The 144179-nt window shown below is 40.7% G+C and overlaps 2 protein-coding genes and 1 long non-coding RNA gene across 9 annotated transcripts in view; 1 reads left to right on the top strand and 2 right to left on the bottom strand.

Annotated features, from left to right (window-relative positions):
• Map2k6 (mitogen-activated protein kinase kinase 6) overlaps nt 1–2933 on the bottom strand; it is a 126421-nt gene extending 123488 nt beyond the window's left edge. For 4 of the 5 annotated variants that reach the window (NM_001356345.1, NM_001356352.1, NM_011943.3 and 1 more), the window contains exon 1: nt 2610–2933. In NM_001356345.1, coding sequence (NP_001343274.1) covers nt 2610–2625 — 16 coding nt within the window. In that variant the 5' untranslated portion in view covers nt 2626–2933. Of the gene's footprint in view, nt 1–2241; nt 2362–2609 lie in introns of all 5 variants that reach the window. The other variant, XM_011249034.3, reaches the window with a different exon arrangement.
• Nucleotides 2934–62029: 59096 nt separating this feature from the next.
• Gm39445 lies at nt 62030–64197 on the bottom strand. Its single transcript, XR_880289.1, has 3 exons — nt 63751–64197; nt 63176–63247; nt 62030–62130 (listed from the first exon to the last, which is right to left on the bottom strand). It is a non-coding gene; the product is annotated as a predicted gene, 39445 (long non-coding RNA).
• Nucleotides 64198–64311: 114 nt separating this feature from the next.
• On the top strand, nt 64312–132666 carry Abca5 (ATP-binding cassette, sub-family A (ABC1), member 5). Of its 3 annotated transcripts, none has more exons than XM_006533065.4 (39): nt 64314–64441; nt 72779–72898; nt 74099–74303; nt 75314–75475; nt 82153–82241; nt 84104–84333; nt 87370–87511; nt 88518–88706; nt 90577–90724; nt 91730–91898; nt 92587–92645; nt 95680–95790; nt 97010–97185; nt 97823–97942; nt 98904–99042; nt 100214–100304; nt 100483–100622; nt 102025–102144; nt 103798–103999; nt 105398–105567; nt 108121–108248; nt 108658–108795; nt 109836–109949; nt 112074–112244; nt 113859–113972; nt 114319–114453; nt 115197–115271; nt 116250–116341; nt 122283–122409; nt 122626–122743; nt 122835–122926; nt 123689–123864; nt 124398–124473; nt 124553–124647; nt 125462–125581; nt 126622–126771; nt 127636–127715; nt 128654–128709; nt 129469–132666. In XM_006533065.4, the coding sequence occupies exons 2-39, from the start codon at nt 72797–72799 to the stop codon at nt 129574–129576; spliced, it is 4929 nt and encodes a 1642-aa protein (XP_006533128.1). In that variant the 5' UTR covers nt 64314–64441; nt 72779–72796; the 3' UTR covers nt 129577–132666. The 3 variants fall into 3 exon arrangements, 2 of the variants coding, with proteins under 2 accessions (XP_006533128.1, NP_671752.2); NM_147219.2 differs by having other exon boundaries at nt 64319–64550; XR_001779961.1 differs by lacking the exons at nt 124398–124473; nt 124553–124647; nt 125462–125581; ... (2 more) ...; nt 128654–128709; nt 129469–132666 and having other exon boundaries at nt 64312–64550; nt 105398–105583.
• Nucleotides 132667–144179: the final 11513 nt, after the last annotated feature.

The following is a 144179-nucleotide window of genomic DNA, read 5'->3' as shown; positions in this document are numbered from 1 at the left end:
TCTGGCTAGAGTATTAGAAAGAAGTCTGGAACTAAGTAGAAAAAAGGGGGGGGGGGTGCTTTTGGCTATTTGAAGTCAGCCTTGCTGAGCCAGGCAAAGTCCACATAAAAAAATCCAGGCCAAGACCCCTGGCCATTTCTAGAATAATTGCCCACATTTTTCCACCAATAACTTTCCATTTGGACAAACAAACCCTCATGTTCATACCAGATATAGTTTGCAAGCAAGGTCTGGTAGAAGAAGTTCATCTACATAAATGGAAACTAACATGAAGGACCACCCATCCTTGATTCATGATCAAGAGTGTATACATACCTCCCTGTTAGCTTCCAAAGGAAAAAGAAAAAGCAAACAAACAAACAAACAAAAAAAACAAACAAAAAAAAACATGACCTTCGGGGAAAGTGATTTATCTTACAAGTAAGACCAGAAACTATGGAGAGAGGAAGTTACTTTAGAGCCCAAGGTCCAAACTGGGTGATGGTAAGGTCAGTTGGATCTCAGTACCTATAGCCTTCCTCCTGCAGCTTCCTTACAACTCACCAAATAAAAGAATCATTATTGCCTCGAAACTGTGGTAGGCCCGTTTCTCTTCAATAGCTGGGTTTTTTTTTTAAATGTTTTTATTATAATTCTGTTTACTTATTCTGTATGTAGGGGGGTGTGCGTGGTGAACTGTGGAGGTCAAAGGACAACTTGTAGGAGTTTCTTTCCGCCATTTGGCTTTGGAGGATGGAATTAAGATAGTCGGCTTGGCAGCAGGCACCTTTACCCATGGGGCCATCTCACTGGCCCAATCTGTGTCACAGAAATGTCCTCACATTCTTACTTTCTCAAACCAGACGCTAATTCTTGGAGAAAAAGACTTCATTTTAAATATTCTCATGTACCCCCAAACTCTATGCACATAACACATACATGCAAATATGCATGTGCATGCACAAATAATTATGCATACATGTATCCAGACATAAGCATGTATTGCATACATACATATATTAAGCTGAATTGAATGCATGAGTGCATGTTTACCAAATACAAAGGAACTAGAAGTTATCTCTTTAGTGTTGCTATAGCATGGACTGACTTTTGTACTCTCTGAATTCTCTGCTCAAGAGTTTGGGTTTTCCCAAGCTAAGGAATATCCACACCTTAAAAAAAAAAAAAAAAAAAGCCAACTTCTAGGTTCATCTGCACATTTCTGAAACAGGTAAAATATTTCCTCCTCCCCTAACATTAAACACAAAACAAATAAAGAACAACCATAAACAATCTTACTTGAAATTCTGAAGAGCAATCCTTTTCTTCCCCGGATCAGATACATCGTGTTCATCCGGTAGAATTAAATGGTATCACACCTCCAAACACAGTGTGGCCAAAGCTTATTGGATACTTTAATGTCCCCAGATCTTGCTCTAGAGGTGGCCCCAGTTAACCTAGCACACCTCTTCATTTTGGGGCTTTTCTCAGATGCCATCAGATTTCTCTATGTTAAGGAAGATTGCTCTCGAAACAAGCCATTAAAGGTCTTCCAGCAGGCACCTAAGCAGCTCTGCAGTTTCTCCATGCAGGACTTTTTTTTTTTTTTTTTTTTTTTTTTAGTTCCCTCTACAGAACATCAGTAAGTTTGCAAAATACAACCTTACAAAACATTTTTTTAATTAAATTTGAAAAAGAAAAAGAAGGCAACCATAGTCCTGAACTTCTGACCAAGTCTATGCAGTTACACACTTAGAAGATTTCACTGTAGTTGCCAATGAGACAGTAAAGTCTCAGGTTTGCTCTAATGCTCACAAACACGCTCACCCCCTGAAATCCTCCCCCACACACAAAAGCATCTTCCAAATGGCCAACACATTGAGGTCTTCCCCTCTGCAAGCAACTGATACAAAGTATAAAACCTCGGAAGAGCAAGACTTTTTTTTTTAAATAATAATAATAATACACTGCTCTCCAGACTTCACCTTTACTTCCCTTAAAAAATCAAAAGTTGCCTAATGTCCACAGCGAAATCAATAAAAATGTAAGCTGAATGCTGCCACCGCAGTGGTTCCTTCCCCCCAAAGAATAGAAGATCACAGAAATTTCCTGCTAGTTTAAAGCGAGGTTTGCCTTTCATCTTCACCTCTGAGACTTTTTGAAAGTTTGGATTCCTGTTGCACACAAAATTACTGTGAATATGCGTGCATACTAAAGAAATGTACTATTATATAAAGCATTGCACATTTGGACGCTACCAACCTGCTATATCTCTCCTGACCGTGCAAAAGGCAGAAAGGCTCGGTAATCCTAGCAGAAGAATGCAAATAATGTCAATGCACAGCTCAACTGCAAGCCCTGCCTTACAGGAACTCTCTGTGTCTGCAAAAAAAGAAAAAAGAAAAGAAAAGAAAGAAAAGAAAAGGAGAAGAAAAGGAAAAGAAAAGGAAAGAAAAGGAAAAGAAAGGAAGAAAGAAAGAAAAAGACACACACTAAACAGGAAATGCAACTGAGCTGTGGCAAACCTCAAACTTAAAAATGCAATCGCCGGGCGAAAATTGCATCCATGCATTCACGAATGCATGCATAAGCCTTTGCATTTTTTGCAACTAATGCAAACAGTCTCTTACCTTTCGACTGAGACATTTTCCCCTTTCCTTTGATGGGGGAGGGGAGCACAAAAGACTTTGCCTTGCTTCTCTTCTGTAGCTAGTTTTGCAACAAAGATGCAAGCTGCAGGCGTGCAATCTTCATGCAAGTGGAGTTTCTCTTGACCGATGCAGCAGATGGACTTTCAGGGAGTCAAGGTGGAATTGCACACCTTGCAAAACAGTCTAGAAAGTGATTTTTCCCCCAGTTGCAACGTTAGGGAAGGCTGTGCTGCAGCTACATGATGGGCCAGGGCTGGCAGCTAAAAGCTCCAAACTTGGAACTGAGTATCTTAGTGCGCAGACGTCCTTCCTGCGAAAGGCGCGAGGCCTGCTGGGTAGTGTAGTTCTCCTGTAGAGTCCACGCGTCTCTGATTTAAGGAAACGTGCTCCTGTAGGTGGCTGAGCTAGATGACTGACTAAGCGCGACAGAGATCTCAGATAAACATCGCACGTACACTCTTTAGTAAGGGAAGGGTGACAAACAGCGCGGTCCATGATAGGAGGCTTTTTCTGTTCTAGAAAAACCCCTGAATCAACAGCTTAGAGAGCACAGGGGTAGCGAAGACGCTTTTGGCACCCCTAGACTAAGGTCTAATTGGGGGTTCAATGTGGCTTTTTTTTTTTTAAACCGGCTCAGTATCTGTGAACTGCTCTGTCTGTAGACCGTTCACCCTGACATCTCATTTCACAACAAACATTTTTCTTGAATGGAGATTTTTGGGGTGATTTGACTCTTCAGACAAGATACAAAGTTTTTTTTTTTTTTTTTTTTTTTTTAATAAGAAGCGATCCAGGTCAGTTCTTTTCAAGAAAGCAGAATTTCAATGCTGGATAGGGATTAAGGAAGAGAGATTTACGAAGTTTCTCATTTCTTACACAGTTAGACAGGAAAATTTGTTTCATATATATCAAAGGCCAATTTTAATCAAAATTAAGGTATTTGATTTTTTTTTTTTCTTGCCTGAGGCAGGCGGGGATGAAGGAAAAAGTCCCTGGCCTTGAGAAGAAAGGGCGGCTGGTGGAGAACAGTAACCTTACGTGAATAAAGTCTACTATCTTGAATGTTTTTCAATACCATCAAGAGATGTTTGTTGGAAGTCCAGAGTTTGCTAGGCATCTTCCCAGGCTTTGGATTTTTCCTTTTTCCTGCAGTGCTTGAGCCTAGAGCTGGACTGTGTCTTGGTGGGGGAAAGCCTCCCGCTTCACTGGGCAGTTGGAGATGCAAACCTTCCCTGAAAGGGGTACAAATCGCAACACCCCCACCCTCACCTCCACCCCTTTCCCACCCACTTCATTTCGAGGCAGAGAGCTCGGGCTTGGCTTCCATTGCGCCTAGTAGAACACCTTCAGGAATGTTCTTTCAGAGCGAATAGGGAGGGAACGGTGGTTTCAGGCATCTGATCTATAGGCAAATCAGTGGGGGAGTAAGGGCCACCTGTCCATTCCTGGGACACTGAGAGTACCAGGTTGCCTTGTATACAAGCGTGGTGGTGGTCAGAATATACTGGGTGTGCGGGATTATTACAGGGCTTTAACAGCTTGGCCTTAACTCAGAAGCTCGAGGGTGGAGATAAATGGTTTTGAAACCGGGGAACTTAATCAAAGCATTGCTTTAAGAATGTAAATTTTCCCTTAGTGATCTAGGTGGGTTGGAACTGGGAGAGGCTAGAGATAGGTCAGGTCAATTGTGGAAAGCCACAAGAGCCACTTTGAGAGAAGATTCATGTGTGAGGGCTGCTAATGAAAATGTCTGGAATTGTATTAAGAATTCTAGGAAGCCAGGACCATCTGAGTAATGCCGGAATCAGAGAGAAAGCTACCATGTGTCCTCTCCTCCCCCCCCCCTCCGCCCCACCCTTGCCCCCTCCCCACCCCTGTCCCTGCAATGCTGGAGATTGAATCTAGGGCCTTAGGCATTCCAGGCTTGCAAGCTACCAATAAGCCACAGCCCTGGTTTGGTTTTTATTTTTTTATTTTTTCCTTTTGAGGCAGGATCTAGCTGAGTTACTCAGGTTGGCCTTTGAACCCAGTCTGTAACACAGACAGAGTCTGAATCTGTAATCCTCCTGCCTCTGCCCAATCCCACCACAAGTTAGCAAATCAGCTCTTAAAATAAAAATGCATTCAATTGGGGGAGGAAGGCATAAGTTACACCCTCTGACCTTTACTGACATTCTTTTGTTGTTGTTGTTGTCGTCGTCGTCGTCGTCGTCGTTGTTGTTGTTGTTGTTGTTTTTAATTCTTGAGATCATGCCTTGGCTGGCTGGCTTACAACTCAGTGTAGAATTTACAGTGATTCTCCTGCCTCTGTGCCCCTGAAGTGCTGGGGGTTATAGGCATTTCCCACAATTCCTGGCTTCCTTTACTGATGTTCAGGAAAATTAATCAAGGCGACTTCACATACAGAGGGGGCAGCATCTGCCTGTGAGAGAAGAGCTTTCTGTTCCATGTGTCCACTTGTAAGGACTTTCTTTTGCCTTCTCTGTCAGGTCTACTCCCTGCTATACCTTCCCACCTTCCTTCTGCATATAAGCAGGCTTAGAGCCTCCTCCTTCGTGGGCCTTTAAAGTCTCACTGAACCACCACATACATGTGTAGTGATCCATTTCAACACACCCCCATCTTCCTTCTGGAACAATGACAGGAACACCAGTTTTCCTACAGGTCCTGAGACAGCTTCATGCAGACTGGCTTAGCCTGAGCAACCACCTAGAGCTGCCTGTCCATTTGTATTGTCAGCAACTGCCGTAGCTAGCTCTTTAATGAGCCTGCTCCTATTTGTAAAGAGAGTTCCATTCTTTTGTTACAGTTATTTAGTGTGCATACAATTATTCAGTGCGCAGACGTGTGCCTGCACACACTCACACACATTTGTATACATGCCTAACATGGAGCATATGTGAAGGTCACGGGAGAGACAACTTAGCAGGAAATCGTTCTCTCCTTCCACCGTTGTGGGTCCTGGGAATCAAACTCCGGTCAGCAGACTTGATGCTAATTGCCTTTACCAGCTGAACCATCTCAGCCACCCTAGAAGACTTCTAATCTCAGCTGGTGTGGCGCATCCCTGCTGCTGCTGCGATTTGGCATGTTCTTTGTCTGAATGAGCGCACAGTCGCTACAGCCCGTAAATGGAGCGCATTCTGCAAATCAATCTGCCACTCACTCTCCACGGAGACAACGTGAGGGGCAACAGGCGCTGAGCATCTGCAGACGCACGCACGTACACAAAGCACCCTTTTACCCTAAGCCAGCCGAACCATAGACTGCGAAATGACAGAGTGGGCCGTTTGTCTTAGAGATCCTGAGTTCTGAGCGGGCTGCTGGAAGGACAGGGAATTCAAGCTCCCTGAAAAGGTTTAGAAAAGAGGTTCTTCCCTTGGTGGGAAAGAAGTCTTTCTCCTCCCTTCCCTCCATGCACGGTCAAGAAATTGTTCCCTTGCTCTGCTGGATTGAGGTAGTGTGCGAAAGCAAGAGAAAAATTCCGGTGATTTCTTCACAGGTTCACCGAAGGTTTATCTTGTTATTTTCCCGACTTCAGATCCTTCTAAAACGCAAATCTGACAAGTTCTACTTATATTCAGAGCCAGTACCCCAACTTCTTGATATAGCGCGCCATTGGCTGTTCCATGCCTGAGCCCTACAGAACTTCCTGGGTCATTTCTCACCCCAGGCTGATACCGTACCCGGGAGAAGGCAGGATTTCTGGCTCTTTTGTATGTACTTGACCCTCTACCCGAAAGACTCTTTCATTAGCTGATGGTTCTGATTTGTCCTTGACTATTCTCACTATGCTCTGCGTATCGAGGCTGTCCCTCCCAGCACCCTCTCTATGAACTGGGTGCACTTTCTAATTCTGTAATACCTCACCTGTGGGTCTTACCCAAGACTCATCTCAGGGCTGACAAGTGTTCCTTTATCTGTGTGTCTCCGCAGGTGGCTCTGATCCTAGAGATCAGAGATTTGTCCAATGCCCCTAATTCTCAGTGCCCAGCACAGCACTTAGCACATCTTGCGCTCCAAGACCTTCTGCAGTCCGACATGAAGTAGAGGGGGTAAGGACCTGTAACCTTGGCGAGCCTGGAATAACTAGATTCCAACAATAGAGCTAACACCTCAGGGGAACCCAGAACACCTGGGAAAACACCCATTCTGTCAGACTGAGAGTGTGACATTCTTGGAAGGAGGCCCTTGGGTTAGGTCATACTGGTTTCTGAAGCTGTTATTATGAAGTTACAGGTTGGTGAGGGAGGAGGTAGCATAAGTGTCAGGAATAATCCGGAGGTCAAGGAAGGTACCTGCTATCACTTAGTGTCAAGAGCTGTTTGTCAGTTTTGCCTCCTGGGGAGGTTTGGCAATGCCTGCCTTATTGTAATATGGAAGATTGGGAGAGGCTGGCATATACTAGACAGGACAAAGGAATGCAATCAGCATGCCACAATACACAGGAAGTCCCACCCTCAGCAAAGAGCTATCTGGTTCAAATGCCTGTGTCGAGTATGGGGAATGTGGTTGCATAGCATGTGATTTCAGTTCTCCCTGTAAGTTAACTAAAACCAATGAGTTTTGGTAAGATGCAGTTATTTGGATGTGAGAGATTTAGATTCTAATCCTGGCCGTAGACATGAGTTGTGTCTGCTGAAGCAGATCCTTTCACCTTTATGTGATTCTTTGGTTCCCACTGTAAATCATGGAGGGTCAGCCTCTGTCACTTTCAGCTTTTCATGGCTCCCAACCCAGCTCACCTGTCTGCTGAAGCCACTAAAGATTTCAGAACAACATTTTTTTTTAATTAGCTAAACGTCTTTCTATTTGGCAACTAGAAGGGTTCCTGATCTCTTGTTTGGCAAGACAGGGAATAGCCATCCTAACGACACATCTTAAGAGACGAGACAAGAAACGCTCCTATGACATTTTGCAAACTGACCTCCCAGGGAGCAGTCCGGATCTGAGCAGTTCCACTTTAGCAGAAGTGTCTGGTAGATATCAGGAGCAAGGGAGAGGACAGTGGTGACATTAAAGCTGTGAGTAGAGAGGGATCAAAGGTGAAGTGTGATAGGGAGAAGCCCGAGGGGAACTCATTTAGATGGTCGCTTGACTGTGGACAGAATTTTTTAAGGCTTTTTACAAATTTTTGTGCATCTGTGTTTGTCTATGTGTGGGTAAGTATCCACCAATATGGGTACCTGTGAAGGCCCGAAGATGGTGTCTGGTCCCCAGAAACTGGAGTTACAAGTGATTGTGAGCCAACTAACGTGGATACCAAGAGCAGAACTTGGGTCTTTTGGAAGAGCAGCCTTCTTAACCATTGAGCTATCTCTCCTTCCCCTTGTAATTTTTATATATATATATATATATATATATATATTTTTTTTTTTTTTTTACTTAAAACATCCTACTGAATGATTAAACTTGGCTCACCTTTGCTGGTAGTGTCCTCCCCATTTTGGCACAGGTGTACCTGCTTAGCCTTATCTCATTCTCGGCAGTCTGATTAATATAATATTTTTTTGTTTTGTTTTGTTTTTTTGTTTTTCAAGACAGGGTTTCTCTGTATAGCCCTGGCTGTCCTGGAACTCACTTTGTGAACTCACTTTGTAGACCAGGCTGGCCTCGAACTCAGAAATCCGCCTGCCTCTGCCTCCCAAGTGCTGGGATTAAAGGCATGCACCACCACTGCCCAGCAAAAATTAATTAATTTATTTATTATATGTAAGAACACTGTAGCTGTCTTCAGACACACAAGAAGAGGGCGCCAAATCTCATTACGGATGGTTGTGAGCCACTATGTGGTTGTGAGATTTGAACTCAGGACCTTCAGAAGAGCAGGTGGTGCTCTTAACTGTCGAGCCATCTCTCCAGCTATAATATTCTTATTAGGACATGAATTTACATATCACTAGCTCTTCAGAGTTCAGTCTATGGCTCTGGCTTATCCTGGTCTCCATTTTGGTGTTCATTTTCCGTGTTCTGCCCTCCATCTGAAGTCATCTCTCCTATAAGGATGTCCTTGATATTTTAAAAGAATCCCCACCATTCAGTTTTAACTCCATTTTAGCTCTTGCAAGGCGTCTATCTGGTGAAAGGAAGGTACCCTTACTAATATCTCACAGTAATCGTACTTGCATACAAATCTTACCTTTTTAAAGATTTACTCTTTGTTTACATATGTCTATGTAGGTGTGTGCGTGCGTGAGCTTATGTGCACCATATGTGCGCAGAGAATCAGGGAAGCCAGGAGAGGGCATTGGAGCCTCTGGAGCTGAAGGTACAAACTATTGTGAGCCACCCATTGTAGGGGCTGGGGAGTAAAGCAATGTCCTCTGCAAGACTACTGAAGTGCTCTTAAACACCGAACCATCTCTGCCAACTCACACTGCTAACCCAGTCCTTTGGGAAGACATCCTCGCTTGACTCTCTTTAACCTTTGACTCTAAGCTCAGCTGCAAATGGTCACATGTCCATTGGGTCCTTCCAGGTTGCCATGGAGACAATATAGACTCAGCTTGTACTTGTTCATCCGATGTGCACATGAGTTTACTAGCTAGATAATAGATCACTATCTATTAGCTTAAATTGGCCATCCTGTTAAAAGCTAAAGTAATGCTTGCATAGGGATTTGTTAGAAGAAAATTAATTATGATATTTAATTTAAATATTTTAAGACTCCAATAATGACTCTAGTTTCAAATTTCTGTGAGTGAGCTTTCCTTCATAACTGGCTGTGCTTGAAAGATGCTGACTCAGTCCTCATCTGACTGCATTCTCAATTGAAGTGTGTGTGCGCGTGTGTGCATGTGTGTGTGTGTGTGTGTGTGTGTGTATGTGTGTGTGTGATATGAATATTGGATGTTCCCTAGCAACTCAGAAGTCATGTAAAGCTCCAATATAATATGATTTTAACCTTTACTCCCAAATCAGAGTCCTGGATAGGAATGTTATCCTGAGCTAGTGAACGAGTAGTTATCGTTTCTAGGAAGGTACAAGTGGAAACTATTCTACTCTGCCATGAAACCTACAAACATTTCAGGGCACCATTTGTGTGGAATGTTAACGTGTCGGGAAATAGAAAATACTCCAAATTAATTAAAAACTAACACAGGCCCCACAGAGATTTCTAATTCTGTTCAAGAGAAGAAATGGGGATAAAAACTTCTGCAGTATGTTTGTTCCATTTCCTCTACTTAACGCCTGCTATATCTCTCTTTTCATATGGAAATACATGCACACACGTGTTGCCTGTGCCCTGGATATCTCTCCATCTCACCCTACCTGCTCTTGGGGGTTGGAGGTGAGTTGGCACAGAGTCAGTGACACAGACTCCGGGAGCAGGTGAGAAACACAGTAGCAAGCTCCCCTGAGCACGGCTGAAAGCTCCTTTAATACCGCCCACCCATGCCCCCATTGGTCCCAAGAAAGCATCTCTTCTAAACCGCAGTTCCTGATTGGCTGGCATTGTTTGTACCAGCAGTCCTTGCTCTCTCAGGCAATCCTTGATTAGGTCCTTCTGCAGGAGATGCTTTTGTAGCTGCATGACCCCCTGGCGTTTACATAGAAACAGGTGTTCCTATGTGTTCCTGCTACACACATGTACATATATATTAGACACATGTATGTCTTAGTTAGGGTTTCCATTGCTGTGAACAGACACCATGACTGAAGCAACTCTTATATAGGACCCATTTAATTGGGGCTGGCTTATAGTTTCAAAAGTTCAATCCATTATTATCATGGTGGGAAGCATGACATGCAGGCAGACGTGGTCCTGGAGGAGCAGAGAGAGAGTTGTACATCTTGATCTGAAGGGAGTCAGAAGACTCTCTTCCATTCTGGGCAGAGCTTAAGCATAGAACCTAAAAGCCCACCCCCACAGTGACACACTTCCTCCAACAAGGTCATACACTGTATATATTAATGTATATATCTGCATAATTTTCTCTCTGATACAGTACTGGTAGATAGCAGGCTCCTTCAAGATAAAACATTCCATCTTGGAAGGAAGCTTGTTAAGATGTAAGATATTCTACAAGTTGAGTGGGGGGAGGGGAGTGAAGGGGAGGATGTGAACCATTCAGTCTTTTAGAGAAGCTTATTAACACTTTAGAATACTAAAGAGAAGTGAAACATCCCAACCTTCAGGGAAGCTCCTTAAGTTTAGGAAGCAAACAACTCAAAAGTTCCAGGAAGTCCCTGAAACTGATCAAACTCACCAGTACCCTCCTTCCCCAGGCAAATATTAGTGTTAAAGAAAGCTGGGAGATTCTCAGAGTGGCCAAGCTGCCTGGGAGACATACTGTCCAACCTGTCAAGCTTCCAAAAGTGTGAAATAAGCTCCAGGTTTCTATTTTCCATGTTGAGGTGGACTTTCAGTGGTTCCACTGTCTTTGAGTCATTTCTACTCTTAAAAACAACACCTCAGCCGGGCGGTGGTGACACACGCCTTTAATCCCAGCACTCGGGAGGCAGAGGCAGGCGGATTTCTGAGTTCGAGGTCAGCCTGGTCTACAAAGTGAGTTCCAGGACAGCCAGGGCTATACAGAGAAACCCTGTCTCAAAAAAAACAAAAAACAAAACAAACAAAAAAAAAACAAAAAACAAAAACAAAAAAACCCTCAGACATACTCCTGTGAATAACTCAAATAAAACTCATTTGGTTTACCAACTTGGACTTTGGTGATATTCTTATTGTAGTTCTGTCCGTGGCTCCCTATGTAAGTGAGCCCAATGTTTGTTTACTTTTCCATAGGAAATAGTATCACACAATAAACAGTTATTAATTTCCTACCAGAATCTAAGCCCTGCTCTAACTTCAGAAAAATGTGAATAACCCCCAGCTTTGTTTTTTAATAAAAAGTAATATCTAAATCTGGGGTTCCCATGACATATACATTTGGTGCTCCTTTGCAACATCTAAATTGATCCGACACTTAACCAGTCACTGATTTGTACTCTATGGGACAATTGAAAAGGAGTGACGTGCTGTTCACCCAAACCCTCTAAACCTCCCACCCTGTACGTCTTTCAGTGGGGAGGCTCCCACAGCCTCTCACTGGTACTTCATCTTCTTTTAACTATAAAAGAAGGAAGATTCATGGTGGCTCCCTTTTCAGATGTCAAATGTATTTTGTCAGCAGAGCACACATTAAAAGGCCAAGAATGACAGTGCATGCTTATAGTCACAGTGCTGGAGAAGGAGAGACAAGACAACCCCTGAGATTTGCTAACTAGCCAATGTATCAGAATGAGTATGAACACACACACACACCACGACAAAGCTGACATCTTTTTATCTAAAGGACCAAAAGAAATATATATTGATGTGTTATAATCAATGTATTATATCCTGCCTTTTAAACTATTAATACTAAGACTTTGACTAAGGTCTATACTTTCGAGAGACAGAGTAAGGAAGGAAATGAAGCATGGCCCTTGGCGAGGATGTCTTAAGTCTTCCAGGTACTGTGCATAGCTTCTCTGTACGAAGGACACTAAAATGGATTGGCCCCAAACCCTAGTTTACCATCCCTTCATGAGGTTGCTTTTACTCTTTCCCAAAATAGATGCTTATGAACCACCATGTGGATCCGGGAAACTGAACCTGAGTCCTTTACAAGATCATCCAGGACTCTTAACCATTGAGCCATTACTCCAGCCCCGTTGGGTAGCTTTTGATATGAGCTCTAAAATGTACCTTCTTTAACAGGAGGGGGAAAATGGTAGCCTGTTGAGCCATTTTATTATAGTTTACTGGTACAACTTCATGTCGTGACCAAGTAAGCCCATACAAGGTCTGTGTCTTTCCTTTACACTCTGTGCCTTGGACAAGACACTATGACAACTCAGTAAATACTGTAGTTTTTCAGGATGAGTCAGGAATTCTGATATAGGACATAGTGTCACGCCCTTCAAGCCTCCTTGGTCTGTTTACGTTGATATTAATAGATGGTTCTGGGCTCCATTCATAGACACGAACTATTCCGGTCATGCTGACCTGATGGACTTTGTTAAAAAAAAAAAAACAACTATTAAGTATTCTGGGAAATTTCTTCGGTAGATGACATATTAAAGATATAGAAAAAGGTATAAATGTCCACAGAAAGTTAAGCTATTTGTAGTACACTTGTACAGAAATAGCATGACAAATTTTTCGTAAAATCACTTCCTTTGGGTTAATATCCAAAGGGTATATCTTATAATTGACAGTGTATAATTATGCCAGGAAAGCTAAAAATGTTACTGATTTTTAAAAAAATTTTTACTATTCTTTTTTAAAGATTTATTTTATATTTCTGAGTGTTTTCACTAAGGGTATGTATGTGCACCACATGTGTGCCTGATGCCTACAGAAGTAGGTATGTGCACCTTAGTGAAGATTCCCTCAGACGTCAGAAGCATCATTTACCCCCTGGGGCTGAGGTTGCAGGCAGTTATGAGTTGCCTGATCTGGGTGCTGGAAACCAAACCATGGTCCTCTGGAAAAGCAGCCAATTCTCTTAACCTTTGAGCCATCTCTCCAGCCCCTCTGCATTTCTTTAAGATACATCCATTAATGGTTTTATTTCTTGACCAAAATTAAAAAAAAAACTACTAATGAATGCAATTTATCTTAAGTAATATATTTCAGGAGCTGAAGAGATAGCTCAGTGGTTAAGAGCACTGACTGCTCGTCCAGAGGTCCTGAGTTCAATTCCCAGCAACCACATCGTGGCTCACAGCCATCTGTAATGGGATCTGATGCCCTCTCCTGGTGTGTCTGAAGACAGCTACAATGTACTCATAAATAAAATAAGTAAAAAGAAAGAAAGAAAAGAAAGGAAAAATATATTTCATAACTGAGTAGTTTATAGATATCATATAAATATAAAGTATTTCTAAGGTACTATTTGAAAATGTAAAAACGTCCTATTAAAGTGGTCTTCATATCATCTATAAAAGTTAATGTCAGGCTGGAGAGATGGCTCAGTGGTTAAGAGCACTGGCTGCTCTTCCAGAGGTCCTCAGTTCAATTCCCAGCAACTGCATGGTGGCTCACAACCATCTGTAATGGGATCCCATGCCCTCTTCTGGTGTGTCTGAAGACAGCTACAGTGACTCATATACATTAAATAAACAAACAAACAAACAAATGACTGAATGAATAAAAACAGGTCAACTAAGGTCAATAGCGTGACCTAGATATAAGCAGTATATGGAGCAAGACTGCAGGCTGTATTCCATTCAGCGTTCTTCAGGAGTCCATCCTGAAGCCCCTTTCCAGTCCTCTTACTAGAACTTTTGGAGCAATACGAACCACAAAGGTCAAGTAGACTGTTCTGCTCATCTCTGTATCTCTAGCTGCCTGCTGTTTTGGTCAGTACTGTGGGAGTCAAACCGAGTCTGATTTTAGCTTGGTAGAGTGGAGGAGCTATTCAAGTTTGCTTTGCTTTCATTTTAGTTTCTTGAGACACGGTTTGTCTCTCTGTGTGTATCCCTGGCTATCCTGGAATTCACAGAGATCCACGGCCCCACGGCCCCACGGCCCCACGCCCCACACCAGCGCTGAGATTAAAGGTAGGTGTGCACCGCCAGCTACCAACTTCGTGTCACAAGTTTTTTTTAAATGTGTGTGATTGAGTCCACTCTAGCTGTCTTCAGACACACCAGAAGAGGGCATCAGATCCCATTTAAAGATGATTGTGAGCCACCATGTGGTTGCTGGGAATTGAACTCAGGACCTCTCCCCAACCCTCATGCCACGACTTTAAGTGACTTTTATACGAGGATGACCTTGAGCCAATAATAAGGGAAAATGGCAAATCATGACTGACTAGTCTCTTTTCTATGTAAGTGTTTTCAGAAAAACAAAGGCTTTGAAAACAGGACGAAAATAATATCAAGCAACCCTGTGGAACAACATTATGAACTAACCAGTACCCCGGAGCTCTTGACTCTAGCTGCATAGGTATCAAAAGATGGCCTAGATGGAAAGAGAGGCCCATTGGACACGCAAACTTTATATGCCCCAGTACAGGGGAACGCCAGGGCCAAAAAGTGGGAGCGGGTGGGTAGGGGAGTGGGGGGGAGGATATGGGGGACTTTTGGGATAGCATTGGAAATGTAAATGAGGAAAATACCTAATAAAAAAAAGAAAATAATATCAAACTGGATGATACCAAAATATTAATATACTTTCCAGTTCAGATGCAAACCTCGCTCAGGTTCAAGCATTTACACAATCAATAGACATAGACTTTGTATTTGTAGATTTATTTTGTTGTTAATGTTGTTTGTGCCTCTCTTTCTCCTCTCTCTCTCTCTCTCTCTCTCTCTCTCTCTCTCCTCTCTCTCCCCCCCCCTCTTTCTCTCCTTGCTCTCTCTCCTCTCTCCTCTCTCTCTCTCCTCTCTCTCTCCTCTCTCTCTCCTCTCTCTCTCTCTCCTCTCTCTCTCTCCCCTCTCTCTCTCCTCTCTCCTCTCTCTCCTCTCTTCTCTCTCTCCTCTCTTCTCTCTCTCTCTCCTCTCTTTCTCTCTTTCTCCCCTCTCTTTCTCCTCTCTCTCTCCTCTCTCTTTCTCTCTCTTTCTCTTTCTCTCTCTTTCTCTCTCTCTCTCTCTCTCTCTCTCTCTCTCTCTCTCTCTCTCTCTCTCTCTCTCTCTCTGCACGTATGTGGTGTGCACAAATGAATTCTGTTGTCCAAGAAGGCCAGAGAGGGCGCATTAGATTCCTCTGGACCTAGAGCTCTAGGCTATTGTGAACCATGCAATCTGGGTGCTGGAAAGTTAACTCTGGTCTTTTGCACGAGCAGTGCACAGCCTTAATTCCTGAGTTATCTCTCCGGCCCCAGTGTGGATTTGTTTTCAAATGGCACCCGTGACTTTAAAAGATGAAATTTGTTGGCTGATCATGACGCTTAAGTGGCGGTGTGTATATATAATATGTTTGGGGGGAGGGGTATATTCAAGCCCATTTTTAGTTAGTTTTAACGGTGTGTGCATGTCATGGTAGTGAAACAGTAGACAAGTGCACATGAGTGCAAGTGCCCTTGGAGGCCGAAGGCGTCAGATCCTCCCAGATCTGAGACTGCAGACAGGTGTGAGCTGCCTGTCATGGTTGCTGAGACCCAAACCCTGGACCTCTTCAGGAGCAGTGCTGTGAACCACAGAACCTTCTCTCCGCCCACAAGTCCATTTTAGAAATAAAGAGTTGCTGGGCCTGGTGGCACACGCCTTTGATCCCAGCACTTGGGAGGCAGAGGCAGGTGGATTTCTGAGTTTGAGGCCAGCCTGGTCTACAGAGTGAGTTCCAGGACAGCCAGGACTACACAGAGAAACCCTGTCTCGAAAAACCAAAATAATAATAATAATTAATAAAAATAAAAAAAGAGTTAACATTTGTTGCATGAAAAATTATTCTGATGTCTTCTGGGTGCTTTTTTTCTTCCCTCAGATATCCAATTTTAAATGAGAAGGTGTCTCAGTTAGGGTATAACTGCTGTGAAAAGACACCATGACCAAGGCAAGTCTTATAAAAACAACATTTAGTTGGGGCTGGCTTACAGGTTCAGAGACTCAGTCCAGTATCATCAAGGCAGGAACATGGCAGCATCCAAGCAGGCCTGGTGCAGGAAGAGCTGAGAGTTCTACATCTTCATCTGAAGGCTGCTGGTGGAAGACTGGCTTCCAGGCTGCTAGGATGAGGGTCTTAAAGCCCATACCCACAGTGACACACCTACTCCAATAGGACCTTCTAATAGTGCCACTCCGTGGGCCAAGCAATATACAAACCATCACAGAAGGGAACATAACAAATAGGCATATTTGCTGTGCTGGGTTTTCATGTCTTAACTTATGGTTGCTATGGCTTCAGGCTCAGCAAATCGCCTTTCTACACTTTGATTTGCATCACCTTTGAAAAGACATCAGTGATAGGACCTACCTCACAAGGTAAGAAGAGTACTTCGATCTGTATATTCAAAGCACTGAGAAAGGGCCCTGGTACTTTTGTGCTCCAAAAAATCCTATTGAAAGGTGTTTTTCACCCCTTTGTTTTGTTTGTTTTATTTGTATATGTTCTTTGCCTGTATGTATGTCTGTGCACCTCCTGCATCCCTTCCAAGGCCGGAGGAGGGCTCGTTGGAACTGGAATTACAGGCAGTCATAAACTACCATGTAGGTGCTGGGAATCAAAACATAGGCCTTCTGCAACAGAGCCAGGCTCTCCAGTGCTGCTAGTGAGGGTTTTAGCTCTGGCTGTTGTGGTGTGGTTTCTTGTGGTCTCCTTTCTGGAGAATGAAGACATTGCATTTGATATAGAATGTACATGTCTGTAGCCCATCAAGTAAGAAGGAAGAGGAAAAACCTCTATTTTAAAGCCACAAAAGACAACTCTGAAATTGGAATGTAATTACCAACATGGGGAGATATGAATAGATGCTGTCAGACAAATGGGAAGACAAAGAAGAAGAAAATATATATATATATATTCTCCTTCTTTGTTATATTTGCTGCATATATATATGCAAAACACTGTTGGATGCTTGCTTAGAGGAAATGGAGGCCATCTGGAGAAAATTTCATTCCACGGAGTAGAATGGATCTTAAAAATCAGGACTAGCTGGGGTTAATGAATCACATAGGCCTTGGGCCATAGTGTGTCAGAGCTGAACAAGGCAAACAGCAGGGCCTTAGTGGTGGTTAATGAGGGGCAGAAAAAGTTGCCCAGATCCCCTAAATCCTAAATCAGCAGGATTTAGTATATGGTTTTTCACTGAAGGAAAAACAGAATATTTATTTTGGTTCCTTGCGACCACGTGAGAATCTTAGGACCTTAACGCTATGAGCTTCCGGCTGATTAATCCCATTTTTCTTTCTTTCTTTCTTTCTTTCTTTCTTTCTTTCTTTCTTTCTTTCTTTCTTTCTTTCTTTCTTTCCTTCCTTCCTTCCTTCCTTCCTTCCTTCCTTCTTTCTTTCTTTCTTTCTTTCTTTCTTTCTTTCTTTCTTTCTTTCTTTCTTTCTCTTTCTCTCTTTCTCTCTCTCTCTCTCTCTCCCTCCCTCCCTCCCTCCCTCCCTCCCTTCCTTCCTTCCTTTCTTCTTATCAAATTAATTCTCTGACGTTTTTATTCACGTATAAGCATGCATTCTAGCCTGTGTTCCCTCCTATTCCATCAATCCCCTGCCCCAAACCCCTTGCCCATATTCATGTTTCATTTTGTGACCTATTGAGCTGATCCATGGTCGTCTGTTCTGAGCAGGACTTCAGAACTATACCCTGGGGCTTGGTGGATGCACAGCAAGTGCACAGCTGAAAATGGTGGTTCTTCCTTCCCCAAATCTCTCAGGAGCCAACATTTCAGCAGGGCCGGGCCTGTCTACATACTTCTATGGCCATCGAGTTTGCTTCTGTCCTTCCTTGTAGCCATTACTAGTGACTGGTTTCTTTTTGATATTTAACTTGTCAATCAACTAGAGCAGCACAAAACCTTACATGAAGCGGTTTTTTGGTTTTGGTTTTGTTTTGTTTTGTTTTGTTTTTTACAGGTAAAATTAATTTTATTTATAGAGTACATTTAATCTAATATATCCAAAACACCATCAATGTCCTCGATATGAAATCTATTGTGGCGGTGTACTTTTTTTTTTTTAATTAGGTATTTTCCTCATTTATTTGTTTTCTTTTTAATTCACAACAGAGGAATCTCAAATAGCTGGAAAGCACCTAAAGAAATGTTTAAAGTTCTTAGTGATCAGAGAAATGCAAATCAAAATGACCCTGAGATTCTACCTCACACCAATCAGAATGGCTCAGCTCAAAACCTCAGGTGACCTCAGCAGATGCTGGCGGGGTTGTGGAGAAAGAGGAACACTCCTCCATTGCTGGTGGAATTGCAAACTGGTTCAACCACTCTGCAAATCAATCTGAAGGTTCCTCAGACAATTGGAAATAGATCTACCTGAAGGCCCAACTATACCACTCTTGGGCATATAACCAGAAGATGTCCCACCAGGCCACAGGGGCACTTGTTCCACTCTGTTCATAGCAGCCTTGTTTGTGATTTCCAGAAGCTGGAAATAACCTAGATGTCCCACAACAGAAGAATGGATACAGAAAATGTGGTTCATTTACACAATAGAGTACTACTCAGGCAAATGGATGGAACTAGAAAATATCATCCTGAGTGAGGTAACTCAGACCCAAAAGGACATGCATGCTATGTACTCACTGATAAGTGGATACTAGCCAAAAGAGTACAGAATACCCAAGATACAGTCCACAAAACTCAAAAAGGTCAACAAGCTGAAGTGCCCAAGTGAGGACACCTCAGTCCCACTTAGGAGGGAGAAGAAAGCAATCAAGGCTGGAGGGAGGGACCTGGGAGGGAAAGGGGAAGAGGCAGGAGGGGAACATGATCTGGTATTGGGTGGGGGAAAAGGACTGAACCCCTGAGGGCCAGCAGAAAGAATGGAAACAGGTAACCTGAGGAGGTAGGAGGTTTGGGGAGGGGGGAATGACGACACTCGAGAATGAACTAGAAATCTAGGAGGTGAAAGACTCTCAGAACTCAAAGGGAGGAACCTTAGATGAAATGCCCTACAGTGGGGAGAGGGAATTTGTAGAGCCCACCTCCAGCAGGAAGATAGGGCATCAAGTGAGGGATGGGGTTGTCATCCCACAGTCAAAACTCTGACTCATAATTGTTCCTGTCTGAAAGAACTGCAGGGGTGGAGAGGGAGAGGAGCCTGAGGAAAAGAAGGTCCAGCTATAGGCTCAGCATGGATCCAGCTCAAGGGGAGGTCCCAAGACCTGACACTATTACTGAGGCTATGGAGTGCTCACAAAAAGGGATCTATCATGCCTTCCGAAAGGCCCAACAAGCAGCTGAAAGAGTCGGATGCAGATATTTACACCCAATCAATGGACAGAAGCTGCTGACCCCTGTGGTTGAATTAGGGAAAAGCTGGAAGAAGCTGAGGAGGAGGGCAACCCTGTAGGAGGACCAGCAGTCTCAATTAAGCTGGACCCCCAAGATCTTTCAGACACTGGATCACCAACCAGGCAGCATACAGCAGTTGACATGAGGCCCCCAACACATATAAAGCAGAGGACTTCTGGGTCTGGGTTCAGTCAGAGAAGATGCACCTAACCCTCAAGAGACCGGAGGCCCCAGGGAGTTTAGAGGTCTGGTGGGGTGGGGGTGGGGGAGACATCCTCTGGCGACAGGGGCAGGGGGGTGGGATGTGGAAAAGTTGGAGGGTGAACTGGGAGGGGGATAAAATCGGGAGTGTAAAAAAAAAGAGATTAAATAAAAGAAAGAAGGAATATTTAAAAAAAACAATATAAACAAAAAATTAAGCGTTTTTTAAGATCTTCAAGATGGGTTTTCCCCAGTTTCTTACTTAGCTAAAGGATAAATAGTAGAGGAATGTTTCATTATTAATCTAAAGGTGAAACCTTTCATTAGCAATCAATGGAGTCTGTATTTAAGGTGATATGTTTAATGTCTGTCCAAAATGATCCACATAGCATGTTTCAAATTAAACAGGGGCAGGAGAAGGATAAGAAAGCAGAGGGGGGAGACTCAGATAATTTTCCTTTTTAGCTAAATACTTTGCTTTCCATCGCAAAGAGTTTTAGGAACGTTTGTGGAAATTGGGTGTGATAGCACTTGACTGTAATCTCATCACTAGGCTGAGACGACAGAGTTTTACATACAGGCTAGCCTGGGCTATACATATCAAAAGCCTGCCTATCTCTATAAGGAAATTGAACAGCCTTCCCTCAAGTCATAAACAAGTCCCTTGGGCCCTTCCGTAAAAATCTGCAAAGCCAAAAGCTTAGAAAGTATTAGACTGAAAATTTTTACAAGTTCAAAAAACAAAAACAAAAAACTTCAAAAGTCTAACCTGTGCTAAGTAGAACATATTTGCTGCCACCTTTTTTTTTTTCCTGAAATGTCATTACCATTTCCTTTGGTTACTATGACTTCTAAAGCCAAGTTTCCTACCTCAGGGGGAAATATACATATATTTAACCACTTATTTATTCCAATCAACTTAACTTTAGGAATTAATGGTTTTGAAAAGATAACGAGTGAAAAAAATTAAGATTTCCATTTTTCAGGATGCCTGAAATTTCATCAAAGACAAAAGTTTCTGCAGGGTTAAACATCAACCAACAACCCATTAAAAAGTGAACTGAGCCTTGTCTCCGGAAAACAGTACCTAAAAGAAACAAAGACACAGGAGTGTTGGTGAGATGGTTCAATGGTTAGAGCCGCTCTTGCTGAGAACCTAAGTTTGTTTCCCACATCCAATATCTGGGACCTCAGTACGGCCTGGCCTGTGATGTCAGCTCCGGGGTATCAGGCACCTTCTTTTGACTTCCACAGGTACCTGCACATACACCTACTTAAATAAAGTTAAAGTCAAAAGAAATAATCATTCATAGAGGAGGAAATGAAGACCTGGAGAGCCAGACCCCTCAGTGGTGGGCGGTATTCCAGTCTCCTTTTCTATCCATTTTACATACTGCCTTGGATGCAGGATGACACCTTATATGAAATCATCTTTCTAGTCGCTGTGTGCACACACTCTGGGTTCTATTTCTGTATTCATTGGAATAGACAATTTAGGTGATGCACTTGAAATACTCCCAGAACAAAGACCAATTTCCGTGAAGGTTATGAGCACTCCTGAGTTTTACAAATACAGAGGGGGGAAAAAACTGTGTCCCTGTTGTTGTAACATTTAGATAACGAAATGTGCCAGGTTTACAGAGTCCCTCGATGAGCCTCAGGAAGCGAGCCCACTCTGCGTATTGATTTTATTTGGGGATTCACAGACTGGCTGTAAACAGTTCCCAAGCAGCACGACATCAGTAAATAACAGTGAGCGGTGCAGAGCGTGGAGGGCTGAGAGGATGTGGGCCCTAGCCCAGAACGTGCGTTCCTCTTCTTCTTCTTCTGAAAGCGAGTGTGCCATTGGTCTGTTTGTCGTCCTTAGTCTAGGTTTTGGGATCAGAGCACGAATCTGTGTGCGACTGCAACCAACCACCTGTTTTCTTCAAATGGAAGTGAGAAGGTCGCCTAAGGACAATACATTAATCCCTTTGGCACCGCGTAGCCATTTGCTTGTTTTGTTTTACTTAGAAGAGATGCTTGGAGCTTTGAGTAGAACGGCCTCCCAGTTGGACCCGTCACGTGACTCCACCCAGACTCTCCGCGTGCTGTCCAAACACACAGTAGTAATGTAGGAGATTCCAAAGTTCAGAGTAACCCTGAGCCTTGGCTCCCTCTGCCTTTCTCCGGGGATGTTTACACACTGACGCCGGCTTTAATTGCACCAATGGTGTCTTGCAGGAGATCTGAGTCCCTTGACACAGGCAGGAGCAGTGCTCATGTTTAAAACGTTCCTAAGCGCCTGGATAACTGCAAATCCACGTATCGCAAGAAGCGCAGCTCCTGCACACTGCCTTGCTTCCTTTTCGTGAGCCCAGAGATTGCCGGCTTTGTCTGCCGCCCAAACTTCCCCTGAAGTTCCTCCACGGTTGGGGGCACAGTCCTGCCTAAACTTGCTTCTGTCACATTCCACACCCAGGGCAGAGTTCTGCATGTGGGAACACCATGCCCTTGCCCGGGACCTTGTTATGTAACAACCATAAATGCTCTGGTGTGCCTGTGTACAAGCTAGGAGGAAGAGGCGAAGGCAGAACTCAGTTTTGAAGCCAGGTGTGGTGACACATAGCCGCAGTGCCATGAGCCAGATGGCTGAGGCAGAAGGAGTTTGAGGGTAGCCTAGGCTACACAGAAAGACTCTTGTCTCCAAGTAAACTAGCAGCAGCTACAAAAAAAAAAAAAAAAAAAAAAAATCAAACTAAGCCTCGATTTCATTTCTATGCAAAAGAAAGCATTGGGGCACTCTCTCAGAGTGTGGCCTAAAGGCAGCTTCCCCTGTTGTAGTGAATGCACTAGAAGATCACAGAGGGTGACTGAAACAGGAAAAAAAGGGTAGGAGTTCATAAGCCTTGTTTTAGCCCTCAGTGCAGAAAATTACAGCTGGTTTAAAGTTTTCAATAATCTGCTTTATTAACTGATAGTTGGATTCTAGCTGCTGAGAGACCAACATGTTCATTTAGGTATATCCAGACACAGGAGTCATAGGATGTCATTTGTTCACTCATTCACTGATTCACTACTCACTCATTCATCCACTCACTCATTCGCTCACTGATTCACTATGCATTCACTCATTCATTCATTCATTCATTCACTCACTCGCTGATTCATTCACTCATTCACTCACTGATTCACTATTCACTCACTCATTCATTCATTCATTCATTCACACATTCATCCCTTTGGTCTGTTTTGCAAGGAAGATCAGAATAGTGAGTGATGAAAGTGGGCCTTCCGGGCTGGTGAGATGGCTCAGTGGGTAAGAGCACCCGACTGCTCTTCTGAAGGTCCAGAGTTCAAATCCCAGCAACCACATGGTGGCTCACAACCATCTGTAACAAGATCTGACGCCCTCTCCTGGAGTGTCTGAAGACAGCTACAGTGTACTTACATATAATAAATAAATAAATCTAAAAAAAAAAAAAAAGAAAGTGGGCCTTCCTATCTCCTTTGGTGACCTCTTTCTTCTGAATGGTGTGTGCTTTTTTTGTGTTGTAGATAGAAAGACCTTTGATTGTAAAATCAACTTTAGATAGCTATCAATAGTTGGCAGTCACAGCAATTGTTTTTTTTCTTGAAGATGGATGTCAGGGCTTTGGAGTATAGCTCAGTAAATCCTCATCACTGAAGGGGGAAGAGAAGAAAAAAAAAAGAGAGAGAAGCTGTGGGAAGCCACATGTGCCATTGCAGGGTGGCGCTGGCTACCGCTGGCCACCACGCATAAGTTTGGGTAGACACCCAATGTGTACATATGCAGTAAAGTTTTTTGCCAAGATGAGGTTTTGAGAATTATCCAATCAGATGAGAGACATGCAAATGAGTTATGTTAACCAATCAGATGAGAGACATGCAAATGAGGTATGTTAACCAATCAGATGTGAGACATGCAAATAAAATAGTAAGCATAACCAATCCAGGTGTGAGACACGCCTCTCCTAGGCCTATATAAGCAGCACCAGTTCTGGGCTTGAGGTCTTTTGCCTCTGCAATCAAGCTCTTCCAATAAACGTGTGCAGAAAGATCCTGTTGTGGCGTCTGCTTTGCTGGTGAGTCGGGCGCGCGCAAGAAGAAGCAAAGAAGGGAGGAAAGGAAGGAGGGAGGCAGACATCCTGCTTTGGCAATCTAAGAATCCATTACCACCAATGCTACAGCCTTTGGTCAAAGGAAAAAAATTTGATTAAAAAATATATATGGGCTGGAGAGATGGCTCAGAGGTTAAGAGCACTGACTGCTCTTCCAGCAGTCCTGAGTTCAATTCCCAGCAACCACGTGGTGGCTCATAACCATAATTAATGTGATCCAATGCCCTCTTCTGGCCTGCAGGCATACATACATAATGCACATACATACATACATACATACATACAAAAATTTTTAAAAAGCTAATAAAATAATAAAGGCACAATGAAACACACCCTCATACTCTTTCAGGTAGCCATTAGCAAACATAAGCAAAGCCAAAATAAAGAGAACAGAGCTGAGCATGGTACTCCTATGGCCTCGGTACTCTGGAGGAAGAGGCAGGAGGGTCATAAGTTCAAGGCCAGACTGGCTGACAAAATAATACGTTTTCAAAACAAACAAACAAAAGCCCCCCCCCAAGTGGGAAAAAAACCCAAAAATATAGTTCTAAGTTGATAGAGCTAAGTTATAGATCCTGTTCTACGTTGATATTTAACTGAAAGCAAGACCTTGAAGAATATTTGCATTATCTGTATTGTATCATATTCATAATGACTAAATATTAATCTGTAAGAGAGGGGGTAGAGAAAAGAGGGTGTCTGTGTGCAATAGAATATTATTTAGCCTTTTAAAAGAATAAAATTCTGATGTAAGCTACCAACCACGTGTATGAATCTTGGGAGCGTTTTGCCTTGTGGAATAAGCTGGTTACAAAAATACTTCGGTATTTACTTTCTGTGCTGTTGCTACCATGGTGAAATAGAAATAGAAAATAAAATGGTTTCCATGAACTAGTGCTAATAAAAGGGGTGGGGGGGGGGACTTACTGTTCAACTGGTATAGTGTTTCAGTCTTACAAGAAGAAAAATTAATAGATATCAGTGACAATTTACAACAATATGCATGTTGTGGAGGTCTGAATGAGAGTGACCTTCCTACATTTCTTTTAAAATTTCTTTTAAATATATATTATTTATTTGTGTGTGTGTGTGTGTGTGTGTGTGTGTGTGTGTGCCTGTGTGTTTCTGTATGTGTCTAAGGAGGTCAGAGGGGTATTGGTATCTTCCTGAACCTGAAGATACAGGCAGTTGCGAGCTGCCTGATGCTGGTTTGGGAATCAGACTCAGGACCTCTGCAAGAACAATGTGTGCTCTAACCACTGAACCATTTCCTCAGCCCCAGGCTCATCTATCTCTATACTTGGTCCCAGTTATTGGAACTGCTTGGGGGGCTTTAGGAGGTGTGGCCTGGCTGGAGCATGTATGCCATTGGATGTTGGCTTTGAGGTTTCAAACATCCCATTCCCAGTTAGCTCTCTCGCTTCAGGCTGAATCCAGTGTAAGCTCCCAGCTTCGGCCACAGCACCACGCCTGGCTGCTTTCTCCCATGATGATTGGTAGACTCTAACCATCTGGAGTTTTGTAATCCCCCAAACTAAATGTTTCCTTCTTACAGGTTGTTTGGTTGCAGCCCACAGGACTCAGTATTTAACCCATACCAGTCACCTTGACATCCCCCCAAATCCATGTGCATTGATCTATGAAGGTTCTCCTATCAATTTCTTCTGTTTAGAACCTCTCCCTTACCCAGAGAGCCATACATTTTACTTCTTCGTTATTCAAACCTGTGTTCTGTCACAGTGAGACTTTGACTATTCAATTTAAAGGCACACCCACACCCTCCCTGGTTTGTGTGTGTGTGTGTCTCTGTGTGTGTGTGTTTTAAAGAAGTTTAAGCAGTTATCTGTACATGCATACGTCTTTGTATGCCACAGGCTTGCATAACACTGGAGGTAAGACGTGGGTATGAGAGTCCCTGGAGCTGGAAACTTGGATCCTCCATGTGAGCAGCTCATGCTCTTAACACAGAACCATCTCCAGCTCTTGTGTATTCACCTTGTTCCAGACAAGCTGGACAGAACAGAAGTACCTGGTCTAATCAATGCTGTGGTCTAATAAAGACACACACACACACACACACACACACACACACACACACACACACACAATAAATAAATAAATAAATAAATAAATAAATAAATAAATGCATACATACATACATACATACATACATACATACATACATAGAGTAGAAAAAGACAGGGCACACAGAGAAAAAAAATGTAAAAATGTGAAGTTCTCTGGAGGGCACTGTGCTAAGGGAGGAGAGGCAGGGAGGGACCCTATTGAAGGGCCTTTCCTGACTGTACATTTCCAATCTGTTTGTTCCCCCAAAGAGCTTCTGCTGTACAAATGTAGACTAAGCAGTGACATCAAGCCTTGTCCCAGTGGCTCTACATCCAGCACACCCCCATCTGCAGGGTGGAAGCACGTTTTTTCACATGATAAAAGTAGGTGACTAGCCACCACCGGGCATGGTGGCACATGCCTTTAATCCCAGCAACTCGGGAGGCAGAGGCAGGCGGATTTCTGAGTTCGAGGCCAGCCTGGTCTACAAGTGAGTTCCAGGACAGCCAGGGCTATATAGAGAAACTCTGTCTTGAACTCCCCCACCCCCACTCCCAAAAAAAAAGTAGGTGACTCAAGTCCTAGCTTTCTGCCTAGTCTTGCCGATTGCCATTCTCCCGAGTCCTTCTCTCTGGATAGATCAGTGTAACATGGGGCAGATGTGTCCATTCAACCACTTTTAAGTATTTTAGATTTGTTAACATGTGTGCGGATATTTTGATATTTTTGCCTGCATGTATGCATATCCACCACGTGCATTCCTTGTAATCCGGGAGGTCAGAAGAGAATTCTGAGTGTCCTGGAACTGGAGCTTCAGACGGTTGTGAACTTAGCATGTAAGTGCTATGAACTAAACATGGATTCTTTAAGTGCTTTTAACCCACTAGTGAGACATCTCTCCATTCCCATTCAAGTGCTTTGAAAGGTAGATACCCCAATCAGGTAGGCAAGAATGATTATTATAGCCAAGATTCAAATGACCAGAATATAGGATATAGAATTGTATCTCTATATGACAATTTCTATTTATCCTGCAAACCAATGCTCCAGTATTAGCTTGGTTATTCAAATTGATATTTAATTGAATAATTCTGTAACTGGAAGCCTAAGAGTTAAGCACTGTGCTCGTCTTATGGCCTATTCACAAATCCTATAGAATACATCCTGTTTTCTCCACTAAAGAAGAATGAGCCTGGCAGGCAATGCACACACTTAATCCCAGTACCAGAGGTCAGCAGATCTCTGTGAGTTCCAAGCCGACGTAGATAGTGAGTTCTAGGATAGCCAGGGCTATGTAGAAAGACCCTGTCTCAAAAAAAAAAAAAAAAAAAAGTAAAAGAAGAAAAGAAAGAAAAGAAAAATCTGGGTAGATTGCTGTACCTGGAAGAATCCAGGTCAAAAGCTAGTTCTTTCCAAAACCAACCAACGGTTTTCTTTTAAGCGTGTGAATGTTCGCCTGCATGTATGTCTGTGCAGCATGTGTGTGCAATGCCCTCAGAGATACGAACAGGGCATTGGAGCCCCTGAAATGTAAGTTAACAGTTTCTGAGCTACTGTATGGGTGCTGGGCATCAAACCTGAGCCCTCTGCCAGGGCAGCCAGTGCTCTTGATCACTGAGCCACCTCTCCAGCTACTCATTCTTAATAGGACTGTGTGCATTTCTGCCTGCGTGCTACTTAGCTGCAAGGTCTCATCACGAAGATTTGTGAATCCGAACTGAAGAAATCCCTTTCCACCAAACATATCGATAATTTGGATGTCAACTTGTATACGAGGAGTTACGGTTATTCAGAGACATTTGTCTGGGCAATTCGTAATTGCATTCTAAACTCACTGAAATTAATAAGTCAGCTGGTGGCAGTCTGAGTGCAGCATGTTGACGTGGGCAGGTGCACAGCAGGCATGGTATCTAACTGCAGAGTGAGCTTTTGCAAGAACAGAAGAGCTGAAAGTGTGCTATCAGCAATTGCCGAATTCCAAGAAGCAGCTGAAAATCCTTTGAAAACCCCCAGGGTATGAAGGATTCTACTTTATATGAAGATGCAAAGCAATTGGATTTCTCAGAGCCGAATCTTTTAACAGTATACGACTTTTATCACTTATTTCTTGATGCTAATCTTCGTTTCTTGCTACTCTGCAAAAAAAAAAAAAAAAAAAATCAAAATGGAAAAACGACTGGACGACAATAAAAACTCATCTAAATCAAATGAGTTGTTTTCCAGTTTTGAAAATGCCTGGTTTTCCATTTTTATTGTCTAAAAATATTTTAATTAATTTTTTGATAATGTAATTCGAGGTTTTGGTCATATTCATGCACCCTTCCCTACCTCCTCCTAGATTCCCCGCTCTACCCTCTGCCCAAACTCCCTTATCTTCCAAACATGCTCTCCTTCTACCCAGGAAGTTCAATTTGTGCTGCCTAGATACTCTTGGGTGTGAGGCCTGGACCTAACAGGGGTCAGCCCATTAAAGAAAATTGACTCCCCCTCTCTCAGAAGCTATCTGTTGCATTAGGTCCTCAGATAGAGGTGGGCAACTTTATGCCCACCTTCCCTTTGTCACAGGATTTCTTATGTCCACTATGTTTTCCTTCAATTATGTACATTTGTTTGAAGTAATTAAGCCAAGGAAGATATATAAGAAACATGACCATTTAAATGCTTAGGATTTCAACACTGAACACCACTTCAGGTACCACTCACGCATAACAAAAATGTTGGCATTTTTTGGAGTATGTTCAGATAAAGGACGGGTGCTGGACTGACAATAAGAAAGATAAGGTGCTACAAATAATTATAAATGCTACTATAATTAAAGCAGTAAGCTTTCTTGAGTTCTGTATAGAACAACAACAACAACAAAAAAAGGAAATGAAATAGAAGAAATGGGTGAACTTCACACGTTTGTTTCTTCACCACAAAAGAACTCGTTTCCTGAAATATGTCTATAAGGTTAACAACAACAACAATAACAACAAGAAGCCAGGTATAAAAACAGGATCCTTTCGCTATTTTGTTTGGTTTGTTGATTTTCACTTAGCTTGCGTGTGGTGCTGCAGGTAGATCTATAACTTTATGCTGGTTAGGTAATTCTGTCTTAAAATACATTGTACTTCAATCTTGGTACCCATGGAATACCTTCTTTGAAAGATTGAAACGCTCTTCTTCCTATTTTCATGGTGAGCTAGAGGGGTTTTAAGGTTATCCTGTCTCTGTGTCACCTTCACGTCCCCTCACTCATGATAGTCATCACAGCTGTGTGGCTCTCTGTTCCGATAGATTTAAAGTCAATACCCGGCTTTCACTTCTTCTTTCTTTGTTCCTAAATTCTTCTCTTTTTTTGAGACATCTGAGTTTTCTTGTTCAGCGCTCAGAAGGGCTTGTGATTGCTACTCTCTAAATCGTTCCACGTTTGAGCATGTGACCTTACAAACAGAACGGCACAGCAAATACAATGTAATATTTTATTCTTTGAGAAGGCTTCCCATTCCTGAGTGTGGACGCTTAGACTTCGGTATGCACACGGATTACCTAAGACTCCACAGGCTGGCTGCCTCTTTATATAATAATATAAGTATTAATCATATAATTAAACATACAAGTTTGGTTTTGGTTGCTCACCTCCCCTCCCATCCCGGTCCATCTCCCTGCCTGCCCCGCCCCCCACTCCACATAAGCTGGTGTCCCCACTGTCATATCACATGTCACTTCTGTTGTACTCTCTCGTCACCTTCCCCCTTCAAGCCTTCCCCTCCCCCCCCCACCCCCCCCACCCCCGTCTTGGGACACTTTCTGGTTTTTGACTGCCATGTAATTATTCATATAACAAAATGCAGGCATTTAGAAGACTAGAAGGAAGATCTCCTTAACTGGAGCCCTACGAAAGACTCAAAAGCTTGGGGGATGACAGCTGGCCTTCCTGAAGAAAGAAAAGCAGGTTTCATCTGGATTCTCCTTGTTAGACTTTAATTGCAGGCGTTCACCTGCCTCAGGGTTTTCTACCTGGATCCCCACCCCACCATGGCCTCAGGGACGACTCCTTGACCTCCTTAAAGTCACAGTTCTGTCTCGAAAAACCAAAAAAAAAAAAAAAAAAAAGTCGCAATTCAAAGGTCACTTTTTCTGATGCCTGCTGACTTCCGCCCTTTGCTTGTTTCAGTCTCTTTAATTTCCCATCAGCCTCACTCCTCAGTAAATCTCGCGAGAGTCGAGCTTTGTTTGTTTGTTTGTTTGTTTGTTTTTGTTTTTCTGTCCATCATACAACCTCTAGCATGTGGTACTTAATCGATGTGAGTTGAATTTGTTTGCTTTTTCTTGCTCAGCGTGATGGGGAGGATAGGAACTTTTGGTGGGCTTTTCTACCGCCACCTCTATTCTTCTCAGTCTCTAGAACCCTCGCCAGAGATTCTGATGAAAGCAGTCATGTATGGAGAGACCTGCCCGAGAGTATGATGAGATTGTAATCCGGAGCCTTCCTAGTCACCCAAGCTACATCTCTAACCTTAGCCAGCTTAGAGTGCTTTGTTCAGTGGAGAAGTATAGAAGCAGCATGCGCGCCCGCGCGTGCGCACACGCACACACACACATACATTTATATTCATATATATATATATATATATATATATATATATATATATATATAAATATGTATGTGAGAATCACATCCATTTATATAGAGAAACACATACATTAACATATAAGAATATGTAATATATTCTCAATTTTCTGTACTGTTTTGATGATGAATATACCCACAAAGAGAAACACATACATTAATACACTAAGGACATATAATATATATATATATTTTTGTTTTGTTTTGTTTTTTTTTGTTTTTCGAGACAGGGTTTCTCTGTATAGCCCTGGCTGTCCTGGAACTCACTCTGTAGACCAGGCTGGCCTCGAACTCAGAAATCCGCCTGCCTCTGCCTCCCCAATGCTGGGATTAAAGGCGTGCACCACCATATATATTCTTAATTTCTCTGCATTGTTTTGATGGTGAATTCGGCTAGGATGGGAAAAAATTAGGGCACTTGGGAATTAATAAGGTGGGGGATGTAGCTTGGTGGTAGAGTGCTTTCTTCTCTACCACAGAGGCCTGGGGTCTACCTCTGGCACTGCAGTAACCAGGTGTGGGGTCACCCACCTGCAATCCCTGTGCTCTGGAGGCAGAAGCAGGAGGAAGAGTAATTCAACATCATCCTCAGCTGCAGAGGGAAAAGGGAAGTTCCATTATTTTAAAGCTGATTTTTATTTTATTTTATTTTAATTAAAGGTATTTTCTGTGCTGGAAATGAAAGCCAGGGCCTTGTGCGTGCTGAGCACTGAAATGAAAGCCAGGGCCTTGTGCATGCTGAGCACTGAGCTCCATGGTCAGTCCCTGCCTCCCTCTGTTTTTCTCTCTCTTTCAGTTGCCTTTTCTCCCGATAACTTCTGCCACAAAACAAAAACCATTAGTATGAATTAATCTTCAGTAAGCAGGTGATTTCTGCAAGTGGCAAAAGAATCTTACAATCGTCAGGGCCTGTTTTATAGACTGTTTCCTGGGACCTCTGAATACTAGGCACTTTTTGTGGGAGCCATAATGATTGTACCTCTGTCCTGGTTTTCAGGACTACTTAGTCAAACATCAAAACACACCTTACCATTGACAGTTATCATAACGGTGCCTTTGACACTGTCCCAAGTGCTTAATATACACCTTCTTATCCTCAAAGAAGCTCTGTGATTTAGGCAAATTAAATACCTTTATTTTCACTGCTGGGGCTGGAACTGAAGGCTAAGCAAGGGCTCTACCACTAAGCTCCAGCTCCAGGGATAGGTTTTAAGGAAATGATGACTCCTTTATAATAAGCCCATGTCCAAGTTCTTACGAATGCATGAGTTAATTAGGAAACACATAAGTTGTTGTAATTGGTTCAGAGGAAAAATTTATAAACCACTTCTGTACAGCTGGGAGTGAATTTACGAATTCATGAGCAGAAAGGTAATATTAGCAGCAAGGGGCTAATATACAGCTTCAAAGTACCCTTTGTTTTGATTTCACTAATAACCTTTTGGGGAAACAAAATAAGCTGATGATGATCAGAAATAGCCCCACCTGTCAGATTTCTCACAAAGCCTGATATGACCAGAGGAGTCCCATTTGGCCACTTTAACCTGTTGAACGCAGACTTGAGCTAAGTATCTCCAGGTGTCTGACTAACTAGTTTCTTTCCTTCTTGACCCCTTGAGAAAGGGTTGCTAAGCAGGAAACTCGCTCAGGGCCAATCACAAGTTCTCTCATTCCACTCTCCCCCTTCGTAATTTGCATACCGTGTAACAAACACACTGTCCTCTCCTCGGAAAGGAAAGGAAGTCAGCTGCCCCCAAATGCTCTCTTTAAAATCATTGCTAACTACAAACCCCCTGAGAGCTGGCAATTCCCTAAATCCCCAAGAAGAGGAGAACTGTAAACCTTCCACTGAGGAAGCCTGGGCAGATACAAGCGACCGAAGGGAAAACCGACCTCACCGCACTAGGACCCCCAAGGTCACCAGCTAAAGGACAACTATTTAGAGCTTTATGATCATCACAAAGGCGGAACTGGTCACGTTAATCCCACTAGATACTCCCTCCTCCTCGCCACCTGTGAGCCTGGAAAAGCAGCCCTCGTGCGGTCCTTACTGTGAGGTCCCTGCACTGCTTTATGCCGTGTATGGTTTAAAAACAAAAACCAAAACCAAACAAACACACCAACAATCTCTTCCCAATAAATCATTGGCTTGCTGGCCTTCTGGGTCTATAAATTCTCTCTCTCTCTCTCTCTTTTTTTTTTGGCATCATAAATTTATTTGAGAGTAACACATGTATGACATGACACATGTATGACAGGACATGTAGATGGAAGTCAGAGGACATATTGTCAGAGTTCATTCTTTTCTTTGATCCACATGGATCCTAGGAGTGAACTCGGGTTGTTGGGCTCAGTGGCAAACGCCTTTATTCACTGACCGTCCTTGCCAGCTCCTGCTTATATATCTGTCTATGCTAAAGATTGAATAGAGGGTTTTGTGCACACTAGGCAAGTGCTTCCCCAAAGCATATAAACATAGAGTATTGTAATGTGACAGACATTACAGAACAAAGCTCACATTTTATAGATAAATAAGAGTCTAAGGTGAAGCAGATTGTCCCAAATCAGAAAACCAGCTATTAGCACACCTGAGAGATTAGCAAAGTAAATTAGGGATTTCTCCTTAAGTATTAGTAAGAAGCAAACACCAGTTACATAGCTTCCCCAAGCAAGATTAGAGACTGTGTTGGTGCCAGGAAGCCTGTTTTCTTCCACTACCCAAAATATCATGAGTTCTCATTACTTAATTATGCAGTTACAATCATTTTAAATTATGAATGTGTTTTCCAACTGTAAGCTTTGTACTGAGCTAATAATTTGATTTAATATATATGCAAGGAGACATTTTCTGGGAAGATACACTCATCAACTGACATTCTCTTTTTAAATTAAGTCAAAATATTCCTCTGCCTTAAAGATACATTATCAAGGAAATTCAATTATAGATGTGAAAGCTGGTTTTGTATAACTAAGGGTGTGCTTGCCATTTAATCCAACAGAGTGCTACAAAACTTCAATTAAAAGTTCAATCATGGGCGAGGCTCAGGGGCACGAGCCTTTAATCCCAGCACTCATGCAATAGAGGCAAGCAGGTCTCCCTGAGATCAAAGCCAGCCTGGCTAACATAGTGAATTCCAAGCCCCATAGGTCTACATAGTGAAACCCTGTCTCAAAAAACAAAACAAAACAAAACAAAACAAAAAAAGTGCCATCATGTTCCCATCTGACTCCTATGTAACAAATTTGTGTTAAGAGGAAAGTTATTTTTTTCTCACTTAAGCTGCTGCTACAGGGCACCCGGCAACATGTAAATATTTTACGATGTTGGGCAGTCCTAGAGACTTACTGCGGTGCTTATTCAGTTTTATATTCTGAATATGACAAAGAAAATAGGCAAAGGACCCTGGGCCAAACAGCTGAAGTAGCTCCATTCAAACTTATACCACTGATGCCCCTTGTTCGATTTGAGAAATGCCCAATGTGATTTGGGGAAGGCAGTTCTTCTTTGATTATGGTCAGTCAACTAGAGTATTGGAGAAAGGTCGCTTAACTCTTCACTTGATCTCAGTCCAAAGGCCCGGGAGCGATGGCTCTCCAAAATGACCCAAAGGCTAGGGCACACCTGATCAACAGGGAAAACGATGTCGCAATCGTCGTTTGGAACAGAGCGTGCCTAGCTTTGGGATAATGTTTGCTTGGCTTGAAATAATCCTTTGTGCTAACAAGGGCACAGACTTTTCCAACATTCGGTGATTGTCTTTCCAGGTAGATCTTGCACTGGGGAGAAAGAAAATGTGGGAGGATCGTATCTTCTGCGCATGCCCATTCTTGAAAAGCTGCTTTTAAACCGTCCTTGAGTTCTTGAGGGCTTTTCTTGACAGACAACACACGCACCTGGTTATCTGAAGAAGTGACAGCTAGCTAGGGCCAAACCATAGCCTGTCATCTGTCATTTAAACGGCACCCAGTAAACCAAGGCAAAGTGGGCATTGGGTTATATTACAGAGTCTTAATCTTTAATATCAAAATTCCATAAGCTGGTTGGCTTACATTCCAAGCATCTACCTCGCTTTTTAAAGGCAGGAACGTGGTTTGGGCTCTGAGATTTTATTTTATTTTGTGAGTGTATGTGTGTGGGTGTCAGCGAAGCCATAAGAAGGCTTCAAGATCTCCTGGAACTAGAGTTACAGATAGTTGTGAATTATACAGTGCAGGTGCTGGAAACCAAGTCCAGATTCACTGCAAGAGCAGAAAATACTTTTATCTATCGAGCCATCTCTCCAGCCCCTATTTAAAGTCTGATTTTTAAAATTATAATGATGGTGATGATGGTGGTGATGATGATGACGTGTGGGTGTGTGCATACATGAATGCAGTACCCAGAGAGGCCAAAAGGGGGCGTGTGATCCTTTGGACTTGGAGCTACATAAAGATGCTTATAAAATTCCAGATGTGGATCTTAGGGGTCAAGCTCTGCTACTCTGCAAGAACAGTATGCCCTACTTGTCTGCTGGGCTATTTTTCCAGCTCCTACATTTTTAATGTTTTTTTCCCCCCTCTGTATCATTAGAATTGTGTCTGCCTTTCTGCTACCTCTTTAGCATCTAGTACAGTGTGGCTAAGTATGCAGTAGGTAGTAAGCAAATATTTTGTTGAATAAATGAATGAATCAAATTAAACTGAAGGAATTCAAGATGCCTCTGGCAAACCTTACATACTCTATCTTAGTTATAACAGTGCGGAAACGGTACAGCCCAGTTTGAAGCCACGATACGCTGGGATATATTGGCTCAGCTACAGAATAGTCACATTTACTAGGTTCTAGATTTAATAACTAAGAAGTATGGAATGTTCTGTGGGGCTACGTTGGCCCCACTCTGAGAGCTGCTATGAAGGTTATATCTTTTAAAGATGCTCACTAGCGGCGGGCCCCTGAGCATTGCCACGTCTCGCACTAAGGGCCCCAGCGGAGCCCATTGTAAGCAAATGTGGCTAAATGATGGGCTTCGTTAAACCACCCAGACCAGGCAGTCATTTCAAGACAAGCTATCTTTGGGTGGGGGGCGGTGAGAGGGTGGGAGAAGAGCAAAATCTTATTTAGTGGGGACAATATCCCTCCCATTCCGTGTGTTCAACACACCCGGAGACTTTTACCCATTCTCCAACTCAGTAGCCGCCCTCGGCCATGTGACTTGTCATAGGACAGCTTAGCTGGCAGAGGGTCCATACCTATGGTCCGTAGGACTTTCTCGACTTGAACTTGGGCATGCAGCACTGACAGGTCCCATCATTCAGATCGGAATGAAGCTGGCTGTTGTAGGTGTCCTAGTTTCTGAGACTGACCACGGATGATCGATAGCATAGTTTATATCATTTGTTTCCCTTACGGGGTGGGGGTGGGAGTGGGGATCCTCCATAGGTCTGGGTTGCTTCTAGATTCAGTCCATGGGATGGATGATGGTAAGGCTTTTATCAGAAAGAAGGGGGCCAGGCTTCTCACTTGGGGGGGTCTTCCTTCTGCTGAAGAAATACTGGGCAGTGTCCTCCTTGCCGACTCCTCCTGGAAGAGCGGAGATGACTCTGTGCACACTCATTGTCATGTGTAGCAGGGGTGTGCCACACGTGGCAGGGCAGGTGTCTTGATGCAGGGCATCTTGACATAATCTCTTATTCTGACTGGAAGGTGGCAAAGCGCTGCTCTAAGGATGTCCCAGGATAGCCCTGGTGTGGCGGCTGAGACCTCTTCCTTTTCTTTTCTTTTCTTTTCTTTTCTTTTCTTTTCTTTTCTTTTCTTTTCTTTTCTTTTCTTTCCTTTCCTTTCCTTTCCTTTCCTTTCCTTTTCTTTTCTTTTCTTTTCTTTTCTTTCCTTTCCTTTCCTTTCCTTTCCTTCTCTTCTCTTCTCTTCTCTTCTCTTCTCTTCTCTTTTTCTTTTTCTTTTTCTTTTTTTCTTTTTTTCTTTTTTTCTTTTTTTGGTTTTTAGAGACAGGGTTTCTCTGTATAGCCCTGGCTGTCCTGGAACTCACTCTGTAGAGCAGGCTGGCCTCAAACTCAGAAATCCGCCTGCCTCTGTCTCTCAAGTGGTGGGATTAAAGGCGTGCGCCACCACTGCCCGGCAAAATATCATTTTTATAAAAATTATTTCAAAATATATGGCTGGAGATATGGCTTAGCAGTTGAAAGCAGTTATATTGTGCTAATGGGTTTGGCTTTTAAAGCTGGGTTTGGTTTTCAATATCCACAAGGAGGTTCACAACTACCTTGAACCCCAGTTTCAGAGGCTCTGGCACCCTCTTCTGGCCTCCATGGGCATTACACACATATATATGTGCTGCACATAAACAGGCAGGTAAAACATAAAGATAAGTAAATAGTTTTTATTGTTGAAACAAATATCTGATGTTGTAAACTGTTTTCCCTTTTCTCTTATTTTGTTTCTTTTTTATAATCTGTTTTCTTATATAGACATGATATGAAATTATAGTCTAGCACACAAAAAGTGACAGAATTGAGTTAGCAGGGAATGTTATATATTTATAGAGGAAATGTGGGCATGTATTTACACAAAACAAATGTTTTCAGATATAGCTATGTGGCTGTCTTGTTATTTGTGGGAATGAAAAAGAAGTCAATCGGTAGATTTCTCTAAAGGTTTTGTATTTGTCATAGGGAATTAATGTATGCACGTATTAGGATAAGCTAGCATTCATTTAATGGAGTATCATATATGTACATATATTTCTATGTCATATGTATAATGCATTAAGCTAAAATGCTGTACTGTAATCTAAAGTGTGTAATATATGTGTGTGTTTTAAAAAGTAGGTTGAGTTAGCCCTTCTGTTATGTTTTAATTTAATTTTCCCTTTAATTTTATATTATGTGTATGAGTGTTTTGCCTGCCTGTATAAGATCTGTGCCTGGTGCCCTCAGAGGCCAAAAGAGAGCATTGGATCTCCTGGGCCAGGAGTTACAGACAGTTGTGAGCCACCAAGTGAGTTCTGGGAATCTTGGTTAAGAGTAACCAGTACTCTTAACTGTGGAGCCATCTTTCTAGCCTGTATTATGTTGGTTTTGTTTGTTTGGCTTGGTTTTTAAGATGTGTTTTTTTTTTTTTTCCGAGACAGGGTTTCTCTGTGTAGCCTGGCTGACCTAGAACTCACTCTGTAGATCAGGCTGGCCTCGAACTCAGAAATCGACCTGCCTCTGCCTCCCAAGTGCTGGGATTGAAGGCGTGCGCCACCACGTCCGGCAAGATGTGTTTTTAATTGTAATTATGTATATACATGGGTGGTGGTGGTAGGGTGAGTGCACACATCAGAAGAGGGCATAAGACCCTCTGAAGTTGGAGTGGTGATCCATCCAACTTAAGCTCGGGAAAGAAAACTCAGGTCTTCTGGCAAACAGTCTGTGCTCTTAACCACTGAGAAATCTCTTCAGCCCTCCCTCTGTCTTAGTCAGGGCTTCTAGTGTTGTGACAAAACACTATGACCAAAAATCAAGTTGGGGAGAAAAATGATTTATTTGGCTTATGCTTCGATATTGCTCTGCATCATTGAAGGAATTAAAACAGGGCAAGAACCTAGAGGCAGGAGCTGATGCAGAGGCCATGGAGAGATCCTGCTTCCTGGCTTGCTCATCACTGCAGCCTACTTTTTTATAGAGCCAAGAACTACCAGCCCAGGGAACCGCACCACAATGGGCTGGGCCCTTCCCCTATCAATCACTAATTAAGAAAAATCCTTCCAGCTGCATCTTATGGCAGTCTTTTTCTCAACTGAGGTTCCCTTCTTTAGATGACTCTAGCTTGTATGGCAAGTTGGCATAAGCCTAGCCAGCACAGCCTCTATTATGGCTTCAGATTATTGGTAATATAATCACTAGTTTGCAGAGTAATACTCTGAAAAGACATCCTGTCATCGGAGGGTAGGCAGTTTCCGGGAAGGCGATAATTTATGTATGGGACATAATGACTTTGAAACCTTAAAACAATTAGGCAGCTTCTGGAGGTTCCCGGGGAAAGATTGTTTGCCTGGCATATGAAAGACTCTAGAGCTAATCTCCAGCTCCACAAAATAAACAAACCAACAAACAAAACACCAGAAAGGAAGTAGGAAGCAAACACGGGGACGTATTGCCTTTGGAAGATGTTTGAGGGTATTAACAGTTACAGATTTGTCAACCCTCTTTATTGAGGGCATGGCTGAGACCATGCAAATAAGCGAAATAATGAAGTTAGCATGAACAGAAATAAATACATTACAAAACTGTATTGCCATCCTAACTACACACAGACATTACTAATTCGTTCCTGAGATCACAGTGCTGATCAATGTTTTTTTAAAATATTTTTTATTACATATTTTCCTCAATTACATTTCCAATGCTATCCCAAAAGTCACCCATACCCTTCCCCCCACTTCCCTACCCACCCATTCCCATTTTTTTGGCCCTGGCGTTCCCCTGTACTGGGGCATATACAGTTTGCGTGTCCAATGGGCCTCTCTTTCCAGTGATGGCCGACTAGGCCATCTTTTGATACATATGCAGCTAGAGTCAAGAGCTCTGGGGTACTGGTTAGTTCATAATGTTGTTCCACCTATAGGGTTGCAGATCCCTTTAGCTCCTTGGGTACTTTCTCTAGCTCCTCCATTGGGAGCCCTGTGATCCATCCAATAGCTGACTGTGAGCATCCACATCTGTGTTTGCTAGGCCCCGGCATAGACTCACAAGAGACAGCTACATCTGGGTCCTTTCGATAAAATCTTGCTAGTGTATGCAATGGTGTCAGCGTTTGGAAGCTGATTATGGGGTGCCCTGGATATGGCAGTCTCTAGATGGTCCATCCTTTCGTCACAGCTCCAAACTTTGTCTCTGTAACTCCTTCCATGGGTGTTTTGTTCCCAATTCTAAGGAGGGGCATAGTGTCCACACTTCAGTCTTCATTTTTCTTGAGTTTCATGTGTTTAGCAAATTGTATCTTATATCTTGGGTATCCTAGGTTTTGGGCTAATATCCACTTATCAGTGAGTACATATTGTGTGAGTTCCTTTGTGAATGTGTTACCTCACTCAGGATGATGCCCTCCAAACTACCAAAGAGGCCATCTCCACAGCATGTTCTCATGAAAGTTCACTACTACAGCACATGAAGTGTTTTGGTAAGGACTGAGAAACCAAATCAGCAGGTGGGTAAAAAAAAAAAAATGCTTGCCTTGTAAACGGAAGGACCTGAGTTCAATCCCCAGCACCTACATAAAAATGCCATGCATGGTGATGTGAACTTGTTAATGCAGCAATGGGGAGGGAGGGGCTACAGGAGGATCCCAGGGGCTTGACAGCCAGTTAATGAGCTTCAGGCCAATGAGAGCCCTTGTCTGAAAGAAAGCTGATGATGTCTCTGAGAATGATACCAGAGGTTCTCCTCCTTGGGCATATACATGCACGCACACACACACACACACACACACACACACACACACAAGCACGCGCGCGCATGTATAAAAATAATTTTAAAACATCAGCTGGTGGATCCATAAGGCCAGACTCAAAGAATTATGCCAGTCTCATTTTTCTTCAATCTGTTTTAAACTTTCATATGCATTAGATTGTAACTTGCTTGAATTTCCTTTAGCGTATTGATCTGCTATTTTGCCTGACCTAGAGGAATAATGTTACCTGGTTTACCTTGTGGATGCTCTGTAAATCTCCTGGGCAAGACTCTTATTTTGTTGCTAGTTTATAGTTTTTTTCAGGAGGTGATATGTCTAAATAGTTTGCCTACATCTGCAGAATACCACATACCGTGACTGAATCTAGTACCACGTGCATCTATGTCACCAGTAAGTCTTTCACAAAGCTACAGGGAGTTCACACATTTTATAACACATAACATTTGATTATATTTCTATAGTTTTGGTATTTAAATACAGTATATAGGATAGAGCCTGAACACATAGTAGCTGTTCAGTGAATACATGTAACATAAATGAGCAGAGGTCTTATACAATGATGATAACTGCCCAAGTTATTCCATTGAGGTTATCTCCATCCCTCTAAGTATAAAACTTGACCTAGTCAGCAGGCTGAGCATAGGTGTATAAAAGACAAAGTCATAGCATGTGAACTCTAACAAAAGCTCTTGAAAATTCAAATACCCATTTCTGTTGCTGTGTGTAGTGCAAGAGACGTGCGGAACCCCAGGACTTCAAGTCAGTACTTTACTATAGCCCCAGTGGAAAAAATATTATTGTAAACCTAAATTTTATTTCTCAGAGCTCATCTTTTCCAAAAGACAATCGCAGTTGGAGATTCAGAATACAAAGTTGAATAAATAACCAACAGCAAGGAGAGACTAGATGAAGACGCAAAGCACTTTGCCTTCCACCCTCATCTTCGTTTAGCTTCCCAAACTGTAAGATGGTAAGCCTGGATCTAAGTGGGTCCTTGATGTCCTTTGCCCTGTCCTCTGTAATTTGTTTCTGAGAAGGTGGTGGATGTTACAGTTCTGAGGTCCTAAAGCAGAAAGGACTCATGTGCCACCTCCCAGGTGAAGCCCAAGGATGAGGTACAGCAGCTACAGGAACCTTCCCAACCCAGAACAGTGTGATAGCATCCAAGAATAATGCAGTCATAATCTGAGTACCTTTAACTATCAAGTTGACAAGACCTAGAGTTATCTAGGAAGAGTCTCAGTTAAGGAATTGTCTAGGTCAAATTGGCCTGTGGGCATATTTATGGATCATTGTCTCGATGGTGAATCGTGAGTGTGGGTGGCACCATCCCCTAAGCAGGTGATTTTTAGAAATCTGAAAAGCTACGTGGCGAGTGGCATCTTTAAGGTTCTGGGTGTACTTCTTTTACTATGACATGGGTTCCTTGATCGGAGGCAATGCTCTGTAGAATGCTGAACAGGTCAGTCTTTAAGTTTCCTCACTGATGGACAGTCACGGGGAGTTGTAAGCCAAATGAGCCCTTCCTCCCTACAGGTAAGGTGAAACCAGAACAACTCTCGCCTTAGATGATCCATTGCATGCTGAAAGGGAAGACTGCTCCTAGACTTATTTTTAATTGTAGCCATCCAGTGGCCATGGAGAACCGGGTACACCCGGAAGGAGAGCTGGGGATGGAATTAGGATGGGTGGACGAGAGAAATAGCGAGCCAGGACAAAGGTTCTCTGATCAAGGCTCAAATTTTAATTTTCAGGTCTGCGTTTATGTAGGCAAAACCCAAAAGCCCATCCCTTTGTTTCAGCTTGATTGAGTTGCTTAATAGGCCGTCAGGTCCTCAAGGCTCAGGCAGAAAGATGCAAATGTAGCAAGGCCAGGTTTGTTGACTTGTATAACCAACTCAAGGCTGGGGGAAGGGCACATATAATTAAAATGAACTTCATGAATTCGAAGTGTCAAAATGATAGACACGTGGGGCTGGAGAGGTGCTCAGTGGTTAAGAGCGCGTATTTCTCTTGCAGGTGACCTGGGGTAGGTTCCTAGAACCATACAGTGGCTTACAGCCAGTCTAACGCTGGTTCCAAGGGATTCTGTGCCTATATCTGATCTCCGTAGGCAAGAGCCACCTACGTGGCATGCATATATAAGTGCAGACAAAGAACTTTCAGGCGTAAGATAAATCTTTTAGACACTCAATGACTCTCAGTCTCAGCAGAAGCATATTGCAAACTCAATGAATGACAAATCTCTCAACAGATGTTATTGGAAAGCATAGGATTAAAACAGGTCTGGGATCTTCCTAACAACAATTCTGTGAGCACCCCCCACCCTATCCCATTCCCCTTTGGTGACTGTGACAAATACCTGAAACCTTTCAAAGGAAGATTTCCTTCAGCGTGTGATCTCAGAAGTGCATGGTTGTCTTGGGACTGGTAAGACTGAGATCCATGGCGAGAGAGGGCACAGTGGAGCTGATCTGCTGATCTCACGGTGTCTGGGGAGCAGAACTAGATAGGAGAGAAAGGACCGGGATAAGACGGAGTCTTGCAAACCCAACTCTCATGACCTACTTCTTGCAGCTAGACTCTACCTTAGACAAAGCCATCAATAAGGACTAAGGCGAATACATCTACGCTTCCATTTAGGGCTTCAATCCAGTAGCTTCCTTTAGTCTCCATCATAGCCTGTTCCACATACAAGGGGAAAAGTGGTAGAAGTGAAATCCTGAGGTCAGAGTGTATGGACATTGCTCTATGGCCATTGCTGTGCTGTGAACTCTGCTGCCTTTAAATCCATATACTGGAGACCGAAGCCCAAATATGATCAAATCTGCTAATAGAGTTACTGAGAGATAATGGTTCCTAACTAAAGAGGACTTTGTTTTTATTAGAAACTGAATATATTTCTTGTTCTCCATCTCATTTCCACCCATGCAGCAACCTACAAGAAGAAAGAGTCCTCACAAAATATCAAATCACCCAGGAGGTTGATCTTGGACTTCAAAGGCACTTAATCTATACTATTTTGTTATAGTAGCAATAGCAACAGACTAATACACACATTTTAAACACTACGTGTGACCTAGATCAATAAGTCAGTTTTAGGAAGTTATTAGCAGTATAAACTAGTCTAGGGGCTGGAGAGATGGCTCGGCAGTTAAGAGTGCATACAGATCTCTCGGAAAACATGAGTTTTGTTTTGCTTTTCCTTAAGACCCATGTTAGTGAGGCTCACAGTTGCCTCTAATTCTAGCTGAAAGGGATCCAATGTCCTTTCAGACCTCCTCAGACACCCCACACACACTAACACAAATGTATGCACACACACACACACACACACAAATAAATAAAAACAAAGTCTATCTTTAAAATAAACAAACATCATTCTATCAACACACATCCCCTTACACCTTCAACCCAACATTCATAGGATAAAGGATATAAATTATTAAATTCTTTCTTTGCACTATCCCACATAGGTCTTTACTAACATTGTACTGGGCTCTCAAAAAAAAAAAAAAGGTGACCATTCATAGCATAGACTCTTTGTGATTGAACAGTGACAGAGTGTGTCAATAGAACCATGTCTGTTGACAGTCATCACGAGGACAGATGACAATGGCGTGAGTCAGTGCGTGAGTCATTTTTCCATTCTGACTCTGTTCCCGTCTCACCTTCTCCATGCAGTGTTACTTTCCTGCGAACCGTGCTTTGTTTTCCTAACTTTGCCCTGAGTTGGCACCAAGTCTCCCGAGATGAAAATATCTCTCACGTCAGTCCTCCTGCCTCATAACATTCTCAAGCTGTTTTCCCCATTTTAGCATTTCGAGGGCCATGCTTTCCCACCGCAGCCTCTGAAAGCTGCCTGGGTTTCTGGGAAAGCGATGCCTACCGAGTTGATAATTGAACAAAGAAAATTAGATCCACCTGTACTGGCCAACTCAGGCAAACGGTGCATCAGTATCAACCAAAGGGTATTTCAAACACCAATTAAAAAAGAAAGATGTACTTCCTTTTATATTATGTGCGTTAGTGCTTCGCCTTCCTGTATCTGTGCATTATCCCTGTGCAGTGCTCTCTGGGCCCAGAAGAGGGCATTAGATTCCTCTGGAACTGGAATTGCAGAGCAGTTATGTAGGTTTTGAGTGGAAGGAAGATCTTTACAAGAGCAGCCAGTGCTCTTAGCTGCTGAACCATTTCTCTAATCCCTCAAAACTCAATCTTAACGGTGTTCTTTTCTCATGGAAAACTCAAGCAGGAATGTTCTCAGCCCAGAAACTCTTTTCCTATGGACTCTGAATTTGCATCTTAATGTTATTTTTATACCCTTATGCTGATTTTTGTCTATTACATAAATAGAAAAAAAAATCAAAATCAACTAGAAACTAAGAGTTGAGGAATTGAAATAGAAATTTGGCCAGTGAGAACTGAAGAGAATGCAAAACAAAACAAAACAAAACAAAACAAAACTGTTTCCCTTGGATAGTTAAGATGGCAGTCATAGCTGGGTGTGGGGGTGCATGCTTTTCATCCCAAAACTTAGGGGGCAGAAACAGAAGGATTTCTGAGTTCTAGGCCAGCCTTGCTTACAGAGTGAGTTCCAAGACAGCTATGGCTACACAGAGAAACTTTGACGACAGAGAGAAAGAGAGAGGGAGCGAGGGAGAGGAGGAGAGAGGGGGAAGAGGGGGAGAGGAGGAGAGAGGGAGAGAGGGAGAGGAGGAGAGAGGGGGAGAGAGGGAGGGGGAGAGGGGGAGAGAAGGGGAGAGAGGGAGGGGGGAGAGGGGGAGAGAGGGAGACAGAGACAGAGACAGAAACAGAGAGGCAGAGAGAAGCAACATGGCTTCTTCTGTTTGTTCAATTTAGAACTACAGATATGCAAATCCTAATTTACTCAGTGCTTAATGTGCTTTAGACAGAACAGGGACCATGCGATGGTGGGTGCCATATACTTGGAATTAAATTAGTTTCAAATTTAGTATTTTGATGTGGTCATTGCAGTGTGGAAAAAGATGTCTTTCTATAGGAAACTATTTGACTCTATACTAAAATGTAATACAATTGAATGCAGCATAGAGAATATTTTTGTTGGTATTTTCAATGTAGACTTTTTGTTTCTGTTTTTCTTTTTTCTTTTTTTCATATTTATTTATAATAATAAATATATAAGTGCACTGAGGCTGTCTTCAGACACTCCTGAAGAAGGAGTCAGATCTTGTTACAGATGGTTGTGAGCCACGATGTGGTTGCTGGGATTTGAACTCAGGACCTCTGGAAGAACACTCAGTGCTCTTAACCACTGAGCGATCTCTCCAGTCCATGTTTCTGTTTTTCAATACAGGGTTTCACTGTGTAACCGTGGCTGTCCAGGAACTCATTCAGTAGGCCAGACTGGCCTCAAATTCAAAGTGGTCCACCGGCCTCTGCCCACAAAGTGTTCGGATTAAAAGAGTGGGCTACCACTGCCTGGCTTCACTGTAGACGTTTGTTTTGTTTTTCAAGACAGGGTTTCTGTGAATAGCCCTGGCTGTCCTGGAACCCTCTCTGTAGACCAGGCTGGCCTCGAACTCAGAAATCCGCCTGCCTCTGTCTCCCTAGTGCTGGGATTAAAGGAGTGTGCCACCACCGCCCGGCTAAAACTCACACATTTTAAAATTAGAAAAACATGTTGACTCCTATAGAAGAAGATCAAGCAGATGGTTCTCCCTCTATTTTTGGTGAGTTATCTGTGTTCCCTTTGATAGATGGCAAACTATGGCAATCCTGTGTCACAATACTTTATCCAGGATAAATGGAATTTAATGCATTGGTATTTCCTCATCAAAACAAAACTTCCTTTAAAATATAAAACTGTGACCTAAGAATAGTAACCCGGCTTTATCCAGACTGTCTAAATGATATGTATATTGAAAGCTTTTTGACTAATTAGAGGTTAACAAGCCCTGATCTATAAGTAAAATAACAATATTATAGGATTAATTTGTGACAGTGTGGGTGTCAGCTCCAATCCCAATTATCTCAGGCAGTTTTGGTCTTGGCTGATAAGACTATTTTTGGTCTTAGAAACTAGCCTTCCCCACCACCAGTATTTAAGGGGCAAAGGGGAATAAAATACACAATCCACCTTCAAGTAGCCCAAAATATAAAAACTACATATAAAGATATAGTGAGAGGTAGATTCTCTTAGATCTTCAAGAAACAAAACATGGCTGTTATGGAAGGTTTTCAATCTCCTGTCTCTAATTAGGATCTTCTCTCTCGCTCGCTCTCGCTCGCTCTCCCTCCTGAAGTGTGCACACAGCCCACTTCCCTAAGGCCTAGGTGGGGACACATAGGTATCACTCATAAAACATATAGACAGTGAAATTCTGTGCCTTCGTCCCTCTTAGCATCAGATGGTCTCACAGAGTCGTTTGACTTCCCAGAGCTTTATCGATGTGTAGTGGTCAGTTTTTAACATCAATTTGATTGGAGAAAGAAACTTGAGCTGTGCTTCAATGAGACACATCTTTGGCTGTGTGTGATGGCATTTCTAGAGAGGGCTGAGCCACCCCTAATGTGGATTGCGTGTGGTCCAACGAGACAGGATCTCTAAAAAAATAAAAGGAGACAAAGGAGAACGAAAAGAGTTCTGGCATTCCCTGTTGGGGATTGGTTCGAGTGCTCTGATTTAATCGGGAATCTGCATGTCCAAACGCTGAAGGTCCTTGTCCCCAATTGGTTTACGATCGATCAATGAAGATACTAGCAGCCAATGATGGTTGGGCAAAGGGAGATGGGGTGTGTCTTAGTCAGGGTTTCTATTCCTGCACAAACATGACCAAGAAGCAAGCTGGGGAGGAAAGGGTTTATTCCGCTTACACTTCCATACTGCTGTTCATCACCAAGGAAGTCAGGACTGGAACTCAAGCAGGTCAGACTCAAGCAGGTCAGGAAGCAGGAGCTGATGCAGAGGCCATGGAGGGATGTTCTTTACTGGCTTGCTTCCCCTGGCTTGCTCAGCCTGCTCTCTTATAGAACCCAAGACTACCAGCCCAGAGACGGTCCCACCCACAAGGGGCCTTTCCCCCTTGATCACTAATTGAGAAAATGCCTTACAGTTGGGTCTCATGGAGGCATTTCCTCAACTGAAGCTCCTTTCTCTGTGATAGCTCCAGTTTGTGTCAAGTTGACACAAAGCTAGCCAGTACAGGGTGGGGCCCTTGGATTTGCGAGGATGCAGGAGAGAGGAGGAGAGGAACCGGTCACATTTCAGAGGGAGACGGATCAGATTTAGAGCTGCAGAAGGAAAATCATCCAAAATGTAGGCGAGAAAGAATGCAGCCCCCAAAAGGGCTGCCCAGAAGCGTCTTGAGCAGCGAAGACTAGGGGGCCGCCCTGAAGGAACAGGGCGGCAAAGATAGATCTTAGATTTAGAGGGTGTTGAGTCAGGAGTACAGGAGGGAAATCTACGATAGCCTGGGTGGAGGATCAGAACTGCCCAGCCTTTGAGCTAGCCAAGGCATTTCAAAAATAAGCTAAATAAGTCTCTTTCTGTGGCCCGCAGGGAGCACAAAGCAGTGTAGCTAAACTCACCCATACAACGCCCCGTTTTCTGTTTCCGGATCCACCCACATGTGAGCCAGCAGCTTTGCGCTCCTGCTGCTCCGACTGTCAGCAGCTCCTCTTATCCTGTCCTCCCCACCATGGTGGACTGTTACCCCGGACAGTGAGTTCAAACAATTTGTCAAGGCAAGGAGAAAAGTCATTAATTATACTATTTTCATTTCCTTTTTCTTTTTTCTTTTCTTTTCTTTTCTTTTCTTTTTTTTTTTTTTTTGAAACAGAGTCTCTATGTAGTCCTGTCTGCCATGGCATTCAATATAGACCAGGCTGGCCTTGAACTCATAGAATTGGTCCTGCCTCTGCCTCCTGAGTACACACCCAGCAACCTTCTATTTTTAAAGCTGGGCTAGAGAAATGGACCAGCTATAGGTTTAGGCTCACCACCAAAACTTTACTTTCTCAAAATGTGATTATAGCACACCCCTTGAGAATTGAGCACATGAAAAAGACAACATAAAGTATTAATAACAGTATTTTTCATGACTAAATTTAGTCAAGAATCAGAATCACATGAAAGGATTTTTAAACTTCCAATTTAAATTGGTGTTTTATAACTCTTCTCCCATCTATAAAAATGATTAGGCGCAAAAGCACCAAGTTAATATATATTGAAGTATATATTCCGTACTTTAATATATACTTAACTTTAAAAATTAATAATTCACTTATTCACTATACATCCCAATATCAGCCCCCCTCTTCCTCCCAGTACTCCCTGACACAGATCCTCCCCCAATTCTCTGAGAAGGGAGAGCCTCCCTCAGGTGTCACCACCCCTTCATCAAGTCACTCTCCCACTGAGGCAGACAAGACAGGCCTGCTAGAGGAACGGGATCCACAGGCAGGCAACAGATTCAGGGACAGCCCCTGCTCCTGCCGCTGGGAGGGAGACCCGCATGAAGACCTAGCTAGCTCCACTTCCGCTACATACGTGGTGGTGGTGGTGGTGATGGGTCTGGGTCCAGCCTAGGCTTGCTCTTTTGTTGGTGGCTCAGTCTCTGGGAGTCCCCTATATTTAACTTTTAAAAACTATTTATTTAGTATGTATGTTCCTGAGTGTGTGTCTTTACCACGTAGTATAGGTGCCCGCAGAGGCCAGAAGAGAGCCTCAGATCTCCTGGAATGGAGTAACGCGTGGTTGAGAGGCACCAGATATGGGTGCCTGAAATCAAATCCAGGACCTCCATAGTAGCGTCAAGTGCTCTAAACCACTGGGCCGTCTCTCTTGCTCCTAGAGCTGGCCTTTGAATGGTGAGAATTGGTAACTTTTTTTTTTAAGTGGAGGAAACTCATATCTGTGCTCCAAAGCGTTCTTTCTCCCTGTTCCTGGCGTCTCTGGCAGACTTGGCTAATAGAAATGCTCTCTTCACAAAGATAGGATTTGACTTTATAATTCCTCTTCATCCAGGTTCTCACACAGTTAGTACTGGATTATGTGGTGAGGCGTGTCAATGAGAAAGCGATTGTCCATCCCTGAAACAAAGGGAAAAGTCGTCAAGCTTCATCGGTCTTAAAAAAGAAATCGTTTCTTAATTTCTTTCAGTTCTCTCTTGCTGCCATTTCAACCCTCCACTTCCCCTCCCCGCTTTCTTATTCACAAGCTCTGCATCTCTGTCTTTAAATTCAAGGTGAGCAGGAAATCATCTTGGCGCAGGCAACTGACTAAGAGAGAGAGACCAAAGCGAGACTCAGAGACAAAAGTGAGATGCAGAAACCACTCTTTACAGAAGCAATCAAAGCACAGAGCAGAAAGCCAGGGAAAGACAGGTTAGGCTACGAACGCATTTAGGAAATGAGACGTTGGTACGGAAGAATCAAAATCACCGGAATTCCCTATCCCGAGGCATTCATATACGTCTCCGCTCTCATCCTTGCGCATTTCTTTCCCCATGCCAGCCTTGTGGTTATAACAACCCAAGTCCAAGCCGGGCGGTGGTGGTGCACGCCTTTAATCCCAGCACTTGGGAGGCAGAGAAAAGCGGATTTCTGAGTTTGAGGCCAGCCTGGTCTACAGAGTGAGTTCCAGGACAGCCAGGGCTACACAGAGAAACCCTGTCTCGAAAAACAAAAACAAACAAAAAAAGACCCGAGTCTAGGCTGAGCTAAGAGCGCTCAGTAAGTACAAAACACCTAGAGCCAATTCTTGATCGCTGTATGAGAAACAAGCCTGGAATGCCTGGTAACACTGAGACCGTGCTAGCCAGCCACACATATTATCCAATTGCTTTGAATAAATATGGCGTATGGAGCCAAAAGAGTCCTTGTGGATATTTAGTGATTACCTGGTTCTTCCATTTCTTCCTGTCTACATAGCTAGCACTCATGAGGTCTTCTAATATCGCGCGCGCGCGTGTGTGTGTGTGTGTGTGTGTGTGTGTGTGTGTGTGTACATATAACTGATTTCTCCCCTGATAGTAGAGCATACTTCAGGGCCTTGTGCATTACTCCACATGGGAGCCACATTCTCAGCTCAGAGTCCCATATTCCACTTTTGTTTTGTTTTGATGCAGGGTCTCATTGTGAATCCATGGCTAGAACTCACTATGTAGACCATTAGGTCTGAAACTCACAGAAATCCACTTGTGTCTGTCCCCTAGGAGATAAGACTAATGCCTGTGTCCCATGCCCAGCCTCAGAATTGGAATTTTCTTAAATGACACAGCAATATACAAGTACTCATTCTTGACATTTTTTTCCTCCCTGAGATATGGTTTCTCTCTGTATCAGACCTGGCTGTCTTGGAACTTGCCTTGTAGACCTGGCTGACAAGTGCTACCACCACTGGCTGCTTGTGAATATGAACATGCATATTGAATCTTTTTTTAAAAAAAGATTTATTTATTTTATGTCTATGAGTACCCTGTAGCTGTACAGATGGTTGTGAGCCATCATGTGGTTGCTGAGAATTGATTGAGGACCTCTGCTTGCTCTGGCCCAAAGATTTATTTACTATTATATCTAAGTACATTGTAGCTGTCTTGATACACCAGAAGAGGGCATCAGATCTCATGATGGATGGTTGTGAGCCACCATGTGGTTGCAGAGATTTGAACTCAGGACCTGTGGAAGAGCAGTCAGTGCTCTTAACTGCTGAGCCATCTGTCCAGCCCCACATATTGAATCTTATAACATATCTAAAATTTATAATTATAGACATTCATCAAGAGACAAAATGTAGAAACATAACATTTATTTGCTTGTTTGTTTGACTTTTTTGAGACAGGGTTTTTCCATGTAGCCCCGGCTGTCTGGAATTTTTTATGTAGACCGGGTTGCTTTGACTTCAGAGCTTTGCCTGCCTCTGAAAGACATGTGCCACCACCTGGCTAGAAACAGAATTTTTAAACTGACTTTCTCCATGTTACAGTGTCTTAATTTCTTTTTTTTTTTTCCTCTCTTTTTTGTTTTTGGTTATAATATGGAATTTGCATATTAATATTTGTGTGTTTTCCCAAATAGTTTAAATTTCTTTGCTTGATGTTTCTTCTTGTATATGAATGCCTCCACTAGACATTTGTTGACTCTTCTTATGAAATTGTTAAGAAAATTCCCGAGTCTAACCCTTTGTCCTTTTATTTAAGGTTTGTTTTACTTTTTGTATGTTTTTAATCATTTTATGGATTTTTTTCTTTGGTCATCACTTTCAAGGCAGTTTGTTTGTTTAGTAAAACACAGACTTAAAGAGCTCTGATACTTCTGTTTGTTTTGCCTATTTAGTCTACCTTGTGGCAAATGTTTCCCTTACATAGCATTTGTAGTGGTTTGACTGGGTATGGCCCCCATAGACTCTTGTGAATGAATACTTGGCCCATAGGAAGTGGCACTAATTAGGAGGTGTAGCCTTGTTAGAGTAGGCGTGGCCTTGTTGGAGAAAGTGTGTCACTGTGGGGGCAGGCTTTGAAATCTCCTATGTTTAAGCTCCACCCAGTGTCACCTCTCCTGCTGCTGCTTGCACATCAAGATATAGTAGAGCCCTCAGCTCCTCCAGCATCATGTCTGCCATGATACCTGCCATGATGATGATAGACTGGACCTCTGAAACTGTAAGCTATCCCCAGTTAAATGTTTTCCTTTAAAAGAGTTACCATGGTGTCTCTTCACAGCAATGAAACCCTAACTATGACACATAGAATTCAAATTTTAATTATTTATTCTTGTATATTGTGAGGGATTCATTTCTGCTGTGAGTTAGTTATAGAGCTGTCTTTATTAAGCAAGGACGTTCGTATTTGCTTCTGAAGGTGCCCCAGTAATTTCTGTCTGAGCTTGGGGTTCTATTTTTCTTCTTGTTTGGGGGGGGTGTTCTATTTTTCAAACAACAATAATGTAAACTTAAAGTTCTATAAGTTGATACTTTGAATTTGAATTTTCATGGGAACCGTCACCCTGAGCCCCATCCTACTGAGATCATTGGGTGGAAATATGGGCTTCTCAGGAAGTTCCTTGGGCTGATCAGAAATTTAAAGTTTTCCCTGCCTCCCACCTTCTTCACACAACGCTAATTTCAGCTTCTCCTGTCTTCAGGGGCACTTCTTTTTCTCCATGACGGCACTGGAAGCTTGACTCCTGACCTTTATTACAGTGGCTTTGAACTTCTTTGTTATGGATGTTTAACTGTGAGTTTTCCACTTCAAGTTCAAGTTTATGCTTTAAAACACCATACTGCTTTAAACACATATACTGAATAAGGCCTGAAGCAAGAGCCTGTCACTGCTAGGTAGAAAGACAACTCGGTTTTGCTATCTTATCAACACATGTTATTCAGATTACCCAAAATGTCTTTGATTCTCTCTGTCTCTGTGTCTCTGTCTCTCTGTGTCTCTGTCTCTCTGTCTCTCTGTCTCTGTCTCTGTCTCTGTCTCTCTCTCATTCTTTGAATTTTGGCTAGTATAAGTAGGGTTTGAAGAGATAGGTCAGTGGCTAAGTCATACTGTTCTTTCAGAGGACCTGAGTTTAGCTACCAGCACTCTTGTGACTGAGAACAGGTCGCTCAACAACCACCCACAAGAGGATCTGATGCCCTTTTCTGAACTCTTCAAGCAAGTACGCAAATGTGCAGGTGCGTGCGTGCGTGTGTGTGTGTGTGTGTGTGTGTGTGTGGGCACACACACACACACATACTTAAAAATAAAGTAAAAATTTTAAAAAGAAGCTTGGATGGTTGTGTTGTGAATATTATTATTAAAATCAGTTCCATAAATAATGCTATTATATTTAATATTTAAAGACATATTGATGTCTAAGATATTATATACACATAAGAGGCAAGCATTATGCAGAAACTGAGAGACTCATAAAAACCCACAACACAGGAAGTCCTTAAGTGCTGTAGAGATGCACATGGCTCTTCGGAATAATGCATGTTCCATCTATTATTAAACAAATTACTAACCTCTATAAAGAAACCTCCAGTAGAAAGACTGGGCATCAAGTGGAGGGATGGGGTTGCCATCCCACAGTCAAAAACTCTGACCCAGAATTGTTCCTGCCTAAACGAACTGCAGAGACATAAATGGAGAAGAGATTGAAGGAAAGAAGGACTACTGACCAACTCAAATTGGGACCCATCTCAAGGAAAGGCTCCAAGGCCTGACACTAGTACTGATGCTATGATGTGCTTACAGACAGGAGCCTAGCATGGCTGTCCTCCGAGAGGCCCAACAAGCAGCTGACTGAGACAGAAGCAGATACTTACACCCAACCAATGGTCTGAAGTTGGGGACCCCTGTGGTTAAATTAGGGAAAGGCCAGAAGAAGCTGAGGAGAAGGGTGACCCCATAGAAAGACCAGCAGTCTTGAGACCTCAGGGAATGCAGAGGCCTGGAGGTGTGTGTGTGTGAGGCAGTGGGGTGGGGTGGGGTGGGGTGTCTCTTGGAGACAGGGTTGGGGGGAGAAATGGGATGAGGAACTGTCAGAGGGTGGACCAGGAGGGGGATAATGATGAATAGAACAGAATCAGAAGAAAGCATTTTTAGTTATTGCCACATAGCAGGGGACCCTTCCTGGTTAGCTAGCTAAATGGAATGTACCTTGCATCTAAGAAATGTACCTTGGAGTATCTAAGAGATGAGGGGGAAATTTGCAGAGAGGGAGTGCCTCTTTCAAGTAGAAGTGAAAATATTAGGTTAGACAAGGAACTGGGATTTTGTTGATGGGCTTAGCTAGGGAAGGGCAGTCTTGTTTTTCCAGGTTCGGATGGTAGGAGGAGATTAATATTAGAATATAAAATGAGGGGAAAAGGAAATGAGAGTAACTCCCGGGTGGGGGCAGGGTGGGTTACCTCAGACAGGGATTTAGTTTTCGATTTCTTAAAAGTTATATTGATCTGAAGAGAAAAGATATCGTTGGGTTACTATTTAGGGATGAATTTATGACTCACAATCACTTAGAGTTTGTGTCGTGGTAGTTTCTTCTCAGCGTTTGGATCCTCTCATTGGTTACTTTCCTTAAGTGTTCTAGAAGGTAAACCAGACCAGTATTTCGTCTCTCAGGCATACAAGTACCATCTAGTGGTAAAAAAGGAAGCCGCAAGGACAACCTTACAAAAGAAATGGGAAAAAAAAAAAGAACAAAAAAAGACATTAGCTCTTTTTTCTTGATATTTATAGTATTATTAACTAATAACAGAAGGCTATGTTCTAATTAGGAAAAATAAAGCAGTTTAAAGTCACCACTTTGCTTGATTTTTGGACTAAGAGAACACGAGATAACAGGTTATGAATCAAGACTATAGATTCTAAATTAAAAGAAAAAAATTGAAAATTTCACCCGTGCAACTTCGCGTGTTATTTTAGATATAAACCTTGAGGCAAGATCTCTTTGAGTTTGGGGAGAGAGCTGAGAAAGAAGAGGGTCTAAAACACAGAACAAAATTGAAATAATGAGGACAAAATGTCCTTCCAGAATATTCTTTTTCCATTTTGTAATTGTGCGGCTTGTAGTTGCCCTTCAGGTTTTGAGATGGGTGTTCCTCTAGACATGTCCTCTCAGGTTTGGATTCAATCAATCGCTAATGTCCTTCTATAGACCAAATGGTCACTTAACTAGTGACCATTTCTCACTGCCACTTCCTGTCTCAGAATCCTCCTCAGACTCCACCGCTAAACAGTTGGTACCAAGTCTGTTTTCTTTCCAAATATTTAGGATGGTACCCAACATGAAATATGCCCTTCATCAATATTTACTGAATGCGTAGGCAGCTTAATGAAGAGAGCAACCATGACAGAAACGTGCAAGGGACAGATATGGGAAGCCATCATCAGTCAGAGGAAAAAGAAAAACATTTCCAGGAAATAATTAGCAAAAAATGGCTTTGTTTGCTGAGTACTGATTTCCTGTCTGATGTCCGCTTGCTTGTAATCTTGAGAGTGCTCTTTATTTTTCAGTTACTTAGTTCCTCTCTTCTTCATTGATGGGGGTGGGGGAGAATACATGGTTCATTTTGTTATCAGAGATGAAGTCAAATATTACATAGAAGACATCCAGAACAGCATGGAGCACGGACGATGAGCCGAACAAATGTGTTTCATTATTCCACACAGCTTGTTTCTTGAGCTCTCTGAAGCAGATGGTCAGATATGGTAGCTAGTTTACAAATGATGATGATGGGGAGGAGGAGGAGGAGGAGGAGGGGGAGGAGGGAGGGGAGGAAGGAGAGGAGGAGGAAGAAGGGGTGGAGGAGGAGGAGGAAGAAAGGGAGGAGGAGGAGAGGGGAGGAGGAAGAAGGGGAGGAGGAGGAAGGGGAGGAGGGGAGAGGAGGAGGAAGGGGAGGAATAGAGAGGAGGAAGAAGGGGAGGAGGGGGAGGAGGAGGAGGAAGAGGAAGAAAGAGAACAAGGGGAAGGTTAGTGTGAGTGGTCGGTTATAACGAGAGAACATTTATTACAGCGTTTCTGAATCCAGGCTATTTGAGTAGTAGTAGGTTCACTGTCTTTTCTATGGCATCGTGCTTATTAGCTAATGGAAGAAAAGCAAAGAAGTGGCCTTTGATTCTAAAGGATCCCAATGCTGCAGTGCAGACAATGAAAAGCTATCATGACAATCACAGGGACTGAATGAGAGAGGTGGCCGAGTGGTCAGGAAGCTTGATCTTCTTACAGAGGCTCTGACTTTGGTTCCCAGCGCCCATTGGTCAGCTGACAACTCAGTGTGACTCGAGGTCCAGGGATCTAACACACTCTTTTGGCCTCTGTTGGTACACACACACACACACACACACACACACACTCTTAAAAAGTGAATAACTAGGGGTCCATTAGTTTTCTATTGCTATGGTAACAAATTACTATAACCTTGGTGATTGAAAACAGTACCATGCTATTGTTTTACAGCCTTAAATTTTGAAGTCTAACCCATCAGGGGCTCTGGAATAAAATCAGAGGTTAGTTACAGATTCTGTTCTCATCTGGAAGCCCTGCAGGAGAGTCTGACTCCTTGCCGGTTCCAGCTTCTAGGGCCACATGCATCCCATCCTACATCTTCAAAGGCCACAGTGGTGGATTAAGTTCCCATTCTAAACCTCTCTATCCTCCCCTCTCTTTCGATCAGGAGATATGTGTGTGTGTGTGTGTGTGTGTGTGTGTGTGTGTGTGTGTATTAACTTATTTATTTGTATTTATGTACATTAGTGTTTTGCCTGCAGGTATGTCTGTGTGAGGGTGTTGGATCCACTGGAAATGGAGTTAAACAGTTGTGAGCTCCCATATGGTTGCAGGGAATTAAACCTGGATCCTCTGGAAGACCAACCAATGCTCTTCATCATTGAGCCGTCTCTCCAGGCCCCACACTCTCAATCAGGTTAAGTTAGGCAGTTCTCTCTCTCTCTCTCTCTCTCTCTCTCTCTCTCTCTCTATATATATATATATATATGTGTGTGTGTGTGTGTGTGTGTGTGTGTGTGTGTGTGTGTGTGTATTATATATGGGGGTTTGTCTGTACATAAGTATGCTCATCAGAAGAAGACATTAGATCTCACAATTTTACAGTGTGAGCCACCATGTGGGTGCTAGGAATTGAACCCAGGACTTCTGGAAGAACGGCCAGTGCACTTAGCCTCTGAGCCATCTCTCCTGTCTCCCAGTATCCTTTTCTTAAAGTCTTGGTCCTCTGTTTCATTAACTTCCGCACATCCCTCAGCTTCCTCTTCCTTTTAGGGACCCTTTTAATGATACCGAGCCCAGAGTAAAATTCTGTATCTTAAGGACAGATGATTGCTAACCTTAATTCCACCCACAATACCAACTGCACACAAAATGACACCTTGCTTTGTTCCCAGGATTAGGCTATCAATGTTTTTGGTGATTCATTATTCTGCTTCTTATATGTAGGGGTGGGGGTAGTGAATTCTCAGGGAATAGTGGTCCAGGAGGAGATGAAGTAGGACAGAGGAAGATGCGACTTCACGTGGAAGCAGCATAGGCGTAGCTGCAAATACCACCGGATAGTATTGGTTCCCGTTAATTTTGTCAGAGAGCTGTGCCTGGTGGCTTGTGCCCTTTATATTGTTCTGACTTCCCTTCTCTAGTGCTACAACAGTAAACGTTTCACAGATGGACATAAACGAATTGTTAGGAGTCTGAAGAGAGGTTAAGTTACAGTATCGAGTCCTAGTGTCCAGCCGATGCTGCAGCAGGAAACCCTGCTTCACACACCACCACCTCCGCGGCCGCCGCCGCCGGCGGCAAAATGTGAGCATGCGTACATACAGTAAGACACCTGTCTGCTTTGTACATGGTAAACAAAAATCCATACTATCTTGCACCTGTGCAGTTTTATTGTTCAACTTGGACGGAGGCGTTCTCATATGGTTCAGTTATGTTTTGTCTTCTAGCTCAGAGTTCAGCATTCAAAACAATATCATTTACTATTTCTGTCTTTAATCATATTTTCGATGCTACGTAGTTTTTGTTCCATCCTTGGATTTGATCAGAAAGAATTCTGTGTTTTCTGTCTATGACATTTATTTATATATATATATATAAAACTGGGGCTGGTGAGATGGCTCAGAGGGTAAGAGCACCCGACTGCTCTTCCGAAGGTCCAGAGTTCAAATCCCAGCAACCACATGGTGGCTCACAACCATCTGTAACGAGATCTGACGCCCTCTTCTGATGTGTCTGAAGACAGCTACGGTGTACTTACATGTAATAAATAAATCTTTAAAAAAAAAACTATACGAGGAAACTAAGGCACAATTATTCAACTAACTTTGAACCTGTTTAATGATGTTAAACACTTAATTTGGGGTCTTTCTTATAAAAATATCATGACAGATAATAATTAATTTATTAATTTATGTTAACTTACATCCTGTTTATAAGGTTTCATACTAGCTCAAGGTTCTGTAAGCAAGCGTGGCTTATTTTAGTTTGTCTTGTTTCTACTGACCACTAAAGTGTTTAATGATCGATTCTGACGTTATACTGCTCTGATCACAAGTTTTCAGGGTCTACCCTTTTCTGTGATCTGCCGTCTTTCCTGTTTTATAGTCTCTCGGAACTTCCCAGCCCCGGGTCTCTGGTTACCTGTAAACAGCTCTGGGATGGAATTTGTACCTGGAAACATGAACTTATGTGAAACAGATAGGTTTCCTCTTACTGCCTCCCCACCTGTCTCCAGTTTCAGTCATCCTTCCTTGTTTCAACTGTACCAATGTAAAGCCCATCTCCTCTTCCAAAGTGGGAAAGGAAGTTCAAATGAGCCAAGCCTATCCTGACCCTAGACCTTGTTCTTTTAAGTCAGCAGCCACCTCTGTTTATAAATGCCTAGGGAGGCTTCCCTCTTCTCTACTTTATGGTATATTCTCATGAAACCGGTCCTTCCATCTTTTCCTGTTGAAATTACCAGGTAGCTCCAGCTCTTGACAATTTGTTCGACATGATTTGGCAACGAAACGAATATAATCTCCCAGTGGCCGCTGGGTTTCTCGTTGTTTGTTTCTGAGATGGGTTTCCATTAGCTGACATTGTGGATTTCCACCACACAGGGTGAAGAGAACTCCCTCCTCAGCTTTCTGAGGTCTCGGACTATGTAAGTTCCTTTTGTTTCACCAGGAAAAATTAGATTTATTTATTATGTACGATCTCTCTCTACATAAACTCAGTTGGCCTTGAGCTTCAGATCCTTCTGCTTCCGATTCTAGGCTGCTGGGCTTAAGTGTGCCTGCTTTTCAAATACCAGGCATTACCCTGCTTGGTAGCACAAGCCTTTAGTACCAGCTAGCATTTGGGTGCTAGAAGCAGAGTGGTCAGGAGCTAGAAGCAGAGTGGTCAGGAACTGAAGTCCAGATTTGGTTGTGTAGGGTGTCTGAGGCCAGCCTGAGGTGTAGGAGAGTTTGGTGCTAGGAAAAAAAAAATTAAAATCAGGACAAATCAACAAACAACGAAACTCAAGACACATGATATATACTTGTTGGGAGACCCAAGTTTTTAAACATGGATGTGACTTTATAGTTTCACACAGCAATTTCTTTGTCAGCTTTAAAAAATTTCCCTAATTAGAGAAATTAAAAAAAAAGATGAAACATTCATTTTTTCCCCCTTGTGGAACAGGAGCAAGTATGACAACAATCACGTTATTAATAACAAGAATGATATCAAACTGGAACTAACCGTCAGCACTCATCCCTTCAGCTGCCTCCCTAGCAACCAGCCAGGACCGTTAATCTCTTCTCGAGTCATTTAACAATCATTTCAGTCAGTGTTGCTGTGATAGTCAAGGATTCTAGTGTTACAGGTGCTTGGCTCTTTTTCTTTTCTTTTTATTTTTTTTTCCATTTTTTATTAGGTATTTAGCTCATTTACATTTCCAATGCTATACCAAAAGTCCCCCATATCCACCCACCCCCACTCCCCTGCCCACCCACTCCCCCTTTTTGGCCCTGGTGTTCCCCTGTACTGGGGCATATAAAGTTTGCAAGTCCAATGGGCCTCTCTTTCCAGTGATGGCCGACTAGGCCATCTTTTGATATATATGCAGCTAGAGTCAAGAGCTCCGGGGTACTGGTTAGTTCATAATGTTGTTCCACCTATAGGGTTGCAGATCCCTTTAGCTCCTTGGCTACTTTCTCTAGCTCCTCCATTGGGAGCCCTATGATCCCTCCATTAGCTGACTGTGAGCATCCACTTCTGTGTTTGCTAGGCTCCGGCATAGTCTCACAAGAGACAGCTACATCTGGGTCCTTTCAATAAAATCTTGCTAGTGTATGCAATGGTGTCAGCGTTTAGATGCTGATTATGGGGTGGATCCCTGGATATGGCAGTCTCTACATGGTCCATCCTTTCATCTCAGCTCCAAACTTTGTCTCTGTAACTCCTTCCATGGGTGTTTTGTTCCCAAATCTAAGGAGGGGCATAGTGTCCACACTTCAGTCTTCATTCTTCTTGAGTTTCATGTGTTTAGCAAATTATATCTTATATCTTGGGTATCCTAAGTTTGGGGCTAATATCCACTTATCAGTGAGTACATATTGTGTGAGTTTCTTTGTGAATGTGTTACCTCACTCAGGATGATGCCCTCCAGGTCCATCCATTTGGCTAGGAATTTCATAAATTCATTCTTTTTAATAGCTGAGTAGTACTCCATTGTGTAGATGTACCACATTTTCTGTATCCATTCCTCTGTTGAGGGGCATCTAGGTTCTTTCCAGCTTCTGGCTATTATAAATAAGGCTGCTATGAACATAGTGGAGCATGTGTCCTTCTTACCAGTTGGGGCATCTTCTGGATATATGCCCAGGAGAGGTATTGCTGGATCCTCCGGTAGTACTATGTCCAATTTTCTGAGGAACCGCCAGACTGATTTCCAGAGTGGTTGTACAAGCCTGCACTCCCACCAACAATGGAGGAGTGTTCCTCTTTCTCCACATCCACGCCAGCATCTGCTGTCACCTGAATTTTTGATCTTAGCCATTCTGACTGGTGTGAGGTGGAATCTCAGGGTTGTTTTGATTTGCATTTCCCTGATGATTAAGGATGTTGAACATTTTTTCAGGTGTTTCTCTGCCATTCGGTATTCCTCAGGTGAGAATTCTTTGTTCAGTTCTGAGCCCCATTTTTTAATGGGGTTATTTGATTTTCTGAAGTCCACCTTCTTGAGTTCTTTATATATGTTGGATATTAGTCCCCTATCTGATTTAGGATAGGTAAAGATCCTTTCCCAATCTGTTGGTGGTCTTTTTGTCTTATTGACGGTGTCTTTTGCCTTGCAGAAACTTTGGAGTTTCATTAGGTCCCATTTGTCAATTCTCGATCTTACAGCACAAGCCATTGCTGTTCTGTTCAGGAATTTTTCCCCTGTGCCCATATCTTCAAGGCGTTTCCCCACTTTCTCCTCTATAAGTTTCAGTGTCTCTGGTTTTATGTGAAGTTCCTTGATCCACTTAGATTTGACCTTAGTACAAGGAGATAAGTATGGATCGATTCGCATTCTTCTACACGATAACAACCAGTTGTGCCAGCACCAATTGTTGAAAATGCTGTCTTTCTTCCACTGGATGGTTTTAGCTCCCTTGTCGAAGATCAAGTGACCATAGGTGTGTGGGTTCATTTCTGGGTCTTCAATTCTATTCCATTGGTCTACTTGTCTGTCTCTATACCAGTACCATGCAGTTTTTATCACAATTGCTCTGTAGTAAAGCTTTAGGTCTGGCATGGTGATTCCGCCAGAAGTTCTTTTATCCTTGAGAAGACTTTTTGCTATCCTAGGTTTTTTGTTATTCCAGACAAATTTGCAAATTGCTCCTTCCAATTCGTTGAAGAATTGAGTTGGAATTTTGATGGGGATTGCATTGAATCTGTAGATTGCTTTTGGCAAGATAGCCATTTTTACAATGTTGATCCTGCCAATCCACGAGCATGGGAGATCTTTCCATCTTCTGAGATCTTCCTTAATTTTTGGCTCTTTTTCTACATTGATAGCCTAGTCTGATTTTTTTTTTTAGTCATGCATTATGCTAAATCAAGATTATCTATTTGAAAAAAAAATCAAATTACAGCTATTCTAGAAGCCACTTTGACTTTCAGAAATGGCAAATAACAATAATGTTTAGTAAGATTTTAAAATGGTACATATTGTTCCAAACATACTGTTAATAATGTGAAATACTAGCCGGGCAGTGGTGGCACATGCTTTTAATCCCAGCACTTGGGAGGCAGAGGCAGGTGGATTTCTGAGTTCGAGGACAGCCTGGTCTACAGAGTGAGTTCCAGGACAGCCAGGGCTACACAGAGAAACCCTGTCTCGAAAAACCAAAAAAATAAAATAAAATAATAATGTGAACTACTATACTATACTACTATACTACACTACACTACACTATACTATACTATACTATACTATACGTATCAGACACAAAGCTGTTACAGTAATGACTTAGTTATTGTTCTCTTGCTGTGAGGAGACACCTTGGAAAAGGTAACTTGGAAAAGGAAGCATGTAATTGGCGTCTTGCTTGCAGTTTTGGAAGGTTAGCCCTTGAGCATCCTGGTGGATCTATGGCAGCAGGCAGCCAGGCATGGCACTGGAGCAGTCGCTGAGAGCTCTCATCTGATCTTCCAGTTACAGGCAGGGAGAGAGAGAGAGAGAGAGAGAGAGAGAGAGAGAGAGAGAGAGAGAGAGAGAGAGAGAACACTGAGCCTATTGTGGGCTTTTGAAACCTCAAAGCCTGTCCCACTGACAAATGTCCTTCAAGAAGGCCCACCTCCCAATCCTTCCCCAAACGGTTCCTCCAGTTGTGAACCAAACATTCAAATATACAATCCCACGGAGGCCATTTTTCATTTGCTGCCCCACCCCAAATGATTTAGTCATCTTAATTTTAGCAAAATGGTCTAGAAAAATCCATTTAAACAAGTCTTTGATGTCTGGCAAGCAAAAGCACGGCCACACGTAGCCATTGTTCATCAGGTTGTAAGTTAATACTCTATGTGGCAAGATTTGGCCTCTTACTCCATGTTAAATATTGGTGAGAACTGTGGCCCACTGTTAATTTCCCATAGCCACCGAGCTTCTTAAGTCTCAAGCTGCAACTCCTATGATCTAGGAACTCCCACATGGTTCATTTGTCTATAAGGTCTATTAATGAGGTGTGGGGATTTCAGTTGCCACCATGACAACCAAGATGTGCTTATTGCTTGTTTCTATTTCCTAGATACAGAAGGGTGGAAGGAAGCATCATTCTCTCTGGCCGCTGTTTTACTATTAAAACCTGGTAGTTGTGGACATTTAGGCAGACATCGTGTGACCAGCCTGATTACAAGATATAAATAGTCTGATAAATAGTTTGCGTAGAGGCAGTAAAATATGTCACAACCTACACATTAATTTGTAGTAATTTTTTTATTTAAAATATTTTTCTCTGTGTTCTATGTTATTCTTACAAGCCTATAATCTTGTTGTCCATTTTATAAGTCGTATGTGTGTGTGTGTGTTGCTGGGGTTTAAAGCCAGGACCTTGTACAATCTAGGCAAGCAGACTATCACTGAACTACAAGTCCACTCCTATAATAGAATTTTAATATTTTCTGTTTCTATGGGTGCAATTTTGTTAAGTGAGTAGGTATTTTTTGTGAAGATAAAAATATTTACATACCTTTCTTGTAGGTGTTTTCTCTCATCAGTAGTATTATTAGCAGTATTTACCATAGTTTATGATTCGCAAGACCTGAAAATTTAAATTGGTATAAGAAAAAGTTCTTAACTTCAGGCTACATATGATGTAGCTGAAGAGATTAGCATGTAAGACAGTGAAAGGGATACTATGGTGCCAAGTGGGGTGTTTGAGAGGAAAGATATCATTGTGTCAGGCTCTATGATAGTGTACACACACATGCAGGCAAAACGTCCACATCTATAATAAAGCAGAACACATTCTATAGACTTAGTTTTCAATTTGAGAACTACACACACATACACAAAATATGTATGAATGTTCACATTCACAGAGCTGAAGATGTTTTCGAAAGTAACTGTAACACATAGCACTGGGGACTGCACACACCAGACACATTCAGTATCAAGCCAGCAAAAATTCCAGCATGAATAGTGTGTGTGTGTGTGTGTGTGTGTGTGTGTTATGAATTGGCAGTTTGTGGCTTCTGGATAAGAAAGGATCAGTCTTCCTCAGGGATGTGTAATTTTGGTATTGTGAACTTTACTTTGCAATACCTTTGGCCCTTGTTTCGATCACTTTGGGTAACGACATTCCAAACATCAGTTTGCATTTTAAGTAAAAATTAAGCGTGGTATATAGTCTTTGCCAGAAGTCAACACTTGCAGATTTTCGGAGGATGTTTGAAGGAACCGGTAGGATGTTCAAGGTGGTAGTCTGAGGTTGGAGAGGAGAAGGCAGTCTTTACAGAAACGAGGAGGGAGGACGCTGCAGCAAGAGGGAGGAGTGTCAGACTTTTATCAACTCTTTAAATACAAGGGAACAGAGGCAGATGGGAGGGTGGAGAACCAAGGCCGTCCTTCTTGAGGCGACAGAAGTCTCCTCAAACCCATCGAGCCTCGGTGGAGGGTGCGGCGAGCTCCCCAGGAGGTTCTGAGCACCTGAGCTAGAGTCGGCAGGTCCAACCAAGTACTCTGCGACTCGTTCGCCGCGCTCACCTCCGCCGGAGCCCCGCCCCCAGTAGCCCCGCCCCCAAGCGCGCTCCCGTCTCGAGCTCCAGGAGCACGCGCATTACGCACGCCCCGCCCTCAGGTGCATTCAGGGGCGGGCAGGGGGCGTGTCTCCGGCGGCGCGCGCGGCTCTCTCGGCGTAGCGGGGCGGCGGGCACGCGCGCGCTCGGCCTCGCGGACCGCGTCTCCGCGCAGAATTTCCGAGCTCCGTCACTTACCGCGGTCGCGGTCGCCGCAGGTAAGCTCGCGGCTTGGGCCTGACAGCGCTGCGGCTGCGACGCCGGGGTGAGGAGACGCCGAGGCCCGCGGCGCTCGAGGTCGCTCGCCATTCGTGTCTGCGGAGAGAGGTGACGCGGCGGCGGGGACGGGGCATGGACCGTGGAGATGGCCGAGCAGCTAGGGAATGAGGAGAGGGGAGGGTGTGGCGGGCCGCGGGGAGCCGGAGGATGCTGGCGGGTGGCGGGCGCTGACAGGGATCCCTGGGCTAGCGACATCCTCAGAACTTCTAGAGAGGCAGAAGGAAAAGAAAGGACAAACCGAAATTAAATAAAAGCCCAAACCAAACCGAAGTCAGTTTTCCCCCTGAGGGCTCAGGAGCATCGCCCTACTTGGGGCGCAGATCGGGTAGCGGATCATGTGTGACCAGAGGACTCGGGGTGAGAGGAAAAGCCGCAGAGCTCGTGACACGGTTTTGGGGTTGAAAATAATCTGAATTCCCCAAACATAGCTAACGAAGATTCCCAGGCGCGGAAAGGTTTCAGGGAGGAGGAGAAAGCGAGGTCCATGGGGGACAGCGGCCTCTGGGGCAGTCGGAGTTGAGGATTTTCGCCCCAGCTCTCTAAAAGCTTCGCTTTACGTTTTCAAAGAATCAAGTCTGAGGACAAAAATTAAGGACATTCTGGAGCCCCAGATGAGGTTAGATCCTGGCTCAGAGCCAGGGTCAGTATTACTTCATCTTGACAGCTGCTCTGAGGTTGGAGATGGTACTCTGTGTGGGAAATATGGGTCTTAAAGAGGTTAAATAACTTTATTAAGGTCCCAGCTGGGGAAAAAAATGAGGTACTGAGATTCTCCCTCTGAGATTCCAGACTCTCTAATCCTGGTGCTTTCCTCACTCTATTTTATGTTTGCCCAGAGAGCATTTTTATGTCTCGTCAGAGAAGACTCAATAGATAAGAACATTATGAGAACACTTTGTGTGTGTTTATCCTGAAAGCAGATTTAAGAGACAGTGATCTTTGAATGTGGGTCATTTAGGCAGATGTGTCCTTGATAATGCAAAACTTCAAATTCTATTAAACATAGGGAACTCTTAAATTTTGCATAAATTTATTAATATGTTCGTTACATGCCAGGTAATCATTTTGTTCCTAAAGTTCCTAGATGAATATAGTATGTAATGTCTGCCATTGAGTTTAATTGAAAGAGTAATTATATAAAAGCAACTCATACTAATATAAATTGTAGTCCTCATTAGTGTGTAGATTACACTGGAAATAGTTTTAAGTGCAAACTTAAAACTTTTATACAGTGCAAACTTTATACTTTTATAAACATTATATATAAAGAAAACTATTAGCTGACTTGCCATATGGGTACTGTTACATCGTTTTCCTCCAGCAAGGCGTTCTGTCATAAAACTTAGGTCAAACTTTACTGGCATTAGTATCTTGCTTTATGTCACTACTTTTGGTAAATTTTAAAAGATCAGCGAAGAAAGCGTTTATGATGCCTTCTGTTAAATTTAAAGGTTTATTATACCCATTATGAAGCCAGTAAAATAGCTGGATAGGTTTCTCTTTCAGTGCATTGCTAGACAGATTAGCAGCTCTTTTCAAAAAATTAAATCTTAATTTAAAAGTATAGTTAAACTGGATGGCATTTACGTTTCTGTGGTTTAGAGTTCTCGGGGGAATGGCAGCCATGCACGTTGTTTAACATGTAAATTATTGGAGGCCCAGATGTCAGCGAGTGGTTGGAGTGGTGGAGCCGTTTCTTTGGATTGTTTCTGTTTTCTCACTGAAGTAGGAATCCAGATTGCAGTTTGTAGGTGATGGTGGAGATGGAGATGGAGGGGTTTTGAGGATTGAGGCAGTCAGTGGACTTCTAAAGTGTGAAGCATCTCCCTTGGGTGTAGAGGTACAGAGGAGGAGTGGGGTGCCACTTGGGGTGTTCCATATCGCATACAAGGCATTCCACACTCTGTTGTCAGTTTCGTCTGTACATTGCTGCCCAGGGCGTACACCCGTGCTCTGCCACATTCCAGGGTGGCATCTGCCTCCACCGGGTTGTGGATAGCTCTCTTCTTCATTTTACATAGATCTTGTCTTTTGGGAATTCAGCATCTCCATAGTTTTCTCTCTGCTTAGAAATTCTTTCCTAACTCTTTCCCTCAACTGGAATTACACTATTACATTTAATTTGATTTACATTAAGTTAGTGATAGGAGGATCCTTTTTTTTTTTTTTTTTCTGGTTCGCGCAGACATTCTTTAGAACGTGTTAGAAAAGTGACCTAGCGTTTCCACTTGTGTCCCTCTCCTACAACTGATGAAAGGAGTTAGTGAATCTTTTTGGATGAAGAGTAAGGAAGTAAGTCACCTAGGCTTTGAAGACTGAGTAGATTCTGTCTCTGCTTAAATTTGCCCTCATAGCACCAAGTGGTCCCAGACAACACAGGTATGAAGCAGCACGGGTGTGTTCCAACACAACGTCATACGATGTAAGGAGACCCGAGGTTTGAACTTTATATTTTCACCTGTCATAGTTATTGCTATTTGTTTTTTTTCCCCCCAACACTTAAAAACATGTGGATATTTGCTAGGAGGGTGGATATCTGGGAGTTGGCAGCCATCAGGAGCTTCACAGTGAAACCTGGACTCATTCTCCCTCCCCCATCCCACCCCCACACGTTGCTAACTCGCGGAAGATGTAGAGCAAGGCGTGGGCCGGATATGGACACCACTACCTCTTCCATCTTAGCTTTCAGACTCTTAATCTGTAAGGACTCTCAGAAAGAGGCTTGAGAAAGGAAACTGTATTAAGATAATTACCATTGGTGGTGTCAGAGAAACAAACAGAAATAAGGCACTTAGTTTTCATTAAGGATCTTACCGGTTAGGGTCAACATGAAGACATAAAAATGATAATACACTGTGTTCACTAATTACAGTTAGATGTTCTTAGAATAAAGGGGAATAAAGCAGTGGTAATTAGCTTTGCTTGAGTTGGCCAGAAATGACCTCAGTCATCTTTTGGAAACGCAGAACATATTTTCAGTTGAGAGCCTTTGCAAGAATCTCAAACGTGCTAAGAAGATCATTGACCATATCAGATCAGTAAAGAGCTCTGAATGTAAAGATTGCTCAGCTTTTTAAAAAATATAATATGATATTACTTCATACCTCATAGAAGTGAAACATGGATTTCAAAATGGGCTCTACATAATACATTTTAGTTTCCAGGTGAATTTTCCTCTTACAAAATAAAATGGCATTGTTTATTCCAAAATATTTGATACATTGTTGCCAAAAATGCTCTACAGAGGTAGTGGTAATTTAGATAAGGTAGAGATTTTTTTTTAAATGAAGAATCTCTTAAAAGCACATTTTTAAACAAAGGCAATTAATAAAACGATGGGATAATCTTACATTTAAAAAGATACCTTGTAACTTTCAGATTTCTCAGTTAGCAAACATTCGCAGTCCGATGAGATGGCTCAGTAGTACTTGGCGACCAAGCCTACAGCTCTTGAGTTCAGTCCCTTAAGCCCACACGGGGAAGGGGAGAGCCAGCTCCCAGCACGTGGACACACAGACATTCTCACAGAGCAACTAAATATGAGACACACGTAGTAAATAACGTTTTCACATTTCTTCTCATTTTCTGGTATTTGGCTTGTGAAATAATTCAATGCTTTTTTTTCTTTTTTAACTCGATTACTTCTATATTAGGCAAGAAAGGTTACTTTAGTAGGCTTTTAGATTTTCTTTTGACACTTTGTTAGTGTCCTTGTCACCTCTGTCATGCTTTACTAACTTGAATGGATAGAAGCTCAAAAATATTGGAATGTAATATCTTCCACGCTGTTAGACCTGCCCTTCACTAATAAAGCTATGGAGTCACGACCAGTCATCACAGTGATTTCTGTGTGTTCATCTGTAAGGGACTTCGCACTTCGTTGTTTTCTTCTCTTTGTTCTTTCTCGTCATCCTCTTCCGTTCTGGTGGAATCTCATGATTTAGTTTTATTTACTTCTGGTTTACCAGTTTGTCTTTAGTGGCCGGTGACACTGTTTATAGAGGTTCTCTATAGCGCACTGTTTCTGCTAACTTCATTTCCATTAGTTTTTTTTAATTTACCCTATAGTTCTTCCGGTAATGTGATATTGTTTATCATTCATTTATTGGCTCTACTACTTTTGTATGTAGTATTGATCAACATCTATAATTAACCGCTTGCCTTGTTCCAGGATTTCAGTTTTCCATGTACCAATTCATTTAGTCATTTTAGGGACCCCAAGTAGGCACTGTAATTGTTTTACCGATGGCAAATGGAGGCAAAACAGTTGAATAACTTTTCTAACATCTCATAGCTGTGAAATGACAGAGGCAGAATTTGTGCTCGGTGGTTTGATTATAGAGGTCACATTCTTAGGCACTGTACTATACCACTGCTTCACTATACTAGAAACAGCTATATTTGCTGATTTTGTTGCCTCTGTTGTGTTGGTTAAGATGCTTTTTGTTGAAGAAAATAATTATGGGAAGCATTACCCCAAGGAAGAAAAAAAAAACATAATAATTGAGCATAATAAGAACTTCCTATTAGGGGCTGGAGCATTGGCTCAGCTGTTAAGAGCACTGGCTGTTCTTCCAGAGGTCTTGAGTTCAGTTCCTAGCAACCACACAGAGGCTCACAAGCATCTGTGATGGGATCCAGTTCTCTCTTTTGGTGTACATGAAGATAGCATACTCATATACATAAAACAGATCTTAATATATAACACATACACACACATATGTATGTATGTATGAATGAAAGAATTTCCCATTAGGAGAAAACCCAATGGCAGAAAAGTGACATTGTCATAGATGTTGTCTTTAAGGTAAATTTAGTTCCTATCACTTTTCAGCCTCTGGTCTCCTGATTAAAAGTTCCATAGTGCTAGAAGAAAATATAATAAATGCAACTCAAGGGGTAGTTGTAGGGAGGGAATGGAATTAAGGATATATTTGTTGTGGAGATGGATGGGTGGGAAATTTGATTTAGGGTTTTTTTTTTTATTAGTTATTTATTACTATTATTGGCTGACCTGGAACTCACTGTGTAGTTCAGGCTTGTCTCCAACTCAGACAACCGCCCGCCCGCCCGCCTGCCTCTGCTGGGATTAAAGACAGGGTCCACATACTCACTCTGGATTCATTTTTGTTTTAAAAAGTTCTCACCAGCTGTGAAGTGAATAGCTAGGCTGGTGAACTTCAGACAAGAGACTCAAATTTGAATTCGGGCAAAAGTTCAAAGAAGTAATAATATGAATAGATTTATTCTGTGGAGGATTTGCTGTCTAAAACTGAAGTGTTAAACATTCAATTTGAATTAATAATGCAGTGGTATTCAGTAAGTCGTGTTTTGGCAGACAGCATGGGAACGTTCATGCTGAGTTGGTTGATGTTTCTGTTTGTTTTGTAGCAAATTACCTTTGCATAAATGTGTTTGTTCTTTTTATTTTTCTTTGTCTTTTTATTAGTAGTATTTTGGCCCAAAGATGATTATCAGTGTACTCTTGCTTGCTTTTGTTGTGCTGTTTCTAGTTCCTTTCTATACCTTTATAATATGTTATGGTTACATATCAGTGACAAAGTAAAAGTTGTCATTTCATTGTTAATTTTAGAAGTTCTAGTCCAACCACTGTTCTCTGCACATAAAAAGTTAATTTTTAATAGTGAACATTTACTCTGGAGAAGACAAACTGCTTCTAAGAAGTTCTTTGCTTTTTAAGATTGAAGTGGACGTGGTCAGAACCTGGAGCAGATTGTCTTTGTTTGGAGAGGCCTCAGATCAGTGGCCTCCGTTGTGTAGGTTCATGTCAAACAAGGCGTCAACAGTTACTCTGGAAGGTTTAACAAGAAAACCTGGGTTTTTGTTTGTTTTGTTTTGTTTTGTTTTGTTTTTGTTGTTGTTGTTTTTGTTTGCTTTGTTTTATCAATTTTAACAATTTCAAGAAAAAAATATTTAACACACTTCAGTCATGTTCTGCTCATTGTCTTCCCTTAGTTTCTTGCCCTTCCATCAAACCCCTTCCTAATAAGACCTTTCTTATTTTTGTGTTTAAACAAACAAACAAACAAACAAACAAAAACCAGAAACAAAAAACTTTATTTTTGTGGCACACTGCATATAATTCAAGCTGCCTGCCTGAGCATGGGTGAAACGGTGGGGGCTTTTGTACTTTCGTAAGGAAAATGGCCACACCACTGCAGAATGGGATACCCCCTCCCCTGCATGAACTGTTTATGGCTCCTCAGGGAGGGGTGTGGTCCCCCTAAGCAGATAGTCACACTATTCTAAGGGCATAAACATAGTTATTTAGAAGGCAGTTTGAGACACACATCATGTCCTTTTAGCAAAAACAACTGTAGTTGTTTTCCCTCTGAGGCCCAAGATTTCCCTAGGTGCTTTTGATGGGTTTACAGTGTCAGGTGTGAATTCCCTTCTGGTATGGATTTCATGCCCCTTAGAAAGTGACTGCTTACGTCTGAAACAGCCTTGCCACTCTGCGCCAGTTATGCCATTGTCACGCGTTTGGCTAGCTGGTAGGGTTGCAGGCAGGGTCTGCAGCTGTGTGATTTTATTGGCAGTTTTACCCCAGCACTCTGAGGGCTAGCCATCAGCGAGGGGAAAGGAGGGCGGGTTTCCAGTCTATTTTCAAATTGATTTCTCTCTGTCTCCCAGAAGATCACTACCTACTTTGACGTTTTTGTCAGATAATTCTAAAATTTGTGGGTAGGAACTTTAGTCCTTCAGATCTTAGCCAACTACTTCCCATCTTTCAGCAAACACCTTTTGCTGTTGTTTGTGCCAGACTGAAGGAAGCCACATAAGTGATTCCTTCCCATGGTATGAGAGTGTCCTAAGACCAGCAAAGTCTATAAAGCAAAGAGAGCGCATACGCAAATGTGTAACGTCTTCAGAGCCTGATTTTATCTCTGTCTGTGTCTTATGTCAGGCCTTCATTCCTGCTCCGACTTTGCCACTTTAGCGTTGATTCTTAGTCCATGTTAGTTAATTCATTTGCTTATCATTTTTATTGCACTGTGATAGCTGTGTAAAATAAGGACTTTCTAATGTGGAGATGATGACTCTGGCCCACCAAGAGCCATCTACTACTCCATAAATAAATCATTTCCTTTTTCTTATTAAGCTGGGCTTGTTTGAATCTTTGGTCTGACATCACCGGCACGGTTTGAAGGCAGATGCTGTGCTTCTATGGTTTATGCAGCACTGTCATTTTGACAGTGGGATGGATTGGCCATTCGCCAAGTCATATGGGGTTGTTTGCAGAATGAGGCAAGCTCTTAACTTTGTGGAGGCTGTGGCTGGCTTCCTTTGGTGGGCTGTGGAGGTGTTTAGGTTTGGGCTGTAAGTTTCTCCCCACGTTCTGGGACCGTGTCTTCGTTTGATGAAATCTATATCCTGGAGCTCCTTGTTTGATCTGCTCTCCCTGTTTTCTCCTCTGCTCTGGCTGCTGCTTTGGTCCTCTAGTGAGAAGGTTCCTTGCGCCACTTAACTTACACAGTGATAAGTACTCCTCAGGACCCAGTGGTAGGAGAGGAATGTACAAAGAACAGTGGGGAAGAACGGGAATTGGCCCAGCTTGCTTAGACTGTAGCCCCACCAAACAGAGAGGACAGCTGTCTTCGTTGTTTTGCTGCATTAGGCTTTCATTACTAGAGTGGGTGTGGTACTGCCACCCAGGGGAGTTTTCAGGGTAAAGACATGGACAAGAACGGAAAGGAATAAAACAAACTGGACACTTCCACGTCTTCTTGAGTAGTGAGACTAAGTTTTTCTTGAGTCAGAATTATAAGTTAACTTCTTTTTTTGGGGGGGGGGGGGGTTCGAGACAGAGTTTCTCTGTAGCCCTGGCTGTCCTGGAACTTACTCTGTAGACCAGGCTGGCCTCGAACTCAGAAATCCACCTGCCTCTGCCTCCCGAGTGCTGGGAATAAAGGCGTGCACCACCACGCCCGGCATAAGTTAGCTTCTTAAGACGTTTCTGTAGTGCCCACTTCTCCATGCTCAGTTTGAGGGATCCCTAAGGAGAAACAGTGGTAAGCTCACTGCTGGCTTGGGGGCTGTTTCAGATTTTGACATTGCCCTGTGTCACATGTCACTGTACACTCTTTAGTGTTGCCAGATTGCTCTGACGTATTCTGTACACATCTGAGAGATGGCTTGTAGCATGCTTAACTTCATTTTACCTGGGAAGGAAGACATGTAAGTCATTGCCATTATATAACACATGTGCTTTACTGTGTTGACTGTAGTTCAGGGTTCCTTTGTTTTCCTTTTAGTAAACTGACCTAGAAAACATGGCTACTGCAATTAGGGATGTGGGAGTTTGGAGACAGACCAGAACACTTCTACTGAAAAATTACCTAATTAAATGCAGGACTAAAAAAAGTAGTGTTCAGGTAAGTTAAAAATATTTGTTATCATGTCTTAATTAAAAATATTTGTTATCATGTCTTCTTATACTTTGTTTTGCTTTGATGTGTTCTACTTTTAAGAGACAGCTCTGCTGAAAATATTTTGATTATAATTTTATTTTCTTCAGGGTTTTTAATAAAGCAACAGCATATTGTATTGGTTATGATAGCGAGATCTGATAGCAAATGTCTCACAGCGTAGCAGGGACTCCTCAGTGCCGTTTGCCTCTGGCGTCAGCACGGGGGTTTGAACCTTAGGCATGCATTTTCTCCCCGTTGAGGGGGTAACATCTAATATTACACAATTTTAAGTCCCCCCTATTTTCCCACTTTCCGGTCTCTGAAGCCAGTTGTCAAAGAATGCTAAAATGATGTCAAAAGAGCCTTACTGTAACCTGGGCTGCTTCTGGTAAAAGAGAGTACAGAGTATAGCTAACCAACTGCAGTAATGTCAAGTATGGGGTGTCTTCTGAAACTAGCAAACCAATTGAGGAGTAAGATAAAATAATAGCGCATTCCTAGAATAGCAGGCCATAAAGCTAGCTAAGTGTAATTTTAGTAGTATAATTTTAGTATTAGTTTTAGTAAAGTAGTATTTTAAGATTTGGAACCAAAGGGTCTTTCATTTACTTATTTACTTATTTTTCTTTTACCAAAGCCTTTCATTTTAATGATAATCATTGTAGGGATTTGTTTTATACGTTGTTTTAAGATTTTTAAGAGTAGATATAGTGGATAGTGTGTTTTTCAATAGAGTGTTCCTCCTTGAAATAGCCCTGGCTGTCCTGGAACTGCCTTTGTAGACCAGGCTGGTCTCTGCCTCCCCAGTGTTGGGAGATTAAAGGTGTGTTCCACTGCCTGGCAAATATAGTAGGTCTTAAATCAGTACCCCTAAGACATTTAAACGTTGTTTTTATGTAATGTTGCTTTGTAAGTTGAGTATTAAAACATTTCGGTAAAATTGAAGTTGACTTTTGATGTCATATTGAGAAGGATTGACTATGTTTGGGTTTGCTGGGAAGCTCAATGCTGTGTTAAGTGTTTTAGGATAAGCTTGCTTTAGCTCTCTTACCTCAGAGAGGGCCACAGTGTTAACCCTTAGATTACCTGTACTATTTGCAAAGAAATCTTGACTTTTGACACTATTCCTGTACTATGTAATCACTTTATTTTTGTTTATTATAGGAAATTCTTTTTCCTCTATTTTTCTTATTTTGGCTGATATTAGTTAGCATGATGCATCCAAATAAGAAATATGAAGAGGTATCTGATATAGAGCTCAGCCCTATGGACAAATTCAGCCTTTCCAACGTTATTCTTGGATACACTCCCGTGACTAACATTACAAGCAGCATTATGCAGAGGGTTTCTACCGATCATCTTCCCAAGGGTACTGTAGACTTTTACAAATATTAATTTTTATTTATGCCTATGTCATATGTGTTTGTGTGAGTGTGTGTACATGTGTGTGCAGGTGCTCAGGGAGGCCAGAATAATTCCTTGGAGCTGCAATTACAGCAGTCCAGTGAGATCAGCTAGGTTTATGTATGAGCATATTAGAATTTGGAGAGTTAGTCACGCATCTGAACTTACACAGCTAATGAATAATGGAGTTAGATAATACTAGTCCCTATAGTCTTACTTTATGTGCTAGAATGGTTGCTCAATTTTCTCCATTTAGCTTCGGAAGAGGAATAAGCCATATTAGGTATGAGTGATGGTTTTTATTTAGTCTTATTGCAGAGTTTTGACATAATTGTTGACTTACATCTCGAGATGTTCAGCTGTGGGTTGAGGGAATCTTGCACATGACCCTTGTAGATAATCATGTTGTGTCACAGTACCAGAAAGCTGGACATGCCTGGAAGAAACGTATTTACAAATGAAACTTTAATTATTAGCAGTTATTTTACTTTGAAACAGGTAATTGAATTACATTTTTTTTATAGTTTCATTTCTGTCTGAAATTTTATAGACTTAAAAAGTGTATCTAGTGTGTTCAAGGACAAAGGTTTATTTCAGTACCAAAACCTCCTAAAAATTAAAAGTATATGATATCAAGACTATTCAGTGTTAAAATATAGAAGTAGAATATGTTACAATGCATTGAAATTTTCAAATAGCATATTTTGATGAAATAGCCTACATACTGTTTTATATTCACTGTACTATAGGCAGGAAATATATATTATATAATCTTGATTTATGTAATCAGGTTACAACTTAACTATCTGTAAAATAATAGTTTATCGTTTTATGTCATTATTTTCTTTGCAGTTATTATTTTCTAAGAAATTAGTAAGACAAATGTAGTGATAACATATTCCAGTACTATACTGTATTATATATACTATGTTGTTGCCATTTGTGAGTTCATTACGTTGTTCTAATGTTTTATAGTTATAGTTACTGAAGAATACGCAAATGAGAAAGAACTGGTAGCCGCAAGTCTTTCTAAGTCCAGCAACTTCGTAGGTGTGGTTTTCAAAGACACCATGTCCTATGAACTTCGTTTTTTTCCTGAAATGATTCCAGTGTCTTCTATTTATATGAATTCAAGAGGTAAATAACTGTCTAGTCATTGAACTCAGTCTTAAGTGCATTTCTTTATGCTAAAAATAAGATGGTGTCCAGTACTGTCATTTTCAGCTGTACTTAGTTTTAGGGAAACGGTCGTGTGCAGCATAATAAATTTAGGTGGGAGGTGGGAGGTGGTGGTACCCACCTTACTGCCAGGCAACTTTCTGTGTGTTCAAGGCCAGCCTGGTCTACACAGTGAGTTCCAGGCCACCTGGGGTACATGGTAAGACCCTGTATTCATAAATAAAAATCAGGTATGCACATATATATGTATATATATATGTATATGCATATATGTATATACATCTGTGTACATTATAGAAATAACTATAATATAATTTTAATATACTTATTTAAGTGCCATTTATATTACAAGACAAAATTAAATCTTTCATTGTATGCCTTTCTAAATATACTTTTTTCTTCATGTAACTATTCTAACTGTGGTATGATATAAGTGTTTAAAATCTCAATGTCTCCTACCAATGAAATTTCTTGTTTATATTCAAAACATAGAAAACTGTTGTTAAAACCCCTGAAAAGATAGTATCAACTGTTTATTCACAATATTAAAGTCACTGTATTAAGTATGGAACGTTTTTCCTTTATTCTAAAAGCTTATATGGAAAATTCTTATTTCTTTTTATGAATGTGAACCTGCTTATGTGTCAGATGCTTGGAAATGTGCACTGTGGGATAACTTATCCTAAGACAGAAAAGCAATTTGCTTTATTTTATATTTATGAATATTTTGCCTGTTTGTATGTATGTTCATCATGTGCATTCCTTGTGCCCACAGAGGTCAGGACAGGATTTTCAGGTGGTTGTGAGCCTCCTCTGGGAGTTGAACCTAGGTCCTTTGTAAGAGCAGCCAGTGCTTATCAGTCCTACCTACCTACCTACCTTCCTTCCTTCCTGTCTGTATTTTCCACATTATTTATTCAAAAGAATTTTAAAATGTAAATATATGAAATACTTTTATATTTATAAATTAATTATATTAAATATAAAAATTAAATTATGTTAAATATATTCTTCTCCCTCCCAAGTTTGTCCAGGTTTTCTTCCTGCTCTATCCACTCAACTTTAAGTTCTTTTTCAAAAAACAAACCAAAAGCTCAATACAACAACAAAATGCTTTAAACCCAGAAAGCATCACCTAAAAAGGAAAAATAAACAACAACAAACCCAAAACTGTAGCTAAAGAAAAGTACACACAAAAACCCACTGAAGTCTATGATTTGCTGGCCAACTCTTCTTGACCATGGGATCGGAGATGCAGTGGTTCATATGCCAAGTGTTACTCCATTGGAGAAAACGGATTTCCCCTCTCCCAACAGGCATAAATGACCATTCCATTAGCCTAGTGGGTGGCTTTATATACATTCATTCCTCTTTAAAGGAACTATAACAAAATAAAAGATAAAACAGAACCTATCACATTGAAGTCCGACAAGACAGACCAGCAGAGGGAAAAGAGCCCAAGAGAGGGCATCAGAAGCAGAGACACACTCGCCCGTATGCTCAGGATCCCATGGAAACAGCAGACTGGAGGCCACCGTGTAAGCTCAGAGGACCTGGTGCAGAGTCCTTGTGCGTTCATATGAGCTTTGCTCATACTGATTTAGAGGCCTTACTTTCTTGGTGGCCTCCTCACCTTCACTTTACATCCCACTCACTCACTCATCCTCCTCATCACTCCCTTTTACAATCCTTCCCCCACTCCCCTCCCCTTCTATTCTGAGTGGTCCCCTTTGGTATCCCCCCACCCCCTGGCACATCAAATCTCTGTGAGGCTAGGAGCATCCATTCCCTGAGGCCAGACGAGGCAGCTCAGCTGGAACATATCCCACATACAGGCAACAGCTTTTGGGTTACAGCCCCCTCCTGCCTGGCTACAGTTGTTTGGGACTCACATGAGGGTCCACATGAGCTGTACATCTGCTACCTACGTGCAGGGAGGCCTAGGTCCAGCCATTTGGTTGGTGGTTCAGTCTCTGAGAGCCCAAAGGGTCCAGGTTAGTTGATGCTGTTGGTCTTTCTGTGGACTTCTTATTCCCTCAGGGCTGCAATCCTTCCTCCTGTTCTTTCATAAGAGTCCCCAAGCTCCATCTACTGTTTGGCTGTGGGTGTCTGCATCTGTGTGAGTCAGCTGCTGGGTGGAGCTTCTCAGAGGACAGCCATGCTAGACTCCTGTCTACAAACATAACAGAGTATCATTAATAGTGTCAGGGATTGATGCTTGCCCATGGGATGGTTCTTAAGTTGGGCAGTTATCGGTTGACCTCAGTCTCTGCTTCATCCCCCATCCTTGTATTTCTTGTAGACAGGATAGGTTTTGCGTCAGAAGTTTTGTGGGTGGGTTGGTGTCCCTGTTGCTCCATTAGGCTTCTTGCCTGGCTACAGGAGGTGGCCTCTTCAGGTCCCACATTCCCAATGCTGTGAGTCACAGCTAAGGACACCCCCATTGATTCTTGGCCACCTCCCTTATCCCAGGTCTCTGTCTCATTCTGGAGATGTGCACACCCCACCTCCCCACTCCTGTCAGTTGCAGATTTTCATTTTTTCCTCAGGGCCATCTGGCCATCCCTCCTGTCCCTCCCCAGCTTTGTTCATTCTTTTTGTCTCCTTCCTCAGGGTTCCCTGAGCCCTGAGGAGAGGGATTTGCTGGAGACATCTTATTTAGGGCCGAGTGTCCTAAGGCCTCTGACTCTCTGTGTCATGTCCGGCTGTGGGTCTCTGTATTTGTTCCCATCCACTTCAGGAGAGGCTTCTCTGATGATGGCTGTGTCAGGCACGGATCTGCAAGTGTCGCAGGATGCCATTGGTGGTCACTTTATCACTGCATTTCATTTGTCTGTTTGTTTGTAGATCTGTACTGTTTGGTTTTGCCCTAGGGCTTGGGCTATCTAGTCCCTGGTTCTTGGTTACCCAAGCACTGTTCGTTATGGGTTCCATCTAATGGGCTTTAAGTAAAATCATCTATTGGTTGGTTACTAATACAAACTTTGTGCCATCATTGTCCTATCATACCTTGTAGGTAGTTCACCACTGTAGTTAAAAGGTTTATGGCTGGCTTGGTGCTTACAGTTTCCTTTTGATAGAGTGCTGTTCTATAACAAAGACGCTGGAACATAGGGGTAAACAGTCTATGTGGGCACCAGCTTGATATCTCCATGTCCGGTGAGCTGTGTAGGCGTTTTTCAGTAGCAATGGGCCTTTGCTGGCCATGTGTGGAAAGCAACCTATAGTTTTGGTAATAGCCTGGGCTGTTCGGAGATTCCTGTGGGGCCCTTTTGGCCAACAATTCAATTAGATGTAACCCAAACCTGCTATTGGATGCTTCATTTGATGACAAGAGATGGCCAGTTTGGTCTTTGTCTCTTCCACTGGTGTTTTCATTTAGATCACCTTCATATATGTATATATTTTAGGTTTCTATTTTAGATTTCCATACTACCCCTCAAATGTCCCTTAACTTTAGCTGTCTCTCCCCATACTCCCTCCCTCATTCCCTTCTCCCTTTCCTGTCCCTGCTTGATCTTCCACTCTAGTCACTCCTCATCAATATATCCATAAATAGTAGTTATATTTCCTTTTTCTCATGAGATCTATCTGCTCCCTCTAGTCCCTTACTCTATACCTATCTTACATAGTTCTATGGATTGTAGCTTGGTTGTCATTGACTTCACTGCTAATCCACGTATATGTGAATATATTCCGTATTTCTGGATCTGCAATACCTCATTCAGGATGATTTTTTTCTAGTCCCATCTATTTGCCTGAACATTTTATGATAGCCTTTTCCCCCCAATGGCTAAGTAGGTGGTACTCTGTGTATAAATGCACCACATTTCCTTTATCCAGTCTTCTGTTGTAGGGCATCTAGGTTGTTTCCAGTTTCTGGTTATTAAGAAGAGAACAGCACTAGGCATGGTTGAGCACGCGTCTCCGTGTAGGATGAAGCAGCCTTTGGGAATATGCCCAAGAGTCGCATAGTTGGAACTTGATGTCGATCAACTCTAATCTTCCTAAAGAATAGCCATACTGATTCCCATAGTGACAGCCAGTGTTCTTAACTACTGAGCCGTCTCTCCAGCCCTAGGAAAGCGACTTGTAAATAATTACATTGTGACAGCCAGTGTTCTTAACTACTGGGCCATCTCTCCAGCCCTAGAAAAGCGACTTTTAAATAATTACATTTATAATGAGTTTTCATCTTTATTCCTTTACTATCTGCAGGGGCCTGCCCTGCCTCAGGGGCTGAAGTGGGACACAACATGGGACACAGGTCGAGAGACTGATGATCTCCAGCTTTGTAGGGACTTAAGTCTTTCTTACTGTTCTGTGCTTCATTAAGCACTGGGGGGGACTTAATTCTTTATCTCTCATTTACTTTATAATTCTCTGTGCTTGCATGAGTGCTGGAAAACTTAACTCGTACTTACTTTATAAGTAAGCATATGGGCAGTTAACATATGCTGGATAGCAGCAGGGAGTTCAGTAGAGGATGTTTGCTAAGGTTCCTTTCTCTCTTGTCCAGAACCCTCTTCTTTTGCTGTCCAGGCAAGAGGGAGGCTTGCAGCCATTAACTTTTAGTGAACCAGGAAAAGAACGTCATGCTTACAGAAAGAAAAAATTCTACACAGGCAGTATGCACAGAAACACACACATTTATATATACATACTATTTACATTTTTTGTTGGGCCCAACCACCTGTCTCATCCACTCTACAAGTATTCATGCATATTTCCATACATACATACTTACATATACACATATACTTACATATATACATGTACACATACATACATATATACATGTATGTATACACACACATGTGTGTATATATATATATATATATATATATATATATATATATATATATATATATATATATATGTTTGGTGGATAGAGCAAAACAAAAGCTCTATGAGCAGGTTTCATTGAGCAAGAGCCAGTACAGAAAGAACTCACTCATTCTGGATGAAAAATTAGCTCCAACCTTTATTGCTCATAGAAAACAAAATGTTTACCTTTTTATTAAGTATGAAAAACTCGGTCTGTGTCAGTAAGAAGAAACCTGCCATTAAGAAAAACACTGTCTCATGGTAAGAAGAAGCCTGCTCGTGCGCGCTCTCTCTCTCTCTCTCTCTCTCTCTCTCTCTCTCTCTCTCTCTCTCTCTCTCTCTCTCTGCCCTCTCTGCTCTCTTGTCACAGCTCCTAGTTCTTGTGCTTTTTCAGGCTACTTGATCACATGGTATTCCAAGCACCTTTTTTTTCAAAAGTTCACAAGTTCAAATATAAATTCAAATCATAAATTGAATAAGAAGTTACAACAGAGATGTTTACATGTGTTTCCATTAAGACTAGTTATCTAATTAAACATTCATTTTCTGTCACTAGCTCCACAGGCTTATTAAGTTTAAAACAATAGTTCATATGTCTTAAGTTAGAATTGTTTTGACAAGAGACAAATCATCTGCCTTGTGTCTCATTAGTATTGAAGTTTTATATAGATAAATCCAGTCACTATTTTATTTTTTGTCTTTGCACCTACAATAAATTGTCCATTCCCAGTTTAGGATCTTAGTCATTAGATAATGGTTTTACAGCTAGCCTAAAAGAAATATTTTCCCTGATCATAAATCTGTTTCAAGCCCGTTTTCTATCTTAGTGCAATTAGCCTGTTTATAGAGCCCTAATTGCAGCCCTTTCGATAGAAGGCTCAAAATATACTTGTATAAGTTTAGGAATTCTTTAGAACCATTATTAGGAATTATGAAGTCACCAATTTGTCTACATAGTATTGCTACAAGAAAGTACATCTTCTTTGATCTGTAGAAAATCTGCCCAATAGGGTGGGCTAATGCCCAGGAATTATTATATTAATTTAATAATGACAAGAAAGGCATATCAGCTGCAAGAATCAGTTCTGAGATGAGCTCTCTAAAGGCCCTGAAAACTAGAGTTCACCCACCACAGACCATGCTATACAGTCTGCCATCTCCAGAATGCCATTTGCATGCCTTCAGTCTTTCCTAGATGACTCCTAACTAGATGACTAGATGGCTCCTGACAACCATCCAGTATCCTATCACATATAATTTTTGCTTTATTTTAAGTGGGATATGTGATGTGTATGTATGTGACTGTATGTAAATTCTGCTACATCTGTGTTAGAGGTCAGAGGAAACTTTATTAAGTTGGTTTTCTTCTATCTTGTTGAGGCAGGATTTCTTCTGTTGTTTCTGCTGCTTCATACTCAGGCTAGGTGCCCCATGAACCCCTGGGCTGTTCTCCTGTCTCTCTATTGTCCGGTCTATTGTCTCACCACAGGAGTGCTTGGGTTACACATAACCACCATACCTGGCTTTTTGTGGCTCTCATGGATAAAACTTGGCTATCAGGCTTGTGTGGCAGGAACTTTTACTCACTGGCCTGATGTGCCAGCACTTACCATGTATAATTTAGTCTGGGCACTCAGATCAATAGGAATCTTAACAGATACTTGTCTTTGAAAGGTGGTTCCAGGTTTCCTTCCGTCCTGTAGAGAATGCCTGGTTATATTGCTTTGCTCACCTGCCGTGTGCTGTGTCAGAAGAAAGCTCTTGCAGTCGTGTACAGAATCTTATGTCTCATATCTTTCTCCCTGTAGAAGGCTGTTCAAAGACATGTGATGCTGCTCAGTACTGGTCTTTGGGGTTTACAGTTCTGCAGGCATCGATAGATGCTGCCATTATACAGGTAATGTGACAAAGCAAGAAAGCCAACCCACATTTTAACAATTATTCCTTCATTCTTTAACGTTGAATTTGGTTCATTTACTTAAAAATATAAATATTACATAACATAATCATTTGAGAAAAAAGATAAAATGAATCTTTGAAGCCTTTTTTATTGGATAGTTTTATGAATATGATTCAACATACTAAGTATCAATATTATATTTATTGATTATAGGTAATGTTTCTAAAATACTCTTGTCTTATGAAGGATTTGAGCTTTTAGACCTTTCCCCTTGAATTCATATAAGTTAAAGAAGGTAGCTACTTTTATTATCATAATTGTAGTGCTAGATTTTATTTTCTATTTCATAAACATTTATCTCTTATTTATTAAACAATGTTTTTAAAGTTATGTTCTAATATAATTCATTTAATGTTTAACAACCCTCTGAGACAGAACCTGAAATAAAGTAACATCAAGAGACTTCAGGACTCTGAATCACTGGCAGAGGACCAAATTATGGCCTTTGGACTCCACATTCAGAGTATGTGCGAATGGCCGTACAAGTGAGATAGAAACCTAAGCAAGAGTCCTGGCTCTCCTAGTTGGTAAACTGCTAGGAGCATATTGACTGTAACAGTGATGCCTTCCTTTGTGACAGAACCCTTATAAAAACAAAATAAATTATGTATATAAAATTGTCTTATAAATTCTTGCAGCTTGCATGGTGTGAAGGTATTAGGGGTTTGCAGTACTGTGCTAAGTCAGTTGTATTGTGCTTAAGATAAAGACTGAAACAGTAGATGATACTACAAAACTTAATTGTGTTTTAGTTAGACATTAGCAATTATAATCCTAGACCACTATGGGTAGTACACATTTGTAGTTTAGGCATTCATTTAGATATTAGAAGTTATTAATTGGAAAACATTATTATTACACAAATATGTAACTATGTTCTTTCTACATGTATCAGTTTTAAAGCAGTAAGAAAACATGCTCTTTTTTTTTTTAAATCTTATTTGCCTTTTTAAAAAATGTGCATTGGTGTTTTGCCTGCACATATGTCTATGTGAGAGGGTTAGGCCTTGGAGTTCCAGATAGTTGTGAGTTGCCATGTGGGTGCTGGGATTTGAACTGGTCAGTGCCTTTAACTGCTGAGCCATCTCTCCAGCCTCAGAAAACATGCTCTTTAAGAGAGCATTTTAAAATATAGCCAAAAGAATGGTGGCTATTAATCATTCCTTTGACCCTCAGCTTGGAAGAGACATAGCTTTTCTTTTCTTAAAATGTTTTCTTTTTATTATATGTACATTGGTGTTTTTCCTGAATGTATGTGTGAGGGTGTCAGATGGCCTGGAATGGAGTTAGAGAGTCCATTGTGAGCTACTACGTGGTTGCGGGAATTGAACCTAAGTCCTGTGGAAGAGCAGCTCTTAACTAACTGCTGCGCCCTCTCTCCAGCCCCAGTAGAAGTTTAAAGAATGTCATTTTGGCATTAGTGAGAGTAAGGGGCACATCGTTTATCCACCAGGAATGAAAGGTCTCAGAGAACTGCTTCCATTTTCATAATTGAAGCATATTTTTATTATCCCTTCATTCTGCTTAATGTGATAATAAAATTGTATGATTTTGTTTTATTGGATGAATTCATTAAAAATGTATTCACTCACAGTCTTAAAACTTTTAATATCCAGAATGAATTATAAGCAGAATTCTACTTTATATCATAATATTATGGTCACTCACTCTTATTTCAGGAGTGTGGCTTTTTGAATATTTTACTTGCATGAGGTTACTTTTTTAGGTGTATAATAACCATATTTTATTAGGAACTATTGTTAGACCTAATTTAATATATTTGCACTTTGTGATTATAGCTGAAGACCAATGTTTCTGTGTGGAGCGAGCTGGAGTCGACCAAAGCTGTGATCATGGGAGAGGCCGCTGTTGTGGAGATTGACACCTTCCCGCGAGGGGTCATCCTCATCTACCTCGTCATAGCCTTCTCGCCCTTCGGCTACTTCCTGGCAATCCACATCGTGGCAGAAAAAGAAAAGAAGTTAAAGGAATTTTTAAAGATAATGGGACTTCATGACACTGCTTTTTGGTATGTTTCGTGGCTTCCGGTTTGGTATAGTTAACAGCTGTATTGACTCTAGTGATCTTCAGCAGTCTCCTTTTACTTCCCAGTCTGCTGTGCTGTGCTGTGCTGGTCCTTCTAATGGCTCCACTTTTCTTAGACTTTGAGACTAGTCAATTAGCTGCTTGTTTTATTGGAAGTTGCTGTTGACAGTGTATTTTATTTTACAACCTGTTCGAACCCTTGAGTCACGCATCATGTATATCATTGCATCACTGCACGGAAGATAGGAAATCTCTAAAAACTCGAAGTTGCCTACTAATGCCCTTTCCTGATATCAGAGCAGATACTCAACACTGAAAGCTTAGTTCACAGATGAAGGTCTACTCATGTAGCTTCTAGCTTCTGCTCACTTGGAGCTTCAGTAAGTTACGATAAGGATGTGTAGGTAATTTATGGAGACACAAGTGAAGAAAAAAGTTCCCATAGTTAAGAGGTAAAATATTAGCATTTTTATACAGTGCTAATTTTTTTTCATAATTTATTTCTATTCACATTATATCTCAATCAGTCACAGTCTCCCACCCTCCTCTCTTCCCATTCCTGCTCTTACAACCCCCTGTCCCTATTACTGCTTCCCCTTCTCCTCATAGAAGGAAGCCACTCTTGGGTACTGTTCCACCCTGGGACATCTCGTCCCAGCAGGACTAAGCACCTCTTTTCCCAAGGAGGCCCAACCAGGAAGCCCAGTTAGGTGAAAGAGATCCAGTGGCAGGCAACAGAGAGAGTCAGAGTCAGCTCCCACTCCAACTGTTAGGGGATCCACAGGAAGACCAAGCTGCATATCTGCTACAAATGTTGGGAGTGGGAGCTAGGTCCAGCCCCTGCATGCTCTTTGGTTGGTGGTCCAGCCTCTGTGAGCCCCCATGGGGTCAGGAGAGTTGACTCTGTAGGTCTTCTTGTGGTGTCCTTGACCCACAAAATACTGCTTAAATATTTTAAATGAACCTTTAAAAGAGAACTACCTTTTGTGAGACTTGCAGTTAACAAAAACAAACAAACAAACAAACAACAACAACAACAACAACAAAACAAACAGAAAATGGAAGCTCCTGCTGGAGGCTGGAGTTAGAAAGGCCTTTTTGTATTCACCAGAGACAGAGGAGGCAACTGGTGAGCACAGCTGAGAACAGGGTCAGCAAGATGGAACACAGACCAATTGCTCTGCAGTGCTAATTTTATAGAGACATGGATAGTTATAAATAAGTACTTTCCTCTCCTATTTCTTCTGTGTAATAAGACAATTTGTTTGTAAGCTGGCTGGCTTGTGCCTGCCTATAATGCTAGCACTCGGGAATCAAGTCAGGAGGGCCTTGAGTCTGAGGCCAACCTACGCTAGATTGCCAGACGCTGTCTCAAACAAAAATTGGTTTCTTTTTAGCCTATTTAAGAGGAAGGTTAGTACTTTTAATGGAAACTGTTAAGTTTATGGTTTTTATTATTGCATTTACAAAACAATTTTGTATTTTACAATTTTTTTTGTTTTGTTTTTTTGTTTTTTGAGACAGGGTTTCTCTGTATAGCCCTGGCTGTCCTGGAACTCACTTTGTAGACCAAGCAGGCGAAATCCGCCTGCCTCTGCCTCCCGAGTGCTGGGATTAAAGGCGTGCGCCACCACACCCGGCTGCATTTTACAATTTTTAAAAAAGATTTATTTTATTTATATGAGTAAACTGTAGGTATCTTCAGACACACCAGAAGAAGGCATAAGGTCCCATTACAGATGGTCATGAGCCACCATGTGGTTGCTGGGAATTGAACTTAGGACCTCTGGAAGATCAGTCACTGCTCTTAACTGCTGAGCCATCTCTCCAGCCCTCATTTTACAAATTTTTATTTGGTCTGTTGTAACATGTATAAAACTTGATGTAGTTAGTGGTATTATTATGTCTTCACATTTTCTCTGCTTTTTAAATTATTATTTCACATGTATGGATGCTTTGCCTGCATGCCTGCATATGCACTATGTTTATACAGTGTCTGCAGAAGCCACAAGAGGCGTTTGGATTCCCTGGAACTGGAGTTAGAGAGAGTTCTTAGCCATCACACTGGTCCTAGGAATCAAACCCAGGTCATCTGCAAGAGCAACAGTGGTCTTAACCACTGAGCCATCTCTCCAACCCCCCACCCCCACCCCCCCACCCCCGCCTTTTTTGAGAGAGGGTCTCCTCATGTAACTCTGTCTTGGAGCTTCCTAGGTGAATCAGGCTGGCCTTGAACTCACAGGAACTTGCCTTCTTCTGCCTCCTGAGTGCTGGGATTAAAGGTGTGCATCAGTACACCCACCTTTTGTTTTTCTTAAATGTTCTAGAAATGGCCTTTAAGATGCATTGTATTATTATTTTTGTATTGAAATTGCTAGATAAATTTAGCTCTAAGTACTTAATATGTATCAACTCAATTAAATATTTTAAATAAATTTGAAGTTTTCTTTAAAATGGTTTTTCAATGCTAATGGGAAAATAAATAAAATGTGAAATTAAATACTAATGGTAATTCCACTGAGCTCTGACTGAAGGGAAAAGTTGAATTGAAATAGTGATTCTAGTTGATCTTATTAATCAGTACTCACATTGTATAAGTATGGTAATTATTGCTATTAATTGGTAAGGACATTTGGGTTTATGATAACCAAAGCCATCAGGGGTATAAGCATAGTTCATTTCATAAAGAAAATAATTGTATTGAATTAGCAAACACTTACATTTTAAGAGAATCAGAGATGCCAGTGCTCTCAGGCTTTTGAGAGTTTGAGCTTTAAATTTAGCATGCATTGCTATTGAATTGTAAAGCTTTTGACTCAGAGATCATTTTATCTCTGTCAGTCACATCCACCTGCAGCTTGGCTAGTCCTTTATTCTCCATTTCCTAATATTAGTGTTGGGTGCATGAACACACGCAGATAAATTGATTTGAAGAGTAAAATGGCGTTTAGTGTAAAGTGGTTTGTTCACTCCCGGAGCCTGTTCATTTGACAGCAGTGTGTTTGCACTTCCATCGTAGGCTTTCCTGGGTTCTTCTGTACGCAAGCTTGATTTTCCTTATGTCCCTGCTTATGGCTGTCATCGCAACAGCTTCTTCGTTATTCCCTCAGAGTAGCAGCATTGTGATCTTTCTACTGTTCTTCTTATATGGATTGTCATCTGTGAGTATCTTACCTCGAAATGTCAGAGTACCTTGGTAATGAAGTTAAGATCTTTTTCTTTGGTTAACTTAGACAATTTTCCATTAATGATATTTTTAGTAATAAGTTATAGATAAATAACTAAATAATACATGGCAAAGTATTATATTATTATGCTTCTCAGAAAATTTTCAATATAATCTTGTGTTTAAATCTAACTTGTTTTGGTGGATTATATTTTACACATTTGTCTTCTATTATTGTCTCTATTTGTCCTGTGAAAGGTTGCACACTGTTGCATTTTTTTTCTCCTTTCCTGAGGCCCTGACCTTTTCAAGTTAGTGTATTCTATAGGACAATTAGTTTTAAAGGTTTCAAGGTTGTTTTTTAAATGTAGTTCTTTAGTAGTCTTGATATTTATTTAATATATTGACTGAATACTGAATATAACGACTGACCTTTGTGTCATTATGATTGGTTTATGTGCCCAATGTATAGTTAAATAATTTTACTATCATTTCCATTTTTTAAAATAATAAATTATGAATAACTTATTTCCAGCATAATAACCTAATATATCACTTTTAACACCCAGTCTAAAGCCAGTTCTTTTCTGAAGACTGCTGGGCACCTACAGGATGACTCTGGGTAGAGTGCTTGTCTTACAAAGATCAGGACCCGAGTCTAGGTTTTCTGCACCCACCTGACTCCGTGTGTGTCTGAAGCCTCAGTGTGGAGGTTGGGGTTTGGGAGGTGAGGGGATAAAGGCAGGCGGGCCCAAGAGCCAGCTAGCTAACACAGGGCTCCTTAGGACGTTGTTGTGTAAATGTGGTCGCATTTCCCCGTCATACAGATAAAAGGTTATCATTAGTACTGTCCCTTATGGAAATAAAGCACCTTCCATAACAGAAACTACGTTTTAGTAGTTGTACTTTTCCATGACTGCGTCTTTCCTTCATAAAAAAGTTAATTTTCCTTTGGGTCAGTATATACAAATATACAGTAACCTTACATTTATGCTTTTTAGGTGTTTTTTGCTTTAATGCTGACGCCTCTTTTTAAAAAATCAAAACACGTGGGAGTCGTTGAGTTTTTTGTCACCGTGGTGTTTGGATTTGTTGGCCTGCTGATTGTCCTCATAGAAAGTTTCCCCAGGTCGCTGGTGTGGCTCTTCAGTCCTTTGTGTCAGTGTGCCTTTCTGATTGGGATTGCACAGGTGGGTCCTGCATGCACCCGCCGTTCACCCAGTACTTTCTCTTGTTGAGAGCCCAGGCAGCATCTTGTTCTGCCACAAATATCACCTTTTGTTTGTAAACAAGCAACACTAGCATTTCATGAGAAAGAAATGTCAGAAAACTTAAATTCCATCAGAAAGAAATATACTACAGAGTATATTTTATATCTACTTTCTCTTAGAATTTCTCTTATTTTAAGTTTTCAGTTAAATCTTGCTTATAAATTCCTCAGTCTTTGCTTTAGTGTATCTCAAAATGCTGTTTTGGTATAGCAACTCAGTTCATTGATGTTAGTTATTTAAGTTACAGCCAGTCTTTATTGCTCTACTGTAAACATTTATAAATTTACTTGAGAAAAATGCTGAACAGAAAATTGTTCGTGATACAGAACAAAATTGTCAGGATGAAAATAGTAAACTATGCATTTATAGTGATTTTCTTGGTCTAGGAACTGGGGGGTTGGCATTTATCTAAATAACATTTAGCATTAGGACAGGAGAAATGTCTTAGTTGTTCAGAGAACTAGCTACTCTTTCAGAGGGTCAACTGTCAATTTCCAGCACTCACATGGTGCCTTTCAAGTGGCTATAATTCTAGTTCCAGGGATCTGATGCCCCTTTCTGCTTTCATGGGCACCAGACATACATGTGATGCTCATACATAAAATAAGAAAACAGATTTTAAAATTAAGAATATTTAGACTTATAAATTTTATTTTTAATGAAAACAGTTTCTTAAGAAACCATTTATAGGGTAGAACATAAACTCAGTTATTGTACAAAGAAATATGATTTCATACTATATTTGATTTATATTTGATGTTATATAGATGCTTTATGAGGTAACATTACAATAGATTATTTATAAGCACATTAAACAAGATTTAATTACTTAAAAGAGTTATTGTTCCACACTTTTAGACTATACCGACTCCCTCTTCTCTTCACAAAGTGAGACTATGGTCCTAGGTTTCCTTTGGGAGTGACAGAATCCTTAGCTGTCATCTGATTGATCTTCCTCAGTTCACAGACGAGAGGACTGAAATGGAGGGTGGTGACATGAGTTTTCCCACATGGGCAGAGCTTGTACCTGAGCCAGCCTTCGCCTGCAGAACATCTCACAGCAGCGCATGCGCCTACTGTGTGTGCTTTAGAGTTATATTAACCACACACCTTCTTCTCAGTGCTACACAGTTGCTGACCATAATTTTATCCTGCAACATTTATTTGGTTCTGTTTTTTTAGGTGTTTACTTTTCCACCTTACTTTTATCTCCTTTGTTTCGTCCCATTAGAATTAAATGACTCTGGGAGTGTTGTATACAGGCTTACGAAGCACCAACTGGGAAAAGCAATAATTAAAAGGCGAGCATAGTGGTGCATTTCTTTAATCTCAGCATCCCCTCCTTTAGTAAGGAGGCAGAAGCAGGTAGATCTCTGTGAGACCAAGGCCAGCCTGGTCTACATAGAGAGATCCTGTCTCAAAAAACAAAACAAACAAAAAATCCCTGCACAGAATAGAAATTATGATACAGTGAATCTTTTAGTTGAACTTCCTTTTTGATCTGTTTTCCTTATAAGAGCACATTACAGGGGAACGCCAGGGCCAGGAAGAGGGTTGGGGAGCAGGGCAGGGGGAGGGGATAGGGGGCTTTGGTGATAACATTTGAAATGTAAATGAAGACAATATCTAATAAAGAAAGAAATTTAAAAAAGAGCATGTTACTAATTACCTTTTAAATAATTCTGTTAATGTTACTCTGGATTTAACAAATTATGCTTAGTAATATTAGCTTTGTTTTAATCATTTTTTTATGGAATAAACTTGGTGTGTGTTTCTTTTTCTCCTTTAGGTCATGCATTTAGAAGATTTTAATGAGGGTGCCTTATTTTCTAATTTGACTGAAGGTCCCTATCCTCTAATTATTACTATTATCATGCTAGCTCTTGACAGTGTGTTCTATGTCCTCCTGGCTGTGTATCTCGACCAAGTCATTCCAGGTATGTGGCTGATTACTGTAAAGATTCTAAAGTAATTTTGCTCATATACTATCAACTTAATTTTTCTCCTAGCCAGAGTATTTTACAGCACATTGATGATTCAATTTGCTCTTAAGCAATATATCTATATATCTCTATATCTATCTCTATATCTATCTCTCTCTCTCTCTATCTATCTATCTATCTATCTATCTATCTATCTATCTATCTATCTATCTATGTGTATATGTATGTATATATGTATCTATGCATATATTCACAATATATAGTATATTGCATATTCACTAGCCCCTTGTGAACATGAAGGGACTGTATAACAAGAGAGATGTTTGTTTTGATAGTCTACCTGCACTTCTCAACTCAATTCTTCATTATATTAATCCTTTTAAACTATTTTACCCTCTAAGATCCAAAACAGCCTCATAACTCCACTTTTTATCTTTTTAAAACTTAGCTTTATTTTTAAAGATTAAAAAACCAATTACATCATGTCTCCTTTCACTTTCCTACAATTCTTTCCATGCACCCCCAACCCCTGCCCCAAATTCATGGCCTCTTTGTTTTTTTGAGACAGGGTTCCTCTGTGTAGCCCTGGCTATCATTGTATAGACCAGGCTGGCCTTGAACTCAAAGATCCACCTGTCTTTTTCCCAAGTGCTGGGATTAAAGGTGTGTACCACCATTGCCTGGCGTTGGCCTCTTTTTTGTTATAGTAGTTATAGTTTCTATATTCCAGGCCTGTGTAATGTGATAACTACTAGTTAATATGACTTTAATTAATTTATACTAGTTTTCTTCGAGACAAGGTTTGCTGGTCTAACTTGCTATGCAGCTTCTGCTGGCCTTGAACTCTGCCTGCCTCTGCTTCCCAAGTGCTGGGATTTAACGGGTGCTACCCTACCCATGTAGGGACTTTTAATTTAAATTAAAGTAAGGTTACTTACTATGATTTAAGTATGCTTTCAAAATACTTTGTATAACTCAGGTTTCAATGTTTATTTTTAGGGGAATTTGGCTTGAGGAGGTCATCTTTGTATTTTTTGAAGCCATCGTATTGGTCAAAAAACAAAAGAAACTATAAGGAGCTATCGGAGGGCAACATTAATGGCAATATTAGTCTCAATGAAATTGTTGAGCCCGTTTCTTCAGAATTTATAGGGAAAGAAGCTATAAGGTATGTTTAACTTTTAGTTATAGGTAGAACTGCTGATGGAAATTGTGACAGACATTTAAATCTTATGTTACACTATCATAGAAGAGACCGGATGAGAAAATCTGCATCGTAGGCAGTTTGGTAGTGCTTACCCGAAGTGACATCTAGTTTATATCTCCTTTACTAATGTAAGAAGCATTTGATTAATGAACAATGATGATAATCTGTAAATTGCTAGAAACAGTGCTTCACTTCAGTTGTCTCAGCCTGAGCCCGAGTGGGCAATACCTAAGGTGGAGCCAGGAGTCCATTCCTGTAGTCTTCAGACGATTGTGCCCTTCAGGTTGGGGTTACTCAGTTCTTTGTTTTAGCAGGAAGGTGGTTTATTATTTTTCCTATTAAATATTTCAGCCTTTCCTCCTCTATATTTTGTATGCAAATTTATTCTTATTTTGGACATGTGATTTCAATATGTCTTTCCAGTTTCCCCCATCCAAATTTTCTCCTCAAATTTGAATAACTGTTACCTTACTCTGTGTATGCAACCCTGTCTTAATAGTGTGGAAAGTGTCTTGTATTTCTAGAGATATATAGCTAGTTCAAAATTTAAAAGTTACACCTTAAGACAGCTTGGATAAAAATTTCATATATGCTAATACATGATTATAAAATTTCATATATAATTTTAATATGAATCTTTGTTTTTCAGAATAAGTGGTATTCAGAAATCCTATAGAAAGAAAACTGAGAACGTGGAGGCTTTGAGAAGTAAGTGGCTGGCCGAGGACTTAGTCCATAGCATCGTAGTACAGACAGAGAACCAGTCTGCATCGTTGTTGTGAAAGTTAAATTTACCTGTTAAGATTTGCTGTCTTCCCATTAGAGACACTTTAGGTGACTAATGTAGATAATAAAACTTACGACATGGAAGCTATAAAGCCAGAAAGTAGTATCTGTTGACGTGAAAATACCTATCAATTGCTGGAGACTCCGTAAAGAAGTTATTATCCCTGCGCATACTGGGAGCCTTTGCTTCCTAAACCAACACTCTTCTGCACAAAGGATAAAGGAATGGATGTGCTGCCAAAAAAAAAAAAAAAAAAAAGAAAGAAAAAAAAAAGAAAAGAAAAGAAGAAAAGAGAAAATACCTAACAATTTGAACCAGTTTATATTATATTCTGGTTCAATGAATATTATATTTTATTATTGTGTACATGTATAGGCATTACTTATATAGTTGTAAGATTCTTTTTGTGTGTGTGTGAAGTCTGTCTGGAGAATTGGAGTACATCTAGCAATGTGTCAGTATCTCCCAGGATCTGTAAAATACACTTACACACTGACATTTGTCATTCGAGAGACTGTATTCTGGTAGGGCCCAGTAGTGTGTCAGTATGCTTCTATCTTACGTTGGCCCAGGGTATAATGCATCTTGTTATCCCTTCGTTGGACATTCGAATGTTCTTTTTAAATAGTACCTACTTAAGGTTTACTTAAGTTAAGTATTAAATATTTTTAATATTTTAGGTTCATGGCCTTTGTTAGATAAAGGTACTTAAATATTCTATTCCTATATGAAGCCTGCCTTTTGGTTATGAACAGTATGCTTTGATGAGCATAAACAATTCTTAAATTATACCCAATACATGAGCCTCATCATTTCTGGCTACAGTGCCATTGGTGACAAATGATTCTTCTGTTGTTTATTAAACATTAAAGGTTATCTGTGACCTCCAGTATGAGTTATTCAACTGGAAGTTGTTGCCAATGCCAAGAAGCAAGAGAAGGAAATAAGAGATCCCTAGGCTGTAAGGAAGCAAATGAAGTGACAAGTCTCTGTAGTACATATAGTGAAACTGAAAGTGTGTTTAGAAAGGTGACACTATAAGCTAATATAGAAGGTCATTGGGTGCATGCATTCCACCACCAAGGAATTAAAAATTAAAATAAAAACACCAAGATACTTTGTGCGTATCAGACAAAAATGTAGAAGACTTGTATCTTAAAAAGTACAGATTATTGCTGACAAGAGCTAGACAGGTAGTGAAAGACTCTGAAAGGAGCCCCTTGCTCAGGCCTCAGGACAATAGCAGACACCCAAGAACTCACGATAGACCAAGCTTGATGTAAACCACATGAGGCTTTATTCGGGGAAAGCCAGAGCTCTGGGGATGACTCATATCCCACGCAGGGGTAGAGGAGTTGACCTCGAGGGGAAAGAGGTCCCAGTTTTTATAGGCCCTCAGGGGGGAAAGGAGAAGGGGGGAGTAGGGGATTTCCAGATCTAAACAATGTCTATTCTCAAGAAATGGGTATGGGAGGGTTACAAGGAAAGAGTCTGGTGCAGGTGTAGCAACTCAGGATTGGCCCGGCTGTGGTTGCTGGGGAGATTTTCTGATTCTTTCTCAGCAACCAATATCACAAACACCTGGCAATGGGCTTCATCAGGGGGCACACACATGGGTCAAGGAACGGTGAAAACATTGGCAGACACACGGGTTCAAGGAGTGGCCAGAGCATTATGCACCTCTATTTTTCTAAATCAGTGAAGCTAGTTCTGCTAACACTGACATCTGTCTTGCCAATTTCAGGGCTTCTGTGACCTTTTACATTCTGTCAGGATCTTTCAGTAGAAATACCATGTTTAAGGGTCGGAAGAATGAATACATGTGAATTCTATCCATATTTTGTAGATTCACACTCAGATAAATTCTATTAGTTTTTTTTGTTCATTTTGAAAAATGGATTCTGAAATTATATATACATGCAAATAACATAGAATTGCCAAAACAAATGTGGAAAAAAACCTAACAAATTGTAATTTAACATTATATTATTTTAAGATTTCATATAAATGCTTTAATAGCTAAGACAGTGTAAGTTTGGCATAAAAGAAATTGAAAACTCAGTGAAACAGAGAAGACAGAAATATTGCTTATATTTTATATATAATTAAATTTTCATTAAAGTTTAAAACAAAACAAAGACTATAAAAACATGACCTGTGATCCACTGTAGACAAAAGGAGTGGAGATGAGTCATACAGCCAAATACAAACTTAAAATGACGTAAACCCCAAAGAATGGAAAACAGGACAAATATTGGGAGACTCGATTAAACAAAAGTTTTCTAGGTATGACTCCAAAACCATGAGCTTTAACCGATTGAAAATCAGAGTCTCCTGCTTCTTGTCCGCCTGTGTGGCGCCTTTCTGTACTCGCTCACCCTCTCAGCTTCTGGGCTCGGCTTCTAACTTTGTTCCTTTTGTTCCACTTTATTTAACTTATCTTCAGATACCTTGGAGAGATAAATTTCTGTATTAATTTCCTTGACAACTCTTAGAAGTCAGTACACAGAAAACCTTCAAATATTTTGTATGTGCTTTAATTCTTAGTGTCAGAGCAAATCAATAACCGGTTTTTTACATTTCCTGTTATTCATATCACTGACTGTGTCTAGACTACCTTTTTTTTCTTTTTTTGTGTGGTTTTTTTTTTTTTTTTTTTTTTTTTTTTTTTTTTTTTTTGAGACAGGGTTTCTCTGTGTAGCCCTGGCTGTCCTGGAACTCACTTTAAGACCAGGCTGGCCTCAGAAATCCGCCTTCCTCTGCCTACGAGTGCTGGGATCAAAGGCATGCGTCACCACACCCGGCTTATGTCTAGACTACTTAATCCACTTAAACTATGTTGGTAACTTTATGCACTGAAGTTTGCCTTCCTTAAGATTGTATGGAATTATGAAATACTTTATAGAGCTGAACAGATACATGCAAATTTGAGCCTTATTTTTTTCCATGAACTAGATTTGTCATTTGACATATATGAAGGTCAGATTACTGCACTGCTGGGCCACAGTGGAACAGGAAAAAGCACACTGATGAATATTCTGTGTGGACTGTGTCCACCCTCTGATGGTAAGAGTTTTCTCACTTGAGAAAAAAAATCTCATATTTTTTTTAGTATTATTAGCTAAGGAGTCACAGTGTGTAGCAATCATTTGTCCTCTTTACATGTGTATGAGATGATTTAAGTGGGTGATTTGGAATAGCTGTTTATCTGTGAGGAAGTTTTTTCCATACTAGATACACTTATTTTTAAAATAAAATATTGGTTCCATGATATTTATTAAAGCAAAAATTATAATTTTTAACTTTATTTACTTTAAAAAATTTTTATTTTATATACCCATTTCCACCACATATTTATATGTGTACATATCTTTATTTCTTATTTGCATGAAAGAATAAATCAGTAACCAATTAGAAATTAAATTACCATTGGAAGCCCCACAAATATCTCAATATGCAGCCAAAGGAAAGAATAGTAACTTTCTAACTAATACTAACACTGTGTTCTAAAATCAGATTTAAACAGCTGTTCCTCAAAGGAATAATCTTGGCCTGGGATTATGTTACAGGTGTAAGCTCTGTGTGGAAGCCTCGTGTTTCTGCAATCACTGAATAGTGTCTGTGAAATCAATGTTATCATAAAGGGACCACATTGTATTGACTCTGCATTTCAACTTTGTAAATGAGACTTAACTTTCAAAATTCGTTTGACTTGTTCTTTATTTTTACTTGAGCTGTTCTCGGACATTAGTCATAACCTCTTACACTTTGACTTTTAGAGTTCTCCATGCGTTACCACATTGACTTAGTTCTTCTTAAGTCAAGCAGGCTATCATTCAAATCTGATACCTGAATTATCAGTCTGATTCAGTTGAGATAAGATAGCTGGAATTCAAGGCATTATGATGGTCCAGATCAGCCATACAACCAGCTTGTACATGACTAGTGGAGCCTGCTCAGAGTCTCGTGGTACTGGATGTGTAAAACATTGTGGTTGACCCATAAGCACTGTTAGTGTAGTGATATATATGTTTTATATTAAGCTTGTAAGTTACTATTGCTCTTTCTCCTGTATAATATGCCTTGGAAATGAAGGTAAATGAGGTTGAAATATAATTGAAAATATACAACCAGTACTGTCAAAGTGAGAATATATCTTCCAAGTTTATATTAATTCTGGCTGTGTGTAAGCATTGTAACAAAATGAGTAAGCTAGTAGGTACATCAGAACATGCATTTCTAACATTCTATGTCTCTAATGTAAATTTAAATATTTTGCTTTTAGGGTTTGCTTCTATATATGGACACAGAGTCTCTGAAATAGATGAAATGTTTGAAGCAAGAAAAATGATTGGCATATGTCCGCAGTCAGATATAAACTTTGATGTTCTGACAGTAGAAGAAAATTTATCAATTTTGGCTTCAATCAAAGGAATACCAGCCAACAATATAATTCAAGAAGTATGCTATTTATATATAAACCATCACTGAATTTCCTACATGTTAAAATGCTTTATAATAATTATACAGTAAATATGCTTGAAAATGTAAACATAAAGCCCCTCTAGGCCAGTAAGAGAAAACAGGAAGATTTGGATGGGTTTGGAGTACATACAGTAGTACCTGTGAATGGTCCTCTTTTTCTCCTGAGGGCACTCCCTGCCCTGTCCTCCCTCCCTCCCCTGTCCTCCCTCTCCTGTCCTCCCTCCCCTGTCCTCCCTCCCTCCCTCCCCTGTCCTCCCTCCCTCCCTCCCCTGTCCTCCCTCCCTCCCTCCCTCCTGCTCTGCCTTCACCAGCTCTGAGCCTCAGCACACACAGAGCCTTCATCCTCATCCAGAAGGCACAAAATCAAAGCAGACTTTCCCCTAAGAACCTTGTTACTTTCAAAACTATATATAATATTTGTAAAAATAAAGTACATCCTCACTTATCATTTCAAAGTTGATATTAAAAGTAATTTTAAAACCATACTGCATAAATGATGCTTAAAATAGTACTTCAGAACTTAAAATATGTAAAAACTTAAAATATATAATTTTGATGACTATGGAAATGATAGGATTGTTGGTAGAAACTTGTTCCCACTGTACCTTTACAGGTGCAGAAAGTGTTGCTGGATCTGGACATGCAAGCCATCAAAGATAATCAAGCGAAAAAGTTAAGCGGTGGTCAGAAAAGGAAGCTGTCTGTAGGAATTGCAGTTCTCGGGAATCCAAAGGTGAATTCAGGGTGAATTCCACTGATGAGGCCACTTTAAGTAGTTAGTGTTAGGTTAGAGATGTGGCTTAGTGCTTAAGCCACTAAGTGGTTATCCAGGGGGCCTGCGTTCAGTTTCCAGCACCAGCCTGGCAGCTTAAAGCTGTTTCTAGCTCCAGTTCTGAGGGATCTGATCCAGTTTTTTGGCCTGTGGTTCACCAGGGACACATGCAGTACACAGACATATATACATGCACAGTACTCATATATATACAATACTCATATGCATAAAACAGAAGAAATTTGAAAAGTTAGAACAAGACAAAAATTAAAGGGTTAATTGAGTTAGTCACTGTTTGGTGCAGTGATTTTATGCTGTTCTCTGGCCTATAGAAACAGAAGCAATCTCACCTTACACACTGTTAAAAAGCTCATGTGTGTGCTTACCGCAGAGAGCCTATGGAAACCGCTGCCTTGCTGTGTTCCCCCTTTCTGCTGTAACATGGGGTCAGGATGGATTTGACCCTTTATTAATTGGACTTCCTGCTGGCACCCTGTCATGCTTTTTAAATTAAAAACAAGTTGAAGCCAGATAAGGAGGCACAGCCTATAGTCCAGTACTCCAGAAGCCGAGCCAGAAAGATCATGAATCCAAGGCCAGTCTAGGCTGCATAGTGAGAGTCTGTCATAATAAACAGTGCCCTCAGAAAGTCTCTAAGAATCCATTCCTCTACTTACAGATTTAATCACATACAGCAATAGATGTAACATTTTTGCCATATTTTGTCTGATTGTCATACCAGTGTCTTATATATAAATAACCAAGGAAAAGATTCATTCACAATTTTAGACATTTATACAAACTTTAAGAGAGATTTTTTTTGGGTGAAAATATTAACTTGAAATAGGGAAAATTTCCGCGATTTATATACATTTTCAATATTTAGGTTTTCTTGCCCTTTTTTATACCCCTATTCGCTCAGATACTCCTGCTAGACGAGCCTACAGCAGGAATGGACCCCTGCTCTCGCCATATTGTTTGGAATCTTCTAAAGTATAGAAAGGCTAACAGAGTGACCGTGTTTAGTACTCACTTCATGGATGAGGCTGACATTCTTGCCGGTGAGATGTTTGCTTTACCGTAAAAGCTAAGGGAGATAAACATGGAAATGCGAGACCCTGAGGGACAGAGAAAGAATCATTTGATGGTACATATTCTAAACAAGAAGTTTTAAAAATTAGAAATTATATATTTCTGTGTTTAGTGTTTTCCAGATCATCCTGTTTCACTGATTTCTCAAAATAACTCACACAAGATTTTCCATACTCATTATATACTAATTTATTATCTCAAAGGGCTATGAAGCCAAATTAGCAAAGGACTAAATCACGTGAGGCAGAAGTGTGGAGGAAGCCAGGCACGTGCTTTCCAGAGGCCCTTAATCTCCCCATGATTTACTTGTAAGCAAATGCAAAATAAACTATTGTCTGCTAGTTTATTTGAGGCTCAAGCGTCCATAATTCTTTTGTGTACTGGTTCATAGAGCTGTTCTTCTTAACACAGCACAACTCCAGAAGGAAAGGGAAGCAAGCATTCAGCATCCACTGTTTTTGTGTGCAGTGTTTTGACATAGTGAGTTCTCCGTGTCTGTTTTAACACTAATCGGAACCTTTCCACATCCAGATCCTCAGCCAAGGGCTAGCTTTGTAAGCAGGTCACTCTAAGTGGCTCTCAGTGGCCTGTGAGCCACTCTCTGTGCAATGTTGTGTATGTGCATGTTAAAATTGGATATGTTGGGTTTGGGTTTTAACACCCAGGACAAAAGTCGAGAGTTTGAAATACTATAACTTATTTTTCTAGGTGATTGTGTAGTATTAGATGGATAAATCAACTTATCTCTTCAGTAGTATCTATATAAAAAAGAATTTAATGAACTAACATTTTTATTTTTGTTACCATGTTTCCCTTTATTTTTTTATTTTTTGTACATTTGGTTAAAGGAATCATGAAAAGTCTTGTATTATAGGTTCCTTTAGTAAGAGTCTGAGCTATTTGGAGTATGTACTCTGGAGTCAGGCTGCCTGAGGACAGTTCTTGGCTTTGTTGTATTAATAGCTATGTGAAACATGTTTAAGTAATGTGTGTTTGTCTTCTCCCAGTATTCTCATCAGAAAAAATAAGTGATGATATTGTCGTGTCTTCCTTATAAGGTTATTATGATGATTAATGATGTAATACTTGTATGTATGCTATTATTAACTTAGACATTGAAATGTGAATTCCGCTTTGTAGACAGGAAAGCTGTCATATCACAAGGAATGCTGAAGTGTGTTGGTTCTTCAATTTTCCTAAAGAGTAAATGGGGAATCGGCTACCGCCTGAGGTAACACTTGTTCTCCTGGGCCCTTAGTCTGTGTGCATTTATGCTTAGTCTGCTGTTTCTGTTTGCAAGGCTTGCTGTATTGTGCCCTAGCCATGTTTAGTGATATAGTTTAGAACATTCAGAATTTATTGATCATTTTTTGACTAATGATAAAATTATGAATTTTGGCTTTTCCTAGCATGTATATAGACAGATACTGTGCCACAGAGTCACTGTCGTCGCTGGTTAGGCAGCACATACCCGCAGCCGCGCTACTGCAGCAGAATGACCAGCAGCTCGTGTACAGCCTGCCTTTCAAAGACATGGACAAATTTTCAGGTAGTTCTTTTTTTTGTTTGTTTCTTGGTTGAGTAGAGGTTTTGTTTTGGGAATAGGTTTTGCTCTGCCTTTTCTGATTACTTCTCTCTGTAATAGTCCCAGGTGGTCAGAGCTTGTAGTTTTTCTGCTCCAACTTGTCTTTGAACCTGAAGTTTACTGCATACTAATATGTATGATTTCTGCTTTTGTTTTTTATAAATAGTATACAACTATCATTTGCTAATTTAAATACTTAATGGAAATAAAGAGAAGTATGTTTATGTTGTTAAGAAAACAAGAAAATTAGGGTGGGTTTGGTGGTGCCTCTCTATAATCATGGCAACTGCGGGGGCGGGGTGGGGGAGGGGGGAGGGGAGTGCACAGGGACAGGCACAAGCTGGCTAGAGGTATCGACCAGTGTAGTCTGCATAGCCAATTCCAGGCCAGCACAGCCAGGTGTAGAGTTGGAGCCCTGGTTCAAAGCCGGCAGAATTGTTTGTAGGTCTCCTGAGGACGAGCCGTGTGTTGTGTGTGTGTTTTCTTTTTCTTTTTGTTGTTGTTTAGTGTATATGAGTGTAGGTGTTCGTCTGCTTTCAAATAATTTCTAATTTCAGAATAAATTATAAATTATTTTAATTTAGAATTATTATTTAAGTGCTATAAAATATTTATTAGTTTTAGTTGAAAACATGTTAAAATTCTAATGAATATTTTCCAAAAATCAAAATTTCCTTGGCATTCTGTGCAACTTGAAATGTTAAAAGTATCCTGACACCAAAATCTTTGAGTACCGTTATGCTGACTAAGTAAATTTAGCCCTTTCTCCCTCCCTCCCTCCCTCCCTCCCTCCCTCCCTCCCTCTCTCTCTCTCTCTCTCTCCCTCCCTCCCTCCCTCCCTCCCTCCCTCCCTTCCTTCCTTCCTTTCTTTCGTGTGTGTATTTTTTGTTGTTTTGGAGATAGGATCTTAGACTCCAGCCCGAGCTGTCTGGCTGTCTTGGAGCTCACCGTGTGCTGCTGGGTTAGTCTTAATTTCCTAGCAGTTCTCTTGACTCAGCCTCTGGAGGGCTGAGATCACAGACATGAAAACCTAGGCCTGGCTCATACCCAGTTTTGAATGGCATTTTAGACTTTTGTATGACTTGAATGGCACTGTAGGCCACTTTATATTGATTGTATTTTTATAGTGTGTGTGTGTGTGTGTGTGTGTGGGTGTGTGTATGTGGGTGTTTGCATGTTGGGTACCTGTGCCTGTGGCGGCTTCTCAGCATCAGATTCCTAGGAGCTGTATTAGAGGAGGTTGTGAGGCATCCCAGCCTGGGGACAGAGAAGGACTCACGTGCTCTTAACTGCTGTGCTCTCTCTCCTTCATCCATCCCACTTAGGAGAGCTCTAAGTCATTTGACCTCTTTCTGCTTTCTTTTAGGCTTGTTTTCTGCTCTAGACATTCATTCAAACCTGGGTGTTATTTCTTATGGTGTTTCCATGACAACATTGGAAGATGTATTCTTAAAGCTAGAAGTTGAAGCAGAAATTGACCAAGCAGGTAAAAACAAAACTAAAAAGATCAGTCAATGAACTGGACAATACAAATAATTATATAAGTAAATGAATTAATTATGTAAGCATATGAAGTCTGCGTTGCCTTGTGGAGCCAAGGGCAGAAGTAAACAAGTAATTGAAATATTGCTAATGGTGAGAAGAGATTATGGAGGAAATGACCTGATATTCTTGGCAAGTCTTATTGTTAGAGAGGGCTTTATTGAGCTGCTTGAAATGAGATGTGAATCCCCAGAAAAATTCACATATGCAAACATCTTAGGGCAAAATGTACTGGATAAAGAAAGTTTCCACTTCTCAGGTGTTATGACATTAATTAGATGTCTTTGAGGGACAAAAAGCAGGCCACCGTGGTGGGAACCATGAAGGAAATATTAGGTGTCGCTATCAGAGAGTAGCCAGAGGGCTGGGTCACAGTTTGCCTTTGATTTTTGTTGTTTTGTTTTGTTTTTTCGAGACAGGGTTTTTCTGTGTAGTCCTGGCTGTCCTGGAACTCACTCTGTAGACCAGGCTGGCCTCGAACTCAGAAATCTGCCTGCCTCTGCCTCCCAAGTGCTGGGATTAAAGGTGTGCGCCACCATGCCTGGCAGGTTTTGCCTTTGAACATCTGGGAAGAGCTTTCTTTAATTTTGAATGCAGTGTCAAAGGGTTTAAAGCAAAAGAATAACTCAGTAATTCTTGGTATGTGTTTTTAGTGAACACACTCGTGTTTGGGAAGGTAGTTCCACAATAGAGTACTTGTCTGGCATCTGCAAGACTTTGGGTTCATGTCTAACACTGAAAAGCATTTCTAATTATTGGATGATAGCTGTAGTGTGAAGGAAGAGCAGAAGATCAGTCAGGAAAACTTGTGTATAAAATTGGGCTTGAATAGGGTGGCAGGAAAACACGCACAGGGTGGATTTGTAGTGTGCTGATCTCAGCAATAATGGTTTGCTGAGGCTTCTTAGGGAGGGATCAAGAGTCATTGTCAAGTTTGGGAACTGCATGTAGTTGCCTCTTCCTGAGAGCAGAGGGGTAGATGCAGAAAGGTAGGACGCATGTTTGCCTTCACTATCTAAGGTTCATCAGAAACTCCATGAGGTGTAAGGGCTGGAGCTGGAAATCTTGAAGTCACGAAGATGCTGTTATGGAGACTGGGGAGAGCCCTTGAATGGGGACAACAGTCAGTGGAAGGGGCACCCTGACGGGAGCAGCTGGGAGAAAAGAAGGGCTGGCATTGTGAGTTTTTCTTCACAAATGAACAGAGAAGCAAAATTTTAGAAAAAGCTGTCTTTGGTGCAAGAGAAAGTGGACTCTTGATTGTCAAATATACAGAGTAAAGCAAGGAAAGAAATCATTCGGAAACAGGATGGTGAGCAGCTTCGTAGGGAGGGAGAAAGTGATGCCCTTGCCAAGAGCATCTTGGGTGGTGTGGCCAAGAGCGCAGGGGAGCTGTGTAGTGCACGGTGAGACAGTGAGCTGGGGATTTCATGACTGAAGCTTAGCATGAGGTCAGTGTGAGAAGATGATGCCAAAGAGTACGTTTCTGTTCCACACCACTTGCAGACATGTGCTGTCATGTTGATGGTTTAGTTGTTGATCTTTCTATTTCAAACATTCCAAAATGGTTTTGTGTTTGTTACTTTTTGGTGAAAAGACTATAGTGTATTTACACAGCAGCCGCGGGAGGAAGAAACAGATTCAAAATCCTTTGATGAAATGGAACAGAGTTTACTTATTCTCTCTGAAACGAAAGCTTCTTCAGTGAGCACCATGAGCCTCTGGAAGCAGCAAGTGTCTACGATTGCAAAGTTTCATTTCCTCTCATTGAAACGAGAAAGCAAATCAGTGCGCGCTGTGTGAGTACCATCATCATTCTCCTGAAAGCCTGCCTTTTTCAGGTGACAAATAGAATTTGCTATCCAGACATCTAAACAATGACGTGAACACAGCTTTGTAGTTCCGAAAGATTAAATGATAGTTTCACAGTCACAGTAATTTCATTACATATTCATGGTACTTTAATCTTTTCATTCTTATCATCCGGCTGTCTGTCTGTCTAATCTAGTCTAATCCAGTCTAACTGAGACAGTCTCGCTGTATAGCACTGGCTGGCATGAAACTCACTCTGTAGACCAGGCTGGCCTCCACCTCACCTAAATCCCCTGTCTATGCCTCCTAAATGCTGAGAGTAAAGATGTGTGCTATTATGCTCAGCTCTACCCTTTTTTCCTACACTGGCTTTGTCTCATCTTTAAAATGATGAAGTGACAAGTAATACTATCTATTTAATGGCTAATTTTTGAGTTATTGTCATTACATTTAATTTTTTATTTTGAATTTTTATAATTTTTCCATCCATTAAGTTTTGTAATTGTTTTTAGTAAATAGCAAGAAAGTTAAATTTATCTCTATGTATTAGATGAAGAAAGTGGAAGCATAAAGAAAGTTATACAGCTAGTAGACCCAGGATGTAAAGAATTAGCTACATAATCTCAGCTCCTCAGTCTAAGAATGACTTATGGAAAATAGCATCTTGCTTTCATGTACCATATGTCTCTCTTTTTAGAACTAAAATGATTGTAGGAATAAAATTTAATAATAAGAACCTTCAGGCATGTCTGACATATTCTGGAGTTACTTTAGGCTTTGGCCAAGTTCATCTAGTATAAAACAGATGCTGGTGAGGTGTCTGGCTGTCTCAGTGTCAGTTGTCCTGAAAAGATACTCAAATCAGCATGTTTTAATTGATTTACTTGCACATCACTTTGCTAAAGCATTCTCTGAAAAACAATGAAAGTGACTAAATTTAGATTGCTGTAGTAAAATACTCTGGACTGAGTTATTTCTGGAGGTTGGAAGTTGGTGATCAGCAGGGTAAAGGCTTTTCTTTCCTTGAAGAAAGCTCCCATCTCCTTGCATGCTTTAGGGCTTTCTTTTTGTGTTTGCAGAGCAGCACACTAGCAGGCATTTGTAAGGGAGCTAACCCTGTTGTAAGGGTCATGTCTAATTTGGATTGCTTCCGGATTAGGGCTGCGTTATGTAAATTTGAGGGAACATAAACACTGAGTTCAAAACAAAAAATACTTGTTGGGTCATTTTTGGTAGTAGATTTTTACGAAGGTTTTATTTTTCTTTGCTTTTTGTTCTTGTTTTATTATTTTGTAATTGAGTATTGAATCTATACTAATATGAATGAAGACATTAATAGATTTGTATGTTAATGTATATTAAGCTGTATTATTTTTTTCTTTCAGGTTGCTTCTGCTTTTAATTTTTTTTGCAGTTCAGATTTTTATGTTTTTTCTCCATCATTCTTTTAAAAATGCTGTGGTTCCCATCAAACTCGTTCCAGACTTGTATTTCCTAAAGCCTGGAGATAAACCTCATAAATACAAAACAAGCCTGCTGCTTCAAAATTCTACTGGTGAGAGTGTGTGAAGGTCTGTGAATGTGTGTTGACTGTGGACGGGGTGAGGGCTAAATTGAGGTCAGAGACTGGGCTTTTAGACCTTTTAAAGATAAAGCAAGCAGGGCCCATAATTGTAAACTCTAAAGTAAATATTTACCTATTGATATTGAATGATAATAGAAATAAAGTTTTGGTTTAAGTGTAATTGATCATTTTTAAAAATTTCTAATTTATACTACTTGTAGTTATTAAATTCTTTTTAAAAACAGTAACTACTGGCATGTTTTATCTCAAAGTTCATGATGGGCTTAATGAATTTGAGAGTGTGTAAGATTTTCCTAAGTAAGAGTTCATACTATATAGTATTTAAACATATTCATTGATATGCTAAAAATTCATCAAGAACTATTGAAGAATTAATTATAAATTAAAAAATAAACCCTAGTTACATATAAATATCTACACCCAGCCCGGAGTGTGTGATACGTCTTTAATCCCAGTACTAGGGAGGCAGAGGTAGGTGGACATCTGTGAGTTCCAGGCCAGCAAGCTTGGTTAGCAGAGCGAGTTCCAAGACATCCAAAGCTAGAAAACCTGTGTCTTAGTTAGGGTTTCTATTCCTGCACAAACATCATGACCAAGAAGCAGTTGGGGATGAAAGGGTTTATTCAGCCTACACTTCCATACTGCTGTTTATCACCAAGGAAGTCAGGACTGGAACTCAAACAGGTCAGGAAGCAGGAGCCGATGCAGGCCATAGAGGGATGTTCTTTACTGGCTTGCTCAGCCTGCTCTCTTATAGAACCAAGACTACCAGCCCAGAGATGGTACCACCCACAAGGGGCCTTTCCTCCTTGATCACTAATTGAGAAAATGCCTTATAGTTGAATCTCATGGAGGCATTTCCTCAACTGAAGCTCCTTTCTCTGTGATAACCCCAGCTGTGTCAAGTTGACACATAAAACCAGCCAGTACATCCTGTCTTGAAAACCAAAACCAAAACCAAAAAACAGCACCAAAACCCCAAAACAAACAAGCAAAACCCTAAAAAAAAAAAAAAAAACCATACACACACACACAAAACAGCACCTGATCATCTTAAGTTTGAAGTTAGTAATTTTGTATTTACTATTTCCATTCTTGCTATATAATGGACAAAAGATGTTTTTATACTTATGGACTTGAGCTAATTTTAAATTAAGATTCTAAGTTTTTAAAATATTAAAACTTAGCAAAGAATTACTCATTCATGATCAGCTTTCCTATAACATCTGCTTACATAAGTAGCCCGTAGTCTGAAGACGGTTGTAGAAACTATTGTGTAGCCATTACAGTTAAAATATGGTGCTGAGTGTGATATACAACATTAATCTTTTCTGGGAAAGATGCATTTAACATGGAAAAATTTCTCTAATTTAAAAATATTTTGGGGGACTTTTGGGATAGCATTGGAAATGTAATTGAGGAAAATACGTAATAAAAATATTTTATAGTTTACTTTTTTCACTTAGAAATCTTGTCTTCTCTTTAAAATGTATATTATATTACTAAAATAGAGTACTTTTGTGAAATCTCATGCTTTTCCGTTTTTATGCATATGTAAAAATAATGTATGTATCTCAAATCTTTCTGTTGTGATTTCATCTTTTTCTCTGTAGAAATTCTAGCATCTTCATTGTTTGTCTCTTCTATTACTTTCCATGGTATTGTGTCTTGCTTTTGGATCCATACTCCATTGCTGGTCCACAATGAAGCATATGGATGCGTATACACACACATGTATATATAAGAAATATGTATAACAATGCTCGAGCACACACTATATATTTCCTTACCCTTCTTCGAGAGCATACATTCCATGGTTACTCCACTTGTAGTGTAGCTGTTTTCTCGAGCACATAACTACTCTGGTAAAGTAGAGAGATCAGGTGAGGTCCTGGCTAGGAGAAAATTTTGTGTCGAAAGCACCATTCTTGATGACATTCAGGACTGGCCCTCGGTCTGCCCTGTCATTCTGTTCAGTGACTGAGAGTGTTTGGCTTGGTGAGATTTGGGCTTCTGAGAGTCATGTTCATTGTGTTTTGGTTCCTGGCTTTTGTGATGGTGGAGCAGGACCTCTCTACTCATCAGACATGATGCTATACTATTAAACACAACGAGGAGCCAAGCCATTGGGGGAGGCGTTTAAAGAATGTAGGTAGAAAACTGGTTTTTCTGTTTGGCTACTTTGGCATAATTAAAATTACTAAATAGATTATTTTTACTTTTTTAGTAAAATTTCATGATAACTTTATACTGTTACTAATATTGTTGTAGGCAGCAGGTAAAATTTATACAATACTGTGTGCCAGGTTCTGTTTAAAGCTCTCTGTGTGTGTTCAGTCACTTAATTGGCATAATTGCTGTACTTACAAGGTAGTCAGACTTCTCCTTGGCAGAGGAGCAAACTAAGACCTAGGATTGTAGCTTGCTTGAAGGACATACAGTGTAAGTCGGTACAACTTGGATTTGACTCTTGGCCAGCTGGTTATTAAGCTGATTCTTATTATTCTTATTCTCTAATTCCAGACTCAGATATCAATGGTCTTATTGAGTTTTTTGCACACCAGAACATAATGGTGGCAATGTTTAATGACAGTGACTATGTGTCTGCTGCTCCTCACAGTGCGGCTCTCAATGTGGTGCGTTCTGAAAAGGTAAGAGTGCTAGTGTGCGTTCTCCTGTCACAATATAAGGTACTGACATGGTTGCTCTGAGGTCAGTTGGCTGAACCTATCCCATTAGTCATGAACTAGAGTCTGTTTTTTAAAGTAACTATATATTAATTTGTGATAGCTTTTATGCTCTGGTTAGTGACCAGTAAGCATTTCTTATTTTATTTTTACATTATATTTCTGCTTAAAATATCTGTATATTGCAAGCGAGGTTATCTTTAGCTGTCACTATTTTTCCTATCACTTGTTGAAGCAGTTTTTCACAATATCCAGTAAAATTTATAAATTAAACAATTAATCCAATAAGGTTAGTTAGCAAGAAAACTTTGGTCCTTAGCAATATTAGTATACTTACGCCAAGTAGGTAATAACTCTTGTTTTTGAATTGTAGGACTATGTTTTTTCTGCTGTTTTCAACAGTACTATGGTTTATTGTTTGCCAGTCATGATGAACATCATTAGTAACTACTATCTTTATCATTTAAATGTGACTGAAGCCATCCAGACCTGGAGTACCCCGTTCATTCAAGTAAGCACACACACAGAAAGATGCGCTTATCTGGGGAGTCTCTTAGGGGTAAATACTGAGGTGGGGAGTTTAGGAGTCGCCAAGATTCCTGGGCTTCGAGATCAGAGCAAGTTTATGTGGTGCTGACAGGTTTGTGAAACCGTGATATATTAATTGTAGACAAAAACTGAACGTTGTTTAGTATTTTGTGTATGTGTGTAATCTAGTTAGTGAGATATTGAGTGACATCTTGAGAAGTCACCTAGACAAACAATTTTCACTATGAATCAAAATGTTGAAGACTAGAGACAGTGATGCACTATTTCTGCATCATCTGATAAAACTGTGAGCAGAGCCAGGGGCTTGCTAGACGTGTGGGTTCTGTTTAAGGCCAAGCACCTTCTCTGTGTCACATCTCACATAGCAAGGGCAGGGATGAGTCCAGGATTTACTCTTCCAACGCTTGCCTACCTAGCATGTGCAGGACACTGGCTCAGCCTCTACCGTGATGGTCAGGTGAAGGAGGACAGAGAAATGGACTTGTTGAGGGTAGGGGGTTATACAAAAAGCAGCTTAGTCTCAGGCATTTGGGTTTCAGCTCCTTACTTGGACTGCCTGAGAAAATGAGCTTGAGTCCTTGACTCCTGAGGGTGACAAGGGACACGGAGCTAGAGGAGCTAAAGTCACTTCTGTCTGGGAGTTCTTTATTCCTTAGGAAGATAAGCCTAGATAGAGCTTTTCCCGAGGGAAAATGGAGGGATCAAGATCCTACATGATATAGTCATGAAAGTATCCACACAGTCAGTGAAAAGCACCAGGTGCCATTCTTAGGCATTTCTTACTCCGCCTGGCCACTGGTGACTCTGCCTTGTATCGCGCGTGTTAATTAGTGGCAGGGTCGGTAGAGTAGTCCAACACTCTTGCTAATAAACCTGTTATTCATTCATACCACTACGGCAGATATCGTAATGGCTTAGGTCTTAGAGATGTTCTTTCAGGATGTTCTAAGGAATTCTAAAGTGGTCCTCAGATTCATTTTCTATTTTGTATTTGTCTTTCAGGAAATTACTGACATTGTTTTTAAAATTGAGCTATATTTTCAAGCAGCTTTGCTTGGAATCATTGTTACTGCAATGCCACCTTACTTTGCCATGGAAAATGCAGAGAATCATAAGGTAAATTGGTTATATAAAAACGACAGGTATCAGGTTCTGTCAAGCTTGAGGACCCGAGTTCAACCCCTGGAACCCACATAGTGGAAGGAAGAACTGATTGCTCTAAATACCCTCCCCCCCCCCATAGCCACGTGTGCTGTGCACATGGGGACACAGATAAGTGAATGGAAATAAATGAGTTTTCAATCTAGCTAAAAATAACTAACTAACTAACTAGGGGCTGGAGAGATACCTCAGCAATTAATAGTGCTTGCTTTCCTTGAAGAAGACCCCAGTTCACTTCTGAGCCCCTACATGGCAGCTCACGACTGCCTGTGGCTCTAGTTCCAGGGACTGTTGTGCTCTCTTCTGCCCTCCATTGACCCCTTCATGCATGTGGTACCATAAACTCATACATACACACATATACGTGAATGAGTATGTATCTTGAAAAATAAAAATATTGGGGCTGGAGAGATGGCTCAGCAGTTAAGAGAACTGGCTGCTCTTCCAGGGGTCCTGAGTTCAATTCCCAGAAACCACATGGTGCCTCCCAACCATCGATAGTGGGAGCTGATGCCCTCTTCTGGTGTGTCTGAAGACGTGACAGTGTACTCATATACATAAAATTAATAAATCTTAAAAAAAATTACACGTATCAATTCCTGCAAGTAAGAAGGATTATATAAAGATAAGCTGCTTGCCTCATAGAAAACTTTAGGACCATTCAATTTAAAGAGTGTCTTAGTTCTATTGCTATGATAAAACACCATGACCAAAAGCAACTAGGGGTGGAGAGAATTGGCTTATCTTCCAGGTAACAGTCCATCACTAAGGGAAGCTGGCAGGGCACTCAAGCAAATCAAAGGAACATAAAGGCAGGAACGGAAGCAGAGGTTAGGATGGAAAGCAGCTTGCTTACTGGCTCGCTTACCTTGCTTTCTTACACTATTAACCTGCTCTCTGTTTTTGTGATTTTTGTATGTCAGGAGTATATAAATATTATTACAGATACATTTTGGGGGGATTGACTGTTTTTACTACTGTAACTTCCTAGTGCTTTCTTGAAGTTTATGTCATTTGTGTCAGGAGACTTGATAGTCTATCTTCTCTTATTACCGAGAACCATTTCAAGGTAGGGATGTACTAGAGTTTGTATGAGCATTACTTGTTTACAAACATCTGGACTGCTGCTAGGTTTCCCCAATCTGAACACAGTTGCAAGGAATGTCTGCATATGGGTGTGTGGGTGAGTACTAGTGTTGACTTGCATGTAGGTCTGTGCACTGCATGCCTGCAATACTCACAGCTGCCCAAAGAGGGCCTCAGAGTCCCTGAGACTGGAATTACAGATGCTTGGAGCCTCCACAGGGGTGTTGGGAATCGAAGCTTAGACCTTTGGAAGAGCAGCCAGTGATTTTAACCTCTGAGCCATCTCTAGCTGTCCCTCTTCCTTCTCTAAACTAATCTTTGTTTCTTGTATCCCACCTCTCTGTGTTCTGGTCTTCGATAAAATACTCCTAGTTAATATGAGCAGATAGCTTTAGAAGTGGTACGGATCTAATGAATAGTAAGTATCGTTAGGTATGAGGACTGGGGGAAGGTTTTTGTTTTTACAAAATGTAAGTACTGAGAGCATGAGAAGGAAAACTGTTTAAGAATTAACACACATGAAATGTCAGTATGAAAACATGCGCTTATGTAGTACGCAGTTATTTTAAAAGTATTTAAAATGTTTTCAAATTATTTTCCTTGCACAAAGTTGCACACATACTCTGAAGTTCTGTGCACATCCCGAGGATGTTCGGCAGCTGTTTAGTGCTGCATTGAGCAGTGTTGTTGTTAACGATAGACTCTGAGCAGGAGAGCCCTTTCCACTTAAACAGAGCTTCACTTACAGCTGCATAGCCTCATGACCGTGGCTGGCCACTCACTGATGACACGCCCACCATGTCTGTGTCACCTTTTGTTTTGTTATATTCTGATTCTCAAAACTTTGCTGACATTGTGAAATCAGGGCTAAAATGAATGTGTGGAGAGTTACTTTTCTTGTTTTGTTGATTAAAATGAAAAGTTCTACAGTAACTGACTTGTTTTTTGTTTACACAATGTTTAAGATTTTAATATTTTTTCTTTCCTTTTTAGATCAAAGCTTATACTCAACTTAAACTTTCGGGTCTTTTGCCATCAGCCTATTGGGTTGGACAAGCTGTTGTGGATATTCCCTTGTTTTTTGTTGTTCTGATTTTGATGCTGGGAAGTTTATTTGCATTTCATCATGGACTGTATTTTTATCCTGCAAAATTTCTTGCTGTGGTAAGTTTACATCAGTTGTGTTCATGGTCTTTATAGGTAAATGTTTCTTAAAAATCTGTTTACATAAGACTGTTGACAGCTGTAGCTTGAATAACGTGTATTAGCTCTATAAAACACAATGAGGCAAATGGGTTTTATTGTATATGGTACATTTAATTCAATTTATTCTACAAGTTTATATTTATTTTTAAATAAAAGGAAAGCAAATTATCATTTCAAAGTAACTCTGTAAAGCTGTTGTGGTCTTTCTAGTAGACTAAGTACTTGCCTGCATCAGGCACCTAAATATAGCCACCCTCCCATGTTCTCATGCCTGAATATGTTACAAAAAAGGAATTGGTTTTTAAAAAAGACTTGATTTAATTCGTATGAATGGGGTGGGTATGTATGTGTATGGATTTGTGGATATGTGTGTTGCCAGTGTAGGCAGGGGTCATAGAGGGTGTCATATAATACCTCAGAGCTAGCGTTACCAGCATATGCAGTTTGCCTGTCTTGTTACAAGGGTGCCGGAATCTGTGCCCCAGTTCTCAGAGTTGCCTAGTTCTCAAGCAGTGGGCCATAGCTGGAACCCAGGAAAAGAAACTCCTTTCTCCTAAATTTTAAGTTTGTCTGAAAATGTGAAAGAAATGTATAACTGACATTTGTGATCTATGGAAGTGTTTAATTAATAATCCTTTGGTTGTGGTTTTTAGTAGAAACAAAACAAAACAACACAGAGCCACATATGAGGATGCTGGATGCAAACCTCATTTTGTTAAGTGATCATTTGTATTTGATACATTAATTCCCACCCTGTAAAGCAAACCTAGTAGTTATATTAAAGCCAGGTGTGGTAGTGTTCACCTTTAATCCCAGCACTTGAAAGACAGAGGCAGCCAGATCTCTGTGAGTTTGAGGCCAGACTGGTCTATGTGGTGAATTCCAGGCTAGCCAGGACTACATTGTGAAATCCTGTCTCAAACAAAACAAAAAACCTAACTAAAACAAACAAACAAACAAACAAAAAGTTATATTGAGAGTGTGATGTGTTAAAATGTTTGCTAAGTGCTAGAGAGCTGGCCCAGCAATTAAAATCATTTTGTTACTATTACAGAGGATTTGGGGTCAGTTCCCAACGCCAACATGGTGGCTCACAGTCATGCATAACTCCAATCCAAAGGGATCTGATGCCCTCTTCTGGCCTCCATGGACACTAGTCATGCACACGGTACATACACATGCAAGCAGGCAACACATTGCACATGTTAAAGTAAATACATCTAAAAAGTTGTAAGGAATGGTCGCTAGTATTTGAGAGATAGATAGTTGTAACTAGCTGTAATGGAGTTTAATGCTGAAATAATGAGAGAGCATTTTACTTGGTATAAAAAAAACTACAAATAATGTTCAGCTTAAATTACTTGGAGTTGCTTAAAACATTAAATTAAAAGCATGATTTTTATTGGCTTAATAGAGTTGTAGATTGTAATTGTTTAAATAACCACAGTGACAGTTTTGGGAATGATTTGTTAAAAATGAAATTTGATAAATAAAATTACTTAATATTTTAATATTGCTGTGAGTTTTATATTAAGTACTCCTTTTTATGAGCCATGTGTTTCTGATTTCCAGGTGTTTTGCCTCATTGCTTATGTGCCCTCCGTCATTCTGTTCACGTACATAGCTTCGTTCACTTTCAAGAAAATTTTAAATACCAAGGAATTTTGGTCATTTATCTATTCTGTGGTAAGTGATGCATTTATCTTATCTCAGTGTTTCAGATCAGCTCACGGGGAAGTCAGGCGCACTGTGGTGCTGGAGCACAGGGTGCAGAGTATCTTCTGTAAGGGAAGCGTCTGTGGAGAGAACTGTGGGCGCCTCGATCTTCCACCTCTCTCTGCAGGATGCTGCTCATGATGCCTACAGCCAACAATGATGTCAGCGTACTGCTGCTTCCTGGCTTAGGGCCATCTCTGGCTGATGGTTTATTTGAGGATCAAAAGCCTCGTTGGATGTTGAGGCACAATTTGTAAATAAATTTATACGTGGCATCAAATACTTTGTCACCTGTTTTCTCCTGTTTCCTCTTTAGACCGCATTGGCTTGTGTGGCAATCACGGAAACAACTTTCTTTCTGCAATATGCAGTTACGGCTGTCTTTCATTACACCTTCTGCATAGCCATTCCAATCTACCCTCTCCTGGGTTGTCTGATTTCTTTCATAAAGGTACGTCTAGTGGATGTTTCAGAGAGTCTAGGGTCTAAATATACATTTCATAGTCTTTACTGTCTTGGTTCTTGTACTGAAGATAGTAACAGATCAGATTACCTGCTGCTGCTGCTGGAAACACAGGAAGCACGGGGTTAAATAGCAGGTCTTTTCAAGTATGACTTCAGGCTGTCAAAGGAGCAAAGCTACAGTCACTACATGGTTTCTGATGCTCAATTCGATATGCAGAGTCTGATGTATGGTCTGGCTTTAGTCAGTTTTATGTTTAGGCATTCCTCAAGGATTAAGTAATGTATTAAATATAAAGTGATAAGAGAAGTGTAGGAGATACCCTCCCACAGGAAAACATAAAGGAGAAAATCAGGTTAGCTGGGAGCATAGGTAAGCCATTTCCACTTTATTAGGAAAACAATAAGTAGTTGGTAGGAGTAGGGGTGACTATGAGCAAACTATATTGTATGATATTCTCAAGGAATTAATAAGCATTTTAATTAAGTAACCAGTAAATTTATACTTTATGATCGCTGGATAATTTTTCCCCACTTGAGTTTAATACATTTGACTATACTTGCCCCCAGAAATATTTTTGGCCAGGAATATTTTAAGCTAGATATAACATAAGATATAGCTTATTAATAGGAACAAGTTATTTATAGAGATCACAATTTATGACTAAAATATATTTAACACTTTAAATCCAAATATTTGTGCATATACATTATAAAAGTGTTTTGTTGTAGGGTTCTTGGAAGAATATGCCAAAAAATGAGAATACCTACAATCCCTGGGATAGACTTTTAGTTGCTGTAATCATGGTAAGAAAGAACAAAAACTATTCTTGTGTGTTTGTGTGTCCTCGTAAGAGTATTATTGGGGCTGGAGGGATGGTTAAGAGCAATGGCTGCTTTTCCAGAGGACCCAGGCTCAGTTGCTGCCCACAATTACATAGTGCCTTACACGTGGGTTGTTGGTTTGATCCTTAGCACAGTCACAGGCAGCTATGATGCTGCAGTCCTAGGATCCCAGCACTTAGTAGGTGGAGGCTCAGCACTTAGTAGGTGGCCGCTCAGCAGCATGAGGTCATCCCCAGGCTCCAGAGTGAGTTAGAAGAGAATGACTTGGTTGTCTGTGCTTTGATTATTTGTAGTTTTTGTCCTGTTAGGTGTAGGACAAGCCCATAAATTCAGTGTATTAATGCTAGTGAGTTTGCATTTTGTGGTAATACCTTTTATTTTCCAACTATCTTCATTTCAACATATTTGACTTTTCCATGCTACCAATTCTGTTTTAATAAAACGGGCTTCCTCCGAGGAAGAACATAGCCTTTTGTTGTTTGTGAGACAGGGTCTTAGATTGCTCAGGTTGGCCTTGGTCTTAGGATCCTTCTGTCTAAATTCCTTAGTGTTGAGATTAAAAGCCAGTGATAGATTCCCAGCTAAGTTTGTATCTTGATTATATTTTGTAAAACTGATAATAAATGAATTTTTAGGGGCAGAAAATATAAGAAAAATTATTTTATGGAAAACAACATTACTTTGTTAGTATTACAGTATATGATTGGGGTTACTGTTAGTAGAATAATAAAAGCTCTGTGTACGTGAAGCCCGGAGTTCAACCTCAAGCACCAAGAAACTAAAATAAAACAAGCTATTTTAAATGTCTTTATTATGACCAACATAAAACAGTTGGAGTTCTTCCACCTGGTTAGAGTAAAGACCTGAGCTATGCAGTTTTGGTTCTGTTGGGGAAGAAAAGGTGACTTAGTCCTAAGCTGGTACCTACTTTTTTCTTAGCCCTACCTGCAGTGTATACTGTGGATTTTCCTCTTACAACACTATGAGAAAATACATGGAGGCAGATCTATAAGAAAGGATCCATTTTTCAGGTTAGTTAATTTTTTTTAAACCTAAGCATTATAGTTTTGATAAATTTATAGAATTAGGATTATCATTTTAAACATCAATATAATGTTAAACAATTCCAGCACTTGAGAGTGACAGGATCTGTTGACAGTCACTTTCCCGTGCCTTTAAGCCCGGTGCGACCGACCACTAATCTCCTATATTCATGAAGTTTGCCTGGTCTGATCAGCATATATTACTGGAGTTATATATAGAATATAGTCATTTTTTGGTTTTCATTCTTATGTTCAGTATAATTTTCTTTTTTTGCAAACTAAACATTAATACATAGTGTCCTTCAAATGGTTACTTGCATGTTCATTCTGAATATTTATGTAATACATATAAACACTTATTTAAGAAAAATTATACAATATATTTGAAATTTGAGCCATTGAAGACTGTGGTTCTATTAAGTACTTCAAGTGAACTTAAGTTGTATAGTTTTCTGCCTTTTACTGTACTGGGCACATTAATGTTTAAAGAAATGAGATTGTTAGAATGTGAGTTATCCACTTTTATTACACTAGTATTTCCTTTGTTTGTTTGTTTGTGGGTGTACATAAGCCACAGAGTGCACGTGGCACGGTGGCACGCAGAGGACAGCTGGCAGAAGCTCCCTCAGCCGTGTGAGTCTCGGGGATTGACTTTAGGTCCTGAGGCTTGGCAGCGGACGGACGGATGCCTTCTCCTGCTGAGCCTTCTCAGGGGCTCAGTAGGAAATGATCTGCAAATTCTTACGTAGCTCATACAGTCGTACAGTTAGCCATGCTTCTGTAACTTTTTAAAATTTCATTTTGACAAATAACATTGTGATCACCTTTTTATATGCTTGTTGTCATTTTAATGTCTTCTGAGAGAAATGCCTATTTCTATTAAAAATTTCTGTTAACATTTTAAAAATTGGTTTCATTGTATTTATATTATTGAGTTGTAACATTTTTTGAATTCCAAGTATTTTCTCCAAACTTACATATCTTTACTAGGTTATTTTAAACTGAAAGGAGTATTCCTTAGTGAAGCCTGGCTATTGCTGATAAGCAAGCCTGCAGCTTCCCGTCTGTAACTCTCACACTTCCGTACCGCGGATTTTAATATATATAAGCACTGCACAGTTAGTGTGTTGCTGTCTAGCTCTCCTGCTTGTTTCCAGGGTGTTAATGTATATGAAACACTGCACACTTTAGCGAATCAGTAGTCCTCTAGCTTTCCTAGTTCTCGCGCTAGAATATGAATGTCTATAAACCCTGAGTAGCTCAGGTGAATGCATGATGCTGACTAAGCTCTGCATTTCCTCCTGCACTGAGGCGCTCAGGCCTGCCTCTCCTTACTCTGCCTCTCTCTAGTCCTGCTGAGGTTTGTGGAGAAGATTGCTATATCCACAGACCCTTCCGATCTGCACCCTACTTCACTCACTGAACTTATGTCAGGGCCATGTACCAGCTTTTAATTTTATAGTACTTCTTTGATTTTTAAATTATAATTACATCACTTTCCTCTTTCCCCTTTCCCTCCATCCCTTGTCATTCATCCTGTTGCTCTCTCTCAATATCATACTTCTTTGTATTTAATTATTGTTTACATTTACTTATAGTAAACATAATTTTTATAATTTTAAATATTTTAATTTCTCTTTATTATATTATATTTATGTATTTATAATACACAAATATTTATAAATATTTCTTTATATAAAATATATTTACTATCAATATTATAATATATGACATATTATAATTTTATAATATGTAACATTATGCATTATATATATTTATGTATACGTATTTATTAGATAGCCAACTGGGGAGACCTTGAGACCCACCAGCTTTTCTTTTTGCATGTTAACATATCCATTGGTATCAGTGTTGTGCAGGTCTTGTTCTGACATCCATCTTGATGATACATGGACTTCATGAATATAGCCTCAGAAATTTTCAGGAGACACAATCTCACAGCCAACTTCAGGTTCCTATGACCTTAATCTTTTTCCTTCTCATTCTACAATGTTCCTTGGGCCATAAGTGCAGTGCTTGTTTTGTAGTTGTAGATGGGACGTGATCTTGTATCCTCTGCATTTTAAGTTTGAGCATTTCTGTAATGCTTTTTGTAAATGAAGACTTGGAGCTGGGAACTGCAGAAGACAGAGAATATATGATACTTGTCTTCTGAGGGTTACCTCACTTAGTAAGGTCTTTCCTAGTTCCACGCATTCTTTATAGCTGAGTAGTGTTCAAAGTGTATATGTGTCACATCTTCATTATCATTCATGTGTTAAAGAGCATTCATGTTCTTCCTATGTCTGTCTAGTGTGGATAGGGCAGCAGTGAGCATTGCTTACCAATATCTGTGCAGTAGGACATTGGGTCTGTGGTCACATGACTCGGAGTTCCTTGGTCATATGGTAGGTTTTTCTTACCTCTTTGACAGTTCTCCATCTTTATTTCCGAAGTGGTTGCACCAGTCTGCGTTCCTACAGTAGAGAATTAAAGTCCTTCTCCTCACAGCTCTGCCAGCACTTCTTATTGTCAGCTGCTCCCTTGACCTTAGTCATTCTTATGGGGTGAAGATGAAATGGCAGTTGATTTCAGACACACCAGATGAGAGCATTGGATCCCATTACAGATGGTTGTGAGCCACCATGTGGTTCCTGGGGATTAAACTCAGGACCTCTGGAAGAGCAGCCAGTGCTCTTAATGGCTGAGCTATCTCTCCAGCTCAAAATGGCAGTTGTTTTAATTTGCATTTTCCTAATTGCCAAGGATGCTGAACACTCTTTGAGGTATTTCTTAAACATCTTTACTCTTTCTCTGGAGAGTCTCTGTTTAGATTCCCACATCATTTTTTAGTTTAACCATTTGTTTCCATGACTTTGTTTTAAATTCTTTATATATTTTCATATTACTCTCTGTCAGAAGTCTGTCTGTCAAAGATTCTCTTCTGTATGTTTTTTCTTCACTTGATTGATGGTTTTCTTGTCTGTACTGAAGCTTTTTAGTTTCATGAGATCTCACTAGTTAGTTGTTAGCCTCGATACATCTTCTACAGCCCAGTGATGCAGGGAACTGCCCATACTCCTTCCCACAGTTTGAGCATTTCTGGTTCCATATTGCCATCCTCGATCCACTGGGAGCTTATTTTGTGCAGGGTGACAGAATTCTTACACTTGTAGTGTCATAAACGCCAGTGTCAGGTTTCACCAGTAATTCTCACACCCCTCCTTCTCATGTCTTAATCCTGTTGGGCTTTTCTTCCTATGACTTCATGTCCCAGAGCTTCTCCCATTGTAACTATGTGTCCAGTAGCTCCTGTTTGTGTTTGTTCTCCCGGACACTGCCTACTTTATTCATATGGTTTGCCTCTTTCATTATTCTCAGCTTCATAGCTTTTTGCACTATCTGCTAAAATTATATTTCTTTTGAATAAAAATGACATAAAATAATTTGGTAGTAGCATATGTTTACTGTACAAAATAAGCTCTGTTTGATCCTGCTTGGTAGCCCATTACGTTTCCTAGTTAAACTTCTTACTTGTTACTCTAGTCTCTTTCTGTATTCTCCAAATTCCCCAAATCACCTGGCATCCTACTTCTTAGTGAAATATTGCCATTTATCTCTGAAAATATAGTACTTGATTATGTGTGTGTGTGTGTGTGTATGTGTGTGTGTGTGTGTGTGTGTGTGTGTGATCTCTGCAGATGCCACAGCCGGCAGGTTAACAACCTGCATGAGGCAAGAAGAAGGTGATCCGGTTCATCGTGACCTAGTTCGGTGGTGTTGGTTCAAACTTGGAGAGTCTGACAACAGGCAGTTTATTTTATACATAGTTAAGTTCAACTTTGGAAAACAGTTTTCTGGGAACATTTATTTCAATTCCATGTGTGTAATAAAGCTTAAGGATTGACCACATTGAAATTCTTCTGCAAAGGACCTGTGATTAGTAGGGTTTTCAGTTAACGAAATGAATCAATTCAAGCTAAATCAAGAGTCTAAGGGCAGGTTTATTGAGAGGCAGCTCTTGGGTGGGTTCACCAATCTCACAGGTGGAGGTCAGTGACGTCATGCGCCTGTGTTAAAGCCAGTGGGTTTATGGGTCCTAGTGCGGGGTCTCCTTCCCGTTGGGGTTAGGGGATGAAGAGCAAATGGGGCTTCTTAGCTTGTACAGAGGATGAGCAGGGGTTCCAAGCAAACAGTGATGTCTTCCCTAAAGATGGTTCCTATAGTTTAAGAGGGGTGGTCTTACAAAGCTTCAAAGTACATGTCACATCTCCCCTGAGGATGGGTTTTCTTGACTGAGAAACAGTGTTCAGGATAAAGGTCTAGAGAGGAAGATTCTGGCTTAAACATAGTAGTTGGGGCGTATGCGGGGTGCATTTTGGTGTGACCTGGTCCTGCAGATAGCACAGATTACCAGGCTATTAACAACCACTCGCAGCCTTCTGGGTAGAGAACATGTGCACATCTCTCCTTGAAGAGACAAGCCTGAGTGCTTAGCATTCCTGGTTTCCCTAGTGCTTATCTGTGAGCACAAGGACCGCAGACCTTAACTTAATTGCAAGTATCTGCCGATTTATCCACATTGACCAATGCTTTTGCCATGTCCCAGAGGAAAAGCTGGCTTTCTGTTATGAATCATTTATTCCATGCACTTAAGGATGTTGCTTTGTTTTCTCTTTCTGTATCATCCTGAATCACATATGTGCGTTTGTATGTTGTGGTGTGTGTATGTATGTATTCATGTGTATGTGCTGTGTATGTGTACGTGAAGGCCGGATAGTTGGTGTCTTCCTCAGTCTTTCTACCCTATGGACAGTTCTGTTTCCACTTGCCCAGCGCTGAGATGACAGGACTCTGCTGCCACACCCAGTTTTTAGAAATGCATGTTATGGATCCAAACTCAGGGCCTCATGCTTATATGGCAAGCTCCTCACCAAATACGTCATTTCTCCAGCCCCTTCCTTCATACTCTTACTTCAGAAAAGAGGAATTACCACTTACTTTCATATGGAAAAGGACCTAAAAAATCTTTTTCAAGTATAAATCCATTTGTCTCTTTATATTATACCTTTGTTTGTTTTATAGTCAAATGCCTTCTGTCTTGCATTGTTTCTGTCCCATTGACTCCTTAGTTTTGTATAACCTGGGCTTGCTTCACCCGCAGTGTCTTCAGTGTCTCTGCTTTGTCTGCTGGGCTCAGATGACATGGTTCCTTGGTTGACGAGCCCTTCCTCCCTTCTTCTTTTCTACTGTCCCTTTGTTTCTTATAAGGTCACATTCATTTACCTCTTTACCTCTCTTCCTACTCAGGATTCTCTTTGCAAGCACTTCTTTCCCCGTCTGCCGTTAGATCAAGTATTCCTTTGGATTTTGATTTCAGCCTTATCTACTCTTCCTAGACAGTTTTATGTGTACTCATACTGCAATATCTTTGGAGAAAATATGCATATTTTTAAATTAAATATGTTTTTTAAAATGATGTGTATATGTGTGTGTCTGTGTGAGTGAAAGTCAAGGCCAAAGAGGGCATTGGATCCTTTAAAGCTTGCGTTATAGGGACTTTTGAGCTGCCTGATGTGAGTGTTGGGAACCAAATTCATGGCCCCTGCTTTTAACCACAGAGACAGCTCTTTAGCCCCTAGATCCCCCCTCTTCCTGTGGAATAGCACTTTGAACATACCGGTTATATATAGAATGTTGTAACTGATTGGCTTTGGATAATGTCATTGAAGCACTAACAGCCAATGAGCAGTACCATTTGTGAGTCTACTTTTGAGAGGTAACATTAGGTCTCATGTTGGTGTTCTTTTCAACCATGTTGGTACATTTTATCTGTCTAGTGCCCAATTTTTTTAGTATTTTAATTATGTAACTATCTAATAAACTTCTTAGTATTCAGTTATGTAACCATCTACTATTTGTATGTGCTTAGGGCCCTTTCACAAAAGGCCAAAAATAAGAAGTTTCCAGAACCACCCATCAATGAGGATGAAGATGAAGATGTCAAAGCTGAAAGACTGAAGGTTAAAGAGCTGATGGGTTGCCAGTGTTGTGAGGAGGTAACTTGCTCCTTTCTGTTAAGTCATATTTTGTCTCAAATGGTAGATTACCAAGGCACTGGAATGAAGAAGAAACACTTTTTATCGCATATGAATATAAAATTTATTTTACACTGCCCTCTTAGAGGTGAATTTAGTTATTAGGATACATATCTGAGATAGGAAATGATAGACATCTAACTTGGGACTCTATTTAAAAGTTGTTTCCCTTATTAGAAGCCAGCCATTATGGTATGCAATTTGCATAAAGAGTATGATGACAAGAAAGATTTTCTTCATTCAAGAAAAACAACAAAAGTAGCAACAAAATACATCTCTTTCTGTGTGAAAAAAGGTTGGTATCTATTTTTCCTAAGAAAGTTTTCCAGAAGAGTAATTTCTGTTTTTAGTTTGACTTTAATATATAATTTTTCCCATATCTGTAGGAGAGATCTTGGGACTGTTGGGTCCAAATGGAGCTGGCAAAAGCACAGTCATTAACACTCTGGTTGGGGACGTTGAGCCAACTTCAGGCAAGGTATGAGAGGCACAACTGTGGGTTGTGTCTACCATGACATATTTTTAATTAAGATAAGCTCACCAGTGAGAAATTATGAATTGGATGGTCAAACTTTATGTGTTTTAGTATTTTTAGTATGGATTTATGAGACTAAGGTCTTTGGTCATCTGAAAGTAATATGTATGAAAATTTCACACACAAATAGACATATATAGTTCTGCTTTCATTAATTCTTTACACTCAAGGTAGATTCATCTGCCTAGTTATGAAGACAGGTGTGGTAATCTCTGGAGATAGGCAGGTTAGCGTGGGCCCTGTCAGTGAGTCTGCAGCGTGCTCATGACCCCACACCCACGTGTTTCTCCTTCCTGCTCCCAGTCACTCTCCTCACACTTACTGTTCTCTGAATTTCCAGGAATACTCCTTTCTTTGAGATTTTGCCTAAGATTAATTTTTATGTCAATTACACCTTATGTCTGAGGAAAACAAGGAATTTATTTTACTTAACTCATTAGTTTAAATATAACATTTCAATGAAGCCCCATGATGACAATACTTTAAAAAGGTGGCTTGACTTCCCACCCACCAGTATAGAATTACCACTGTGTCTGACTGAATCTCTAAATTCTGACTTAGCTATGTGTGGCCTTGCACCTTTAAAAAGCATTAGAACACTGGGCAGATATTACTGTGACTTAGGGAAGGAGTTTAAAAGAATCTACTTACTATCTTCTTCACAAAACAAAGCGAAGATACTAAAATGTGGTTGCATTTCTGTAGATCTTTCTAGGAGATTATGGTTCACATTCAAGTGAAGATGACGAATCCATTAAGTGTATGGGGTACTGCCCCCAGACAAACCCACTGTGGCCAGATCTCACTCTACAGGAACATTTTGAGATTTACGGAGCTGTGAAAGGAATGAGTCCTGGTGACATGAAGGAAGTCATCAGTCGGTAAATTGCCTTTGCTTCTTGGGGGCAGGAATGCACATTCCAAAGTCTTTAAATTCTAAAACCGGCATTCTTTGTAGATTATAGTTTCCATAGAAAAACGGTCATTGCTTTTCATTTGTTCTTTACAAAGTTATGATACCTATGAAAAAAATCAGCTCCTCTATGATTCTTTTTTTTTTTTTTTTTTTTTTTTTTGCTATGGCAGCCCCAGCCAGCCTTAAACTCAGGATCTGCATGCATCTGCTCTTAGGTGCTCAGGTTAAAAACATTGCCCAGCATGCCAGCATGGTTCAGATTTCCTATTTCTAATCGTAGGAAGAATGTACCATAAGTAATACTCAAATTAATTGGGTTATTTCTAAAAACAGTTCATCTGTTTACAATGATGAAAACTGGAGTTTTGTTTTTTTTTTCCTTATCTAATTGACATTACCTAAGTGATACTTTTAGAGAGAAGAGAATAAATGATTATACATAACATACTTGTATTAATGCAGATCCAGGTACATAATTTCGTGTTGGCTATTTTGCAGAATAACAAAAGCCCTTGATTTGAAAGAACATCTTCAGAAGACTGTAAAGAAGCTACCTGCAGGGATCAAGCGAAAGGTACTCTTCATCAGATGGTAGCTGAGAGCTGTTGCTCTCTGGGCAGATGAACTTAGTCCCCTCTCCCTCCTCCCTCTAGCTGTGTTTTGCTCTCAGCATGCTGGGGAACCCTCAGGTGACGCTGCTGGATGAGCCGTCCACAGGCATGGACCCAAGAGCCAAGCAGCACATGTGGTGAGTACACCACAGACACTTGCCGCTTGGCGCACTGTGTCATGGGTTAGAGTCACTGTGACCAATAGCTTCCTGTTAGTGATGTGTACATCTTGATTGTATAAAATAGCAATTAAATATGTAGACTTTTAAAGCTTTTATCATATCTTTGGTGAAATGCTAATGATATTTTATATATTACAGAACAGAAATGAACACACAGCTGGTTACTAAAATAAATAATTCTACTTTCTGAACTAATTTTGGAAGATTTTTTCCCTATTCACTTAATAGAAAATTATGTTTTTCATATTATTGTTTTGAATTCATGTTGTAATTTGTTGAAGTAATTTAAAGTACTAGTTGGTTGAATAATTTTTAGTTCTTAATTTCCTAAGTATAAGGTTTAATTTAGGTATATATTAATTTTATGAGTATGTACCTTTTTTGTAACAAAATCATATTTTATCATAATTGATTCATTCATTCTTTCATGCTTTTGTACTTTCTTTACTCTTTATGCTTGTTGCTGGGGATTGAGACCAAGATATTGTGCATCATAAACAAGGGCTCTACCTCTGAGCCCTTACATTAGCCTGGGTATTTCACTTTAACTTCATGGATACCTTTGAAATAATGAGGTTTCTTTGCATTTGTGAAGTTTCAAACTAAGAAGAGTAAGTTAGACTAGCTAGCATAGTTTGGTATGACACAGTCGTTTACAGCAGTTGATAATGGCTAAATTGTAGTCAGATAGTTGAGTTTTGGGAAACGACATATTCCCAGAACCAAGCAGGTGTATTTCTCCTACTGAGGTTTTCTTTATATTTTACAGGAGAGCTATTCGAACTGCATTTAAAAACAAAAAGCGGGCCGCCCTCCTGACTACTCATTACATGGAAGAGGCAGAGGCTGTCTGTGACAGAGTGGCCATCATGGTATCTGGGCAGCTAAGGTAGATGTTTAAACAGCGTATCTTTCAGAGAAAGAGAGGGAAGGTAGATTTTCGAATGTGATCTTTTTAAAATGTAGAGAACTGTGCATTAGTTTGAAATGTCAAAACTTTCGGTTTTAAAAATCAGTTTTTTATAGAACTTTTTGGAAATACATATATCTATCTATATTTTACAAAATATGTCCAGCTACCTATATTAGCATGTTTTTATTATTCTGTTTGTTATTTAAAAATTATTAGACTATTTTACAATAATGGACATTGTTTTGAATCATAACACAAAGTATAAAATAACTATCTGAGTTCATATTTGCATAAAGAAGTGGTTGATTGAATAAATAAGTGTGTGCAAAAAGACACGTTTTCCTCACACAGTGATTCCAAGTAACCTGTTTGTCCCGTTCCTTCAAAGGCAGCTTACCCTCTCTCTCAGGCTAATGCCGCATGGCACCAGGTTTTCCTAGAAAGCTGAGTGAGGAGAGGAGAAAGAACTGTGAGCAGCAGAGTTCACAGTTGGAAAGCTTACAGACGCGGGAACTGGGCAGACTCTGCACAGCCTGCAGTATGTATGCCACAGTGCAGGGAGACCACGCTTAGATGTGGCTCTCTGTCCACAGCTCAGAAGCCTATTGTAACACGAAAATAAACACAGATTGAAGGTGTAGCTTGGGATAGACTCCTGGAAACTAGGAATAGCTGGGGATAGACTCCTGGAAACTAGGAGTAGCTTGGGATAGACTCCTGGAACAAAAAACAGTAACGAAGAGCAGCAGAGCCAGCCCAGGTCTGACCCTGGCTGGAGCTGTGTAACAGAGGTCGCTTGATTTGACACACTTGTCATAAGAATAGAAGAAGAAAATATTAGGGAAAATGAGACATGATAAGGAGTGTCTGAGCATGTTGCATGATGTTTGCAGCTTTTCTATGTAAAAGATTGTCAGAGTCATTTTATTAAAAACAAATGTGGTAGAGATTTAAGCAAGAAATCATTCTTTGAAAACAGTCAAACCTTTAGCTCTTTCTTTTAAAAATTATTTCAGATGTATTGGAACAGTACAACATCTAAAGAGTAAGTTTGGTAAAGGCTACTTTTTGGAAATTAAATTAAAGGACTGGATAGAAAACCTGGAAATAGATCGCCTTCAAAGAGAAATTCAATATATTTTCCCAAATGCAAGCCGCCAAGAGAGGTAACAACTTTTTAAAATATATTTAATACTTCTTATAAAGTTGAAATTGTTTTAAAAACAAAATCCCAAACGTTTGATTTTACCAAATGATGACTTAGGACCCAGATGCTGTGGTCTGCCAGCTCAGCGAGGCAGAGAAAGCCCCCAGCTGACCTTCCTCCTCAGTTGGTGTCCCAGAAGGGGGGAAAGAGTTCTTTTCCACACTGCCTTAAAAACCCTCCCAACTGAGTGTCCCTCCTTTCTACTTCCTGTGGGTGTCTCTATCCGTCCTCCTGATTTCCTCTCAGTCTCTATGGTTTTTCCTGTGTTCCCTCCCTGTCAGCTGGCTGCTTGCTCTGTCTCTTGAGCTTTAGCAGGCTTTATTCAGTCTTGTTTACAGTAAACAGGAAGGTCTCAGACTGAAGGTGGGTGCCAGGGCTGAGCCTCACCACAACTAGAAACAGGATTTCCAGGACACAGTCTCCCACTCTCAGATTAAAAGTGTGTGCTCGGGCTGAGCCACACTGAAACTAGAGACAGGCTTTACTCTCAGGATTCACAGTGTGACCAAATATCCCGCGACAAGAGATCATAAACATTTACGCTTTCAGTTGTATTTTCTGTCTGTGTCTCCGACTCTTTTACCTTGATGTGCTGTATCAGCAGCAGCACGGGGCTGTGCTGTCAGAAGAGAGGCTTGTAGTTGCTTCAGCGGGGTCCCATGGTATGATCCTGCCATTCTGCACACAGGTTTTAGGAAAATGAATATCAAGTAGATGATTAGAATTTAAATTTAAACTTAAAAAGTTTTCAGCTTTAGCATTCAAGCAACACAGTAGTTAAGTTTGCCGTGCCATCCTCCTGCATTTTATCTTTGTTTTTCAGCTTTTCTTCTATTTTGGCTTTTAAAATTCCAAAAGAAGATGTTCAGTCTCTCTCACAATCCTTCGCTAAGTTGGAAGAAGGCAAGTAGCATTTGAGAATATTGTAAAATAATTTTCAAGTAATGAAAGGATTCTAGTCAGAAAGTTTAGAACTGGGAGACAGGTTATTGTTGCAGTTATAGCAACTATAATCTTTTGTTCTTTTATTCTAAGATAAAAATATAAATATATGCCTATACATACACATATATTTAACAGTAATTTAAAAAGAAGAGATCAAGTCTTTGAGAGGGACTGTGGGAGTCGCGGGGGACTGTGGGAGACATGGGGGGACTGGGGAGACACAGGAGGACTGTGGGAGACACAGGAGGACTTCCGGTGGAATAATGCAAATTCAACCCTCATGGATATAATTCACAAAAATTTCAGAATTTGAAACATATATTGAATTTTTATCATTCTTTATGGGGATTCTGAGTAGGATAATATTTACTTCTATCTTATGTATCTTCATAGCTGTAGACTAATTATTAATTCTGAAATTTTTACTTCCTGATAATTTCTTTATGATTAAAAGAATAAATATACTAACAGAATTTCGTATTAGATTGGAAAAGTGGATTTGAAGTGAATATTGGAAGGCTTATAATGGCCAATGTTAAGAAATGAATTTAGGAATCTAGGACAGGCTGTAGTGGTGTTTGGAGAATGGGGGATAGAGATCTGACACCACAAGAAAACAAAGGAATGATGAAGAACAAGACGCTGGAGGGAAGGAGGAGCTAACCTAGAAAATGGAGCAGGTCACATGGGGGACAGTTGACGAAGTTGCTTACAGAGGATCAGTGTGGACCTGGACGAGAGAGAAGCAGGGCCGAGGGCAGTACCACACGTGGGCAGCTCCAGTTTGGAATACGTTGTTGACAGTTTTTAAAAAGCAGAGTAGATAGTTTAGAACTAGTTGCCATTTCACTCCTTAAAAATATCACTAAGTAAAATGCATTTTTATGTTTTAATAGCAAAACGCACTTTTGCCATTGAAGAATACAGCTTTTCTCAAGCAACCCTGGAACAGGTACCGTAAGGTTATATTAGAAAAGGTTACAGTTGACTGTACCTCGTAGCAATTGCTTAGGCTTAGAGTGTAGACGCCAACCCATATTATAGACATTTAAAACTATAGACTTAAGGTACATTTACTTACTTGTTTCATGTGTGGATGTGCAAGTGCCACAACATTTTAGTGGTGTCAGTTTTCAACCATGTGGCTTGGTGACTGAACTCAGGTCTTTGGCTTGATAAAAGGTACTGCTGAGCCATCTCACCATCCTCAAATTATAACTTAATTGGAATTGCAACTTTAGCTTCCTCTTAGTTTTTTGTTCAGTTCCATTTTAAAACATCTTTAATTGAATAGTCATATTATTTATATTTATTGACTACAGTGCGATGGTTTGATATATATGTATACTATTGAACAGTTAATTCAAGTACATTTAATTTTGTTAAGCTTGAACATCTTTTGTTTATCTTATTAAATATTTAAAAGACTCATGGCATTATTTTATATTAGAATACTTGAAATTGTTTAAACAATTTTAATTTATTTTATGACACTACTACTTGATATATTAATCAGAAAATGTATTAACCCTCTAAATATGTGTTTGTCTTTGTAGCTACTGGGCATACCTTGCTTTGTTTGAATAGCATCAATATTAGAAAATCCCTTGATACTTGTTACATGTTAGTTACGGCATTGTATCGTTTCTGACTTAGTTAAGAGTCCTCTGAATGATACAGTAGTTGACTTTTCCTTCTTCCTTTTACCTAGGTTTTTGTAGAACTTACTAAAGAGCAAGAGGAAGAAGATAACAGCTGTGGGACTTTGGCCAGCACTCTCTGGTGGGAAAGGACGCAGGAGGATAGAGTAGTATTTTGAATGTTTATGCTCACCCAGCCTACCGACCCTGAGTTGGTTTATTCTTTTTTATTCTATTTTTTTCTTCTTTTATCTTATCTTTGATTTTAAAAGCTTATTACTTGAATAGTTATTAAAAAAAATGAAAGCACTTGGAAATTTCTTAAAGTCCTTAATTAACACACCATGGTTATGGTTTGGATTTTCTTTCAATAAATTTGCGTGTAATTGTCCATGTGCATGTTTATATCTGAAGGTAGTCTATATGCCTACCTTCACGTTTCACAAAAACAATATTTCTCAACTTAGGATTTAAAGAAATAATAAAAGAATAATTCTGAATAATATTTAAATTTTATACTATGTTACATAATTATGTAATTTCCCAGTGCTAATTAAAAAGACCAGTGCCTGACTAATAACATAGAAGAGAGACACAAAGCAATGCAGAAACTGGCTTTCCCTTTGATATGTCTAAAAGAAGCTCTTAGTGGAAGTTGGCCTGTGTAAATGTGGAACCGTTGAGAAGTAACGTCCACTAGGTGGCAGTCGTTGGTCACAGGAAATAAAGGGAAGCCGCAGTCTAGTGACTGCAGATATGGGCAATTAAATGTTTCAGGTTGTATGTCTTTTGTCTACATTAAAATTCAAATGTGTTTGGTGATCGTTATTCACAGAAAGACTCTGACTAGAGTCTTAGTATGTAAGAGTCCAGGTCTCTGAAAGTGCAGTGACAGCTGTTTGTCGAGGTGGCCAGTTCATCTCTACTTCCCTCCAGACACCCGACTGCGAGCTGGGAGAGAGCGCGTTGTTGCCTTTCCTCATACAGGGCTCATTTAAGTTTATTCTTAGATGAGACATTTAATGGATAACCATCTTTATTACTAAATTTGATTCCTTGACTCTCTTGAGTTTTAAGTAGGTCAGCATATACCTTCCTTTAAAAGGTCACCTCAGAACATGGTAGAATATAGGAGCTCTTTCAAGGGTTAAATTAAGAAATAAAAATTAGAGTTTCACTCTTGTGACAGAGTTGAAATATGATAATTAATCTTAGAAATATTTGATTTTATGACTCATATGGACAGGTATACAAGTATATGATGTAGTTGATACTGTATTTCAGGCTGTTGTATATGTGTTAGCTTTGTAAAAACATATATTGTGGTGTGACTTTTGCATCAGAGACGTAAAGAACAATAGCAAGAACAGAGGGCTTGCTACCAACTTTCAATGGTCAAGCTTTCAGTGAAGTTATTAATTATTTAATGTTGGGAAGATTTAATGAACTTTTAGTCCTGTTGGGTAGTAAAATGTGTGACTTTAGGCACTAGTGGCTAATTCAAGTTTTCCTTTCTCAGTACAAGGTGGCACATGGCTGGCAACTTTCTCTATTGCTTTGACAGTTTCTTTCCACCTTCCTAAAGGCATCTGTGTAGTCTCGTATCTCAGAGGTACTCTAATGTAATAGAACCATCCTACAAGTCTGCTTGGATTTTATGACACGCCCCTCCCCCAAGTTCTTGTAAGGTTTCATTGGCAGTAGCTTGCCTCCTGATACCAAATTATAATTTTGGATCCTTTAAGGATCTTACATTTAATTAATCATTTAATTAATGATTACTGCATGACCAATATAGTCAAGATGTATTTAAGATGAAATCTTTATTTTTGCTGATAAATTATAAATTGCACATTGTATTTTCTCAGCAAGTCATTGCTAAATGGTGCCGTAAACTTGAAGAGCTATCTTTTAGAATTTAAGTACCTTGGGCCTTTTTTTGGGGGGGATGTGATTTTTGTAACTCTGTAACCTAGAACACATACCCTTAAAAACAAACAAACAAGCTGCATTTATAGTTTACTAGGACAGTTACCGAAAAGGGTAGGTTTCATTTGTGTCTTAAAAGCGTTTGGCCCTCCTAAGACAGAACTGTCTCATAGAGATGGTGAACACAGGCCATATCGCCTTCTTTCTCATATAGACTTGGTCACTGTCTATTAGCATTGCTCAGTGTGTGCTCAGTGTAAAATATAATTTTCCTAGGGAATGAAAGTCGAGACTGCACTGTCTAGTCTTCTATATTGTGTGTTCATTCATATTACAGTGGATAGTTTGGTTTTATACATGGATTTATTTTAAATTATCTTAAATTATTGCTTTCAGAACTTTGTTTCTTTTCAATACAGGTAAAGAAACAAGTGTATTTGTTAGCAACAAATGAAAACAAACTGCAGCGTCACCTTCCTGCCTTATATTTTCCATCTGTGGCCAAACAGTAAGAGTAGAACAAAGGCAGACTCTGCCGAGTTGAAGGCATTGCTGTCTGCAGCAGAGGGGCCGGTCAGGAGGAAGCAGTGGAAAGCGTTCTGGGAGGTTTGCCTTCTGTGGGCTCTTCCCTGCTTTCCATGCTGTTCTTAGGAAAAAGCAGGGTTCTTTTTTTTCCCCCAAAACTTTAATTTGTCAGAGATTATTTGTAGCCAGTTTTGGTTTTCTCTGTTAAAACATGTTTCGATACTTTAAGCACACCTTCCAGTGACTGCGTTTCAGAGTGGGCTCTTTGGGTAGAAGGATGAACTGTTCGGCTCTGTAAGATCTTACATTTTATTAAGACAAGGATAGATACTTATAACCAGTTATGATATGACAATGCTTTGCTACTAGTCTTAAGAATATCTTCTAGGAAAATGAATAGCACAGTTAATTTTACTAGGGTGAGTGTTGGTTTCCCGGTTCTTTGTTGGTCACTCAGCGTCTCATTCCGATCGTGCGTTTCACATTTGTTACAATGCCATCTTACATTTTCAGGTAGCATTCAAAACGCAGGACTTTTTTTTTTTTAAATAGCAAATGCTTTTAAATGCTTTTTCTTAATGTATTTTTAATATTGTTAACATTGAGTTCTCATCTTTCCCCTTGAAATAGCATATTACATAAAGTGAGAGAATTTATTCTCAGGTGAATTATTTTTGTATCAGCTATTCTTATAAGGTAAAAATTTACTTGTTTTCTATTCATAATGTGTTATATGTACAATTCTCAATGCTGCCCTTTAAGAAAAATGAATGTGCTTATATTATTAATAATAAACTTTAAGAGCTAAAAATCTATGACAGACTTCAGTTTGTATACCAAAATTCATTTAGTGTTCATAATTAGATGTGTGACTTAAATTCAAACTTGAAGCAGTCCTCTGTGCCTAAGATGGTAATATCCCTTAAGGACCCACATAAATGAAGGGATAAGAAAACATTGGGAGGAACTGCAGTTTAATCATACTCAAATTCAACAATAGATAACCAAGAAAAAAAGTAAGAGACTCTTGTTGCTTAGCGAGCCACTGGACATATTCTTCTCATTCTGTCTAGTTGAAAGTCAAAAGAACTTACAACAGCCATTTACCATTTACATGCAGAGCCCTGTGCTGGGGAGGGTGACTATTACCAGAAATGGGGTAATTCCAAAATTATTTATTTAAAAGTGTTTTATTTTTAGTATTACAATTAAAGTTTGCATTTAAAAAATATCTTATTTCTGTCATATGGAAAAAGCCCCAGTTTTTTTCTAACAATATTTTTATTAGTTGTTTTGGCATTTCACATCACGTACCTGATAACACTCACTTTCCTGTCCTCTCAGATCTACCCCACCCTTGTGACCTTCTCCCCAAAAAAGAAGAAGAAAAATTAAAACAAATCCAATTTCTTTTGCAAGAGCAACGTTGGAATAGACAAGGTGGAAAGGTGGATAAACCCTTTGACCGCTAGGTGGCAGCAGAGGGCTACGTGGGAGGGCACCTTCCTAATCCAGGAAGGAAGTTGGGTAAAGAAAGCCTTCTGAGCAGAGGCAGAGCCAGCCAGGCAATCTTGGTGACCAGAGGCTCAATTCTACTGAGTGTGTTGGCTTCATAAGTGCTAGTCTGTTTGGGGAGTAGTGACAGGACTCAAGAGAAGACATGAAGGACAAGAAATGTGAAGCAAGCCAGCAGACAGCCTCAGCCGTTTGTCAAACTGAAAGCAAAGGATTACAAATACAGTCGTCATAGGTTTTGTAGGCTCAACACAGGGAGTAAATCACTGGTTTTCAGTCCCTCTTTTGATGCCTTTAAGAAGTCACAAAACCGGGCTGGAGAGATGGCGGGCCATTAAAGGCTAGGCTCACAACAAAAACATACGAAGTCACAAAACCAAATTTTCAGGTATTCTACAAAATAGTCTTGAAGGATATTTTATTTATTTGTCTGTTTACTTATTTTATGTGAATGAGTGTTTTGCCTGTATGTATGTGTGTGCACCACGTGCACGCAATGCCAGCAGAGGCCAGAAGATGTTAGTTAGCATCCCCAGAATGAAGTTACAGCCAGCAGTGAGCTTCCGTTTGAGAGCTGGGAACCGAGCTTGAGTCCTCTAGAGGGGCAGATGCACTCTTAACCTCTGAGCCAGCTCTCCAGCGCGTGATCAGGGAATCTCAGCACTTCTCATTCAAGCGCAAATATATTGATAACTTACAAAACTGGGAGGTAGATTGGCAGAGATGGGCAACAACAACAACAACAACAACAAACCCTTAAAAAGGGATTTTGGGGGCATCACCTTTGTTAGAGAGGTCACTGCAGTCTCCAGTTTGTTTTTTTTTATTTCTCAACTGCTACTTTCTATAGTAAAGCCAGTATTATTTATGCATTTGAAATAGATTTATTATTTCTCTTACAGAGTCATTTTAAAGATTTAGCTGGTAATTCTTACAGTGAGAGACTCAAGATCACAGTGATAGAAAACAATGCCATTTTCTTGGACTGTCTGAAATCTAACTTCTAACCATTTGAAGATATTTGACTTCATTCAAGTTCCATGCTGGGGACAGGAGCCTGGAGGGTGGCAGTCAGAAGCGTCCTTGGTGTGATCCTGAGAAAGAAGGTTGTGTAGCAAAATGTCTTTACTTGAAGATACAGAGAAAGAATGTAGGGAATCATGACATGTTGTGGCTAGTGATAAACAGGTTATGTAGGGGAAAGAGGAAACATCTCTTAGCCTCAGCTACAGGGGCGATGTGGGGGCTGCGGCGACAAAGCCATAACACACGGAAGATAAGCTTGGCATCTCTGCTGAAAGACTGGCGGTAATTCATAAATCCAGTGAGATGATACAGTATTTCAGTGACTCCTGCATGGCAGGCCAGTGTTGGAAAAGAAATCCATTATGCTGCTGCTTATATCTAATGGTATAGCAAGGTACCATCTTGAGAAGAGGGCCTACTGTTTGAGACTGAGATACTTTGGAGAGAGAATGGAACAGCTGCAATTGAAGGAGTCTGGTGCCTCGGTGTCTAGGTAGGCAGGAGGCACGAGGCATAGCCACGGAGCAGGGAATAGTCAGACATCAACAAGCTGAGTGTAATTGTAGGGCTAAACTACAGAAGGCATGGTAGCCTGCCCAATCTGGAACAAGGACAAAGCTGTTGCGTATAATTACTAAAAAACAATCCACGCTATTGGCGCATAGCCCAAGGCCGCATAATTCCCCTTGCCAAGGCCTCTCCCACCAACGCTGGCTCTGCCTCTCTAGAGCTCCGAGATAGCTCTCTTGGTTCCCATGGGTAGCTGTGCCAAACCCACTCAGCACTTCCAAATTTCCATGGCTGGCCAGGGGGGCACTGTCGCCGATCCATGCTCCTCCGCTACCTTTTCTCTATAACCTAGTCCTTGCCTAATTTTCCCATCCCAAAGTCTGACTGAATTCCGCCTCGGCTAAGTTCTTTCCCTCTGGCCCACCTGAGTTGCTGCAGAATGAAAAACACCAGACAAGCTTAGTTTAGAATCAACAGATAAAACAACTGCTGGGCGTGGAATCTGTCATCCTAAATTCATCATCTATTCTAAGTTAGAAATCTTCTGGTAGCAGATCCTGATGGCACCAAACACTTCCTGGTATACATCTTGTCTGCTCCCACTTCTCCGTCCAAAAATTAAGTGCCCTTCTCCTGCCCTCTTCCTCTCTCAGAAGGGAAGGTCCACCTCCTCTTCGCCCAGTGATTGGCTTCTTGTCATCTTTATTACCCAGTCCGTCAATTAAGGAAAAAATTCTGCTACACAAAGCCCTATGGGAGTAACTGGAAAACCAGCAAGCGGAGTTTAATCACGGAGCTAGACCTGTGCAAGACAGAGAGAGGTCAGAGCCCTGTCATCTGGAGATGACATACCTGGAGAACAGCACCGATCCTGGGGAGCAGATGGCCTCTGGGGCTGTCTTCCTGGTGTGCGGTTCGGTTCGCTGCCAGGTAGGACTGAGAACACCCTGCTCTGGCCCAACAGATCCCTGTTGTCCTTTTAGACTCGCTCCCTGCCACTTTGCTTTACTCGATGCCTCGAATGCATTGAGACCAGCAAGCCGAGTGCCGGGTTCCTTTGGCTCTTCCCCTCAGTGCAAATCTCAGTACTTTGCTGCCCTTTTCATCCTCCCGTGTACTCAGGGACGCCCCCATGGCTTGGACATTAGCTACAGCCTGATGCACAAAGTGGGAGGTTTCTGGCGTGAGCGCGAACCTGCCAAGCCCGCAGGCTGTAGTTGAGTGTGCTAACTTTGAATCCTGATACACAAGAAGGAAAGCTTCTAAGATGAATTCGTCCTTGTACGTCCATGATACTCGACTGGCTTGGCCATCGGTGCACAAAGAGCAGCACATTGAATAGTGACAAGAAGGGCCTTAAGCTACAACTGCATCTCTACCATAGCTGGAAATCCGGCCTTGAAGAGAACCCCCAAAGAGGGCTCTACAATCCCATTTTTTAAAAAAACTCTTAAGCTTTTTTCCTTTATTCGATTTTTCTTTCTTTTTTCTTTTTTTAAAACTCTTTTTCTTTTTTACTTCATATTTTAAATCTTGTTTTTACCTGGGTGCATGTGTGCGTGCATATGTGTGTGTGCGCATGTGTGTGTGTGTCTGTCTGTCTAGGGATCAAATGCAGAACTTGGTGGCTGCTGAACAAGGACTCTACCACCCATCTACATTTTAACTCCTTTGTTTCTATGTTATTTTTAGAAAGATTGCTTTTATTTTTTACTTATCTCATTAACTTTCTCTAATTTTAATCCCCTTTCTTTGCTCTATAATCAGGTTTATCCATTGCTCTTTTATCTCCCTCATAGCCCCCTTTTCCCTTTGTATTTAACTTGGCTGCTGCTTTTTACTCTTTCCTAGACCCTTTGTGTAATTTGCTTATTGTTTTTAACTTAGTTTTTAACTTCATAGCTTACTCTACGTTTCCCCCCTCATTTTCTATAGTTACTGGTATTTTGGTCAGCCCTAATTGATTTTAATTGTATTTCTATGTCTACTTTTGGTTTCCTGTTCTCGTTGTTACAGAAATTTGTTTTCTAGCTTCTGAGTGGTGTTGGCAGTTGAACCCTCAGGAGAGAGCTGCTCAGTCAGAAGATCCCAGATAAACAGATATCCACCTCAACAGGTGTACAAAAAGATCCCAGATAAACAGATATCCACCTCAACAGGCGTACAAAAAGATCCCAGATAAACAGATATCCACCTCAACAGGTGTACAAAAAGATCCCAGATAAACAGATATCCACCTCAACAGGTGTACAAAAAGATCCCAGATAAACAGATATCCACCTCAACAGGTGTACAAAAAGATCCCAGATAAACAGATATCCACCTCAACAGGTGTACAAAAAGATCCCAGATAAACAGATATCCACCTCAACAGGTGTACAGATGGCACTAGAAACAGAGGAAATGTGCAAAAGCAAGACAGCATGGTACTTCAAAAAGGTCACGCCCTTTCTATAGCTGAAGTTCAGTGTACTGAAACTGTTAATTCTGGACAAAGAACTCAAAGGCTGAGTGTTTAAGATGATCAGTGACTTCATAGAGTATTCGAATAATCAGATGAATGCACTAAGAGGACCCGGGGAAGAATGGTCACAACCTCAAGGAAATTGCGATTCTGGAAACAAAAAGCTCAGTAAGTCAAATAGAAGACACAAGAGAAAGCACTACCAATGCACAGAAACAGAAGGAAAAGCAAAATCAGAGACTGAAGACAAAGATGAGGGAGCAATACGATCAAACAGGTATAAAGAGAAAAAAATCAGACAAAAACAACATTCAGGAACTCAGTCAAAAGCTTAAGATGAATAAAGAAAGAAAAGAAAAAAATTTGAAGAGATTAGGAAAGCAAATAATAAAATTAATAGGAATTAATGGATAGATCTTAATAATCCTAAATATAAGTGCCTTTATCTCTCTGTTTTAAGTTACAGATATGAGCAAAGTGAATAAAAGGTTAGTGGACATATATAAAAAGTCAAATAACAAGGAGGGCCCAAGGGAAGATGACTGAATGTTTCTCAGAAGGGGAAATAAAATAGATAAGGGAGGCAGACAGAGGGAGGGAACTGGATGGGAGAGGTGATTGGTAAGAGAATGGGTTGGGGAATCATGTATAGAGAGAGCAGAGGAAAGAAAATGAAAGCCCACAGTAAGGCAGGGCATCTCTCTAGATGTCCCAGAGACCTAGGATAGGGAGAAGACCCAGGGAGTCTATGGGGGTGACTCTAGCTGAGACTTCTAGCAGTGGGGGAGATGGAGCTTGAAGTGGCCACCTCCAATAGTCATGTAGCACTCCCAGTGCAGGGATAAGGACAGCAATCCACCCACAAAACCTTCCATCCCAAAAGCATGCCCTGCCTACAAGATGTGCAAGGACAAAGATGGAGCAGAGAATGGCCAACCAATGACTGCTCTAAATTGAGACCCAGCCCGTGGGCAAGAACTAATCTCTAACACTATTAATGATAGTCTGTTAATGTGTGTAGACAGGAGCCTAGCATAACTGTCCTCTGAGAGGCTCCACCCAGCAGCCAATGGAAACGGATGCAGAGACCCACAGCCAAACATTAGATAGAGCTTGGGAAGTCTTGTGGAAGAGTTGAGGGGATGACTGAGGCATCTGAATAAGATAGGAACTCTACAGGAAAACCAACAGCCAACTAATCTGGACCCTTGTGGATTCACAGAGACTGAATCACTAAACAAAGAGCATGTACCTACCAGCTGGACCTAGGCCCCCTGCACACATGTGACAGATGTGCACCTTGGTGTTCATGTGGAAGCCCCAACTGGAGTGGGGACCGTCACTGAATCTTTAGCCTGCCTGTGGATCCTGTTCCCCTAACTGGGATGCCTCAATGGGTAGGATGTGCCTGGTCCTGCAGTGAGTTGATGTGTGAGGGTAGGATAATACGTGGGAGAGTGGAGTGCTCCTCAGAGGAGAAGGGGAGGAGGACGTGGGGGAAGGAGCTGTGGGAGGGTGGCTGGCAGGGGAGGGGAGGCTGATATTTGGATGCAAAGTGAATAAATAGATCTATTAATGAAATTTTTTTTTTTTTTTTTTACAAATTTGGATTTTGGAACCTTCCTCAAAGATCTTCAAAATAATAAAAATTTCTGTGTCGCCTCCCCCCCCCCCCTGCAAAAGGACAACACCATCTTTACATCCGATTCCTTCTTGTACTATTTTTCATTACTTTATAGCATTTTCAATTAGAAAAAAAAACTTCATCCAGGAATGGAGACACTGACAGTTCAATAAGCTGGTGCCTACTGAAACAATCGTGTTGGAAACTATCCACAGGGTAGTTTTCTTTGACCATAGCTAGTGCATTTCATAGGATGCATATGAACATACAGTTCATGAATGTGAGCAATAGAGAGATGAAGAATTCTGGCGCACTCAAATGATTGTCAGTTTTGACAACATGGGAGTTAGCAGAAACTAACAGCAGCCGGTAGAGAAACGGACCCTGGATATATAGCTCTAGCTCTATGCAATAGAGGACAGAGAGAAGACAGCTGGCAGAAAAAAAAAAAAAACAAAAAAACAAAAACAAAAACAAAAAAACAAACCTGACTCCTATAGAATCACCAGCAGATCCTGGAAGGCCTGTGCATGAAAACCACTTTAGCGGCTATACTTTCAAACTTTTCAGTCCAACTCAGGGCATCATAAAATGTTTATAGGAGGAGCTCTTCAGTAGCGTCATCATTTCAGTTTAGGACTACGACGGCCACTATCATTCAAACCACACCTTCCCACACTCCCTGGCGCCCACTGGCTTGGGGCCATATCATAATGCAAAATGCATTTAGTCTAACTTCCAAAGTCCCCACAGGTTTTCATAGTCGCGACGCAGTTTAAAAATCTCAAACTCTTGTGAGATCAGAACAATGTGTCTAATCATAGACCCCTGTAAAATAAAGAAAAGTGAACTGTATGCTTCTGACATAGAATGCCACAAAATTACTATCCTAAAGGGAGCAACGTGGCCACAGTGAGCTGAAACAAGACTGAAGGGCAAATTCCAAATCTTCTATGTCTGACGTCAAAGGCTTAGATGGCTCCACCTTTCCAGCTTCGCTGAGCACAGAACAGTTCTCTCTCTCTCTCTCTCTCTCTCTCTCTCTCTCTCTCTCTCTCTCTCTCTCTCTCTCTCTCTCTCTCTCTCTCTCTCTCTCTTGGGCTCTGCTCCCTGTCCATTTCCTTCTTAATTTCACAGCTAAACCTAAAAGTACCATTGTAGTAACTGACTTCATCTCACAATGACCAACATACCCCCCCCCCCTCTTTAATGATAAGGATTGAGCTAGATAGGGGGCTCTCTGTTACTTAACATAGAAGCAAAGAGGATTTGAGACTTTTCAAACGGTAGTCAGTGCTGTAATGAAGTGTCTAACCTTGAAGATTTATTTTACATTCTTTCTCCTTTGGTAACTTCTCAACATGTTCTCTAGTCTTACAAGTACAAACGGACAAGCCCTTCTTCAAAAGCCGATTTTAAGCTTCTGTTCAAATTGTGTGTTGTCTTTCACGTTGTACCCTTTACTATCTTCTGGGCTGTGAAGTATGTATCTTTGGTTCCCTTTTGGTATTGCTTCCTGCTTTATCCTAACATTTAGACTTTCCATTCAGGCTGTCAGCTATGGAGTCACTGCTCTGAGTTCCTGCCTACCTTCTTCGTGATGAACAACATACTGGAATATTATTTCACTGTACATTTCATTTCGCCCCCTGAACTAGAGATAAAACTAATGTTGCATATAGGAACACTCAGGCATACATCAGGACATCACAAGTTAACCGGCCCTAACTGTCAGCACCCCGCTCTTGGGTTTCCAGTGCCTGCTTTCAACTCTGTCCCAAAATGACTCCCGTGAGCTCAATCGGTGTCTGGATAACTCGATTCTTCTAACAGATCTTCACAGTCAAATGTTAGTCAGGGACTCAAAGGGCATCAGAAGAAAACTGGACAAAGATACTAGAAGAAAAACAAATGGTACATTTGCAAAACTCAGTGCGTTTTCACAGACTGAAAGGAGTATGGCAAAGGGGTTTGTATCTAAAAGATAATGAAAAGGTTTTTAAAAGAATAATTTTTAAAGGGAGGAAGGATCCCAGGGGAATTGGAGATGTCGCACACTTTGAGAGTCATCAGGATGGAACTGAGACCATGATTTTTAGATGAGTGAGTTAAGTATTCACGAGTAGAAGGCATATGATAGAGGAAGAAAGTTTCTTTTTCTTTTTCTTTTTTTTTCTTTTTTCTTTTCTTTTCTTTTTTCTTTTTCTTTTTTTTTTTTTTTTTTTTTGGTTTTTTTTTTTTTTTTTTTTGGTTTTTTTCGAGACAGGGTTTCTCTGTGTAGCCCTGGCTGTCCTGGAACTCACGTTGTAGACCAGGCTGGCCTTGAACTCAGAAATCCGCCTGCCTCTGCCTCCCGAGTACTGGGTTTAAAGGTGTGCGCCACCACTGTCTGGCAAGAAAGTTTCTTTAGATAGACTATTGAAAAAAAATACCCAGAGGAGCCAAAGCATACGAATTAATAGCATTGTTCTGTTCAAATCCTGACCAAGGATCAGCCAGATGGCAGGTACCTCTTATCATGGAGTGAAGTTAGGAAAAGGGGATATAATAAGCCAAGTTACACTTTTCTATATTTAAGACTGTGTATTTGTTAAGTGCCTGGTAATCTGATTTTTCCTATATCTTTATTGATAACTTTAGAACAGTTTCCAGTGTATCTTTACCCATATGCATGTTCACACACACACACACACACACACACACACACACACACACACACACACTTTATCTCTTTTGCATTCTGTTTCTTTAGTTGGTGGCTAGGATAGTAACACTTTTTTTTTTTTCTAAATCCGGAAAACAACTTTGCTTTTGCTTTTGTTTTATTTTTATTCTTTAATCTTTTTTTACAGTCCAGTCTTTATCCCCTTCCTGGTCTGCCCTCTGACTGTTCCACATTCCATATCCCCCTCCATCTCCAAGAGGATGTCCCCACCCCCTACTCCCACCCCACCAGACCTCCCCACTCCCTGGGGCCTCAAGTCTCTTGAGGCTTAAATACATTTTTTTTTTTCACTGAGTCACGACCTGGCAGTCCTTGCTGTATATGTGTTGGGGACCTTATATCAGCTGGCGTATGCTGCCTGGTTGGTGGCTCAGTGTCTGAGAGATCTTGGGGTCTAGGTTAGTTGAGATTTCTGGTCTTCCTCTAAGGTCACCCTCCTCCTCAGCTTCTTCCAGCTTTACCCTAATTCAACCACAGGGGTCAGCAGCTTCTGTCCATTGGTTGGGTGTAAATATCTGCATCCGACTTTTTCAGCTGCTTGTTGGGTCTTTCTAAGGGCAGCCATGTTAGTCTCCTGTTTGTAAGCAGACCATAGTATCAGTAATAGTATCAAGCCTTGGGGCCTTCCCTTGAGTTGGATCTCACTTTGGGCCTGACACTGGACCTACTAAAGAAGCTAACCAACAAGAAACCAAACAACTCTGTTTTGTAGTAAGATCCATCAGTTCCTTAAAGAAGTTTCTAATAGCAAAAGGAATATTGGTTAAAAATGAAGAGACAACTTAGAGAATGGGAGATAGTATTTACAAGCAATTTACCTGGACAAAGGATTACTATCCAGATAAATAACACAATGAGCTTGAAAAACAGACATCTGGAATAGAACTAAACCAATGTCAGTAGGAATATAAAAGATCTATCATGTGATCCAACAATCTGACTTCTGGGTATATATCCAAAGGAAATGTAATCTTTCTCTATGTCTACATGTGTTGCAGTCATAGCCACTGCAGTCACGATATAGATGCAGCCCAGTTGTCTTAGCAATGGATGAATTATAAAGAAAATATATATATACCATATTGGAGTACATTATTGAACCAAAACATATGGATGGGATGAGATGAGATGTGAGTTGTACCCCAGATGTGCAAATGCCCAGTTCGGGTTGAGCCCAGAGTGCTTCCTTCTCTGCTCATTACTGGGTCTATGTCTGGAAGCTTCTAGCCTCCATAAACTCTAATCTTCCAAGCTGACTGATTCAATCTGGCTCCTCTTGGCTCCTCACTGAATTGCTCTGCTTGGACTCATAGTAACTTTGGCATTGTGTTCTAATCTTCTGGCTCCTCCTTCTCTGCCTCATTCTGTTCCCACCTGTGTTTAGCTTGTTCTTTCTGCCACCTGTCTCATAAAGCTGTCCCACTAAAACTGCCACCCACATCTTTCTCTCCCTGTGCGGTTCTAGAGTAGCCTCTCCTTCCTGTCGTATTCTCCTGAGAGTTGGGTACATCCTAACTCGAACTCATTCTGTCAAACTTTCTCTGATTTGTTGCTATTTTCTTTTCCATCTGCCCCTCGATTAGATGTCACTTTCAAACATGGCTGCTTCCTCCTACAAACTAACCTTAACTTCATTGTTAGGGATTAAAGGTGTTTACTGAGGGTGTGTCTGTATTCCGGCCAGATCATTACTGTAATCCAGAGCCTCTCTTCATTCCGGCTGGGTCACATAGACCTAGAGGGTCTTTGGATGTGATTCCTTGTCAGAGCAGTCATGTTGCTGGATTAAAATTCTTTTACAAAAATGGAATGTTTTATTATTATTATTATTATTATTATTTTATTATTGCAGAATGTTATTTAGTCATAAAAGGGAATGACATGCATTTGTCAAAAATGGTATGGAATTAGAGGACATTAGGTCAACTAAGATCAACCAGACACAGAAATACAAATACTACATGTTATTTCTCATATATGGAAGCTACAAAAAAACAGAAGTAGTGATCTGAATGTCGAATGTGGCTGGGAAGGGAAGGAATCCTCCCTGCCTGACGTGCCTGGCCTCGATTGCTTTCCTTAACTACAAAGGAAGACTCCACAAACCCTTTCCTGTATCCCCCTTTAATCTAAATCCAGAAACACATGGCAAAACCACAAAGTTCTGCTGTCTCCTAGGACAGGAGCCCGGCCCCCTCCAGGACAGACATTTGCATATGAGTTAAGTGGATGGTTTTCTTTGCTGCATAAATTCTTCTTTAATTTCACTTTGCATGTTAGAAGCTGAGATGGGTGGGGTCTTGTTTTGAGGGCACCACTCCCTTTACACCCCCATTTCAATTCATGTTTTTCTTTAAACTTCTCATTGCCATGAGCACAAGACTTGGCTCCAACATTAAATTTTCTCAAACTGTACGTTTTTGCATTTCTTTTTTACTCTGCTTGCTCAGAGATTTGCCCAAGA

This window comes from Mus musculus, chromosome 11 (genome assembly GCF_000001635.26).
Source record: "Mus musculus strain C57BL/6J chromosome 11, GRCm38.p6 C57BL/6J".
NCBI classification, from domain to species: Eukaryota; Metazoa; Chordata; class Mammalia; order Rodentia; family Muridae; genus Mus; species Mus musculus.
This window is presented reverse-complemented; position numbering and strand designations above follow the sequence as displayed.

Excerpts from the sequence above, each read along its gene's own strand:
- Abca5 (XM_006533065.4), top strand. The coding sequence starts at position 72,797 with ATGGCTACTGCAATTAGGGATGTGGGAGTTTGGAGACAGACCAGAACA. Across the intron at positions 75,476-82,152 it reads TATTTATATGAATTCAAGAG|AAGGCTGTTCAAAGACATGT; the intron begins GTAAATAACTGT and ends TTCTCCCTGTAG. Across the intron at positions 104,000-105,397 it reads AGCAAATCAGTGCGCGCTGT|GTTGCTTCTGCTTTTAATTT; the intron begins GTGAGTACCATC and ends TTTTTCTTTCAG.